Below are 121,896 nucleotides of genomic sequence, written 5' to 3'. Positions count from 1 at the left end.
ACAAGGTGTAATACTTTCAAAATGTTTTCCTCTATTCTTGAGATGCATAAATAAGTTGTATACTAATAGGCAGTTGCCACCAATTTCACAGTCAACTCAATATGGTTCCTCTGCCTAAACCATCTACCAAAGAATTACGTCATAGCAGTTAGGGACACTTTTTCAGTTATTTTTACCCAACAATTGTGTGATTATTTACATACTCTAGAAATCAAACAAGAGATGAAAGAAGCTGTGGTACAGGTTTTTATGAAACACAATTAATGAGAAATGCAAACAATTTCAATATTAAAACAGTTTATTAAAAAACACTAAAATCAATTTAAAATATATGACTGGCTTGTATCCTCCAAAGTTATGGTCACCAAAAGTGATCTCCTTTCTTTTCTACTTCTCCTGCAAAATATTCTTCCATTCACTGTATCACCTATAAAAAATTAAGTTGGCACTGTATTATATGTTATTGATTTATAATTCATAATGTTATACTACCCTTGGGAGAAAATACATGCAAAGAAACACATTTTTAAAAATAAACATATCAAAAAGTGATTTAATTTATTAAATTAGTAAATAAAAAAGATAAAAAAATTTTAAAGTTTTGAAACACTATAGTTTCTGCAAGATGAAATAAAGTTTGATACAAATTGAGAAATGTTGACACCAAGATTTTCTTAAAGTACATTTCAAAGAACTGCCAAGGGTAAAAAACAATCAAACTGTTTTTCAACGCGTAAGAGTTTTTTACTAGTTAAAAACCTGTTTATGTCAGAATATCTTACTAAAATATTAATGCATCCATCACCTTAAGTTGACTGGCTTGATTAACTGTAATGTTTGGTACAGTGACTGGGAACTAACTGATGGTGTATCTAGAGTATTTTGTTTTGGAATTTCTGCCCAAGAAGAGGGAAACAAGCTCCTGAAACAGGGCATATTTCTACTCTTTTATAGATTTGCAATTAAAGACACAAGTACATAATCTGTTAAATAAGCCAATTATTCCTTTTCACAAAGCATGACATACAATTAAAATTTAATAGCAAAAGAAAGAAAGAAGAGAAACAATGTCTTTCATTCAACTTTTGTTTCCTTAATGGGTGCCCTCAGATACTATTAAATAAAAACTAAGTTACATGATATAATGATCAAGAATCTCTGGAATGCTGTAAAACATTTAGCCAGGTACAAAATATTTAGTGGTAATTACTAAAGGAACCATACGTCCATCATTGAAATAGCTAAAAAAAACGATTTAATTAAAAATCATTTTCCAAAGATAAAATGATAAAATAACATCTAACAAAATAAACAAGCAATTCATATAATACTTATGCCTAAAAGAAATATTAAATAAGACAGTTACCCTTGTTATTGTGCAAACGTCTGATGAGACTGAATCAATTAAAAGGAAGAATAGGTCAATAAAATATCTTGTAGATATTCAAATATATAAAAATCTGCTTTACACACTTTTATCAAACCACTCATGCGGCAATTAGTTTACCATTTAAAAGTCCACAACTTCTGAATAGGCACAGAAAGCACTGATTTAACATACATACTTGAATATTCTTGGACATCAAGTGTAAATAATAAAACATCACAAAGTTATGAAGTTTGTGAAAAACTAGTTTTATACCTCAACAGTTTCTTTTAGTTCATTATTGTGTTGAACAATGAGTAACTGCTTTGTAATTTATTTTTAAAAAAATTGAACAAAATGCTAATAATAAATGTATCTTTATATATATGCAATTTTAACTGTATTTGGTTCTAACAGTATACATGTTTATGTTTTGTAAATTATACCTGCCTATCATTTTAGTCCAAGGTTGATTTATTGTTACTTTATGTATTTACTACCTCAACCTCAAATCAGCATCTTTGCTCTTAGCTGTTAAATGTTATATTAAAAAATTGTGAAAATAATTAAAGTGCCATTAACAAACTTGTGTCAGATAATCATTCAGTACTTTTACCAATATCTGAGGAATTTATATTATGTTTTTATCTTGTATTTTGAATTATTAACCAAAATGTATTAGCAAGATTAAAGTTTTTGTTGGAAGTTTCATTCAGCCCAGAGGAATAATGTAAACTGAAACAAATAAAAAACACTGAATAAATAAGAGCTATCAAACTTTCCTCTACATACCTTTTTCGTTATTTTCTTTCCCCATTTAAGCAATTACTAAGGCCCTAATGTAAATATGGACTAACAAACAGTGGCCTTGTTGACAGAACAAAACATGATACACTTGAGTACAAAATCATTTAATAAAGCCTCACAATTTTTTACCTGACCTTGTTCCTCAGAAACATTCTTTTCCTACCATACTTCAAATGAAGTATGAATTAATAAAACTTATAAAACTTAATAATTTTTAAAAACAAACTGAGGCCATAACTGAGACAATACTGTGTACATTTAAATAGAAGGTGAAACTTTATGAACAAAATCTCCCCATAGACTTACCAGGTGGTATATCAAGGGAACTAATAGAATTTGTTCACATATCCTCTAGTAATGCATCACTAAGCTAAACACTTAATATTTTGTTTCTTTTGCTACTCAAATTTTCGATGAAGTGAAAGCTATGTTAGGTTATGCAATTGGAATGATCTTTTGTCAAGTTTAGGTCACTAGCCTACAACTTCTCAAAGCTTAGATATAGGGAGTTTAAATAACACCATGAAAGCCTAGGTTGAAAAAAACAATTAACTCAAATTGATAGAATTACACCTGTATTAAAGAGTACAAGGTTCAAATTAGAACTGTTATCTTAAAAAAAAAGTTTCAGTTTTGCTCTTAGTTGAATGCCAAACCAAATTTCAAGAATTTCACAAACACTAATGTTTTGTCTCATAGCTCACTAACATTTCTCCAAAAGCAGAATTTTCTGATTTAAAAAAATACTGTGTATAAAATTAAATAAACAAAAACTCTTCATTTAATAAATTTCACTCTTGAAATATTTAGAAAAGCATATGGAAAAACTACAGTTTATTTTCTGTATTCAGAGGTGTAATTTTGCCATCAAACATCAGGTGCACTTTCTGGGTGCCAGAGGGTTAAATAAAATGTAGCTCAAGTTAATACAGCTTAAATTAATTGTAATAAAGGTTAATATAATTTAAAGCAATACTGTTAAAGTTTGTTTCCTTGTTGAAATGTATGTACGTATATTTATTGGTAGGATAAAGCTTGATAACATTCACTTGCTCTCTGTTTCTCTTATCACAACCCCACCTTTTAAGTTCTATTTCCATATTCTTGCCTTATGGCTTTTGTACTTGGATTATCACAGTGACTGTAAAAATCAAGTACTATCAAAGGAACATATCAAGACATTGTTTATTCAATAAATAATTGGTATCTATAAAATAAGTCAAAATTCACATATCATTAGGAAATGTATCTTACAGCATATAAGCAGGTTCAAACCAATATAAGTACTGTACATTTCACACTTTTACCCATAAGAGTTTGCCATGATGTAAAGATTGTAGACTGTCTGATTGTATGATTATTTTCATAGGCTACTTGCTCCTTTTTACTCATTTTGTACATTTTTCACAACCAAGTCTTAAAACTATTAGAAACTGATCTGATGTTCACTCACCTTGTGTGACAGGTATTGGCTCAGAAAGAAGGAACACTGTCTGTTTCCAGTGTGTGAGTGGTTTCCATGGAGATGTGGAGAGTTCCACCTATACAATATTAACATTATAATCTGAATATATAAACAGGAACCATGCTAAAAATGTTATTACAAGCAAAAGCAATGCACAAAATGGTGACTGTGAGAAATGGAATGTTCCATCCATCAAAATAAAGAAACACGGCAATATTACGAAAGTTACCATTAATGTCCATGTACATTTATCTATAACTAAAAAAAAAAATGTACTAAGACTCTCTTAACAAACCTGTTATGTATGCAGTTCATAGATACATTTCTAATTTCTTTTGTTACATGGAATTCATAAAAGAGTATTAAGTTACGTAAAACAGTAAATACAAAATGAACCATAAAGCATTACAACTAAACACTCCTGTACTCTAAAGCAGTAGTTATAACTGTAACCAAATTTAATTAAACACCACATGTAAGTGTAGTTTTGAGATTCCTTTTCTATTATTATTGAGCTAATAAGATGCAACTTACAGGATGTTCCAGATCAAAAAAACAGTCAAAGTACCCAGCAACAGCTGTAATACCACCATCTTGATTTATTTTCAGTTGAAATTCTGAAGTAAATTCACAATCTTCAGGAGAACAGGACATCAAATTGAGTTCCTAAACCAATAAATCAAATGATTCAAAATAGCTTCAACTATAGAGTCTAATAGAAAAACAAAACAAAAACACATAGCCACTCCAGAAAGAATGATGTTTTATTAAATAAAACAAATAAACATGAAATAAAGGATACAAAAGTACCATTAGTATGTAGTAAATCTGCATTTTGCTACATTAAGACCAAAATATTATTATAAAATGCATTTATCTAGACCCGTCGCATTGCACATCAAAGAAACTGGAAAAGGGTGTCTCTAGAAATCAGTTGGTTGGAAGAAACACTTTTGCAGGAAACTATCAAGAATGGATCACTCATGCTTGATAGGGTCCATTTACAGTGACTGTAATCCCCTAACCACTGTTTAGTGTTTTAGATTGAATGGATGAGCAATCAAATTTTGTATGAAAATTTTTTCTTGTCTGGTAAGCTGGTCATTAGTGTAGCAGTTAGAAAGCTTTATTTGAGGATTATGATACACGAAGCAACAGTGAAGGCACCTTTGCATACTACCACAGCTGTGATTGTTCAGTCGCCTACATGCAGCACCTCACACCATAACAAATACCAATGTGTTTTGTTGTGCCTTGCACGGAGTTCAACAAAATGTTTCTAAGAGAATAGTTGCCAAAGCCAAATGCATCCAAGTCTGGATTCATCAGAAACAGTTACAGTCTCCTAAAAGGGTTTCATGGCTTAGTGTGACTAGTGGGTAATGTCTAACTACTCTACCACTGATGTTCATGCTATAAAGATAATTTTTGGATAGTATTGGAGATATCTTCATTTGTTCTGCAACAGTCACAACTCTTTGACTGTTCTGTTGGCTTTAGGTACCTCGGCTGTGTTGAAACCCCAGTTTTCTGAGGCAAATGGCACTGCATTATTACCCTATTTACTAGAGGCAGCAGTATTGCAAATAACATGGTAATTTCTACTGATTTTGACCACTTTCCCATTGTCTAACTATTCAATCTCATGAAAATATGATCATTTCTTGGGATCCTCTCCCTTGTAACATAGCTGTTTGTAATGTGGTCCTTATTAGGTTCTACCTGAATTTATACATTTAGACTATTTGCATATAACATAATGTAGATAGCTTATTTGTATTTTTGGGAGTGTGTGGTTACTTATAGGAAGGTAAGTATATTTACATACTAGAATTTATAAAATACATTTTATAATAATGACTTAAGTAAGTTATAACGAGTTTGATATCAAAACTAACCACTAAAAAGTCAAAAAATATTAATAATATGGACAGAATCTAAATCTAGAAAAACATTCACAAAAAAAGACAGAGAAACGATAAAATTCAAGTAACGGAAAGAATGATGGAAGAAAGATCAGAAGAAGAAAAACCATTCTCTTAACAAAGATGAGGTTCATTTTTCTTAACCAACATCTAGACATTGCACTTACATTTATAGTGATTATAGTTCACTAATACCTCAGTTTCAGGTGGCCAATAACCTTTAAATGTCAAACATACCACAATTTATTTTTCTGTATATTTTCAATCCTTACCCCTTTATTTTCAATGTCCAGTTCAGGAAAAGTCTTAGCTAAGCTAAAAACTCTTAAAAATTATGAAAAATAAAAGTTTTTTTTTCATTTACATGCCTTTAAACTTGTTTTTCTCATAACCTGAAAACTGAGATTCTCATAATGGTTTTTAACTCTAAACCTCAGATCTTCACAATTAGCATAAATATGCATTATTAGTATACCTATAGCGTGTACTAAGGTAACGTTGATAAGATGTTTGGTTTTTAGTAAATGAACATTAACAAGTCACTGTAGCATATGTCCTACTTAAGGCAAACTCATTACTGCTGTAATTTGACCTTGAATTAAGTTTTAGTGTTTTCCTTATTTCAGACTAATTCTTCACATGCAATCAATGAGCCATGTTTGTAAAAGTTAACAGGAACATAAGACATCTCTTTTGTATTTCTTTACGTTTATAATATGCAAATTATCCACAGTGGTAGTGTTGCATATATATCAGAATGAGCCTTTGTATCTATTTCAACATATTTTCATATAAAAAAACAAAGCATGATGATATGTTTTTTCTGATGAAAAAGACAAAAACCTACATAACAACACCATGTCAAGGGTATATGCTACCTTCATTAAATCACTGTCAGTACTGTACTGGCTATGAACCAAAAGCTAATATTCTACATTTAGTGAGTTTTTAAGAAATCTTTTGGTTATATGATTTTTTTCATAATGCACTTTCTACAGTATGAAACCATTTAGTTTTTCTGTGTTTACATTTAATATGTGTACTGTTCATAAATCAAAACTAAAAGTTAATAAATACTGTAGCCAATTTAATATACTGGATTCACTTACAAGTATAAGATGTTGAGACAAAAACCTATATGAAGTGGACTGTCTTCACCCATCAGCTAAGTAAGTAGCATCATGCTAACAGGGCATACACTTCTAAATGCTTTCCACACTATCAAAATATTTGTGTGCTTTAAATCAATAAACTAATTAAAATAGTAGTAGAATTTTAAAAAGAAGAAAAGTAAAACACCCCACTTATTATTATTTGTAGGACTTTTACTTTAATTATTTGCCATTTAAAGTTCATGTTTCAATTCTTTCTGCTAATTCTGTGTAGTTAATTTAGTACCAATTACTTGTTCAGTGTATTTGTGCATGTTACCAGGTTTGTTTGTTTTTGAATTTCGCACAAAGCTACTCGAGGGCTATCTGTGCTAGCCTTCCCTAATTTAGCAGTGTAAGACTAGAGGGAAGCCAGCTAGTCATCACCACCCACCACCAACTCTTGGGCTACTCTTTTACCAACGAATAGTGGGATTGACCGTCACATTATAATGCCCCCACAGCTGAAAGGGCGAGCATGTTTGGCGCGACTGGGATGTGAACCTGCGACCCTCAGATTACGAGTTGCATGCCTTAACACGCTTAGCCATGCTGGGCCAGGTACTGGAAGAGGTCAGTAGCTTTTGTGGATATTGTTTATTTATCTGCTAAATGTATCTTTTATTAATACAACCTTATTTGTACACAACTGTATTGATTATAAACTTTTTATTTATGTAAATATGTATAACAAAGGTTTAAAAGACAGTTGATAATATATACAGTAAACTCTCGTTGTAACGAAGTCATAGGGACCAAAGAGAATTGTTCGTTACAAAAGAAGTTCGTTAAAAAGGATTTTTTTTTCATTCACTAGCCAAATCTGGTAATGGTAGGCCCTATAACTGACGGCTGTTGCAGTACCGGTAATTGGATTAAAGACTCAGAAGTCACACGTGTGTAAACACTTAAAACACATTTAATGAAATTCAAAAGGACAATTAACAGCACTTGTAAAAAAAAAACATTCATAATATAGACATATGTAATTATAATGCACAGGATACAAACACCAGCAAGAACGTCTAACTGGAGTCACTTGAAATATTGCACAATGCTTTTTTGCGAACTGCTGTCCCTCTGGCACTTGGTCACAAAACGCTCCATCATGTTTAATTGAGAGATAAACTGTCCTGCGTTAGGCTGGTGTTCAAGATATCTCTGAAGTTGCAGGCACATCTCACATGCTGCAGAATGTGTTGGGATGGGGGGTTCCTCATTGTTGTCATCTTCACTTTCACTGTCATTTTCTGGTGTCTGTTTATTTTGCACCATGGCCACAATATCACTGTCTGTCAGGGGAGTGCTAGTGATCAGATCATTATCAGCAGTCTCGTAGTCCTCTGCTGTGCCATCCACCGTAAACCCAGTGTCATTCAGCCGTGTCAAGAGCTGGGCCAATGGTATGTCATCCTCGGGGTCCTCACTGTTTTCTACTGGCTCTGGAGAGAAGAAGCCACAAGTTCTGAAGCAATTGGCTATGGTTGATTGCTTTACCAATGACCAGGCAGAGAGTAGCAGTCGCATGGCTTCAAGCACAGTCACAGTGAAAACACTTTTATTGTCTATTGAACCAATAAGACGCTGTAGCAGTACTGTGCGGTAATGATGTTTTAGATTGGCGATGATGCCTTGGTCCATGGGCTGTGTCTTGCTTGTGGTATTGGGAGGCAGGAACACCAGCTTGATGGCCTTAAGTCCAGTGGGGTTGGAGTGGGCAGGGCAGTTGTCAATTATCATAAGGACCTTTCTTTTCTGCAGCACAAACTTTTGGTCAAGTTCTCTCAGCCACTCGGTGAGTAGATCTGATGTCATCCAAGCTCGCTTGTTGGCTTTGTATGGTGTTGGCAGGGTTTTGATGTCTTTGAAGCAACGCAGTTTTGCTGCCTTTCCTAAAAAAAAAGGAAAGAAAATGTACATGGTTAATGTCTTGAAATTAAAAATGAAACATTTACATGTCAATAATCTGAAGAAAATCATAAAATAACAACTTCTATAGAAAACACAGGAAAATATTTTTACTTGCTTTTGACACTCACCTATGACAAGTAAAGGAAGCTTCTCAGTGCCGTCCATATTGGCGCATACCAAAACAGACAGCCGCTCCTTCGCCTCGCTTCCCGCCGTGACAGGAGTCTCCCTTGATAACAAGAGACTTGTCTGGCAGAAGTTTAAAGAATAAGCCAGACTCATCTGCGTTGAAGACATCCCGTGGGCTGTAGTTTTCTAGCAGGCGTGGCAGTGTTGTTGATGTCCACTGGTTTGTTTGCTCTGGTTCTACACTACCAGACTCACCACAGATCGTACGAAGTTGAATGTCGTGTCTTTTTTTGAATCGGGTTAACCACCCATCACTCATGCAAAAGTCAGTGATTCCCATTTGATCAGCAAGTTTTTTTGCCTTTGCTTGCATAACAGGCCCAGAGATAGGAACATTCTCTGATCTAGCATTTTTGAACCACAGAAGCAATGCCGCTTCTAGGTCAGAATGTTTTGCAGTTCGCATGCGTTTTCTATTGGGACAAAATTTGTCTCGAGAAGACAATATGGCCTCTTTATTTTTCAACCATGTTGACAAAGTGTTCAGAGGCACATCAAATGCTTTTGCTATTTCTGTTTTTGTTTTAACTTTTTTTTCAACTTCTTCTATTGCTGCAATTTTAGTTTCTATCGATACAAGCTTGAGCTTCACCATGATCAATGATTAATGATCTGTTTAATTTGACTGTGATTAGCCTTTTATAGGCCACAGCATGCAGGCTGCCCAGGCATAATCTACTCAAAGCCATAATCTGAAAATTTTATATCTAAGCTAATTTTTGCTGGGAGGGCGAGTGAGTTGGGGCGGGCAGGGGTTTAAAGTGTTATTGACCATAATTGTTGTAAAAACATTGCTAGGCTAATCTACTACCCCATCTGCAGTCCGCTATTTCTCAAGTGTAAGATTTTGATGGTGGCACCACACATTGTTGCGCGGAGACTGACTAATTGCACTTGCTAGCGGCGTAGCAGGTGGTCGGCAGCCGGCAGCGGTGACAATTAATTTAGGGAAGAAGAGAAAAATAAATATCTTCGTACCTGGTTCGATACAAAGGATGTAATATTGATGCTTTTCACACCCTAGGGACTATAATTATACATCGTTACAAGCCGACACCGATACATGCAGTTCGGTTCAAGGGGCTTTTGTTACTATGTATTTATATGGACAGTTGGCCGGACCAGTCAACAACTTCGATACAAGTGATATATTCAGTTCTAGCGACTTCGAAACAATGAGAGTTTACTGTATTGTAAGGGAAGGAATTTGGCTATATATGTCAGTCTTTACAGAATTGTACTTCTCATCCAACATATTCCCTTATTTTATGAACACAAGATAACTGTAATGCTGTCATAGGTTACATCTGACTTCCTGGTGTACAGTAAATAAAAAGGTATATTTGGTGTATTAATCCAAGACTAATGTTCAAAGTAATCATTATTGATGTTGTGGACTCTACTGCTGTGCACCACTGATACATCCGAATATAGTAATAATAAATAACATAACACACACTATTACATTTGTCATCCATTATAACTAGAACTTGTCTCCTACACTATTACATTTGTCATCCGTTATAACTAGAACTTGTCTCCTACACTATTACATTTGTCATCCGTTATAACTAGAACTTTTCTCTTATACTATTTGCTTCAGATTGGTTCAGGAAGTGGAAAGAAACATTGAAGCCAGGAAGAGAAACAAACATAGCCTAACAGCGTGTTGAAAATTTTCAAAATGGCAACCATTTTTGATATCAGCAATGCCTATTATAAATCAACAGCTACAAGCATGCTGGTGTAAACAACTAGAATTAAAAACAAATAAAAGGGAGAACAAGAAGGAGTCAGCACTCAAAGTGGCACATACAGTAGCAAGTCTTGAACATTTAAAGTCTGCCATTCTGAGTTCAACCAATAAATGCGTTTTTAGAGAGAAAGCCATAGTAGTAGCACACTATGACTTACAATGTTGCTAGTGAGGTGAGAAATAAAACTACTGAAAAAGTGAAGCAAGGTTTATACTTTTTAAGTTAACTTAGCTCCAGATTTTAGCAGGCTAGGTCAGCTATCAGTTGTAATACCGTATATTAACATACACGAAGAAATACAGGAGTTTCTGATTCACAAAGTTAATGCAAAGCATGCAAATGAAGGCAACTGGTTAATCATCTTTGTGAGATTCTGGAGCATCATGGACTTGTCATCTGCAATAGGAGAGGGTCAAGGATATGGTAACTGTGTAATTATGTTAAGTACATATAAAAATGTTCAGACAGTAATATGCAAGACTTGTGAAATAGCTTTGTTAACTGCTACACACAAATTTAATCTTCTTGCTGTTTGTTGACATGTTGTGCAAAAATACTTGAAGTCACTGTCTAGCTGTCTATGTTTATGAAAAATTACATCACTCTTAATATTAGTAATAAACAACCTTATAACATTTTTTTCTTTAAACTGATTTATATTTTGTATCATCAGTTACGGCTTCCATATTAGTGGAATGCTCCTAAAGAAGCTGAGGAGCAAAATGAACGTTAAATAAGAAAAATAACATTTGGTGTTATAAGGTCCTATATTACTACTATTCAAATATCTTTTATGCTCCAATATGCACAACAAAAATTAACTAATGAACATTCCCACTCTACCAAAACTCCAAAATCAATGTAGCAAGATAGTCATGGAGAATTGACAGTTGAAAAACTTTGCCTTCCATAGTTACATTAGTCATAGAGAAACTATTTCAAATTAAAGTTTTTAGTACATTTGACAAAGGAGTATCTGGTACAGCCATAACACTCAGTAAAGCTACTGAATTTTGATATTCAGTTTTGTCTGGTAGCATTCAGCAGAGTTCTTTCAATTGTAGATGTGGTTTCTCAATATCTTTAGATAAGTGACAAGGAAAATGAATGAGGATTTCATATCTGAATTAAAGATTAAAATCATGTGATACATTTGAGGAGTTATAGATTAAATTATACAGCCTGCTTCAAAAGTAAAAATAAAGCTTGAAAAAGTTTCAAGTATTGTGAATCAGATATGGCAAATGAAACTGTGCTTAGTTCAAAGGATGTAATCTCCATCAAATTCTAAATAGCTACACTGGACCTATGCACTGAAAGCATCAATGAGAGGTCTAGCAGTGAAGCATTGCCACTGCTAAAATGTATTTGTAGTTTAACATCTCCTTCACTTTAAAAGAATTGGAAAACTGTGACAGTTTATAACTTAGTATATAGGTGATGTTAACCTACATGTAGCAGAAGAATACAAACTTCTAATCAACAGACTTGATACATAAGCAGACAAGCTAAACCAAATTACTTTTATATGTTTGGAAGCAAGATTAGCTTACCAGATTCAGACAGCTAAAGTACAAAATTATAACAGCTGATTCTGAATTTCCAATGACATCTTGAAGTAATGAGAAAAGCTTCTCAGCTCTATAAATATTGTGAAAAATTGCCTACAAGCCACCATAACACAAGACTTTGGGAATGAATGAAAGGCAACTGCAGTAGAAGTAGAATGAACTCAGTCAGTACACTGAGAGAGTGTGAGCTTTAAGATGCCAGGAAATAAGTGAAAATATTATTAAATATTTATTTAGGGCACTGAATTAATGTATGTATACATTTAGAATATCAGTACACACACTACTAATGCATATTCAAATGCACTAGTTCCTACCATGATAACAAAAGTACATTGTCTTCTCACTGTACCCCCAAAATATTTAGTTGTACGATGAAGACCCCGGGATGTGTACCCTGACTATCTATTAGTGATATTTTTGGCTGTAATCACTATAATACTTCACGAGGTCTAGTCAGCTTAGGAGAATTAGATTATTCTTATATCTATTTTCTAAACCAATGATGTAAAATAATTCTAATAATAGCAAAATATATTAAAATAGTTAAAATAAACAAATATAGAAATACATAAAAATCAACAGCAAAGTTCAAAGAAGAGAATAATTTATGTGAATAATAAAATAAAAACTACATTTGAAGTCCCAGACTAAACTTAAAAACACTCTACTCTACAGAATACACCATAAAGCTGATATTTTGCATGAAGGAAACCAGAAGTTATCACATTTATACCTAAGATGTTGCTATACATGAAAACAATTCACATATTTAGTGAAAATATTCAAGTACATAAGTTATGCACATAACTAATTCTACACAATATTAATAATCAATATCTAAGTTTTGACCCAATTTCCTATGAGTTGTATTAGTATGAATTTATTTGTTGTTAAGTCCAAAGCTACATTATGAACTATCTGTGGTGTGCCCACTAATGGTGTTAAAACCTTGTTTTTTCATAGTAAGCATGCACTACAAGACTTTTCTATGAAAAAAATCTTTCTGTTCATATGCATAACTGACACAATAAACTAATAAGAAACCAACATTTTTATATACATAACAAAAAGTATATGACTAACCTTTACAACTACAGGTTCACTACAAATTTTCTCTTTCCTAACTGATTCAACTGTGGCTTCCTTAATTACTTCCTTCTTCATACAGCTCATCTTAAAGTTATAAACATCTGTCCAAAAGCTTACATATCTTTGATGAAGGTCTGAAGGATAGAAAATATGTGAAAAAAGTAACTTAATTCTACGTAATCTTTAAAATGCAATTTAACTTTCCATAAATAAGAATTTAACAATCTTTTACGTGACCAAGATTCAATATGGTTAAACCTGCATTTCATTATAAATTTTAAATACAAAATTTTCATGAAGCACAAAAAAATCAATTACTTTTTCTTTTACATATTTAAAGCAGAAGAATTATACATAACACTTTCAATTCACTGGTAGAGCTCTAAACAAAAGAAGGCTTTAAAAACCATGTAAATATTTACAGAAGTAAATTTTCTGAGACTGTTTTATCATCAAAATAAAAATGAACAATCAGAAAATAATGCAAGTAGAAATACAAAAACCACTACCATAAATTAGGGAAAATTTGTACCTTCATCAGACAAAGCAACCAAAGAAATAGTACATCTGTTTGGAAGTAGTGTGCCTCCTTTGATTAGGTATTTGTCTCTAGCATACAGTACTGTGTCTATCATTCCCTCAAAGAAAAGAAAGTAGCCCATCCACTCAGAGATCACAATATCCACTTTCTCTATAGAAAGTTCAACATCTTCTAGGCGCCCCTTTTTTAACACTACTTGGTTCTGAAGGTTGTTTTCCCTAAGAAACAAAATCCAATGTACATTTTTTTTTCATATTTAATTGATTCAGAAAGACATTACCTTATAAAGCTAATTTTAGCTTTTCTACAAGAAATGTTATTAAAAAACATCTTAAGTGTACTTATCTTAAATTGTAACATGTAATCATAGCATCACAAGCCACTGATTTTTCTTTTAGCTGGTGTTCGAAAACAGAGATTACTAAAAAAATACCTTATAGAATATACTTTATCTAACTCATAATAACAAATTAAACAGACAAATAATGCACAACTTTTGTAATACAAGCCATAATAAAATTGTATTCAAACACATGTGGCTATAGTTATCCATTTAAGAGCCAACTTCACTAATAATGTTTTCATTCTCTTCTTAACATCTGCAATCTTATCTCCTATCTACTTATATGTAATTAAACTGAGAACATAGAGATGACAGTACATTGTTACTTATTTTCCTTATTCGTTCTTAAAATAGGCATTTTTATTTAATTATCATATTATATTGATGTAAGCACTTAACAGTAACACACACCCACATTTTAAATATCTACTTTCCAAATTTTCCCTACAATTTCTGACACCAGATTTTACAATTTCACATTGAAATTATATATTTTTAAATGAAAAATCACAAATAGATAATATGTTTCTTATTACTGATTCACTTTACAAATAATAAAGATTTGGTATAGAGAAACAATATAATTGAATATTATTTTTATTACACCATTTAGTAACTTTATTAAGAAAACCTTTTTAGATTATTAATATTTTTCTATAGCTGAAAACAGTGATGTCATCTGCATATAAATAAACCTGTCTCACTGAACCTAGGTGAACAATAACATTTATATACAATAAAAAATAAGTTCTTTATACAAAACTTTACATAAAACCATTAAAGATCAGTTCACTAAAAAAATCACTGACTTTTGCCATTATAATTTCTGTTTTTCAAATAACTTCAAACCATTTCAAGAGTAGTCCTTTTAGAATGTAGTTATTCAATTTCTTTAACAGAATACAATAATTCAATGTATGAAAAACTTTTGTGAGATCTAAAAACAATGCACAAATCTACTTATCATAATGTAAGTACAAATCACCCTTGTTAAAAAAAATCTTCTAAAATTGTGCTCTTTCTAGGCTGAAAAACTGATTTCTTTTTAATTACATTATATTTATTTAAAAATCCTTATAACAACTTTATATAGATATTTATCCAGAATTTTCTTAATAACGAGTAAAATCTAATTTGTAATTACTCTTTTCATCCTTTTTACCACTTTTATAATTGGTCCAATAACTGACATATTTAATTTTTAATTGTATTTGAAATTTTAAAGAATTTTACTAATACATGAACAATAGCTTTAATTTCCTAATTTTTATGTTATCAACAAATGAAGACATTTAATTATCAGATAAATCAGTATTATTTTACATTTCATAGGCAATAAGCAAATATAGTAGGTAAATATCTTGTTAATTTACATATGCATATTTTAATGTTTAAATCATCTTGCATTGTTCTTGAATATTTGCTATTTAATTTTGGAACCATTTTAGAACAAAAAATTATGAAATTTTTACTATCTCTAAAATGGATAGATTTCTAGGTATCTTATTAATAATTAATTCATTTTTTATGTATATTATCTAAAATTTCACACCTAAAATTCCATACTTTGCCTGATTTTTTAACAACAGTTTTTAAGCTTGTTACAATAAAACACGTATTTTCTAATTAATTTTTTTTACTAAATTCATATCAGTTTTATATTTTGATTTATAAATTTCATTTTAAATTATTTTTTATAAATTTTCCAAAGTATAACATCTTTGGCTATCCATTAACATACAACATATTTGTAATTCTGTAGAGTTAATTGTCATGGATATTAAATATTTCCACTTTAAAATCCCTTACAAATTGTTTAAGATTTTCAGACCATATCTCATTGAACTAATTTTCTCCTGTTTTCTCCCTCATATTTGACTTAGTTTATTTTTCTAAAATCCAAAATAGCTACCATAAAATAATTATTAAAATCTTTTATTATAAACAACTAGAAAATTATTTAGTTTCACATTTATATATGTGCACATCTTCATTAAAACATTACCACTACTTTACTTTGTAAACTCTTATGTGTGTGCAATATCTGTATCTTGTACAGATGTCTAAATAACACTATGTAACAAAATTTTTACTTTTTCTTGTTCCTGGGCAGAAAGTGTTATTTCCCAATTTTCAAATCTACCTATTTTCCAGAACATTCCAGGTTGTTTCAGTTCTGAGTAGCTGATAGAGAATTTTCTCGAACTTGCAAGAATTTTCAAGAACTTTCAAGAATGTTGTAGAACTTATGAGAATTTTCAAGAACTTTCCACAGTAATATATATACAGGGGCTCACCACTTCAGTTTAGTTCTAGCTGCCTAAGTGAACACACAGACCTATCTGATTTTATCAGAGATGGCATCCAGAAGCTGCAAGCATTCTCCAGATGCATTCTGCTATGTATGTGGCCAATTTATTAAGACAATAGCAAAAAAGTACACTGTGACATCTGCCTTGAAGTGTGATGAGTATGGCTGGGAGGACATTGGAGACTTCAAAATTGTGCCATTCTTGATGGGTCTCTAAGGAGGCTTTACCAAGTTTCCCTGTTATCTTAGCCTTTTAAATAGCAGGGACACTACAGCACACTACAACAGGAAGCACTGACCACAACAAACCGAGTTCTCTGTGGGAAGGCATAATGTCAATTGTGAGCCACTAGTGGACCTCCAGAAGGTGTTGTTCCCACCACTGCACATAAAATTGGATCCTATGAAACAATTTGTAACAGCTCTTGATAAGGAGTTTGAAGCAAAGATCAAAGCTGGTGTCTTTGTTGGACCACAAATAAAGAAGATCCTGGAGTGCACAGAATTCCCCAAGAAGCTCAATAGGAAGGAAAAAAAAGCTTGGGGCAGCTTTGTCGCAATGGTTCGGGGCTTCTTGGGCAATCACAAGGAATTGGTTGAGACTCTGGTGAAGAACTACAGCAAAATGGGCTACAGGATGTCCCTGAAAGTCCATATTCTTGATGCTCATCTTGATAAATTCAAAGAGAACATGGGAGCATACTCAGAGGAGCAAGGCAAGCCCTTCCACCAAGATATATGAACTTTGAATGCCGCTACCATGGAGTGTATAACAAAAACATAATGGGAGACTATATTTGGAGGCTGATACATGAAAATGATTTATATTACAGTTGCAAATCTCGAAAAACCACTCACTTCTAATCATTTTTGTACAGCTTTAGTATAAATACATGTAAATCTTGATTCACATGTTGTTTTTTTCAGACCTTATGTAAATGTGCAAAATTGCCCATTTTTACACAGAAAATAAATTAACTTCTAAATTTCATTATCCAGGTCACAAAAGTAAAGTTTGAATGGAATAATGGTCATTTTTTCTACTTTTACAACAAAAGCAATTAAGAAATAACACACATTTTCCAGGAACAAAATTTGTGTCACATAGTGTAATTATCAATTCTGATTTCTTTAACATTTCTTACATATATATTAATGACTAATAAATTATAAATGTTTTTATATTTTGGTTTGTATTTACTAATTTTTGCAAGACATTAACCCCATGTACATTAGAGTTTAAAGATTTGTAAAATATTTAGTTCATGGAATACAAGTATGCCTTTCTAATTATTATTATTGGTACAAACTTCATTATAACCTGAAACACAAGTGTCAAACAATATTAATTCATGTATAAACTCTCAAATATAAAAACAATTATCAAATTATCCCAACTATTTTAATACTTTTAATATTGAGATTTACTATATAAAAGTTATAAAATAAACATGTAATATCAGATTTTCATCCTTAATCCAACACTAAACTAGAGAGTAAACAGCTTTCATCCATAAGAAATTAACTCAAATATTAAGCATGTGAAAAATTTCTCAATAAAAATAGGCATTGTTTAGAAGTCAGAAATGTATCCTAAAAAAAATAAATCTTAATTTCATTTTGCACTAAGTTCTACCTGATGATGTCAATAGCATGATACACAATTTCTGATTGGTCAATGCCTATCACCTCTTTAGCTCCTGCAGAAGCAGCAAACATACACAAGATTCCAGTTCCACAACCAACATCAAGAACAATTTTGTTGCAGAAAAGATCAATATTATTGTAGATGGCATTTTGATATGCTTCTGTTCTTGTATTGTCCTAAATGTACAAAAAGCACACGTGGTTCATAAACATTGTACTTTACAATTAAGTTCATTCTGCATTACAGTCCAATGCTATATGATAAATATATGAAGATACTAAATTTCATACACAAATTATTGTAATACAAAACCTCTAGCATTGTTAGAAATACTGGTAAGCATTATGTATAAAATTGTATTCTATTATAAGTTTCATTTTCAACTTGGTTTAATATGATGGATGTCATATACAACTGTAGACAAAATAAATATCAAATAATGGCTATACAATCTACATCATAAAGACTGTGTACTATGACAGCCATCTTATAAACATCAGGGTAACATGCTAAAAATCATTCACATTTTAAAACTGTGACAGAAATCATACATACATGTGTAATTCCAGAATAATACTTAAGTCAGATGTGCTGTTTACACAAAACACTTTCATTCAGTTTTCTACAAATAATTTTCTTATAAAAACAAGCAAACTCTCTCTCATGAGTAATAATTTATTTTACGTAGATTAAGATATTCACAGGTTTCTAAGAAAAGTATTATTTTCTGTTATAGCTGACTCTCAGGTTTTATAACACAAGTAAGCTCAATCAGAAACAGGTGAAAATGATTTTCTATTACAAAAAACTTTTGTATAAAAATTAAATTTAACACATCTTAATGCTAAAACAATGCAACACCTGAACTTGTTAGTTACATATGTGTTTATTATAAACGTCTTTTACATTTAACAGGGGAAGAATAACCTAAACAATAAACAAGACTGAGCTCACCTGCAACATTTCATGATGTATGCTAAAATGAGAGTAACAATCAAAGTAAGAACAGTCTTCTTCTTCTTTCAACAAACTGACACTCTTTTCCCAAACATCTGAAGTAGTAGGTGCAGCATCGGAATGTAGAAATGAATTCTTGACAGATGATCTACACAATAATAACAGATGAAATGTCCCATTTACTTCAAAAATTATAGTAAGTTCCATACAAACTTATGATGTAATTCACAGTAGAGAAACCATGAATAAGTATAAAACAGGTCTATACTTATATATTTCATAACATGTTTATTCCACCAACTTAAAAATTCCACTTTAGAACGTTATCATTTTTCCTACACTGGAAACGTACTTCTCTCCTCTCGCTAGATTAGCTATTCCCATCTGGTGCTACCCTGTATATGCAAACTTTTAAATTACACATGCCTCAAAGCCTTCTGCACCTCACCATTGGAATCAAATGATTTGATTCTCTCTACAATCCTCTACAGAACTATCACTTCAACATTTAGCAAATGGCAGAAGCACTAGAAATGAGTGGGGAGGGAGCATGGGAAATATAAGTGGAAGAAAGTACCTACTGGAAATTCATTTTCAGAAAAATTTTAACTTTCGGTACGGTACTTCCCGTTACTCCCAAGATTAGCTATAATTACACACTGATCAGAAGGATGGACCAATATGAGGAAAGAACAGACATACCACCCAAACATGTTAGAAGGATACCTTTTGTATTTGAGAATCTCTGCCCAAATGTTAAATGTTTAAGAAGACAGGGAGAAAAATGAAAGGAGCACATCTGAGTGGGATACAACAAGGCAGGAAAGTAATCATAACTGAAGAAAGATATGCTATCTCAAGATGATGTGTATTGCATGCAATCAACTTCCCCAAACATGAAATAGGCTGGAACCCTCCAAATAGAAATAACAGCCCTGTCTGTATGTCTGTAACAAAAATGGTGGCAGGTCCACTGAAATGTCACATTTCTAGGGCACTGATGTGGAAAAACTGTTCCAAGGGAAAACAAACATTAAAATGGTGAAGATATCCAGAATCACACCTCATGGTTAGAAAAGTAATGATAAATGGTGCAAGGCTGGGTGGAGTGGGATGAAGTTGGATGCTTGTCGTATACAGAATTGTATTAAACCAACTACACACACTAGCATCTATAATTTTTTACTAATAATTAATCGTATTCATGAATATTGTCATAAATACACATCTTCAGCTAAACTATTTCCTTCAAACAGGTGAAACTATGCAGAACAACAGATACCTCATTTTCTTCATATCATTTTGTAGATCCTCCAACTTGCTCTCTGTTAGTGAAAGTCTCTGCAACACTTCCAAATATTTCTTCCTTAGTAAACTCACACTGTTTACATCCATTGGTTCAGCAGTGTTGCACTCATAATTACTGATAAAGTCTTCAAAATCTGTTGGAATTGAGAGGTTCAAACACATTACTCATGTGTATATCCCTCTGAATAAAATCCTTAAATATCATGAAATAGTATCTATATAGTCTAATTATATTAAAGTTAAAAATTCTCTCTACAAAAAGAAACACTACAATCTTCAAAGTGACACTATTGGATAGAATTTAGTATATAATGGCACACATTAAATATGATAATATACAGTTACACAGTTGGTTTTTATTAAATTCTTTTGTAGCTGACAGATGTCTCAGATTTTATTAATAAATAAGTTAATTTACTACTAATATATTTAAATTTTAAATTGAAATAATTTATTTGTTATAAGCTTTACAACTTAGAAATACAATTGACAAGTTTCCCAAGAAATAAGAAAAATGTGATTTATCTAAAAATTAATACAATTTTACCTTTGTTTAATACTTATTTCTAATTTGAATAAGCAACTTCAATGTAACCTTCAAACATTATAATCATTGATAAACCTACAGTTAGGAATATCTAAACATTTAGAAAAAAAATACTTGTAGACAAATACTCTCTTGGTTAAATAAGACATTCTTGGTATCTCTAATACTCTTTTTAGTTTACTGAGATTAATGAATTTTAGATAAAGACTACTGTATGTTGAATTACCTTCTCTGACTAAACATCTGGCTGTAAGACTAAGCCTATCTTCCATTCATTATTCTGTGATATCACATTTCCATTTTCTCAGCAACAAGATCTCATTCTCTGATACTCATTTTTAGATGAACACTAAGAAGCTACTTGTTGTTTTTGTTTTTTTAAACATGGCATAGTTTTATCTAAGTTAATATTGCCTATAGTAATGTTGACTGCAGTGGCTAATAAAGTGTCAACAACTGTGTTGGAACACTTCCAATCAGCCTTAGTATAAGACTACTGTACACCTGCTTTCTCAGGTTCAACACACCTGAGACCAAAAGTGGAAACTCGAGGATGAGAACACAAAATATATTAACATACATATGTATGTTAAAAATAAATTACAGAATGGAAATAGGTATCTTAATGGTAAGGTAGGCAGTTCCCTTCTTGTAAAGGAGAGGAATGATTGGCTTTGTAGTATGTATATGATAAATATTTTACTTCCATAGAACATGTACAAACTCTGGACTAGAGATGTGAAGAGAGCTCCTATGCAGAGCTGAAGCTCCAGATGGTGAATGCCATATCTCCATGTAATGTTATAAGTCTTCTGAAGATTGAAGATGACAGAAACAAGATATTCTCTTCTGAGGAATGTTTTCCTGACTGATGTTTCAAGTCAATTCAGGTCATTCACAGAGGCTGTTTGATTCAAGAAACAAAACAAAATGGGCATTAAACATCCTCTCTTACAGACCTTACAGAAACAGCTATTTAAATCAACTGGATGATAATTAGAAGGAATTTGGGATCCTTCCAAGGTTTATAAAAAGGTAAGACAGTAGTTTTGTGCCGAGCATCAGGAAAAATGTTCTCCTGTCAGATCTGGTTAAAAATAATTGGAAGAAGACCAAGAGAGACAAAAGAGAGATGGTGCAGCATCTCATAGTGAACATCATCAGGTCCATCAGATATAATGTCAGACTGATGAAGAGCAAGATGGAGTTACACCAGTATAAATGGGCAATCATAGTTGTAAAGATAATCACCCTGAAAAGAAAGAGGCAATTGTTCTGTCCAAAAATTGATGGCCAAGAAAGAATGGGAGTAAGCAGAAATACTAGAAAGATGAGAATATAAAGCTATTGCCAAGAATACCAGCAATACTCTGTACATCAGCATCTTCTTGACCATTAAACAGCAAGATGAAAAGGGGGTGGAAAGCATACTTCCCACTAACCTTCCAAATCTTGTCCCATAGGACTTTGGAACTATTAGTAGAAGAGTTATAAACTTAATAAAAAATTCCTTTTGACTTTAATATGTCGAGCATTGCATGATATTGCTGGAAAGCAATGTAGTTGGAAAGAGTTGGATATTTGTAAAAGATATCCCAGGCCCATTTCTGACCCTTTTGTGCATGCTGGCAGGCTGACGACCAGCATGGACAAGGATACAATGGGAAGCATGTTGAGGTTTTAGATATAGAAAGAACAGCTGCATGAACGATGCAATTAGTCATTGTCTATATGTTTTACACAGATGGGATTGGAAGAAGGAGATATAAAGGCTGAGAGTAGGATGGAAAGAGAACTAGGAAGAAAGTTCATAAGTAAAAAGTAGAGTAACTCTTATGTAGACATAAAATTTGACTACAGTAGCTCAAATTGTGACAGCTAAGAATGGTGTTCAGGACAGTTTGAAAACAAAGAATGAAAGTGAAGACTGATTATGAGTAGCCCCAGTCAATGATAAAATCCAATTAGGAACACCTCCAACACTTTATGGAAAAGAAAGGAGGCCAAATAAAGGTTTCATAGAAGGAAGAAGAAAGTTCAACTTAGGATAGAAGAATATCCCTATTCCCAGCAACAAAGAGCCTAGTGAGCATGGAAATGGCAGAAGTGGGATAGGCCACAGTGGTGGAGAGAAGAGAATCTGGAATGGTGGAATGTCTCAGACTTGAGGTGTAAAGAGGACAAAATATAGTGAAAAGGATCAGGTGAAGATAAAAGTATTTGGCAATGGAAGGAGAAACTGATGCTAAATAGCTTGGTTTGGTTTAAATTTCGCACAAAGCTACACGAGGGCTACCCTTGCTAGCTGTCCCTAATTTAGCAGTGTAAGGCTAGAGGGAAGGCAGCTAGTCATCACCACCCACTGCCAACTCTAGGGCTACTCTTTTATGAATGAATAGTGGGATTGACTGTAACATTATAATGCCCCCACAGCTGAAAGGGTGAGCATGTTTGGTGTGAGGGAGATTCAAACCTGTGACCCTCTGATTATGAGTCGAGTGCCTTAACCACATGGCCATGCCGGACCAATGATGCTAAATAGTCTGCCTCTCCCATGTCAATCCCAGATATGGGAATTATGCAAGAGGATTCAAAATGACTAAAATCGAAGATATAAGAATTAGAAAGATGAAAAGGGTAGGTTTGAGTTTTGAGGAATATAACTGATCAAAGGAAGGTAAACAAAATTAATGAGTGTTAAATTCAAAATGCCTGAAGAAGGGAAAGGTATTGACGGTCCTAGAGGCATAAGGGAACCCACTGTCCTATACATAATAACCATTATGTCATCTCCACTGAATGTGCCTCCATAAGCCATAGTTGTTAAATAACCTGTGTGAGGAAATTAGTAGAAGTTACATGAACTACTATGTTCATAGGTTGTTGAAAAAAAAGGAAACTACCTTAAACATCACAAGTATCATTATACTGGAAAAAATATACATCTAATGTGGTCAGTGTTGAAGTAGAATGAAGATTCAAAGCATAAATACATAGACAGAATTAGTGTATGAGGAGGTGTGTTGACCTCCTTATTGTGGAAGGCTTTTGCCATACAATTATTTTATTCACAATAAATCTGCATGATAATAGATGGGAGTTGTTTAAAGACAGAGGCACTGGAAAGATAATTATGTATAAAGGTGTGTATCCCCTTGAAAGTAAAAGATTCTGTGTCTCAAAAAATGTTTAGTTTCAGTTTCTAAACACTTAATTATTAAATTCCTAATCCTGAAAATATAAAACCATAAATAATCTATCTGGAAAAGCAAACATATTTGAGCTGCTAAAACATATTCATCACTCATTATCATGTGTTCAGCTTAAAATCTAAAATGATTAAAATATGATATATACTTGAGTATGTTTTATTTTACCACTTACAATAAAAAAATACTTTTCACTACTTCAATTGAAAATAACTTTCTTTAAAAAAAATAAAAAAAGCAATATTAAATTTGTAATGTTACTTTTGAAACAGAAAAATAATCACAACATCTATAAAAGAGCAGATATTAAGTATGAAGTACAAAATATAATTAGTATTTATATGTTACATAATAGAATGCTTACCAAATATTAGCAGAGAATCATCAGGGCAAGTTGGAGTCATGTAGCTTTCTTCTTCCCATGGAATAACATCAAGGGAAGTTTCTTGGAGATCAGATATACTGAGTTTCTAAACAAATATCAGGCTTGTAAAATTCAAGTAGAGTTCATCATTAAATAATATTTAAACATACATATGCATAGACAAACTACAACCTCATAACTAATTTTTAAGCACAACATAGTTTTGAATCTTACAACTATTCATTTATTATGACTACATTTATTCATTTATTCTTCATTTATTATGACTACTAAGTTCATTTTAGTATAATATAGTCAAACAGAAATCAGCTGATGAGATTCACCAAAATTACTTGTTACAGTTTCACCAATGAAATTAAAATGAGCATGCCACAACCTTTCACAGAGCTGCATTCAAAATTTAATTAAACTACTTTATTATCAGTATATACAAATAAACTATCAAAAGATAGTTCATAAATCAAGTTTTAATATTATGCAAAATTTAAGTTCTTAGCTTTATAATAAAATATTTTCAAAACCTTCAACCTTCTCTTGTATGAGAACTGTGAAATTTGTTATCTCTACCTTACCTCTTCTCTTATTTATCATCCTTTCTAGAAACTTGGAATTCAATGTAAATTATCCATCATAACATAATTTTTGCTCAGATAAAAGATGTAATTTTCCTTTACAGAAAATGTATTTCCAATAGGATTTCCCTTTCCTCACAATATTAACTATTCTTGTACATTGCTGCCACCTATATGCAAACTCTTTCTTTATGCATGCCACAAGCCTTCTGCTCCTCATCTATTGAAATCAAGTGATTCAAACATGTCTTGGATGTAAATCATCACACATCACCTCTTCACCAACAAGAGCATAGCATACTCATATGACTTCCTCTATGAACTTCTATCTAATTATCACTTCAAAATCTGGTAGAAGACAAAAGCACTGGAGGGGAAGTGTGCAAAGAAGGAAATATCCATCAGAAATACCTTTTCAGTATAGGAAAACTATACCTTTTGATAAGGTACTTCCTTCCCTCTCCTCACAAGATTAGTTAGAATTGCACACTGATTAGGAGGATGGACAGTGCAAGGGAAGAGCAGATATAACCCCCTAAAAGTGTCCATAGATGAGAGAGTCAGATTGGAAAATATAAAGAGAGAAACAGCACCACTTCTAACCATGCATACTTTTCACCTATCTCTAAAGAGCAGAGAAAAATGGCAGAAAAAGGATGGGAGCAAGTAGGAGAGAACTGAGGGAGGATAAGTATCCAAACATTTAAATACACATGCACAAATCAATCCCACAAAACAAAAAAGTGGTTAAACAAAGGATGATCCACACAGTGCAGTATAAAAGTGGGTATATCACTGGATATACCCCTAGATGTAAAGTGGCTAGGGTATGACAGGCTGTATTTGGTAAGTCAACTACATCTAAAACCTATACTACTGGGAACTGACATCCATGTGAAGGTAGGATGAGGATTATACCATCTTCCCTCAAGCCCAAGAGACAGGGGAACCTAGAACCACTCCAACCTCAGGGCATGACACGTTATTTGAGAATATCTTGATCCTGCAAGGGACATCTGATATTAAAAGGATGTCTGTGTAAGCAAAATCTATTTCCCCAACAACAAAACCCATCAGAGCTACCCAATAAACAATAACATCCTCTGACAAAGACACACGAAAAATAGCAAAACGACAGAACCAGAATAATCCCCTTTACCCCTGCTGTGACACACAACACAAAGGGAGCACAACTAGGGAGGAGAAGATAGGCAACCTTGAACATGCATGAAGACTTATGTTGATTGGTTCACTCTAAATTCAAAACCCAGCCAAAGGGTACTGACATTCATGAAGGAGTAGGATAAGGGCTCTCAACTGAAGGGGTGGACTGCAATTTGACATCAGTCTCCACAGTAATTGAATAATGCATACCGAATGATAGTACACCATCTAAACCAGCAGAACTCCACCACTCTACTCTGTATTGAATTGTATTGTCTTTTTTTTGTAGAAAACATTCAGCATGTGCATCCACAGTCAACCCAATAATCTTGGAACTGGTAAGTAGTAAGGACTCCCATATTCCACTTGAAGCAAATGGGGGTGAAAGTGTGTAGTAGAGTCCAGATAACATCACCTGAGACAGTTCAATGAGCAATCATAAAAACCTATTTTGAAAAGTAAACCATCTCAATTCCTTCAATCCAGGTATGGCAAGGATGGTTTAATTTTCAAAGTAAACCATCTCAATTCCTTCAATCAAGGTATGGGAAGGATGGACAGCTATCCCCTTCTGCTTTACCCATGATGTTGTATGGTCTTAAAGGGCAACTTTATGAAGCAATATCACAAGGTTATTCATCTTCAAATGATCTTATAAAACATCCTATTTTGATGGTAAGCACTGCAAAGCCCTGGAATAGGAAACAAAAGTCAATATGGTTGTAAAGTACAGATTTTGAATTGTAGAATATCTGGCTAGGCACCACTTGCCACAGGGCAGAATGTATGTGATGAAAGTATGAAGGATGGGCCTTATTAATAATAATAATAAAAAAAACACATTAATATAGACTTACCCAGTCTTAGAGTCACACAGAAGCCTAAAAAACAGCCACAGGTGAAAGGCTTAGGAAGCCCAAACCACAGTATGATGTAACTAATGGCAGATAAATGTGTTAGGTGTGATCTACATGCCCAATTGCAGGATTCCCTCCAATGACCAACAAAGATGAGAAGTGAGAGAAAAGATGTAGTGTTGAATTTGATGAGAATTTACTCTGAAAAAATTTCTGTGGGAAGGGAATAAGCCCACCAGATCAAACAATAAACCCAACTGGTGAAGATAGGAAGGGAGAGATCTTTAGATGAAGATTGCCACAAAATAAAGAGTTGGAAACAGAAACCATGGAATAAAGTTGTGCAGGCAATATAGCAATGAAGAGCATGCACTGAACATAGAAGTCTATCTAGATTGTGATGAGGGCAGAGATAAGAGCTAGAGGGAAAGGAAAAAGGTGAAAGGAGGAGCCCTCAGATGCTACTGACTGAGGTTTTTGGAAGAAAGGAATGATCTGGATAAAAAGAGAAAATAGGTATTTTGATAAAGTGTGCACGTTATGTCAAAGGTGAACAAGTAAAAGTCAGACCATCAATGATCACAGGCACAAATAAGGAAACAGGTTTTAAGGGAAATGTTAAATGTAAAACATGAGGAGAGAGGTTTGAACAGAAGTAAAGAAAGGAAATGGAGAACAACATTAAAATCCCAATCCAGAAAACTAGACTGTCTGGGACAGGAACAACAAATCTAGATAGAATGGATTAACTTGGTACAGACAGGGGAAACATAAAGTCGATTGCATTGGGAAAAACAAAAGGTATGGCATACAACAACTAGATAATAAAAGTTAAAAGACCAAAGATCTCCAGTCAAAAAGCCATGTGAGAAAGTCAATCATATGAGGCACAGTAGGTCGTTCAGAGGGGAATCCCCTACAATGGGACCACATGTGAAAGACTTTCCTCTTCTGTTGATATACCTCCATGGAAGGATGTATGGATTGAGCCAGATGGAAAGATATGTGATGGGAGAAACAGATTTCCTTGCCCAGAACCTAACAAAAACCAGACATAGAGATGGAAAATGTGAACTGTGGGATGTAGAACCAGTGACTGGCATTGATAAATAAGATTAGGAAACAAGGGAAGGGATACAGGACAGAATAATTGGAAATCTTGGTTGAGTTGATCAATAGAGAGCTATCAGAAAAAGTCGGCACAGAGTGGTATAGATTAGGAAACCACCCAATGAAGCAATTGGAAAGGAATTTGTGGAACAAATCTTGGCTGAAGGCATTAATAGCCAAAGCCTGAGAATGAGGCACTGGGGGCCCAAAGAGCATAATATTTGTGAATCAGGGTGGTGGCAAATGCATCAATGTGAGAAAAAACCCACCAACTGCAAAGCCAAAATGTGAGGATAGAGGTAAATTTCATCAGGACAGGAAAGACAATCCATGGAAGATTGAAAGTACTGGAAACATGGCATGAGATTAAATGAATATGATCCAACATACAAGAACAGTGGGATGTCAATCAGATGTCACATTGGTGATTGAAATATTCCCTAACCATCACATTTTCAGAATAAATTATCACCAGACAATGCCTGGTTAGGGGTAGGAAGTGATCCAAAGCTCAATAAATGGCTAGAAACTAAAAGACATTAATATGTAAGGACTGCTCACTGCCAGATAATTAACCTGAAGCTTCCTGATGCTTGATCAATGCACCCTAAACCTGAAAGGATATGCTCATAAACAGATACAATTTGAATGAGGAGATGGAAGCAGATTGCCTGGTGATGCATAAATTTTATCTCACCATCAAAGAAGATCATCAACTAGGGAAGAGGAAGTGTAACAGGAGCAGCCAAAGGATTCTGAGGAAGATTCCACTGATTGTGTAGAGTCCACTGTAGGGAATACATTTATGCACAATTTAGGGGGACAAGTGGTGTCATGGAAGACCATATCCCCAAAAGCAATAGCATCTTGCATGCAGAAAGTCAGTGAGCAGATAGGACATAGCAAACTAATAACTCCACGGAATAAAGCCAGAGAGAAGGACGAACCTGAAAGAGGTGAGTATTGAAAAATACACCCAAATGGGCAAAGTACTGGGTAGAACTTCTCCAATTTCATTAACTAGCCCACTTGAAGAAGCTGACAAATAGAATTGACTGACTTCAGTTTAGAATGGGCTAGAAAAAGCCAGTCACCCATACAATAATGGAAATGCAGCCCCAGATCTTAAAGACTACAAGCAAAAGCCTTGACCACCCAAACAGAAATCATAAGCTGCAAAAGCAAGCATAAAAGGTAGGTTGCAAATCTGGTATACTATCCCATGATGGATGAACCAAAGACATAGAGACAAGACTGTGCCGAGATGGAAGTATAATAGATAAGCATTAGTGGGAGGAGATGTCCCAGAAAATCTTTCAGAATTTCTGTGAAGAGTCTCAGACAGGAGATAAACAGTGAAAACAGAAAGATACCACAAAAAAAAAAATTGTGAGGGTAAGATGTAGGCAGGAGAATTTGGTATGGATTAAACTGATAGATTTGTGGCCCACCTTCCAAATGGGTAAAACAAAACCCAACAGTTGTTGATCAAGATAAGTGCAGTTTGCATAATGATAAGTGAAGGCAGAATGATTCAAAACCCATGGAGGATGAAACATGCTAATGCTGTAATTTAACTAAGTGGCAAATTGTTTAATATAGACTTAAATATCAGAGGAGGGGAGGAAAAAAAACAATTAGGGTTGGGAAAAACGTTTATATAGTAAGGAAGGACATGAGTCATAAAAAATAGGAGTGAAAGATAAAACATTACATAGCTGGGAAATAAAATAAAAAAAAAACATAGAAGGCTAAACTGAATTCTCAGGAAAGGTATGAGAAGGCATGGCAAAACAAGGAGGTGGAAACAGACGATTAGTCCTTGTTAGCCTGAGCAAATTCAACGTGTTCAGGAGGAAGTAAAGCAGAGTTTGAAGATAGAGGTTGGCCCATATAATGTCCAATCTCCCATTGAGTCACCCACACTTGAAACTTGAGATGATGTACCCGTCAAAGCTGAGATATTAACTCTGGAATTTATGCTTCATGTGTGGATAAAACAGCAAATGTATTAAAAAAATGAGATAGAATCAAAATAATTCTAAAGAAAACTGGGCAGTTTATAAAGTATAAATACATTTCACTACTACTTACCTCTCTATTATTCAGTTGTTGTTTTTTACTGTTTACAAAATATGGAATGAGCCTTGAACAAGTTTAGCTTATTACACACACATCAATTAATAATTACCTGTTTTCTCATAAAGTTCACAAACTTTATCCACAAAACAGCATCCAGATGAAATCTGACACCAAATTTGATCATATCAAACGAGTGATCTGTTTTGATGTGTTCAAAGACTTCTTCTGTATGAGGAAAAGTAACTTCACAGAATAAACACATTGCTGGCATGACAGGAATATCTGTTTCCACTTCTTCAGCATCCTCCCAATCAGAACTGTCACTATCACTTTTCCTATCTCCTTCCATAGCAAACAATAGTCTCATATGTCAGTTTAACTAGAGACAGAGAAAAGTGACTACTATATTTCATTACTATCAACTTACTAATTTACTCTTTCAGTTTTTTAACATTACATAAACAAATGTTCTACATTTTTCAAATACACAATGTTGTATGCATGGCTTGATTAACTTTGATGGGAGACCCAGAGCTATTCAGTTTTGTGATGCCACTTTATGTATATTTAATGTTTAGCCTTACTGACTTACTACTTCATTGTCCAATTTTAAACACTGATTCAACTTCATAATTGAGCTTTCAATATTATATAAAAACATGTTCTTTTCACATGCACAAAACGATTAAACTGTTTATTTATTCATTCAAAACAAGGCAATTTCAAGTATCAAAATCAAGATACAATGCTTCACATATACAACATTACAGTGTTACAATCTCTGAAACCTCCCCCTCAGACAAAAGCTACGGACAATGTAATATCATAGCAAACAAAGTGTAAATAGAAAAGACAACAGTATCTAACAACATAATCTGAGTCATTCATGGCAAAACTTTAATATATGAACCATTTTTTTTTTGCTATATTCAATACTGGTTGCCAGATGTTAGATTTCTTTTTACAGTGTGAACTGAATAAACCTTGATTTTACTACTTTGAGGAGAGGCAAATATCTATTGGAAATACATTTTCAGACAAGGAAGATGTTAACTGCATAGAGTAGCTCAGAACTCATACTGATGAGGCAGAGGTTAGTGCAAATGGGAAACTTAGATGAGTTCTCTTTGAAAAAAGCAATGTATAAGACTCATCCATCTCATTCATGCACAGTATATTCTTTGCCTTGGCAGAAGAATAAAACAAAGAAGGCAAAATGAGTCCATGTGTCATAAAAATGAATATAAAAAGACATGTAAAAGTGAGCATCTGCTCCCAACAGGTTGGTTGGACATAATGTGTAGTGTGGCTAGGACAAAGATCAGACCATATAGTTTGATATGTGTTCTGTTGTATATTTAACTTCTTTATATACAGTCCTTTCCTGTCATGTGACAATAACACTTTTCCCCATCTGGCTGGCCAAACCACTGAGAACTTGGCACACTATATTATAATGAATGACCTACACTACAATGACATGAAAATCCATGTTCTACTTCTCACTTAGACTCTTCCAAAGGGAATGCATGGCTAGTTAGGGCTCTTTGTGTCACCCACGCCACCAGCTAGGAATTGGTAGTGGAAACCTATGCTCTACTTCACTGCCAGGAAGGGGTAGGGAATTGCAATGGAGAAACACCAGAAAGATGCCCAGACCCAATTGGAACTGACCACCCAAAAGGTCTTTTGCTGGAGAAAATGCAATGAATTAAAACCAAGTTTAATTTGAGAAGCCAGCTCATGTGAGTCAGGAAAATTGGCAGACACTCCTTCATTGCTGGCTTTTTCCATGCTCATTCATACTCTGTAATAGTCAATGGAATATATATATATATAGGTTTAGGGAAGAAAGTACATCTTATGAGGTAATAACAACCACTGGGTGGTTTCTAAGATGAATAGAAGTAGATTATAAACAGGTAAGATAAAAGCACTACTTATGTATTTACATATGGCAAGTGGAGGGAGGTATCTGAGACTGCCAAATGGTGATAATGAGAGAGAGAAAAGTGTCAGGCCTAGTCCATATTCCAGCCTGGAGTATCTTGTCCAAGGTCATCAAAAGTGAAATGCCAGAGAGTGAGTCAAGTGTTGGATTTAATGTGATGAGACATAATACAGCCTTCAAACATCTCTCGCTAGAAAGGAATATATGATCTGGATAAGTTAATGAATTCATCCAGTCACCATAGAGAAAGAGAGATTCTTGAAAGAAGAAGAATTCCATTCAGGTGATCTGGATAAGACACAATGCCCTGTTCACCTCTATCCATTTTTGGAGACATTCTTTTATATACACTTACTTCAATACATGTCTTATGAATAATCAACTGACAGCTTAGAATATCCCACTAGTAGTTTTCTCAGCCATTTTAATCTGTTAAAAAGCTACCACTTTATTTTGAACTAAGATTCCATGAAGGTAGGTTGTGTCTTTAACCTGCTTGAAGTTTCATATTTTTTTTAACCTAAATACAGCTAAGTTTCTAAGTTTAATAAAATTATAGTGAAATCCTATGGTATCAGTATAGTTATTTATGATTTACTCAACTGTATATATAAAACCTAAACAAAAAATTTTGTTTGATATCCTTCAAGTGCAAAATTTTAAAGACTTAACGACCCATGTCAAGCAGCAACTGAGTTCAAAGGTCATTGCTAGAGAAGAGAATTGTTTGCTTTCTTTATTTATTGTTCTATATTTTAAGAAAAGTAAGTTTCATAATGTATTTCTAAATAGTAATAATATATAACATTCAATACTTGAAATGTGAATGTATATTACAAAATACTAGTCCACTGAAACACAGCCAAGGCAGGGTCACTTTTACACTACTGGATACAGTAACATGAGTGCATATGCACTACACCAATGTAAATTATGTAATGTTAGCTATGCACGACTGGAAGATCAATAAAATAAAAAATAATTAATAAATAATGTTATGCGACTAAAGCTACTTAGACTAAACATTTCTATGTTTGTGTTATGACATGCAGCCATTCTCACATGAAAAAGCATAATTTATGTTTATTTCCTTTTTCTTTTTATGATGGTTACAAGGTTGGTCAATTGGTAGACCCCACTTAGTTTGGATATAGAAAATAACAAAATATAAAGTCTTACTGAAAACAAGCATACTAAATGTATTTAAGAGGTTTTAGAGATGTCACAAATAATATTTGATATTTCTGGAATGAAGAACAGTTTTTAATCATAATATGAAATCACTTTGAGCTCAGACTAGTAACAAAACAGGCTCAATATTTTAACAAACAAATTTTAAGTAAAAATATTTCATTAAAAGTTCTAAAAGTCTACAAAATTACGTGAAGATACACATACTGCATCAAAAGTTACAGCACAAAAACTTGTCATATGCAACTGTGTATATGAGCTTGCGTATACCATACTGAGCCCATTGCAAAAGGGTTAAAGAAAAAGTGACTGTAAAAGTAGAATGTGACCTAGGGATAAAATGTATAAAACAGCATTGAGGCTTCAAATGGGCAAAGAAACCAGATTAATGGGGCAACAAATTAGGAAGAACTAGAAAAAAGAGAACAGAGAAGGAAAAGATAAAACCATAGAGAAAAAGTGAAAGGTAGATGACAGCTTGGTGGTAAATTATGGTGGATGGACCAGCACCAAAAAACACACACTACTTTTGGTGATAGAGAAAGTAAAGGGATATGTAGTCAGAGAAACCTGACTGACAAACAATTGACTGAAGAAATCTCATGCTTATGACAATACTCCTGAGTGAAAGAGAGATTTAAGGAGTTAAATCAAAAATATCCAAAATGAAGACAGGGGAAGGGGAATAGACTGGATGCCAGGAATTGAAGAGTAAACCAAGATTGAGATGGTAAAAAATGTGCTGCCAACAGGACCAAATAATGAGTCTCATATCAATGACAAGTCACATGGGAAAAAAAAATACAGAAAAAAATGCTATTAGTCACAGCTGAGAGCATCCACAGCAAGATCTGCTGAATGAAGTACCAAGGACCAAAAAAGGAGGGGTTTGGTACTGACTGAAGACATCAATTACTGGCATGAGCAACTGGGTATATATCCAACAAAGTATCTCTAATTGAGAGAGCTGATCCATCAGCAACTTCAAAGTTCACCAGACATAAGAAGTAGTCAGATGAACCTGATGTAAGTGTGCCCAAAACAGAAAATCCAACAAGCAAATTCAAAGGTCACAGAACTAAGTCTCATTCTAACAACTGATATGGGAAATGAGAGTAGAATTGAAGTGGATCATAACCAATTACCCCAAGACCAGGTATGAAATAAGAACATGTTCAACAAAAGCAAGATGTCTAGAACACTAACATGGAAGGTATGCTCCACAGGAGAAACCAAATCCTGAAGGCCATGGAGTTACTCAGAGATGCATCACAACCTGTAAGATACGCATCAGTAAAGAGATAGAAATTCAGACTACAGGATGGTAGAGAGATTCTTACCAAAATATTGGCATGATCTAGCCGCCAAAACAAATCCTCAGGAAGAGAAGGTGGCAGCATCAAACAAAAGACAAAGAATCACAAGAGATATTCCCATTGATCACTCAAAAGCCTTTGAAGAACCCTTGTGTGACTCTACCCTAGAAGTACAAAATTTTCTAGAGATACAAGAATTCCCAAAAAGAGATAGAACCTTTCATTCAGAAAGTATAGGATAAGCAAGAGTTGAGGTGACTAGAATACTCCAAGTTCCACAGACAAAATGAAGAAGGATGAAACCAACTGAGTCTAGAAATGAGTGTGTGTTCAAGCTGGACCAACATAACATCAGAATTAGAAGCAGTGTGTAATACATGATTAGTTAAACCACATGAGCTGTCTTTTGGAGAAGAAATGATGAGACCAAGGTGGCCTCCTGAGAAGAGGCAATGATCAATCAGTCATCCATTTAATAACAAAAACAAAATCCAAGACATGATTTAGTGTGCAAATACTCACAGGGCTGCTGAAAACACAAGGAGCCAAAGGGGAAGAGCTCAAAATTGGTGCACCTGATTCCATTGAATGAAATGAAGTAAATGACATGAGGAAGGGGCAATTGGAAAAGGATGAAGGGATAGGAAGAAACCCCTTCATCTTCAAATAAGGAACCACCAGATGGTTGTTGGCAGGATACCAGTCCCTGGTCTGTTTGGGACAACAAGGAAATGACAGTAACACCGAGTCCATATAGATTTGAAGCTGCAGCCTCAAGATATAAAATATTCTGTGGATTGGAATGACTTTGTGTGAGAAACTGAATGACACCAGTCAGCCATAAAAGTGGTCCAAAGGTCTGTGAACAGAAACATACATGTCCTGAAATGACTGGGAAAAAGGAGAGGGAGTCACTAACAAGATATACAATAGCCAATTCAAAAGGAAAGGGGACAGTAAAAAATTGAAGAGGCATGAAAAATAGCAAGAGAGAGAAAAAGGTGGAGAGTTTATGGGATCAAGAAATGAGAGTGTACTGCCAAAAACTAAGAATCAAGGAAGAAAGAGAACCCCAGTGTCAGATAACTTCAGCTAAATCTTCCAAGGTATTAGTAATGTCCCTAAAAAGAGCCTCATGGAGGTCTAGATAGTAAGAATGGGGAAAATGAATGGAAGAGTGTCACATTCCAGAAGTTCTCAACAACAAATGAACCAAGTAAGCTTGGACAAGACAGAAGAGCCAACGTATTGAAAATGACTACTATAGATCCCCAGAAAAAGTGTTAGAATTAGAATGTATGGCTTCAGATAGGAGATAAAGAGATTGGGAGTCCAAGAACAGAAAAGGCGAATATCCATAAATCATGGCAAAGAAGTCATCAAGTCAAGAAGGAGTAGGTATTTCAGAGTGGATACAAAGCTGGTCCAGGAATGTGTCGACATGAACTTGTATGCCTAGAATAGCAGGAAATAAATAATTCTCTGCATGAGAGTCATTTAATGCAGAAGAAGAAGAATAAAAAACACAGAAAAAAGTGTAACTAAAGAACAAACATGAAACTCATAGAGAGTTTGAGAAGGAACATTGTACCAAACATGTGAGGAAAAAAAACCAAAACATCTAAGAACCCATGACTTGATGAACCATGGAGATAACATTTTTGACTGTGAGAAACATCCAGTGATCATAAATAAAGTACAAACAGTACTGACAACATCACCATAACTTCAAGAGGTGGTAATTGTCATCACTTGAAAATTCATATCATTGTAGCAAATTTCTATGTCAAAATTGTTTTAGGAATTTAGTAGTGATGTAGCTTGAAATCAAAGTTAAGACAAATTTAAAGGAAACTAAAGAAACTTAACATTCAAAAGGCAGCACAAACCACACAAAATTAAGTTGAAACTTAAAAGAAACATCACCATTAAAAGCAGTGCCAAGAATAAGAATGAATTTAATTTTGAGTGCAAGTGCTTATGGTGATCTATTGCATGTGGAGGATGTTTCACCTTTCTCTTGAGACATATGACTTCATCTTACACTAACACAGTTCATGTTCTAACACTTTATAGGTGGGATATAGCTCAATGCTAGTAGCTTGCACAAAATTTCAAAGGCAGATGAGTGAGAAATAGCTACTCTGTGCAGAATGATAAGCCTGTTATTTCAGAAGTTTTTTTTACCCTGTATTAATTTTTTACCATTTGGAATAAACTAGTAAGCAAGTATAAATTTTAGGTCTACATGTCAGAAGAGTGTAGGAAGGGGCTTTTCTTACCCTACTGGAGGGATATGAGGAGCCACCCCACACAAAAGTTTTGAAATTTAAACCTGAAATGGCCCATTCTAATTATCTTTTTTTAAGCCTATATAATGTACAAGAAAGTTCCTACTTTTCAATTCCAAAAATGTATTTTTTATAATACTTACCCCACACATTAGCTTTATCCCAATGGAAGGTTATTTCAGAAGTTTTTTTTACCCTGTATTAATTTTTTACCATTTGGAATAAACTAGTAAGCAAGTATAAATTTTAGGTCTACATGTCAGAAGAGTGTAGGAAGGGGCTTTTCTTACCCTACTGGAGGGATATGAGGAGCCACCCCACACAAAAGTTTTGAAATTTAAACTTGAAATGGCACATTCTAATTATCTTTCTTTAAGCCTATATAATGTACAAGAAAGTTCCTATTTTTCAATTCCAAAAATGTATTTTTTATAATACTTACCCCACACATTAGCTTTATCCCAATGGAAGGTTCTCTTCTTTGCCTAAGCAATGGTATGAATTCCACCTCACTTGCTTCAGTCTTTATACTCCACTATATTGTTCCTGGTAATTTTAATCTTATGACTCTCTTCACCTGTATCAATTCACCCTCTATACCTGCCACATATAAAAGTTTCCTGTTGTTCTTTTTATTCACTTCTTTGAATCTGGCAAGATACTCAGACCTGCAGTGGTTTTATTCTCTTTAAATTTTTACATGTTCTATGGTAATTCCTGTATGCTGAATCCAAACAATTCAAAGTTGGACAGAGTAATTTAATGAATTCAGTGGATTCAGAAAAAGGAAACACTGCTTTACTTTTAACTGCTTTTTTTAAAATGTTACTTGATATATTGATGATGAAAAGGTTATGGTCTTAACTGATGTATTTAGGTTTTTAAAAAAGTTTTGATGAGATACCATGCAGAAAATTAGCTATGAAAATTATATTAGCAGGTACTGTAAAGAAACTAGTTTATTAAGCTGTATGGTAGTTGGATAGGAAAAAGCAAATCAGTTGTTACTGAGTTCAATTAAACTGTCACTAGCAGAATACCTCAGAGGTCAGAGCTTGAACCTTTGACTTTCCTTATTCAATGATATTGAAAGGGGCATAATTAGTAAAGTTTTCTGTTGGCATAAAACTCCTCAATATCTGTACTTTAGATGTATTGATGACATTGAGAGACTAAATAATGAAACAGGCCAATTACTAAGTTGGACATATGTTTGACAAATGATCTTTACTGGACGTAGAAAGTACTTCTGACTTTAATGTCAGGACCTTTGCTCTTTTTGATTTACTTCCTTCACAAAGTTAAATAAGTCAATAAGTTACTTAAATTTACTAAAGATGCTAAGGGCTTGTTAGCTGTGAGAAAAATGTTGCTGCTGCTTTACAAGAGGATTTGCATTATTTGATGACAGCTTTTAATTATAATAAATGTGTGTTATTGCATGCGAGTTGGTATAATTTAAATTACAAGTTTAATGGGAATGGCATTAACAGTATTAAGGGAGTTAAGGATCTTGGTGTTCTAAGTGATCAGTTTCTTTAGTCATCTAAGCAATGTGTTATTGCTCATGGTAGAGCAATTTGGATTATAAATAGCAGCTACAGAAATACTGAACACATATCTAATTAGGTTATAATTTCCAAATGTGTGTACAATCTTAGGTTCCTCATCACAGGAAAAACACTAAATTGTTGAAAAAGGTTCACAGAAGGGCTATTAAGATGTATTCTGGGATGTACGAGTTGTCATACAAGAACAGGTTAAGACCCCTGCATTTGATTTCTCTTGACAAAAAAAAAGATCTAATTGAGGTTTTAAAATGATCAACACTGTTAACACATAATTTGTTTTAATGCTTAGTGGTAAGAATGACAGGACTAGGGTGGACATATACAAATTCTGGAAGACCAAGAGTCATCTTCAACTAATACAGTTTTATTTTTCTAACAAGATAGCTGGTCTTTTGAATCAGTTGTGAATTCAGTATATTGAAAGCTTGAATAATATATTTATAAAATATTAAAAACTCACTTTATGGTTGTTGTTTTCTTTAATATTCATTTTACTTAAGTCTAATTCAGTAGACAGGGGAAACTTAGATGGATCAACAAGCTTTCTTGTTGTCCTTAAACTTTATGTTATGTGATGCCTTTGAATTATAATGACTTGGGTCACACATTTTACATAACCCACCGAGGAGCAAGATAACATGAAACTCTACAACCAGATTTTACTTGTTGTATATTCATGTACTAATTGGTATTAATTTTACATAGCATGTTACTGTGAATAATGTCACTACGTTACTAATACTATGTATATTAGTAATATTACAATTTATAACTGTAACCGATGTAAGAGACTTTGATTTAAATTGCTGTTTGGAGTACGTTCTTACGATATCACTTTAAAAAGACAGTAATATCCCCAGTAACATATCGACTGTTAGAGACGCATGTTACTGGGGATATTATGTACAAGTACCAAAAATTACACAAAAGAAGTAAACCAGCATTTCAATTAAATAACAGTTAAAATAAAAATTAATAAAAACCTGTACCAGACTAAGCAACAAAACAATCACCATTAAACACATCTTGCACCATGTGCACAACAAAAGCGTCCTCTGTAATTAGTAAACGCAAACTAACTTAGCAGGGGTTTAGTTTTGAGACAAAGAAGTCTCAAGAATTCTCTCCACAACTGGGGTGATCAGGAACGTTGTGGTTCCCCTTCATCCCCTCAAGTGAAAGATTACTTAACTGTGCTTGAAACTTTGCCTGTATTTAATTTGTACTTACTTAAGGTGATGATGTGCGATGGGGCATTATAAAATTAACGGGTGAGAAAGAGCGAAACAAAGGCGGCACCGGAGAAGTGAGCCAGTCTAGAGCCCAACAAGCAGATATCAACGTAAATCGACCCGATTCAGGGCTGAGCAATAGTGTTGCCTTGGCTGGGATCTAAAGATCCAATGCCTGAGATTTGGATATGAAGGAAAACCGGAGTGCCCCGATAAAACCCACTTTCACAGGACAGGCGCCGAAAGTTTTACCTGTCCTTGCCCGATTCTGAAAAAGAAATACATATAAATATAAACATGAGTTTATCTTATCTGTGATTATATATTTTGTTGATTGATTTGTGATTGTTGAAATATGTTACATGGTGAAATGTATTTTGTAGGTGCACTGGCTAATTTACATTTGGATTATGGTCTCTGGTGAGCAGTTTGAATGTTTGCTAGATATGGTCATTAAATGTGAGATGCGTTTTTTGATGGATAAGTGTATGTTGTTAACATGTATTTTCCATGTTAATCTTGAGTCAAAAGTGATACCAAGGAATATGATGTGCTTGCTCATGATGATAGGAGTATTTCCAAGTGAGATATTTACTTTTTCCAGAGTTTTTCTGTATCTTTTTAATTTCCTGCAAAAAGTAATTGCTTGCGTTTTTGTTGGATTTAAAACCACTCTCGAGTTGTTGCTCCAGCTCGAGACATTATTTAGTGTTTCTTGAACACGAGACATGGCTATTAGCGGGTTTCTAAAAATACTCCAGATAGCAATGTCGTCTGCGTATTGTGAATTGTAAGTGTACGTTAAACTGGGAAAAGGTATATCATTAATAAAAATAATGTATAGGAGTGGCGAGAAGACGGATCCTTGTGGCACTCCTGGAGTTATATTGAAAGATTTTGATAAGGTTTTATTGACTTCCACTTGGGCTGTTCTATCTGTTAAGAAGTTTGATATCCATTTAATAATACTGTGATTTATTTTCAGATAAGTTAATTTATACTTAATGGCGTTATGCTAAACACTGTCAAATGCTTTTTTAACACCTAAAAACATACCTATGATTACCTGATTGTTATCAAATGTTTTGTAAACTGATTCAGTGAGTCGTATGAGGTGATCTATTGTTTGTCTGTTTTTCCTGGAAGCATTTTGAAATTCGGGTAGGATGTTAATTATTTCACAAAAATGAAGGAGGTGATTTGGAATAACTTTTTCCATCAGTTTGCCAAGACAACTTAACAGACTGATGGGTCGGGAGTTATCAGGATTTGTCCAGTTTGTTTGTTTCTTTGGTATTGTGGTGATAATGGCTTTTTTCCATATGTCGTGGTAATAACCAGTTGCTAATGAAATATTCATATTTGTGAGATGTTGTAATAGGAGACTGGAGCCTTTTTTGAGAATAATATTTGGTCATGTAGGGAGAAGTATTTTTCAAGTTTTCAATGTTAAATTTGAGTTCAGTGATGGTGATTTTTTATTAACTGAACTGGAATTGCTGCTTAATGTGTTACCGTGGAATTGTGATGTTAAAGAAGATTGATTTGTAGGTATATATTTGTTAGCATGTTGTTGGTGTTGTGTGTCAATGTAACTAGTAAAAACAGACTCTTCACTTTTAAAATAATTATATTTTTGTTTTCGTCTACAAAACTTAACACAGAAATCTTCTCCATAGATTTCATCATTAATTTTTTTATTGTAATAGTGTGGCTCATTATTCTTTATTTAGATATAGATCTATGCCATCTTCATTTAATACTATAATAAAATACTTATGCTCTGATGCAAGGTTCAGAAGCAACTTAAAAAATCACAGAGATTCCAACGTACCGATCAAGACCATCATGATCACCAACTATTTTATACAGTTACTCCAAGACGGGTCCATACCCAAAAAACAGAAATCCTTAAAAAACCTAACCGTGTACCTGAGCACGTATGCCATGTTTGGTCAAATTTCCCGATGCATCTTCCTTAGGGTACTCATTAATGCGTTGCCTCGATTGCATCGGCGTCAAATACGCCATCACTTGCGAATTCGATTATGATTATAAATTATTTGTCGAGTTTCGCACAAAGCTACTTGAAGGCTATTTGCTCAAATTAAAAATGAATATGTGTCCAAATTTGACTGTAACCTTAGTAATATTTATATTAGAAACAGTATCTATGAAAAAGAAAAGTATTATTATGAAAACAGAAAGATTTATGTAGAATTTTACAAAATTCATTGAATATTTAAGTTTGTTACGATCTTTTCCCCACAATAAAGAATCTGTAAATAAAAGACGGTGGAATAGTGGCGTATCCAAAGGGATCCGGCCCCCTAAAAAATCTAGGCATATTGATCACATATTATTTTTCATATATATATATATATATATATAACAAACTAGTTTTGCTTAATCTAATGAAAAAACTTCTATAAACACTACTGCATTTGCTTTAATGACCATTTTATTGAAAAGTTAGATCACCTTCAGTCTTTTAATTTACTGCTCCTCAATTGGAAAACTTGACTACACTACTGCGGAGGACGCAGTTAGGTTTACTGAAGGATGTCGCAGCGTTACTTTGGAAATCTCGCTTAATACTGTAAGGAGAAAAACATTTTGTATTTTAAAATAAACCAAACCTCTTTTTCAGTTAATTGATTAATTTGTTTTAAATTTTAAGCAAAACTACACAAGGGCTACGTGCGCTGGCCATCCCTAATTTAGCATTGTAAGACTAGAAGGTAAGTCAGCTAGTCATCACCACCTACTCTTGGGCTCCCTTTTAGCAACAAACAGTAGAACTGCCTAATCAGTGATGTCGAGAAAACCCACTTGTAGAGAAAAATATATATGTAGAAACGGCTCGTTTGGGTTCAGAAAAATTTTACGTAAAGGAGCGAAAATTTCACAAACACTTTATTTTTACCTACACAATACCGACTCACGCACACCACAAATATACGGCATCCCCAAACCTCATAAACCAGATTGTCCATTACGACCAATAATGTCCACATATGAATCGTTTAATTACAATCTTGGTAAATACATAGTATGGGCATTCTCCAAATATGTAACATCAGTCAGCTCATTCATCGAAGACTCCTTTAATTTCAAGTCTAATCTTAATCAACTTAATTATATAGCCTTAATGGCCAGTTTCGATGTCATATCCTTCTTTACAGAAGTTCCAACCGCTGAAGCCTGCAAGCTAGCCTTAGAACTCTATATCCGAGACCATAACCCATCTATAGACATTCCCAGCAACCAATTAGCAACCCTCATAGAATTCACCACGATGAAGACAAACTTCATGTTCAATAACCACAACTATATACAAACAAATGACCTAAGCATGGGCAACCCAGTATCACCAGTTCTAACCAATATTTTTATGACACAAGTTGAAACACAGCATTACATCCACCACTATACTGGTACAGATATGTAGATGACACGGTTGCGGGATTCACATCTACAGAACACACACTTAATTTTTTCAATACTAAGTTCTGACTATTTTTAGTATACATTACTTTTAGTTCAAAACAGCGTAAACTTGGTTATTTACATATTTGAGAAATTATATGACGATATAATACGACCTTCCTCGGAAGGGTTGTTTGATTTGAATTTCGCACAAAGCCACACGAGGGCTATCTGGGCTAGCCGTCGCTAATTTAGCAATGTAAGACTAGAGGGAAGGCAGCTAGTCATCACCACCCACCGCTAACTCTTGGGCTACTCTTTTACCAACGAATAGTGGGATTGACCGTAAATTTATAACGCCCTCACTGCTGTAAGAGCGAGTACCTTTGGTGTGACAGGAATTCGAACTCGCGACCTTCAGATAACGCGTCGAGTCTCTTAACGACCTGCCCATGCCGAGCCGTCTCGGAAGGAAAAGCACAGATGGGGCGGAAGGAGTGTGTTATCGTAGATGGCGTTTTGGTTATCTGTTTGATAATCATCAAAACGTTACATCATTCAAAATCGAGATCTTTTATGAATACATTCTGTGTGTGTGCATATTATGATGAATATTTACACTAACTTGCATGATTCGGTAACTTGCCAGATTTCTTACATTGTATACGCTTGCACTAAATTTACGAAGTGTGATCTTAACTTTTGTGACATTATATGGTAAGCAGGGACCATACTTATCAAACCTTACCATATTATTGTGAAATAAAATAATTTTTACCATAGTATTAATTTTATTACATATCTCATACAGTTTTTGTTATAAGTGAACTATGCTCACATATGTTTATGTATGTTATTAGTGTTCTACGTTTTAAGTTCTCTAACATATGCTATAATTTCAATCACAAGTTCAAATTAACTTACAGATTGAAAATATGATTCTGTCTATATTAACTTTAAACTCCAGACATGACCTAACGTAGTGCCAAAATTTTCTAAAACCTTTTAGCTGTTGAGAAAAACTCCAGCGTGCGTCTAGGTTAAAACAACTAACAAACATTTTTGAATTCTCTCTTATTATAGTGTCAACAGAAATTATTTCTACGAGTCCATTACACAACAAATACTTAGAAATATTGCATGGCAGAGAAACAAAAGATCCAACACTGCACAAGAATACAAATGTCACTGTATTTCAATTGAAGTTTATTTTCATTGTCAATATCTCATCAAAACACTTGCATACATTACATGAGCAACATTTCCAACATTCATAAGTATACAGAAAACTGATCTTACGAGTTTTTAATTTAATTTTTTTTTTACAAATTAAAACTTATATTATTGTTGTTTTATAGCAAGATTCTTTCCAGTGAAAGTAATATTTTAATAGCAGAGCTTTATTATCTTAAACATTAATGTAACTTTGTTGCCTATAATGGTTACCTAATAGATATCACATTGTATGTTGTGCTGAAAAGCACTTTGAACGTCTTCAATGGTTTCAAGGTCCCAAGTGAAATGTTTGACTGTACAAAGGGCATAATACGATTAAAATATGACTAGGCCTGAACCAAAACCACACCCTTTTGTCGATTAATACAACATTCACTACAAAGCATCAGTATGGTGATACAAAGCACAGTAATAAATATTTGGGAGTTTTCAAACAATCCTTCAAACAAATACTACTATCACCATGTAAATAGTGAAACTTTCGATTCAGTTTAATTTAAAGTGAGATGCTCAGTAGCTTGTATCCTTCTTGACATATATGGGTATTAAATATGTTTTTCTGCTCTTATCTTTCTAGTTACTGAAATAAAACCTATTTGAAATGTTTCGTTTCACACAGTTTATCAACTACTGTATTACTATACTGATTGATAAATGTACCAAATGTCTTATTTGAAATTTATTGCTAATTTAGACATTATTTTTAAAGCAGTTTTTAAAAGTGACCACCCTATGACTGATAAATTCTACAATGGTGTGTTGAGATTCTTTTTTATATTTTAAATAGTATGTACTAATAACCATGCTACATGGGGCAATACAAGTTTTATATTCTAGAACATTTTCTGATGCAATTGTACATTTGTTTGAGAGGTGCACATAAATCAGTTATGTCACAAAATATACTCAACACACTTCTACCATTATCAGTAACACATACGGTTTCATCTGTCAACAAATATGTTTCTGATAATACATAATAACTGAGAACTTTAAGTAAAAATTTTGTCTGTTAAATTAAGTTCACAGTTCAACAGTAACATGTACCGATACAAAATGTTTAATAAATGCAAAACTGGAGTATAGTTCAGTTAGACGTCAAGCATATCACTCACATAATTACTTTCACAGAAAAAAAAAAAAAAAATCCAGACTGATATACAAAAACTCCAAAAATGTTTTTCTCCAAACATTAAGCTACTTTGACGAGCATTACTAAAGGAATTGTAAGTAATTATTACTTATTAACAGAAACCATCCTTCTTTATGCAAACCATAAAATACTGTATATGGAAGAACATTATAATAAAATACTATCACAGGTATTCTGAGGTTGGTAATAAACTGTAATTGCTTTGACTGGTAATAAAAATTTAAGTGTGATACTCAAGATTTTACCACTTAGGGAAGCCCAAATTTAAGTTTAATTAACTTTGCAACAACAAAATGACTATTCTTTGGTCAAACTAAAAGAAAGCAAAATAAAATAAGGCTGCAATATTTTACTGTTAAAGGTCGAATACACTGTATAAACATGTATATATTTATTTTACCCAAAAAAGAAGCCATTGAAGACGTTTTCTTATGATGCCTAAGGGCTATATAATATACAACACTCAATATCAGCAGAGATTACTAAGAAACTGAACAATATATGCAAAATGATGTTTGTCTTATAAGACACTGCAGTAATTCAACAAAGAAAACAATTAAAGTATGATACTTGCATTGAAACAGAGGATCGTTGGGTTCAGTTTCCATAATGTTTCATAATGGGATCACTTTTTTAAAGTTATAAAATATAACATAAAATAAAGCTATAGAGGCTACAACTTTTACATATCGTGATCAATTTGCTGCTTAAAAGTCCTTACACTGTAAACCAGTAAGACAGAGGCATTAGCTATAATACTCTGGTTAAATAATGCCATAGTATGTTTATTTTATTTTTAAACTTTCTGCTGCTGCTTGAAACATGAAGGTGTAAGTACCTTAGTTTTGCAGGAATTATTTAAACTAACCAAAGTCAACTTCTGCCAATAATATAACATTTTCTTCTCAATCTGTTAAATGACAGGTCACTAAGTTGGCAGCAGGTTCACCAACATTATTTATCTCAGCAGCACCATTACAGCCAAAGCCATTGATAACATCTGGCATTAATTTAACCAAAGCATTAGTTCTATTTGATGGACTGCTGCCCACAGTTGAGATTTGAATAAGTGGTTGGTCATCTGCTGCCTTGCAGAAAAAATTAAATCCATTAGTTCCATCAGGACCTCTAGGCTGTCTGACAATAAGAACACGGGGCCCACTGTCCTCTACAGACATGGTTCTCAGTCGACTTATTAGACGTTCTGGTCTTTGACGTGGTTGACTCTCACTACATAGAGGGAACAAGTTGAGATGATAAATCACTGGGTTATCTTGTTCATGTGATAAAGACAATACCTATGAACACAGTTTTTTTCATTTTCAACACCCCTCAAAAATATAAGATCTGAAGGATTTTGCATCTGTTTTACTTCACCATATATAGTAGACTAACTTGGTACATGAATAATGTTTGGTGAAAGAAAAAATAAAGCTTTAATATACATGCAATCAGGATATCAGATGAGTAACAACATTAACCACATAATACCACAAACTGATTGTTACATAATGACAGATTGTTTTGCCATATCAAAATTACTCACAAAAATCCACTAAAAATATGACAACTATCAAAATTATTTTTAATATAATGGAGCTAAAAACATCTATGGAAATTACCTATATAATATGCATGCAGATTCTATCAAAACACCTAAGATTTGCAGAAATGAGAACTGTTTCAAGCTACATACATATAGACACACAAATATTGAAAATGTAGCATTAAACATTTAAGAAATATAGTTGCTATAATCACAACTGAACTGCATTCTTAACACATTGATATTTAATACTCACAACCAAGTGAATGTATCAAGAAATTTTAAATACCACCAAATGAAGACTCAGTCATGTTCACACCAACAGATACTAAAGATTATAAAATCAGCACTGCATTTTTTGAAAAAAAAGTTTTCATATCAATTTATTTAACTGTTTTTGTTTACTCGACAGTCTTTATGAAATGATTTATTAAATCAAAATGAAGTCAATTATTTTATATACTAAATTATTTAGATAATATTTATGAAGAAACTTCTATCTAAAAAATGTTTGAAAAACACATCAGTCGTGTCTGAGAATATAAACAGACGTTACTAAAATCCACGCTAAAATACAAAATATTCTCACTTAACTGCAGATAAAATATTAACCAAACGCTTTTTATTTTTCATTTCACTGATATAAAAATTTTATTAATTAAAATTACTGGTTTACAAGGTTTAGTGTGAGAAATTTGTTGCAATACATACTGGGAGAATTAGTAACTTTAACCTACTTTGTTTCCAGATCAGGCTGTTCAACTGTTATCAACAAGCATCATATATTTAAATCCAATATACAATTATTGTGCGAAGTTTATAATCTCAGTTTTCTTACACTGTTTGTATATTATATTTTAATTTCTTTTTAATTTAAACTAATACTGTGGATCAAGTAGTCTTACAAGAATAAATACTGGATTTTTATGCCAATATAAAATTTAAGAATTAAAAATCTAGAAACCATAGACATTTGAAAAAAAAAAACAAGAAACTTTAACCAAAAAATGTTTGAAAAATTGAGATACCCAAATTACTCTTGTAAAAGGACAAAGAAGGATACTTTTCACAATATTTCCTATTTCATACAACTGCATTAAAACGGCACAATTCTTCTGCTGTCAATTGACAAATATCTCATGACAAAATGGCATTTAAGTTTTTGTAAGTTATTAAACATTAATTTTAAAAAACAACACATCTAACCAATTTATTAAGATGGTGAATAGAAAAATTCATAAATTTTCTGGAAATACTAATTACAATTTAAATGTTTTTCAGAATAAACTTACATGACTGAATACCTTTTAATATTTTCCATTCATTTTTACAACTGATTTCTAATTTAAAACTGCTTCTCTTCACAGAATAATGAACTTCTAAACCTTTTATTAATAAAATCACTTAAGTATCTGATCTGCAAACATTACCTTTTAATATATTTTGAAAGTCGTTACCAAAAAGCTAACACACCAAAATAAGATGTATAATAATGATTACAAGTCAGGAATTCTAATTAACAAAATTAATTCAGTTGTAGTGCAGTAGTTTTGAAGACTTAACTACAACAAGAAAAACAACAACAACAATTACATATCAACTGTATTCAGCAGTTGTTTCATTTTCTTGAATTTCGCATAAAGCTACATGAGGGCTATCTGTCCCTAATTTAGCAGTGTAAGACTAGAGGTAAGGCAGCTAGTCATCACCACCCACTGCCAACTCTTGAACTATTCTTTTACCAACGAATAGTGAGATTGACCTTCACATTATAATGCTCCATGGCTGAAAGGACAAGCATGTTTCCTGTAACAGGGATATGAACCCATGATCCTTGGATTACAAGTTGAGTGCCTTAACCACCTGGTTATGCCGGGCCGTATTCAGCAGTTACTGGGGAATTTTTCCTACTCTTGATATTATTGGTTACAAACCCATTACTACCTCATTGTTTTTTGCTAGTTATATGTTAACCACATTGAACTGTCAGTGTAGTATTCTCCTACTCTTGATGTTAGGTATCATAAACCAATAATAATTAAATGATGCTTGGTCAAATGCGAGTAAAGTACATTGAACTGTCAGTGTGCTAGTCTCTTTACTATTGATGTCATGGGACAAAAATCTAATAATAATAATTAATGGTGTTTGGGCAGAACACAAAATCTCAGTAAATTCTACATCGAAATTTTGGGCAAGTAACATAAGCTGATGTTTAAAAAAAGTAACTATAGTTCACAAAGCTCTTTTAAGATATTGAAATATAAAAAGTTTAAACAAGGTGGCCACATGTAGCATGGTGATTATTATCCCAGGATGTTAATCAAGAGGCCTAAAGTCTAACATGATACTACTAAATACAATATCTGTAGCTGCATTATACGAGTCACAATCAAATTTGTCATTCAGTTCAAAACTGAGCAAAGCCCTTCTAACAGTAGGTACTGTTGACTGACTTCCCTCACTCTTTTCAACAAGTTGAAATTACAGGTGGCTGTGCCTGAACTGTAAGGTTATCTGAACTGGCCACTTAATGTGTACACAAGTTGCCATTCAGGTAGAATTTACCAAATGTGCTTTTGAGGTACTGCTTTCAAATACACAAGTTAAAGTATCCAACAATGTTTAAGTTCAACAAATATTATGCAGAGAATTGTAATGAACCAAACAATAAAAAAGTGAAAAATAAAACAGATCTTTGTCCACAGTAGTGTTTATTTATTTACATAATGGTTGGTATCTTACTCATTCAAACTCAAACAGGCTGCTGGGGGGCAAAATGTTTTCATTCTTATCCAGTAGGATATGAAATCATGAAATAATAATGTTTTATTGCATTTTCAAGTTAGACAGAGTGGTCCAAGGACAATATCCCATAATCCATACATTTCCCACAAGACTATACCAAAGTTACAATTTTCCTATACTGAAAATGTATTTCCAATAGGTACAGCAACAACTACCTTTACTCAGTACACAATAATACCAAGATAAAATCAGAGAGACATGCATATCTCTAGTCACACCTATTTTATTGTCATTTTCAAGAATGATGTTGGTGCAACTGGCCAAAGTTGTGGCTGTCCATGTATCACACGATACATGGCAAGACTGAATAAAGTTTTAACTGTCTCAATACCTATTGAAACCTGTAACAATAATCATAACACTGCATGTGTGAGTTAACTGCAGCACGTTCCCCAGGTAATAGGTAGATCCAACTTGGGCCCCTACTAGTAATAGCTGCAGTTATAGTTTCTCAATCTTCTGATGTTACTCAAGCTGATGACCAAGTAAGTCACAGATAAAGAAGAGACTCCTTGCCTCACAGTCCTGAAGATTATGAAAGTCCAACTGTGGTTATATTTGTGGTGCAATTAATGTAAACAAGACTGAAAAGCCTGGTTGTCCCACAGAAATCCACAACATTTGCACCATAATGTCTTGTGACAACACAGGGTCAAGTACAGATGGCAGTTGTCATTTTCTATCATGCCATTGAGAGTTGCCATAAATTCTGGAAGTTACCTCAAAGCTTAACCTGTAGTTGCACTTGCCACTGGATGGTTCAATATGACCACTTTGATTCATATTGCAAAAGAAATTGTTTTCATGACAGACAAAATGTCCTTCAGACCCATGTGTTACCACATGGATTCACTTGCAAGTCCCTCTATAAATATGTTAATGGATATCTCATTGCAATCAGAGAGACATGCTTAAGAATCTCTTCTCATACAGTCTCTTTAAACTGTCCATGCTATAAAATCAAACCTATTGAATGTTTTCTTCTATACAATAAAATCTATGGTACTACTTGTTGTAAACTGTCCTATACATCAAATTGTTCTCTAGATTAAGCACGAGACACTTCACTGCAATATAAATAACGATACAATATGTTTTATAATACTTTGTCACTGAATCTTACAGTTTTCATTAACAAGATAAGGTTTTGGAGCATGTTTAGTATTCCTTACCCATCTGAAAGACTCCTCACTAACTTTCAATCTTGTAGGATCATAGCAAGATATCACATTCTCCATTTCAAGACAAGTGGTTAATAATACAAGACTTCATTCAGCATGTTGCTCCTTAATTTTTGGTGACATGATCCATTCTTGTGATGTCTGGCCTTAATAACAAGTTCCTTAGTCACAGAAAAGTCACCTCAGTAAGCCTTGTAGTATTCAGGCTACTTTAAACCACCATAATTCTTCTCTGTCAAACTGTGCCCCAAACCATAGGAAGTAGCTTTTAGTGATTTCCAACAACCTCACACTCCTGAGGGTGAAGCCTGAACATGGACATAGTTCTTGTTTCTGCCAGTCAAAGCTTCATGTCCAAGAGTGTTTTTTTTTGTACTTGCTATGACATGTTTAGATAAAGTAATTACTTCACAGCTTCATCTTCTCTGCTGTACACTTTTCACAGTCTCAGAAAGTACCCTTCCATGGTCATGTTTTTACAAATGTTAGTTCCAGAAATTCTAATTAAAAAAAATAAATCAAAAGAAACAAAGAAAAACATCTTGATCTTAACACCAAAATGCAAGTTAAGAGGTAGTCAGGAAAAGGAAACACATGCACAAAATTATTTGTATTAATTATTGTACTGGTTACCAAACTAGATAACTTCTTGCTTTTCCTTATGACTTCTCAATGGCTGCTTGAATGCTTGCACAGAATAAGGACAAGAAAAATAATCACATAGGAAAAAGAAAGCTAAAATAATTTTACATATACGTTTTCAAGTCAAAGAGGTTCTAGTGCAATAACCCCATAATTTGTAGACTACCTATGTCAAATTAAATATTCAAGTGAGAGAACCCACAACTCAAACGTGTACAACTTGAGATGGGTCAAACTATACAAACCTTTATGCAATAGCAATGGTTGTATGCAATCTTTAGTTAAGGAAAATGATTAACATGTTTAAAACCTTCAAAAAGGATATCTAACTGTGTGTCAAATACCTAGAAATATTTATCTTAGTACTTTATTCTAAACCATGTGAGAGTGATGTTAACAGTTACTTCATTTGCAACACAAATACATTAAAACTAACAAGCATTATTACTGACCCATATATGTGATTAAGAAACTTGGCCCAATATCTTTGATATGTTATCTTAATTCATCTAACAATTAAATGTTTAAGATCTTTCAGTAATGCCTAAAATATAAACAAGCAAGAAGGAACCAAAAAGGTAGAAATATTAAACTTTTAAATCTCATTGGAAGCTATACTTATGTATAGCTCAGAATAACAAGTTTAATAATAAGACCAAAAACCACAAAAATAAAGACACTATACTCATGTGTAACTGAGCTTGTCAGCTAATAAATTGAGATCTATGCAAGTTAAAATACTTTAAAAAAGGATCCTAAATACTGTCATATAACTGACAACAGTACTTATAATAATTTAAGAACTTAATCAACTAGTGCCACATAAACACCAATAGTAGGGATGAGTACAAACTGTTCACCAACTCCTTTTTAAGCTTATCGGCAGTTGTGAAAGTTTTGGAAAGTCTGGTTTAGCATAAAAATTTCAGTTCTCAGAAAAATCGATATTTTAATATGGTACTTGCTACATACATAATTGTATAAAACACAAGGAAGCTCATTTGTGAAGTGACAAGCTTTTGAGATATTTCAACAAAATTGAAAAAAAAAAAAAAACTATTACTACTAAATGTAATTAAGTTGTAATTTACTAAAATATTTTAAAGGGAAATTTTACAAAAAAACAATTGTTACACTGGTTAAGCATTTGTATTAGTTCATTGATGTTTATGTTTTCACTCCTCAAATTCAACTACATAGCTAGTTTGTATACTTGGGATGCACATCTCATCATAGTAGTTGACACAATATGGATTTTGATATTGACACTATGATACAGAAGTTTTACAACAGTTTGTTACAAGGTCTGTCAATCTAGTTTGTATTTTATTATCTATATTATTAACATTGTCTTATTTAAATAGTTCACACATTAGGGTTTTTAAATTCTCAGGTTTGATCAAATAAATGGCAGCTGGCAAGAAAAGTAAAATAAAGTTAATACCCAGTGATGACGAGAAACCCACTTGTTGAGAAATTTATATGCAAAAACGATTCGTTTGGGCTGAGAAAACACTTTACATAGAAGAGCGAACAACGTTTCGACCCTCTTCGGTCATCGTCAGGTTCACAAAGAAAGAGGTAACTGACATTTCGACACACAGTTACACAACCCCTTTCAAACATGTGGTCAGCTTCCGGTCAGTTACCTCTTTCTTTGTGAACCTGACGATGACCGAAGAAGGTCGAAACGTTGTTCGCTCTTCTATGTAAAGTGTTTTCTCAACCCAAACGAGCCGTTTTTGCATATAAAAGTTAATACCCGTCTCAATTTTGTTATAGTTAATTTGTTATGTTACTTTGTATGTAATGTTTTGATAATAGAAAGGACGACAACATGTACTACTTAACACTAATCATCCTTCATCAAATCATTAATTTTGAGTAAAAATAGTTTATTAGAAATTCTTTTTTTCTGTACAAAGACTTCAAGTTTTTTGAAAGCTTATCAAATTTCATGAAGATAAATACATCATATTGAATGATGTACAGACATAATAGTGCCATGGCTTCACAATGCAATACTCATATCACTGTATTGCTACACTTGCAACGTATACCATCTGCTAGGAATGATGAACTACATGTACATTACTTCAGTTGGTTGAATTTCAGTTACACGTGTGTACTATACACAGTTATATTTTCATTTTAGAAACTAAATGACAAGTTAAAAAATAATTTCTACCTACCCAGTTTTTAATACACTGCAAGCTGAAGACTTTCCTGTGCGTTGGTTATGAACAATAACAAAATCCACTTTATCACCCGTCTGCAGTGTCACCCCATCTTTGACTTCAGACATGTGAAAAAATAGTTTCTTTCCGTCCTCAATTTCATAAGCCAAAAATCCAAAATTCCCTCGAATTGCTTCTACAACAGACTAAAATAACATGTAAATAAACATGTAAAACAGTTTTCACAACTTAAAATTAACCCAAGCTAAATTAAAAACAGTATTAATGTACTAATACCAGCTTTACATCAATTTATACTTTGGTAATAACAACATTATGCATACAAATAACTTTTCATTGTATACCTGGTAGCGTGTTCGAATTGCTTTAATATTCATTCCTCGCTCTTGTCCAGTGGCCTTATTCACACCAATCTGGAATTGTACCACATCTCCCTGTTGAAGCAAGTCATGTTTATCATAAAGGCTGGTGATTCCAAAAGGGTAAAGGGTAGGTGGTTCTAAAGTTCCATCTAACATGAAAAAGTGAATAAATACACAGTGTAGATTTTGTTTTTATTATTTCAAATTAACTATTTTCATACTACTAGAGAATAAACTGAAGAACCAGTAGCAGTCAAACCACCAATACACAGTATTCAAATCTTTATTTTCAGAACAAATAAATGATGAATAAATCACAAGAAAACATGTTTTATACAATCTAACAATTACAATTATAAAATAAATATAAACAGGATATAAGACAAAATATACAATTTTACAAAATTAATTTATTAAAGAAACAAAAGATTACAAAACCACTTTTCACAGTAATAAAGAAATGAGGAAATTACTAAAAACATTCAAATTCTGTTTTCTGGATGGGAAGAGAAGGATATAAGCAGTAATATAATTCCTCAAGAAATTTGCTTCTAATTCAAGAAGTTACATATCCACAAATAATTTTCTTAGTGTACATAAATTAATAACAAAAGAAATGTTAATTTTCCAAGTAATTTTTACTAAGAAGAACTAAGGAACTGCAGAGAGAGAGAGAGAGAGAGAGAGAGAGACACTATTTCTTTGAAACAAAGGAGTTTCCTCAAGATCTTAATTCAGAGTGATGATAGGGTAGATATTTCATATAACTTAAATTGCAGTTCATTTTCAGTATCAAATATTGATACAACTAACCTTCAACTGCATCACTCACAGAGATGAGACCACAGTATTCTTCCTGGTCAGGATTAAAACAGTGCAGTGTACGATACACAACTCCATTCAGTACTTCTGGATGAATTTCTTCACTGGGAATCGATCCTGAAGCCAGCTTACGAACACATTCTGCACTCTGTTTACCACCTTTCTGTATCACTCCATATTCTACCTCTTGACCAAGTTCCAGCAAAGATGGATTGCCATCAAAAGCACTAAAACGTTTAAACATTTTTAATGAAAGAAAGAGAAAAAAGATCACACTGCTTAGATTACAAAAAATTAATGATAATGTAAATTATACTTTACTTGACAGTGTTTAATATAATTAATTATCAACAACATTTTATTTCTATCAAAAGTTTGTTGCATAAATTATGTACTATCCATACTTTCACAAGATGTTTTTGGGTAACATAAAAGCATTAGATTTGTTCACATTTTGACAAATTCTTTTCTCAGATGACCAGTTGAGGCTGAAAAATCTCACAATCAGGTATAATTTATATTTATTTAATATTAACAAACATATAAGACATATCTTTAATTATGCAACAAACAATTAATCCTTTCTATATGAGGTCAGTTGATGTGACCATCCTTGTAACAAGGTAACAATCAGTTTTCATACTGCAGGTTTTAATGTGCTTTGTGTATATTCAAACAATTTGACAAAGCTTCAGCAAACATTACAAATCTTTCATACACGAAAAAGTCAATTTTTAAATCGAGTAGTTTTACTAAAAATTTGTCCGTGAACATTAAAGTTTTCACCACCCTCAGTGCAAAATGATTTTCATGATAAGACAAAAAGCACTTTTCTTTGTTTGAAAATTTTCAATTTTCACTTGTGTAACTTCTAAAAATTTTCTGAATAAATATCAAATTTTTTTCAGTAAAACTATGCATTTTATCCATTATTTTCTCTTTTTCCTAATTCTATATGGATTTGGTTAATTTGACTGACCACATAACCATCATAAAAAAACAACTCTTGAAGCACCTTTTTCCTTTCCACAATGATTATAAAGAGAAAACTACAGCCATTTATCCTACACAGCTTAAAGCTTGTAACAATCTACAAAACATTCTTCTCTAAAAGTTACTGTAATTGTGTCATGATTATTTTGCCCATTAAATAATAAAATATATGAATACACAGTGTATTAACCATCTTCCCTCAGGTATCTTTCATTGTGTGACAGTTTTAGTGTCTTATGTTCAAAATATAAAAACCACTTTTTTTTTGTTTAACATCATTTAGTATATCATAAAATCAGAGCTAATAATCCCTATATATTTTAACAGTACACAAGTTTTTAATTCTACAAAGCAATATTTTAAAAAAATCTTAAATTCTCCATAGTGTGACATTTTTGCTAGTCATCTGGTCTTCTCTATTTTATCCAACTCCTTAAGAAAATTATGAAATTAAATGTAAATTACTCACTATAAAATTGTCATTGGTTACACAAACCATAAATTTATAGCCTTCAAATATGTTTGGTTACGAAACTATCAAATAGAAAATCAGACCCTTCCTGCCACACACTTCTCTTTCAGGATTTATTTGTAGTTCTCTCTTACAATTAATTATATATATATATATATATATTACTTACAGGCTTAAGAAAGTGAAGGTTTTCATCTATTAAATAACATTGTATGACAAAATATTCTAAACAGATAATTCTCAAGTTCCTTCAGAGTACAAACTTTGTTCCCACAGGGAATATTAATGGCTAGCTTAGAAGAAATTGTAATGGCTCTTGTTACATAGTTAGAAAAATCTTGGAATTTTGAGAGAAATTGTCAATTTTTTGCATTTTATTATTTTATGTTCTTTGATACATTATTTAATTGAATAAAATTTATTTAGTACATTACTACAATTAGTTTTAAAAGTAGGCTTATGTACCCTTAACAACTGATAGCAAAGAAAAATAAGATTGGGTAAGTACTCTATTTCTTATTTTTCATGTTTATTCTTTCTTTATTTATTACAAGTAACTAAAAGGTACAAAGAGGAATCTGTTTATTTTATGATACATTATCCAAATTAACCTAAAGTTATAATAAATATAATAAAAATATTTCACCAGACACACATACAAATAGCTTCTAGGTAATGTAATTCAATAGCATGAATTAGAAGTTCTTGCAGTTATTTACAACTTATAATGACATGGATAGTACTTAGACAGGGCTCAAAGGGCAATAAAACAATAACATTTAATTATAAATAGATGTATACTGTTATCAGCCTAAAGCTATTTAGAATAAATACAAGTAGTTTCATGTTACAATTTGAAGTCATTCTAGAAAGAAAAAAAAGGTGATTTATATTAAGTTTATTTTGATGGTTATGGGGTCAGTCAAATTAACTGATTCTGTTTTAAGACAGAGCAGATAAAATATAAGGTTTTACTGAAAACAAGTGTTTGAACTGGATTTAAGAGGTTTAGAGGATGAAACAAAGGAAACTTCAGATTTGAGATATTTTTAATCTTAATGTAAAAATTACCCTGGACATGGGCTTTTCAAAATAGACACTCAATATATTTATGGACAAATATTTATTTTAGCTTATTAAAAATATTGCACTAAAAATAACTTTTTACATGCAACACTTAAAATATTAACTTAAAGACTGCTAAATTTTGAGAGAAATACACACTAGATTGAAAGACAGCAGTATTAAATCCTTAAATACTTTAAACAAGTACAAATGTATCATGTTGTTGGTCAACTTAACTAAGCCTGTATTAAAAGAGTTAATATGTACATATTTTCTGTGATGTCTCATTTTCAAATATCTTCTAATTACAATTAGTTTTGATATTTAGAGTTGCAGTTAAAAAATTTAAAAGATGGTTGATTTGAGTGGAAACTGATGCCTGAACTGACAAAGTCTACAGTATCTTACTGCTGACAGTCATCCTACAGTGAAAAGAAAAAAGACAAACATATTTCATTACTGAAGGTTTAAAATGCTGAAAGCTGACAAAATGTTAGAAGTTATAGGCCTAATATTTGTGTTAATCATGGACAAATTAATGGGTATGTTGACAAAACATATGCAGATTAAGTAATTTCTATTTTATTATTACCTCTAATAATAACCTCTCAGGCACAGTATTTCTAACCATATAGGCTGCAAAACTGCATTGCAGAAACCAGATTGTATGAGTTTAGTTAAATGGCTCCCTGATACTAGCATTTCTCAATTAATTCTGAGATCTGGGTGCATTGATCTGACACTACTGTCATATGGTTTATTTATTGCATTACAAATAACAAAAAAACAAACAACTACTCGATGAAAACAGTTAATCTCAGAATTACTTTCTACAGAATATATACCTTTTGCAAATAAAATCTCATTTTTATATCATACTTTTAGGAATTATATTCTTTGAAATTTTCAGAATCATTCACTGTTATACATCTTTTTAAAACCAATTCAAAATGTTTGCTTTACTTTTAGGTTTTGATTACTACCTTTTGATGTCTTCCTACACTACTTTACAACCTTCCTATATATTAGTTTTCATTTTAAAAAATCTGCAACTTTTATCTGTGCCTTCATTTGAAAATCAATGTACACAGTTGTTTCATGTTGTTTATGATAATTGATATACAATTAAAATAGCTTTTTACCATACCAGTATTATAAACCAACTGTTTCCTGAATTGTTAATCAAGCTTATTTAATAAACTGAACAAGTTTTCCAGTTAGTTTAAATTCATTTATATATACATATGTATATTTACACTTTTCAGTATATTTTCTTAACCATTCAAGTAATTAGTTAGGGTAATAAGCAATACTGTCAAGTCTTATGAGACAAACAAGCAGCACTGCCTTTCAAAACTGCTTTTTATGACATACTACAAATGGCATTTTGAATGGCCTAATTGTTATATAAAATGTACCAAGAAAGTTCGTAATTGTTGGTATGTGATAAACTGTACAGAAATTGGGATAAGATTCTAAAATTGTAATGAAATCACTGAAACCACTCCTATTACCATTTTACTACATGTTCAAGTCAGCTTTTATAGAGACAAACAACAAAAAAAGTAATCTCAAAATAACACAAGCCCAAAATATGGCAACCTGCAACTCTCAAGAAAGTCATTTTGAAAACAAAACAAGCCCAATTCTGCTTATTATAAGCAGACTTGGTAACACAGTTAATAAAACCTAATCCAAGGAAGGCTTAACAATGAAGTCCTTTCAGTTAAATGAAATTTGATACATTCATATGCAAAATGATTTAACTAAGCCTATCTTATTTTGTTCCACAAAGAAATTTCTTTTTCTATCATACTTAAAACATCATAATTCAGATGAAGTGTAAAATGCTTAAGCAAGTTAAAAAACAAATCAGGATTGTAATAACAGTAGAAGTTGTTCACAGAAAACCTTTCTTCTAGTAACATATAACCAAGGTAAGATTTTATCACTTTATTCTAATCATTACGTAAACCCTTGTTGAAGAAACAGTACAAAAAATTCCTTTTAAACCTTAAATCGACTACAAATATGCTTACACTAAAAAATACAATATGGGCACAAAGTGAAATAAAAATGAAAGAGAACATGCCATAATATTAATAAATATTCAACACAAAAAGACTGTGCTCTTTAATCATTGAATACAAGATGTAACAAATTCTAATTTGAAGAAGAGTAAGAATCCAGTCTTGGGAACCAAAGATCAATTTACTGAAAGAAAAAAGCTGATAACATTAACAGATTAGCTGTTCAAACTTTGATTTGACTGTTTAGTAGTTTTAGATAAAGTTGAAAATACTAGTGACCCTTATTCAACTCAACAGAAACATGGGAGTGAATATTAGGACAATAATATGTTTGAGTAGTATGATGCCTCAAAACTGTAACCCTTGTAAACAGGAAATTAAAGAAGCAAAATACAAATATAAAATGAAATTTTTTGGCATGTGGAAGCTGCTAAATAAATACCCCTTTCTGCAATTCCATGGAATCAATGTAAAAAAAACTAGCCCTATTATTTGATTTCACACACTTCCTAATGTGGCAATTTTTTTTAGCACCTTAAAATTGATAACACACACAAATACATAATGTCTTGGGAAGTGCAAGTACCAAGGCTAGATGCATGCTAAGTGTCTTGCCCATCAATCAAATGCAGATGAGACTAGGATCTTGCTATCTCCATTTTCTCAGTATATAGCCTGATATGAGTATTATGCAGCTAAAATCAGATAAGATAATACACAATTATGAATTCTTAAATGTAATTGACTAAAATGCATGTATGCTGTGTGTGGTAATATTCAAAAGTATAATTTGTAAATCTTCCTTCTGACATGTGTACTAGCAATTATTTTTCTAGCATCTTCTAAGTTTTACTAGCAAAATTGCAATACTGATGAAAGTTACATACAGTGTAATAACTTATTTACAAATGTGTTTTTATTAAGAAAAAAGTCAAAAGATCATAACTACTAGACTTTCATGGGGTTAAACAGAAAAATAAAAGGAACAGAAATTAGTTTCTGTTAATTTGGAGAAAAAACAACAACAAAATAAAACAGCCTAAAAGTTACTAAACCTGAAGTGAAAGAAAACTTCACTTTGATGATCTTCAGTTTCAATGAATCCAAAACTATCTTTCAAAGCTGCTATAAATCCATGGTGAGAGTATCTGATGCCATTCTTCACTTGTTGACTGATAACTTTAATATCACTGGCAATTTTCTGGTTGTTCACTTTAGATGTACTGATAATAAATTCCACCTAAAACAAAATATTAGTAGTCTGTTGTCTACTTTTTCTTTGCATATTTTAATACATATATACTACAGAGAAAAAACACTTCTACTTGAGCAACCAGTTTCCTGTAGTGTCAAGTGATTATACACCAATAACTTTGTTTTATTTTTGTTATATTGTTTAAGTTAAAGATATCATACAAAATATTTCACAAGATTATGAATCAAGAGAAGTAGAAATTCAATATGCTATTAAAACATATTCCACCATACTGTTTTAAGATTACAGCACTATCTGATACATCTTTGTCTCGCATTCAAGAAACACTAAATAATGTCTCGAGCTGGAGCAACAACTCGAGAGTGGTTTTAAATCCAACAAAAATGCAAGCAATTACTTTTTGCAGGAAATTAAAAAGATACAGAAAAACTCTGGAAAAAGTAAATATCTCACTTGGAAATACTCCTATCATCATGAGCAAGCACATCATATTCCTTGGTATCACTTTTGACTCAAGATTAACATGGAAAATACATGTTAACAACATACACTTATCCATCAAAAAACGCATCTCACATTTAATGACCATATCTAGCAAACATTCAAACTGCTCACCAGAGACCATAATCCAAATATACAAGGCTTACATCTGTCCGTTAATAGAATACGGATGTCAAGTCACATATAACAAGGCTAACAACACACTACAGAAGATCCAAGTACAACAAAATAAAATACTAAAAGCAGCAAACAGACTATTGTCATACCCACCCGTAAACTATGTACACCAAATAAGTAACTTACCAACTCTTAGAAACAGGCTCACAGGAATATTATACAAATATTATTTAAAAGCAGAACATAGGAACCAACTAACCGCATCATTATGTAAATTAGCCAGTACACCTACAAAATACATTTCACCATGTATCATTTCAACAATCACAAATCAATCAACAAAAGATATAATCACAGATAAGATAAACTCAAGTTTATATTTATATGCATTTCTTTTTCAGAATCGGGCAAGGACAGGCAAAACTTTCAGCGCTTGTCCTGCGAAAGTGGGTTTTTTTTCGGGCACTCCTGTTTTCCCTCACATCCAAATCTCAGGCATTGGATCTTTAGATCCAAGCCAAGGTCACACTATTGCCCAGCCATGAATTTCGGTCGATTTATGATAGTTACATTAATACCTGCTTGTTGAGCTCTGGCCTGGCTCACTTTTCTGGTGATGCCTTTGTTTCACTCTTTCTCAATCTTTAATTTTATAATGCTTCATCACACTTCACCACCTTAAACAAGTACAAATTAAATACAGGCAAAGTTCCAAGCACAGTTAAATAATCTTTCACGAGGGGACGAAGAGTGTTGGGAAAATAATTCTTGAGACTTCTCTCTCTCTAAACCAAACCCCAGCCAAGTTTGTTTGCATTTGAGATAGATCCTTTAAGACTAAACACCATTTTGTGTACAGATTTGCTGTTACAGGTTCAGACACTTGACTCATGACACTTTTTTGAAGTAATTATTAAATATTTTAGACTTGCATTCAACTTTTCAAATTTTTTTTTTAAATTACTAACATAGGCCTAACTTAAAAAAGAGGATAAAAATCCAGTACCAAATATTTATATTTAACATTTATCCATTAATGCAAAGGATAAGATTGTTTTCTCTAGCACAAGTGAAGAATATGTAATACCATGTTTTGTCAATTTTAAGGGAAGAAAATACTGGTGTGTTTATGCTAGTAGTGTTTGTTTTGAATTTTGCACAAAGCTACACGAAGGCTATCTGTGCTAGCCACCCCAATTTTGCAGTGTAAGAGTAGAAGGAAGGCAACTAGTCATCACCACCCACCGCCAACTCTTGGGCTACTCTTTTATCAAAGAATAGTAGGATTGAGATCACATTATAACGCCCCCACAGCTGAAAGTGCCAGCATGTTTGGTGTGACGGGGATTCAAACCCACAACTCTCAGATTACGAGTCAAATGCCTTAACCACCTGGCCATGCCGGGCCTGCAAGTAGAGAGTAAGTGAAGAGAGTAGTATGTATATGTAAACATGGAAAACACAGACAGTGCTCCTTACAAATTTCATGATTTTTATGTTGTTCGTGCACTACTAGTGGTATGTGTACCACAGAATATGCCTCATGAAAAACAAGCTTTGAGTCGGGAGATTTCAGAATGTCTCAAAGTCAGGCAGCTACTAATAACAATAGCAAAAGTAACTATATATTTTGGCCCAAATTGGGTAAATTAACCAACCTTTGTATACATGTACCGTGAACAAAAGAAAAGTGTATAAACTTGCTTTCTAGCTGTTAATCCATCAATGTAGCTACACTTGTATACATACACACTCAATTTATTTGCATAAGATAACACCATGACTTCTCAAATCCTCTCCAAAAAGTAGGTAATAAAACTATAATAAAATTGTAAGAAATATTTATACTGTAACTTAAGTAAGAGTCAACTAGAAAAGCCACTGATACAAGGCATAATAGAGCTTATCTGTAGTGGCAGTACTCTTCAGAGCAGTATTTCTAGAATCAAGAACTTTAGAGTTTCAAAAAATGTCCATGGTTAATTGTTAATTTTTCTTTATAGCAGCAAAACTTCCCTTGTTAAAAAACCTTTTTATATCTTTTATTTAGAGACTTAAATAACAATGTATCTCACTTCAATAACACATTAAATATACCAGATATCAATGAAATATGGATATCTGACATAATATTGCATAAAGCTTAATAAAGTAAGTAAACAATTAGCTATTTAAAAAGCAATATATAATAAAATACACATGTATTAATAAACATCACAAACACTGCAGACAGAATATAGATATAAATCCATTCTTCTTTCAAAACATCAATAAAAGTGTAAGCTATGTCACAAGGGAAATATTTTATTAATTTGGTGCCTAGTTAGTGTGTTCATTCAAGTTGAAGTTACAAAAGTTAAAGTTAATAAAATCAACCATATGACAACATATTTCTTAAACTGAGTAAATATAAAAAGATGAAATTATATTAGATTAATCCTTGAAAACAGAATGCATGAAGACACTTCAGTCTGTTAAATAACATTCTAAGAAAAATTCATAATACAAATCTGATGTTAGTCTGGAATTTGGCTTACCTAAGACTGATATACATGCAGCATATTTCAAAATTCAGCATAAAAATGAAAAGTATTAGAACCAGATCTTGTTTGCTTTAAAATTTCCATGCAAAACTAAATAAAAAGACAATCTGTCCATAACCATCCCTGACTATGAAATGAACTAATAAACTGAAGGAAAAAAAGAGCTAGTTAACAGTACCAGCCATTCAACTTGTATATTACTCTTGTATAACCGAATAATCTCTTTCATTTAGCACACCTATAGACTCCAGAGTAGAGTACTTTCTTCACATACTTTCAATCAAAATGAAGAGTACTGAACTACACTGTTTCTTCCTTATAATGTTATTTTGAAATATACTGCGAGACAATAAACAAACCAAATGATGTAAATGTTAGCTAAATGTATAAATGCTATGTATTATACACTATACAAAGGGATCTACTACAAGAAGACAGGGATACAGAATTAATAAGTATAATTTACCAAGATATGTGGAAGCATCAAATACTTTCAACACATGTTAACCTGCAGTGAAACTCTAGTATCTAATCAGGTTTTTAAAATTATTGGGACTGCTGAAAATAACTACTCTTTACAAATCAGAGAGACTGATTTGTAAAACCTGAGACAAAACCTGAATCCAAAATCAAATAGACAGTATAGTACTGGTGAGTTGCTCTGAAAGTACAATGAAAATATTTAACAACTACTAATTATTTGACAGACTTTCTAGGAATTTATATGAAATATTACAATAATATTTAAAATGTGAAGGACACTAATAAATAGAGCAACTCATTAGGAATCAGCTACATGATTTCTTTACTCACTTTATCTCCTGACTTAGGCTGATTCTGAAAGTCACAATCTTTTATCTGGTAATGGATGATTTCTTTTTCACCATTCTTGTGAAAAGAAATAATGCCATCAGTAGACACTGATCCAAACACACCTTTACTTGGACTCTTAGAACAGTTGGTTGCTATTTTTTCTACAATCCCAATATTCTGTCCTGTCACCGAGTCTCCTCCTGATGAGGTAGAATTGAAGCGAACAGTTCCAGGAGGAAGCTGTTTAATCCTGATGGCATGTGAACGCCCTGCAGAAATAGGATCCTACAAACGAAAAGCAGTACTTTGAAATGGATAAAAGAAAAATTAAAAATTTTATTTTCTGTACAAAATTTTCATGCAATCATCAGTATACTAGGTGGAGTTTGTGCTTACCTTGACAACAGTGAATTCTACCTCATCCTGAAGTTGAACTGGACTTTCTGGATTCAAAAGTTCACAAAAGCGGAAATAAACACGGGATTCCCTTGTAGGGCATTTGATGAATCCAAATGATTCTTTCAAAGTTGTAATTATCCCCTAATTTAGAAAGAAAATAATAAATTCTCACATGAAAAATGAGAAAGTATGTCCAAATATCATTCACTGAAAAGAAAATTTAAAATCTAATTTACACAACTGTAGAGCATTGGAAGTGATATACAAATTAAAATTTTCCTTATCTGAAAATCAGCTGGTTTCTTAAAAACCAAGGATTTTTACTAACTCATAGCACTAATGTGAAGAATTTTACTTCCACCACTAATGTTGATTAAATTACCATCTTTATATGTACTATTTTGTATTGTATCAGCCTATGATGTAATTCATAAGATTCTAGCTCTCAACCAACAGAAACAGAAAATTCTTGATGCACAGTACTTCCCATAAGCACTGGAATTGGAACAAAGGCTCATTTCTAATGAAGCAAAAGAAATACAGTGGAAATTGTGAAGAAGGGTAGAAAGATAAGAAGAAAGGTAACTACTTGAAATACCTTTATAGGTGATGAAAATGGTGGTGGAGAAAATGCAGATAAAAGAAAATTACAAAGATGAACTACTTTTTTGAAATAAAAAAAAGCATCAGGAAAGGAAAACTCATGGGGCACATCACCAACTGGAGTAGGGGGGGGGAGATTGACTTGGGTATCACTTGGTAGAAAACTAGTAATCTCGCTAAAGGACTACAAGCAACTATATTGTCAAAGGAGCCTTTTGCATGATGTTAAAGTGAGATTTAGCTAAATGAAAGGAAAGATTGCTCAACTAACCATTACCTTACAGGTGGTTGACAAAGAATGAGTTTTAATAAAGTTAGAGTAGTAAGTCAGGCTGTTCTTTATTGAAGAAATGCTTACATGAGGTGCTTAATAAACAGATTCAGGGAGAAACTATAACAGAACATCTCTTCAAAAAAACATGTGAACTACCTATCAAGCCTAACCATCAGAAATAGCTTAGTTTGTAATGTAGTAGGGTGATATATATACATTTCCAGGTAAACCAGAGCTGTAACTCTTATAAAAGTAAGTGTCTACTGGATTTCAAACCTTTTGGATTACACTGATCTAACGATGGACTCTCCATACTGACATCTGTAGGGGATTTGGATGAGGGTAGGAAGGATTACCTGATCATCATACATTTTAGTTACTTTTAGAATAAATGATTAACATAAAAAGTACATACCAGAGTATTCTTTTTTTGCTCTAAACTACCAATAACACTTAACCCTACTTTGTTTTTTTTAAATAATGTTTGTAGTGCATCAAAGAAAGCAGAATAATAAACGAGAAAAAGCAGACAATTTTATCTAACAATCATAATATTTTTGGTTTTCTAACTACACAAAAAAAGAGCTGTTACAAATGCATCCAAGCTAGCTGTTATGGTCCCTATGGGAAGCAAAGCTGTATTACAAGTGAAACAGATAATTGTCTATTCAGAATACAATACATCATTTTATAGGTGAAAACCTTGGCTTCCTATTGGTTATAGGTAATATATCATTATAGTATAATATAATGTATAACGTAGCTTGATAAAAACTTTTGAATGCAAGTCATAAAAATTGTGTTATATGCAGTAAAGCATATCTGTGTTGATAGAGTTAATATGAAAATCTCTTGTACTTGTAGCAGTCAATATTAACTCCATATATTCACAGAGAAATGTTTGGTGAAGATACTTCACTGAAATTCGAATTTTTGCCTACAAATAACTCTTAATAGTGACTAAAAGCTTGTGAAGCTGTGTATATATGCAAAACATAGAAGTTACAGTATGGAAACAGTTTGAGGTAGGAAACTCAGCTGACACTGCCAAGTCCATGGTGAGAGAGTTAATTGTTTGCTATTATTAGAATTGAAAGCTATCACAAGCAGAAACATGCTAAATGATTGTTTTATTTGTTTTTATTTTGAATCAACTAATATGTTAAATATTATTGCTTGTATATATAAAACTGTATGAGTAAAGTCGGTAAAGTTTTAAATACTTAGGAATGAATGTCTCATGCACAAGAATAGGAAATGTTAACTACTTTAAAAATAAACCAAGTTTTAATGGAACACGTTCTGAAAATCAAACCCACTTGCTCTCTGTGTTCTCCTGACACCAAGAAACTTTCATCAAGCAGTTCAATGTTAGTAGCCCTTTGTAGATTGTCCCGTCGATCTGTAGCAATCTTAAATCGAACCCAGTCTCCTTTTTGCAAGGTAAAGTCTCCTCGTGGATCTTTATCACCAAATGGAATATCTATATTTCTAGTTTATTATGATAAAAACTCTTAGGTCCTTGATAATACAATAAAAATAAAGAGACTGAATTATACACTGAAAAATGATTAAAAGCATTCACAATATATGTTGCATATAACACAGTAGTACAATAAAAACAGGATAAACATAATTGTTATTTTTATGCCTGTAACAGTATAAAAGTTATTTAATGGACCAGATTTGTATAGATATCTGAAAATATTTGTAAAAAACTTTTCATTCATTTAATAAGCCTAAAAACAGATAAAAATATTTTCTCTAATATTTCCGTGATTATCTAAACTCTCATTATCAAGTTGGTCAGACTGACCAAGCTTGTAACCATATTCTACTTGATATTTTTTCAAACTTTTTAATACACTTTGCTAAAAATCTGCCAAATTTTGTGAAAACACAAACATTACTTTACATTTGTACACAAAACAATCAAATTTTTTAATAAAATATTTTTAGTGAAGAATTTTAAGTGAATATGCCAAGTATGTCTATATACTAGTCCAAGTGCCAAGTGATTTCCACATTAAGATTAAAAATACTTTGTCTCAAAATCTCAATTTGTAGTTGTGTAATCTAAAACCTATTAAATAAATTTCAAACTATCAAAAAAAATCCTTTTTCTTTCTAAAATGACTTCAAATTGTTATATGAAACTTTATCTTAAGTAGTTTTACACTCATAACAGTATAAATTTATTTATACTTAAGATTTGTTTAACAGCCCATTGAAACCTGACTAATTACTGTATGCAACATCATAAGTTGCAAATCATTTCGCAAACGTGCAGCCCCATTGCGCTATCAAATTAAATTAAGAATAGGGTACTCACAATCATATCTTGTGAATGAGTTGTTATTTTTACTACTTTTTTCATGTAATTTAATCTGAACTATCATAAAAAGAGTCATACATTTATAGTTTTATTGCTTTTATAATAATAAAATAATAACAAGAAAAAATTATTTATCTGGGTCTTTCTTTTCTTTTTGCTGTTAATGACAACCTTATCCACTTGGGTTTTTTAATGTCTTACATTCGAAATGTTAAACCACTTTTTGTTTATGTTATACCAATCAGAATAGCATAAAATCTTAGTTAATAATCCATATTTTAATAGTATACAAGTTTTAAGTTTAGTTCTACAAGGCAATGTTAATAGAAAGTTTTGAATTTCCCTTAGTGTAACACATGTGAAACATTTTCTCTTAGCATATCATCATCCCCAATTTATTCATCACCCCTTGAAAAATATGAAATTAAATGTAAATTACTCTCTATAAAATTATCGTTGCTCAGATAAGCCCACAAGTATTATAGTCAACTTTGTTTGGTTACAGAGCTACCAAATAGAAAATCAGATCCCTCTTGCCACATCCACCTGTCACAATCGTTCTTTCATAATTTGTTAATAGTTCATGTTTATGCTTAATTATATGTTACCTATAACCATTAGAAACTCAAGGTTTTCATTTATCAAATGATATGTTTTATGACATTATGTTATGAAGAATTAAAATGTCAATTTTACTCAGAGTACAAACAGCATTCCTATGAGAAAGTTAATGGCTAGCTTCAATGAATTTATAATGAATGTTGTTGCAGAGTTAGGAAGCCAGGAAATTTGTCTATTTTTTGCATGTTATCAGTCTATTGTTTGGGACATTACTTAAATAAAAATTATTAATTGCAATAATGTGAGTAATACAAAAAAATTAGTGTTAACACTCTTTAACAACTGAAAGCAAGAAAAGAAGATTTGATAAAGTACTTTGTTTCTTGTTTTTCATGTTTATTCTTTATAAATAATTATAAAAACTAAAATATAAGAATAAGGATGTTTTAAGGTTACTTAAGATTAGACTAAGTAAATAAATAGTAAAATAAAAATGCTCCATGAAGCACACACTCGAGCTGCTTGTATTAGTTTCAATAGCTCGTGGGTAATGCAATAAGGTAGTGTGGTATGAGCTGCATGTTCACCGAGTAATTTACAGCTTATAACCTCATGGGCAATAATTAGTAATGGTTTAAAAGGCAATAAAAAAATAAAATTTAATTATACATAGATGTTTACTGTTACAAATTCAGATAATTAGGATAAACAAATATGCTTTCATATCACAATATCAAGGCATTAAAAGAAAGAAAAAGAGGTAACCTATATTTTGATTTTGTTCAAGATAATGTATAATATACAGTTACAAGGTCAGATAAATTGACCAATCCCATTTTGAGTTAGGTTACTGAAAATAACAAACTATAAAGTTTTACTGAAATGTTTATGAAAACATTTGATGTATTCAGGATGTCTTAGGAAGTTTGAGATTTTTGAGATAAGGAAAATAATTTTTAATTTTAAGATGAAAATTACTTTGCACACAGACTATTCAAAATAAATACTGAATATATTCATGTACAAATCTTTATTTTATTACAAACACTTCATTAAAAATATGATTTTCTGCATATTAAAAAGACATTATTAAGTGAAATGCTGCCAACATTTGTGAAGATATACATACTATATTGAAAAGTAAAAGTATTACATCTAAAAAAAGACATTAAACAAGTACAAAGACATTGTGTGGTTGGTCAACTTGATAGAGTCTGTGTTAAGAGTTAATATGTACATATCTTCTGTGTGAATTGACAAATGAGTACAAAGGGGTCATGTAGTCAGTCATATAGACCAAACCCTTGATGGAAGTTAGCTTTACTTTTTTTATGCTAATGGGAATACTACACTAAATTTTTTATTTAATTAAATAATGCACCAAAGAACACACAATAACAGCATGGAAAAAGCAGACAATGTTTCATAACTATCATATGGTATGCATTTTGATAGAAAAACTCACCGGTTCTCATGACAATATTGGATTTTTCCTGACAATGGGTCATTGAGTTGTCGACCTTGGCTACGATCAATAAAATTAATAACTCGGCCAATCACTTCTTCTGGACCAACATCCTCAAACACAACTGTTCCTGAAGGCAGACAATTTATATTCACTGCCACTTCCTTGTTCTGGACATGAAAATACAAAAGAAAAAAATAAATGAAAAAAGGTACATATGACAAATTTATTTCTAACTTAATATGCCTGTTTTAAATGTCAACTTTAATAACCTATGAAAAGTATTCAAATGTTATGGTAGTTCAAGGTAAACATTCAAAATATGTTTCATGTGTTTTCTAGATTATTGGATGTATTTCTTTGGACACCATGCATGTGAAATATAAGTATGATTTGCATCATTATTATTAATTACTTTTATTTACTCACATTCCTTGTTTGTATACTGAACTCAACATCAGTTCCCAAGTCCAAGTTTCTGAAGTCTTTACATTCACTTGAATGGAAAAATATCTGTAAAATACAAAACCATGTGTACATATTTATCTGACTTCTTTAACCACTCAATTATCCAAACACAAAATAAATTTCCAGGATTCAAGATATACATCAAATTTTCTTCCTAGTATTAAAATATCAATTACATAAAATGTTACAAATCCACACGAATCACATAAGGTTAATTTAGATCAGCTATATTTATAAAATATCAAAAATGTGGACAATTTTTATACAAGACTTAATTTTGCAATATATCTTAATATAAAAGAGACTACACAAACATGCAAAGGGTCACCAAAATCTTACTAAAAGTGTTATATGAGCATTTTATACACTTTTGGATGAGCAATGACCTTAAGATCAAGAAACTGATGTCATTTCACATGTTTTTTCAGAATATTTGGAAATTAAATTTTACATTACAAGAATTAAAAAGCAAACATGAGTTATTTATATAATTTACTTCTGGAAGTACTGTAGTTAATTGTTTTTTGTTTTGTTTTTTACATCTGTTTAAACAACATATATACACAAATATATTTATATATACCTAGTGTAATACCTTTAATATTATTTTTCTAATTCATGTTAATATTTCATTAACTCTCTAATGTTTTGTCACTACATTTGCAGGAATTTATGGAAGTGGTCATGTGGCGTATGAAAAATTTCACATTAACACCCCAACCATAGGCTCACTGAATTGCACTGATGTTAAGATTCCAAAATGACCAGAGTTTCCACACTAACTTTTAATATGTTTTATGCATATCCATGAAATCTGGCAGGTTTTCAGTAAACATAAAAAGTCTTTTGTATTTAAAAATAATATTCACATTTCTAATGTAGTAGTTTTTACTAAAAACTTGTTCATAAATGTATGGAGTCAAAGTGTTGACTGTTTGCAAAGTAATTTCCATGTTAAAATTAAAAATACTTTCTTCAAATTAAAATTGTCAAATTCTTTCATTTGCATAATCTTCAAAACCTGTTAAAAAGGTTAATTATTTAAGAGGTTTTAACCCCTATTTAACTAATAATCCTACCACACAAGTTGTAAATCACTCAGCAAACAAGTTGCTCAAGTAACAATTAAATCAAGTTATGAACATTTGTTAACCTCATAAAGAACTTGTTCTTCATCAGCTTATCTAATCTCATTTTAACAATTTCTAGTTTTTATAATAATAAACATAGAATATACATGAAAAACAAAAAATATGATATCTGTATCTTCAGTTTTTGTTGTTGACTGTTAATGGGAGTTAAGCCTACTTTAATATTAATGGTACCAGTACTGTAAACAATTTTTATTTAATTAAATAATGCATGTAAGAGCATATAATAATAATAAGCACAAAGCAATTAATATCCTACAACTATCATAATTTACCTGGCTTTCTAACTATGTAACAATAGCCTTTAAAAGTTTAGCTAAGCTTGTCAATGTGGATATCACAAATGAATTTTTCAAATTACAAGACAACATGTGGTATATAAACAATTTAATTTAATAGCCACTTCATAGGTTAAAACTTTGGCTTTCTATTGGTTATAAATAATATAGTAGAAAACAAGAGAGTGTTATTGGCATTTTGTGAAAAAAAGGAAGTGACATGCGAGTCTTGTAAACGGCTTTGACCATTTGTTTTGAATTTCATACAAAACTACGAGGGTTATCTGTGCTAATGGCTTTGATTTCTTGTTTATTGCTCTACAAACAAATAAAGTTGACAGTTATTAAAATTATGTTATGCCTTAGTGATATCTATATTATAATAAGTTAGATTTCGTACATCTCTGACGGTAAATAAACCAGAGAATAGGGAAAGATCTATGGAACAAATGTTACAACTCTCATACGAGAGGAGACTGAAGATTTTTAAAAATATTCCCTTATAAAACTAATAACTTAAAACTTGCATAATATTAACATCTGATTTATCAACAATGTTTTAAGACCCAGTATATTCATATACAGTAATAATAAAGTAGTTGATTATATTTTGAATGGAACTATAAAAAGTAATAACACTCATTTTGACCTACTCATAACAAGAGGGTTCATTTGGCACTTTCTTGTGTGAAGAATGATTTACAGTTTAACAATATTTATGATAAATCTGAGCCTTTTTAATGTATCTTAATAAAAATTGGTAAGATTTTGTTAAAAGATTACAAGTACTTCCAATAAAATCTATTTATTTATTTATTTATTTATTTATTGTAGTTATTTGCACTCAGACTTTGAATGCAAAACAATTTTCATGTCAAGTATAAAAATACTTTTCTAACTTATAATTTTCATATTTCATTTGCATAACCCATAGAATCTCCAATATATCAGTTTAAGGTAAATGTTTATATAATTTTTTATCTTCTCTACCATACTACTAACCTATTAACTGTAGCTATTATCATAACCATACATTAGAATGAAATGGCTGACCTTAACCTAAGAAAATACTTACAACTGTCTATTGGAGGGGAGAAAATTCTTTGAAAGGACATGACAAAGTAATAGAAAATGTGTATGATGTACTTTGGCCACCAGCAGGCAGTGCCTACACTCCAAGCATACAATTTCTTCTCTATTATATTTTTAAATTGCAACTGCAAGCAGGTCACATGAAGGCAAAAACTGCATTTTTTTTACCCTTTCATGGATTAAAGGTAATGCCATCTCATTTGTTGGCTTGCATTCAAAATTTTATTGAACTACTATTTTATGAATTTATATCAATACCTTTGGTATCAAACTGAAGATTATAATTCAAACATTAATAGTATATATGAATTAATTTTTTATTTTAAAAAGGCAAATATTAAATATTAACAAGCTAGAATATTAGATAAGAACCTCATGTCTTTATTTTGCTGAGATATGGCTTATGCACTGAATCAATCACAGTGGCCATGTTCAACTCTTTCCACTTTATGGAAATGGCCCCTTATTATTACTTCAATATACGATATATGAATAAACAATTGACAGCTTAGAATGCTCCCTTGTGGTTTTATCAGCCATTTTAATCTGTTAAAAGACAACCACATTCTTTCAAACTAAGATTTCATGGAGGTAGGTTGTGTCTTTAATCTGCTCAAAGTTTCATTTTTCTTAGAACCAATTATAGCTGAGTTACAAAGCTTGTTATATTGTAGTGAAAATCTATGGTTTCAATAGAGTAATTCATAATTATTTGGTTATTCAACTACACACACACCTATATATGAAATTAAATAACTGCATTCAAATGAAACTAAATGAAGAAACAATCATGTGGAAGGACTGCATTAAAAACAGTAAATCCCAACCGCTGATTAATTATAACCATAAATTTAAGCCATAAATAAAACACATTAACATGAAATAAAATATGCTGCATATTTTTAAAAATGATCCTAGATTACAAGCTACAACATAGAATTATAAAATGTATTCTAGGTTTTGGAGGTGAATAAGGATGTAGGACCCACATTGCAGTGGGAATACATTGTCTATAAAAGTCTTTTATTTTTTTATTAAAGCAGTCAAGTTGACAGACCTCACATGGTGGGAGCAGAGAAAATAAAACAAAATATAAGGTCTTACTAAAAACAAATGTTTGTAATGTATTTAGGGAGGTTTTAAGATTACACAAATAGTTGTTTAATCATAAAATCATTTTGCACTTGTACTAGTAATGAAACACTTGATATTTTCACAAACAAATGAGTAAAAATTACTTCATAAAAAAAATCTGATTTTTTTGTGTACTAAAATTCTACCAAATTTTGCAAAGATATACACACACACACTGCATCTAAAGTTAGTTGATTGGTTTATTTAGTGTTTTATGGCACAAAGCAGCTAGGCTATCTGCAAACATCCAGTAAAGAGTTAAAATTAAAGTAAATTTAGTAAAATTCATAAAAGGAAAGTAAGGTAAAACAAAAAGTTTAAAAACAACAAAAATAGCATAAAACCAATGTTTACATCTAGTCTACAATGTTAAGAGAAAGACTACAGTAATACAAGTTGTAAAGGACTTTTATAGCATAATTGTAATTATCAAAACTAGCCAGGAAGACTAACAGGTAAGTACAAATACCACCATCAGTCACCTGAAGTTGGCCTTTCCAGTCCTGGTTCCGAGTTATTTGACATTATGGCCAGTTTCAAAAAGTAAAAAGTTTTAAAAGACTTGTAGCAAAATTTTGATAATAACTTGCCAGGATGACTAACAGGTAGTTCAAACAGCAGCATTAGTCACTGAAATTGACTTTTCCAGTCGTGGTCGAGTTATTGAACTTTGCAGCTATTTTCTAATTTCAAATCAAACTAGATGGACTGTGATTGTGAAACGGGAACCATAGTAAAAAAAAGGTTTAATGTATAAAGTAAAAACTTAAATAGCATTAAAAAGATTAATGGCCTTTAAAAAACTAAAAACATTACCAAGGTGGACAGTATCACCATCACCAATAACACTGGTTAACATTGTAGAAAAACCTTGGGACAGAACACGTTTAACATAGAGTCATTGTTGAGAGTCGTAATGACGGCAAGAAAGTAAAATGTGGCCTATTGTGACCCGAGTGTTACACAGATAAAACATTGTTGCATCAGTCCCAGATAAAAGAAGATGATGAGTAAAAACCACTGACCAATGCATAGTCTAATTTGAACAATTTCCTCGTTCCAATGATTAAGGAAGAAAGATGGCCAAAGATCAATATAGGGATTTATTTGGAAAAGCTTGTTTTTGCATTGCTCACTCCAAGTTGACTGCCAGCTGCCATGGAGCCGAGCATTGAATACAGGACTATAGTCCATGTATGGAACAGGCACAGTGGTGACAGTGCCAGAGCAGATAGATTTAGCTGTGGTGTTGGTGAGCTTGTTCCCCCCCGAATACCAACGTGGCCCACTATCCAGAAAAACTGGATAGAAGTAGATGTGAAAGAGAAGTGGGCCAGTTGGTTTTGAATATCAGCGAGAACAGGGTGTAAACCAAAGCGAAGCAATTCCAGGGCTAGTAGAGAACTAAGCAAGTCAGTAGTGCATTCGAGTACTGCTAAGCTTCTATGTGATCCATGGTGAGAGAAATGGCATACAGTTCAGCAGTGAACACAGAAGCTGTAGATGGGATTCTACATGCAAACACCGAACCACAACAAACCATGGCTGAAGCCACACAATCACCTAATTTTGAACCATGTGTATAAATAGGAATGGAAGGATGGTTCAAAAGATGCACAGCAAATAACAGACAGTATTCCTAACTGGAAGTGGCTGCTCTTCTCAGATGATTTAAGGATAGGTCACATTTGGGGACTGTAAAAAGCCATGGTAGGATGGGCTGACCAGTGGATACAGCAATGCTATCTAAGAACAGAACCAGTTCATCCAATTGCACCTGGATACTAAGACCAAAAGTAGCAACAGCAGATAATCTATTCTGAAAAGTATGGCCCACCGAGGAAGGAAAACACAACCCCATGTGGGATGCTCTGGTAAGGACCAAAGCTTTAAAGCATATAGTAAAGACAGTTGCAAATGACAGAGGTGCAAAGAAGGTTCATGAGACTATGTATAAGCTTTGAACTGGGAAGTGCGGAAAGTTCCAGTGCAGAGCCAAAGTTCTTGATGATGAATGGGGTTAAGCATCTTCAAGGCCAAGGCTCTGGCAGAGCCATCAACCAGTGATCCATAGTAGAGTTTCAATTGAATAAGAGCATGATATATCTTTAGCACAGAACATCAATCCACTCCCCAAGTGGTGGAAGAGAGGACACAGAGAATGTTCAGTGCTCCTGTACATTTGACCCTAGCTGCTTCATGTATGGTATTAAGGTCAGCTTACACTCAAAGATAAGCCCCAAGAGCCCCATAGGCAGCACAACTTCACCAATACAGAGTTCAAAATCAGGACGAATACCCCATTAGCAGCAAAAGTGGATACAAATGGTTTTAGAGAGAGAGAAGATAAAGCCGTTTGCTGTGGTCCACTTCAGTAAACGATTAAGGGCGGTCTGTAGCTGCCGCTCAATATACCTCATGTTTGACAACTGACACGAGATGTAAAAGTCATCGACATAGAGCCTGTTTGCAACAGTCAAAGGTAGTTGTTCAGTGATTGTATTAATTTCTATGCTGAAAAATGTGATACTCAGAACACAGCCCTGATGGACTCCAAGTTCCTGTAGAAAAGAATTGGAAAGTGTTGAACCCACATGAAATTGGAATCTCTTGTCCATTAAAATATTTTTAATAAAAATGGGCAAATGGCCACATAACCCATATATATATATATATATATATATATATATATGGAGGTCTTGGAAAATGCCATACCTCCATGTTGCATCATTAGCCTTCTCAATGTCAAAGAATATTTATATAAGATGTTACCTTTTGAGAAAGGCTTCTCTGATTGACGTTTCAAGTCCACTCAGGTGGTTCATGGTGGAGTGTTGTTGTTGGAACAAACCACACTGGGTGGGTGAGAAAAGGTTGTTTGATTTAAGGAACCAAACAAGATGAGCATTAACCATCCACTTTGAAGTCTTACAAAGACAACTCATCAAAGCAATTGAATGGTAGTTTGAAGGAATCTTGGGATCCTTCCCAGGCTTAGAGAAAGGTAGGACAATAGCCTGGTGCCAGGCATCAGGAAAAACACTCTCCTGCCAGATCCAGTTAAAAACAATAAGAAAAATACCAAGAGAAGCAGGAGATAGATGGTGCAGCAAGTCAGTGTACATCATCAGGTCCAACTGATGTACTGCCAAACCGATGAAGGGCCAGTTTGGGTTTCACCAGTGTAAATGGACGATTATAGTCATAGAGACAATCAGCTCAAAAGGAAAGATGTGACCACTCTGCCCGAGTCTTTATGGCTAAGAAGGTGTAGAAAGAAGCAGAAGTGCTAGATACCCAGCAAAAGCTTTCACCCAGAGTACTGGTGATGCTCTGGGTATGAGCTACTTCCCAGCCATCAGAGAGCAAGACCAAGACGAGGACAGAATTATATTGCCCACTGACCATTCAAATCTTGTCCCATAAGATTTTGGAACATGTGGTGGAAGATATGCCAGTTGTGAATTTGTTCCAAGATTCCTTCTGGCTTTGATGTCTTACCCACCAAGCATGTACACGGGCCCACTGGAAAGTGATGAGGTTCAGGTTCAAGAGTGTGGGATATCTAAGGAAAGTACCAAAAGCTCATTTTTGAGCTTTCTGTGCCAAGTGGCAGGCAGGATTCCACCATGGACGAGGATATAGTGATAAACTTGTCAAGGTTTTAGAAATACATTGAGCAGCTGCTTGTATAATATAGTCAGTTACTGCTGCCACACAGTCATCTATTGATGGCTTACAGATGATGGCAGGATCAAGTAATGCGAAAGCAGTGAAAGAGGGCCAATTTGCCTGAACAAACTTCTACCGGGGCATGAGGGTCGGGTGGCATTGGTCACGGCCAGTATCTCTCAAATAGGAAAATGATCACTGCCTTGTGAATTATTGTCAACCCTCCATGAAAAATTGGAGAATAATGAAAGGGAGCAAATTGAGAGATCAATAGCAGTAAAGGACTGACTAGGTGCATGAAAATAAGTAGAAGAACCAATATTGAAAAGAGAAAAGTTGTGATCAGAGAGCATATGCTCTACAGAACAACCCCTCCTATCGATATCAGCACTTCCCCAGAGGGGATGATGTCCGTGGATTTTGGGTAAGTGTACCCTGGAATGCAAAACTGGCCACCTGGTGAGATATAAGAATAGAATGAAACTGGCTCCAAAATTTGACTCCATGGACTGGATGTCCAGGAAAAGGAGAGGGACATTAAGAAATTAGGTAAGAAATCTTCAGATGCAGAGAACATAGCATAGTAATGCAGATATGAAATCTTTCTGGAAAGAATGGAATGTGAATGTAAATACCATGAAAGGGTGGGAAAAAAGGCCTAGAAATTATGAGTGAACGAGTTTCATAAAATATATTGGAAAGCATTACAAGTAATGGGGTAAGGAAAAAAGTGGTACATACCTGGGTAATAAGGTCTTAGAAAACCTGAATAGAATTGAAATTCTCCTCAGAATTAAAGGAGGTACACTAGATAAAGGTGGAAGACAAAGAAATTGTTTCATTTCATGAATCTCAACTTCATATTCAAAATTCTGTGAAGGGTTGGAGGAAGAGAATTCCTGTGGCAACATGGACACCCACCATATAATGGAGGACGGCTGTCATAATCTTAATATGCAAGAACTTTGAGTTGTTGATAATTGTGAGTGATAGTTGAACTCACTTCAGCACAAAAACAATTCATGTTAAATTGTAAATTATAACTGAAAGATTGAAAACACAAAATTGTTAAAGTACAAATAAACATTTCTTTGCATGTCTGTGCTGAGGAAAGGAATGAATATTTTTGAGTGGGAATGTAGAGTGAGCAAATGTACAAATCAAAGATGGGGTGTCACACTTACTGGTGGAGGGTTTTGCTGCATGATATACCATGTAGTTGTGGAAGTTCATGCATTTTAGGTCAAACTTGGGTGAGAGGTTTCATACTGCTGATGGCTTACAAGTCTCTTAGGCATATTAGCATAACATGAAGAGGAAAACAGCTTTCTGTGTACAGAGGTGAGTGATTGTGTGCTGTTTATAACTGGTATGTTGCTCCACATTATTACCTGTGACTACCTCATCAGCTGGTATACAGATAGATACATACAAGCCATAGATGATGATAGGTTATTTCATTGAATTTTTCTTTTAATTTCATTAAACATAAAATTATAAATGCTGCTCTTATAAAATACTTATAGTTGAATAAAAAGTTACATCAATCTACAAACCATCAATTTTAACCTCAATAATACTGAAACACAGCACTATCTCTGAATTAGTGATTAACTCACGCCTCATACATGTTAAAATATTCAAATGAAATATCAACTTTCATGCAATAAAACTAATTCCCTTAACTTAAAGGCCAAGATGACTAGTAATATAACGTAGATGCATGCTTTCATAAGCCTGGACCATAAATTCAAGACTTTCATTCAAAATTTATAACACTAGATCTTCTGAGGGTCATTGAATTGTACAAGATGATGGATTGCAATGTGTTGTTGATACAGTTAATAGTTGATGTGTGCTGTAAACTTGAGGATGAGCTTTCTTCAGTGGGAAAGTACTGACTGGGACTTCAACATGTTAACTCCTTTGGTGTAATACTAGATTCAAAACAGTAGCGTAAGATAAGAATTTTAGGTATACTCTGATAAACCATGGAAGAATACCACTACTGTTATCACTGTGTACTACCATGCACTCTACTACTCTTTCTAGTGTTTTTCTAAACCAACATGAAAATGTATTAGAAAAACACTTACCTCCTTAACTACATCAGCTCTTTCTATGAACCCAAAAGTTTCTTTTAAAGCACATACTACTCCTCGGTATCTTTCTGGTTGTGCCTTTTCTAACTGAATGTTTCTTGCACGAAGACTACCAGTTTTCTTGTCAGTTGCAATTTGAAAAGTGACTTTATCATTTGCTTTCAAAAGCTGGCTGGTAATTTCCAAATCATCTCTTGTATATGGGAGAAAAAAGCATTCACCTCTATTCTCATATGCTACTCGACCCTATTGTAACAACGTAAATATTATTTAAAGACATGTTAAAACTGGTAAGATATTAACTGCTCAAATATTAATCAGGCATATTACAAAAATCAAAGTAGTCATAAACTTAAAAGAAATACATGATTCTTTATTGGGTAAAAATAGTAAATCAAAACTCATTAAAAGAACAACCTACTGAACAAAATAACATTTTTAAAATCAAAATACCTGGTAATATAACAGCTAACATTATGCCAAAAGTAATAACACCCAACATAATTCTAAGAGCTTGATCACCCACTTACAAAACTATAATGTACATTGTTCTTAGTATTGCAGCAACTGAACAAGTCTTTAAACTAAGAAATTTTATTTGTGATTATTACAGCTTCCCCAATAAAAAACAACTAATCTTAAGTTAATTTTATACAGAAAAAGCTTATCAGTAATGTTATTATAACCAACCTTAAATTAAAGCATTGATTTAGTAATTAACTTATTCTGTAAAGGAAACATAAAGATTTGAGGGCTTATTTATTACGTATTAAAACACAATACTAATTCATTTAGTACTGTTACCACACACTAACACTGGTTTTGATAAAAGGTATATATTATATACCTCAGTTCCATTACTAATTTCAGTTGTTACAAAACCAGAAACTCTGTATTCACTTAACACTTCATCGGAGATAGCTTCAGATGCAATTTTGCCAACTGAACTAGCAATAGGCTTCCCAGTTCTTCTATCGTAAGTCATTTCAAACTCTACAGGATCTGATACATAAAAAAAACATTATTTTAATGTTTTAATTATAAGCATTAGTTACCTGTACAATTGTTATTACTTCTAAACAAATATATTATTCTAGTGGCTAAATCCAATAATAGTAATAACTTTTAATACGATAAACTTAAAAATAAGAAGCATGAAAAATTACCTCCTATTTTCAAGTGTTCAATTTTGCCAGAAAACTGACTGAAGTGAAAAAATAGTCTTGCTTGTCTTTCACAACACTGAATGAATCCATATGAATGCTGAATAATAAAGATACAAGAATTAAATAAGAAAAAAGTTAATTATTTATGACACTCCATATAATTCATATTAATGATCCATCTTGGAAATCCTTTTATTGATTTAATTTTTAACTTTGTGGATATTTTGTACATTCAACAACTTGTTTATATATGCATACCAGGTTATCCACACAATAGAAGAATAAATTCAGTTTTAGTTACAAATATGAATTACAAACAAATTAAGCAATATCAAGTTATGCCATACCATAAAACAATTTCACTATGATTATTCATAATAAATCTTTATCCATTACAGAGGATCACTATTGTTATCAAGAAACTAAAAAATGTATTTGTACTGTTAAATACTTTTATTTTTTATTTAAAGTTTATCATGTTTAGCCCAAAATGTAGATAAATTAAATCAACACACAACTTTACAATAATTACAAAACGAGTGTTCTTTCTACTTAAAAACAGATTAGAAGAAATACTAATTAGTTAACATGCCAGAAGTTTCTCCACAATGCCTGCCTCTCGAAGGGTACCCGATAATGTGTTTGTAGTGGTGGTGTTGCTGTGGTTGTTGGCAGTCTTACTGAAAGAAGGTGAATGCTGGTAGGGAAGTGTTGTACTGTCTTGTGTTAGCGGCTGGAAGTGCTGAAAAGTGATATTGGAACTACAGATTTACATACCATGTTACAAAGATTCCAAAAGTTATTACTAAGTACCACAAGACTGTTTATATTAACTCTTCTTAACAACACAGAACTTCTTTCACTGTGTTTAATTGCTACTTAGGCAACAGCACAACTGAATAATTATAAAGAAACAAGGTACAGGGTGTCCAAAACATTTGACACTATAGGTTATATGCAGCTTTTCTTCATATCATATACACAACCAGTTATCAAAACATAAAATTGAGTTAATCCTGCTGTGTGGCAGAAAAGGTTGGTCCCAGCAGAATGTTGTTGTTAAATCTAATGTACAACATCCAGTGAGAGAGATATAAGCATCACTCCCAGTGTTGTTGGGAAGTTAACCAAATTTAAAGAGAATGGCAGTGTGGACCTTTAAAAAGGACAAGTGTGCTTCAGAATGTTTAAAGAGAATGAAAAGACTTTAAAAACTTGTTTCAAATTACAAGGACAGCATGTGCAATACATTTTGTAAAATTCATTAAAGTTCCTACAGTTCAAAACATTTTGGACAACTGTACAAGAAAAAATCCACACAAATAATTTTATTCACTGGCACAATACTGAAAGATGCTCAGTATCACATTTATTACTTCATGTCAGCTTAGAGGAAAACCCTTTATTGAAATAAATATACTTTCCAGAACTTATAACAGTGATATTTCATGTTTTTAAAGGTATCTTTTTCAAGACGTAACTCTTTCTAATGATTCTCTGTATGACAAATTAAGTTTTTGAGATGCCTACAGAAAATATATGATGTAAATCTACAAAATAAGAAGATGCAAGAATAAAAGAACTTGCATGTCAATTCAGCACTGAAAAGTAATGCCTACTTTAAACTCTTTCATAAATACCCACAAATGAATATTTTTAAACTTACAAGTACTGTGACAAGTAAAATATGTTGTTAAACACTTAAAAAGCAACTAGCAAAATGACAATTTGTTCATATCTTTGATAGTGACAAATGTAAGATCCAACTATCCTGAAAATCTAAATAAAGTGACCAATATTTTAAAAATAATTAACAGAGGTTTGTAGAATTTTATAACTGAAATGAATATCTATTTCTCAATAGACACTGAATTATATTATTTTTCAATGTTGCACTAATCCTTTACCTACTGCTTCCAATCCACTATCTGTTGAGAAAATTATCTTGGCATCAATTTCCTTTAACAAGAAACTCTTTCAAGCAGCAGCAGGGTTCAATTTGAACAGTTGACCAACATGACTAAAAAACATCCTTGGATGACCAACTTAAGCCCATGTTACCAGACAGTTGACTAGTGCCCTTGAAAAGGCCCTTACTTGAAACAGCAGAGTCTACTGTACACTTATCCATGCCTACACTACACATGTAATGTGATGTTGACTGATCACAGTAAATCCGTAAATTCTCTGATTATGAAATTGAAAATCTGAACCCCATAAAAATATTTCTTTGTCCATTTTTTTTTGTTTGAAAAAATTGTACTTTGTACAAGTGAAATGTTGGTACAATTCACCAAAAAGGGCTGAATATGCAAGAAAATGTTCGCTCTTGTGACTGGCTAGTGTTGTTTTAATCACTAAACTTTCTGTAATGGTTAAGCTGTGCCTCTGTGTTACTTCATGCATGTAAGTTTTGTATGGAGCTCAACTGAGTGTGAATAGCCATGTGCACCAATAACATGCACATTTAATGAGATTAATTTCTAGTATAGATGCTTATGACAATAAAACTAACATGGCTGTCTCAACTTTTTACTGGAAAGCTCTCAGTTGAAAATAAAACAAACTTATAAATCAAACTCAAAATTTTCATTGTTAATAATTACAATTTAAACACTGACTCCCTTTTGATTGTGCACATATAGGTCTAAGGCCAGCTTTAGATAGACACAACTAAGAGAGTCTAGGAGATACAGAAAGCTTAGCCATTATGAGAAAAGCAGAAAAATCCATGAATTTAACAGAGCATACTAATAACATTAAATAAAACAAGGCTGTTTTTTTCTACAAGTGTGGAGTATCATGTATAAGAAATCCGATGTTTAACTACAGGCTGTACTTTATTGTACTTGGCAGGCAGGCAAAGTTTGTTAGAATGAAAACACTGAGCAGGATTAGCTACAATTGTTTCTCTGCTTAAAAGTTAAACAGCTCGCTAACTGTTTGTTTCCTTAAGATACTATATAATGTTAGCATTGTTTGGGCTTATTTTTTTTTCTATGTAACAAAACTTTCCAGGAAATAAGGCATCAAAATTGGTTGAATAAAGATGCAAAATTGCCAACTAAACACTAACAGTACTTTTTGAAAATAACTAGGATACAAAACACTGTCATAACTGATCATTGTTTGGAGAGAGGTTTCTTTTTTTCTGGACAACCTCTGATACAAGTCAAATTGTCCAAAAAATAACCTGAAAATTTCCTTAAAATTGAGCACTGAGTACATATACAAGCACATGGGCCAAAATACCCAAGCTTAAACTGTAATTTGCTTTGCATATCAAATACAATGAAATACATACATTTTGTTGCATTTCACATTTTACAACTCAGAAGTTGCCTTGGATTCTAATATCATATTATTGTCATAATCTGTAATGTCCAGTTGGAATTTAATTGCATCTACAATATTTTATTACACATAAAACAATTTACCATGGATACTACAAAATATGCATTTAATTCAATAAACATGATAAACATCAGCTCACTAACACAATTTACAACAGTTAATATACAAACACACATTACTGTCAATACAACTGGCATAAACAGCCACAGGGACAACAGTTACATGCACTGTAACTAGCTTTTCCTTTTTTTATCATAAATATGTACTTTGACATTATTTACTAGGGTAAATAGGTAATAATAAACAGATAAAAAAATGCAGTCCATTCCACTTAACTAGATTACCAAAAATAATAAACACAAGTAAATTAAAAATTACACTGAAGATAGATTTGAATATTAAAATAAAATTTTTGCACCAATTATCTTGTCTAATCATCAATCAAAAACAAAACAAGCAGTAGGATGTGTCCATCTAACAAAAAAATAATTTTTGACAGGAAGTTAAAATTTTTGCAAATATTTATTTCAAATCTGACAACTTCATAAACCTAAAATAAAATTATACGAGCCAATTTATAAAACTGATGCATTAATGAGATCTGACTGGGTTTTCCCCATTATATCAAAATACCAAAAACATAATGATACACGAAGCAAATCCAAATAAAAACATTTCAAATGACTAACAAGGATATTTAAAAACTTTATTTACTGAAATTATTAAAAGACTATTTCTCTAGCAACACTAGTTACTCAATGTTTTAAACGTAACAAGACCTGTAAAAGTAGTTGATGTTTCCATGATCATTAATTTTATCTGGAGATAAAATGAAGGAAGAGAGAAAACAAATTCCTTAAAGTGAAAGAAATTCAAAAAAAGATAAGCATCATGAAGGGATTTGGTAATAATCAACAATCTGCATAAGACATACACATAAAAATCAGTCTGAGCCAGATAAATCAAACTGAACATTAAGAAGCAGAAGGAAAATTACAGAAAACGTTTTTGATCAGGTTTATGAGTGATCAAAGTTTTAAACAAAAAGAACAGTTGAAATACAGAGTAAAGTCAATAGCATGAATTTAAATAAGTACCAAATTCAAAAGCAGTAAAATAATTAGTTATTAAAGACAAATGCAACTTGAACAAGTTTCTAATTATTTAAAAGGCAGTTAAGTGTAATTATTGAAAAGTATATGTTGATTATGGCTCTGATCAATACAGCAAGGAATAAGCTTGGACATGTCTGAATAAAGAAGGAAAAGCAATGCAAGTAATTGTAAAGAGTAATAAGATGATAAACAGTAGAAAAAGCAACATAAGAAATCTGATGGTTATAAAGGTATTTCATTAAAAACAATTCTATAAAAGTCACATGCCTTCTACATGCAACTTATTTTTCTTAAAAGTAAAGAAAAAATGGATTAATATATTACATTCCAAAATTTCCAAGGAGTTTAGTTTTGATTGAGGATTGTCATTTTTTTTAGTTAGTTTTCCAGATCAGGAATGCATGACCCACCCATATTCCTTTAGTTATGACCAATAAAAGTGAACATATTTCATGGATTAAATAATAAAAAACAATACACGAATAAATGGTAATTTACATGAGGGGATGTAATCCTTCTCATAGCTTTCTCTTGTGCGATTGTAATCTTATTTCATTATTTCTACCTTTGAAAAAAGTATCAACAACTTCATATTTAAGCATAAACAGCATATGAATGTTAAAATGTGAGAGCTTCTGGTAAACACATTTTCCTAACAGTAGCCATGAAAATGTAGAGTGAAGATGGGGAAAACAAAATGGGAGTTTACAGTAGGTGTAGAAGAGTGTGGAAGGAAGTGGAATACAGGCCTCCCATAAAAACTAAGGAAAAAAGAAAATTAATATTGAGATCATTAGTATGAAGTCACTAGTAAACTTGGAAAGTATTATCTCAAGTCAAGAAAAGATCATGATAGGTCATGCATAGAGAAAAGTATAAAGGAACTGGAAGAGCAATTTGACTCATGGCATCAAAACATATGGCACAGAAATTGGTTGGTTGGTTGGTTGGTTGGTTGATTTGGGGTTTTATAGCACAAAAAAGCTAGGCTATCTGTGCCAACCATCTGGTAAAAGGTTAAAATTAAAGTAAATTTAGTAAAGTTCATAAAAGGATATCAAGGAAGCATAGTCCTTTACTATAGAAGTAAAATTTCCTTACAGTGAGAATAGGTTAGGGGAAAACCTGCCATGTATCATCATTCAAACAAATACATGGCCACATTTGAATATGACAAAGATATAACCAAAACACCAATATTGATTAAAAACTTGGTACAATGAAGTTTAGATTTCATCTTTACAAATTAATCAGAGTAACTCACACACTGGGTGATGATAATAAATTTCTTCTGAAAGTATGCAAGAACTTTGGAAAGTGATATACATTAAAATATACAACTATTTACAAAGAATGAGTCCATGCCACTCAGATGAAAAAACAATGGTTGAAAAAATTCTTTTATTTGTTGCAATCTATTGTAATGAAACAAGACATTAAGAAAACTGTTGTACAGGACTCACAACTCAGAAAAATGTTCTAAGCATAATTTACTAGTAAATGAAGTATCTAAATTCAAGTTCTAAGCAAAAATTCTACATTAACTATTATTTACATCTTGAGAATGTTTATTGCCTTGAGCAAGTTAAAACTGTTTCTAAGTAAACAGTTTACAATTATTCAACATGCAAAACCAGTAAGTCATGAAAACACTACTAATTTTTGCTATACTTGGTTTACTGTGGCTGCTTCTCTTGAAGTAAAGCAGAGGATGACATTTGGCCCTTTCGGGCTGTATATTTGCATACCAACCCATTGCAAAAGCATAATTCAAACCCACTTTTAAGAAAATCATGAATACCCTTTTCTAACTCTTGGAAAGTACAGACTTTTAATACTGCCAACGACATTTAACCTTTTTGCAATGGGTCAGGGTTCAAAGGCCATGTCACCTTGTTTGTTGGCTTGCATTCGAAATTTTAATGAACTACTATATAAATTTATGTTAATAAGTATAGAATCAAATTGTTGATTACAATGTAAACTTTGATATAATATAAGAGATCATTTCTTAATTAAAAATATTAAAACATTTAAATACAGATTTTAGTTAGTGATGTCAAAATACTAAGTCTAGTTTTACACAAATTAGGAATTCAAATAACCAATATTAAAAAGCTAGAATATAAAATTAAAATCTTGTATCTCTTTAATTTGCTGAGATATGGCTCATTTAATGAATTATACATGGTGGCCCTGTTCAACTCCTTCCATCTTTTGAAACGGTCTCATATATATACACATATACACACACACACACACACACTTTCTTCAAAAGATTGCATGTGAATAAACAATCAACAGCTTAAAATGTCCACAATGGTTTTCCTTGCCATTTTAATCTTTGAAAATGATGCAATATTCTTTCTATCCAAGATGTCAATGAGGTAAGTGCTGTCTTTAGTCTGCTCAAAGTTTCATATTTTGTAAAAATCTAACCCAATTTTAATTACTAAGTTTAATACATTGCAATGTAAATCTATGGTATCAGTGTAGTTATTTATGATTTATTTGGTCATTGTATATATAAAACTTTTTTTGGTATCTTCAACGTTCAAAATTTTAAACGGCTTAATAATATCTGTCTAGCAGCAACAGACTTCAAATGTCATAATAAGGTGAGAATTGTTTACTTCTTGATTTATTGTTCTATATTTTAAGAAAATTAAGTTAAATAACTTATTTCTAAATAATAATACTACTACTAATATACATACATACATAATGTATAACAATTGAAATACAACTATATTACTAAATACTAGTCCACTAAAACAGCCAAGACAAGGAAGTCTAAAGGTCAGTTCCATATTACTGGATATGCAACATGAGTGGACATGCACCTCATCAATGGAAGTAATGTACTGTTAGGTACACATTACTGGAAGGTCAATATAATATAATATATACATACACACACATCTTTCACATATGGTGTTACGAGACTTAAGCTACTTAGACTAAACAATTGTATTTTCATTTTATAAAAAGTCATTCTAGCACAAAAAGCAATTATTTTTTTTTTATGACAGGTATGAGGTTCATTAAATGAATGACAAAATATAAAGTTTTGCCAAAAAAAACATTTGAAATTATTTAGAAGGTTTTAGAATTATACAAGTAATGTGCGAGATTTTGGGATGAAGATTAGTTTTTAAATCATAACATAAAATCCCTTTGCACTCACACCAGTGATGAAACTATTTTCACAAACAAATCTTTAGTAAAAATATGTCATTAAAAAATCTGATTTTTTGTATACAAAACACATAAATCTTTCCTAGATGTCAACCAAATTTTGTGAAGATACACATGCTGTATTAAAAGTTATAGTGCAAATACATAACATGTGCAAATATGCACATGAACTTGTATATATTATACAGAGCCCATTGTGAGAAGATTAATTCCATAAGTTAAGCAACCTGCTAGAAAAACTAAAATCCTTCTTTAGTCAAAATAAAAACAGGTTACAAGATATTAACCTACGACTGTAAAATAAACCATGCTTAAAATAATCTTAATAGCAATTCTCTATACCCTTTTGAGTAATGCACAAATCTTTTCTTTAATAAGGGAACTAAAACTGTACATAATATTTCAAGTGATGTCTTACTGATAATTTGAATAATTATCTTTTTTGAACTGTAATTCATGTCTGTAAATATATCCAAAAATATAAGTTCTATAGAAGGACGTAAGAAATATGAATGGGCTAATAAATCAAATACAGAAATGTCTGCTTTCTAACGGGTCTTCAGACACTTGCAACAGGACTGTTAGCTGAAAATGTAATTTCTTGAACAGATATAAATCCCACAAATGGAACATATGAACATGCTTAAATCTTAAAGTATTATGACAACAAGTGAAAGACTGAATTCAGATACATGTAACATAGTACTTTTAATAAACATTAGCGTGAACAGAAAATTTCTTTTTTTCATTTAGAAACACTAAGCTGTGCCAGAAATAAAAATAATTTAAAATTCTTCCTAAAACAATCAAAAGTCTTACCTTCCACTGAGGACTTGACATTGTTGTTTGATTCTTAACAGTTAACTAATAATTTATCAAAACTCCAAAGTTGGTGGTAAAATGTCAAGGAGTTTCTCACTTTTTGTGCAACTCTTTTGTTACTAAGTACCTTAAGTGTATTCTTCCAAGTCTATATGCCCAGAAATATAGTTTGTTGTTGTTGTTTTTTTTATAAAAGACTTTTTAGATTTTTCTAGATTGAAGAAGTAAATGCCAATAGAAGATGCCTCAGGTTGTCAACAGTGTGTGCATGAAGTGTCAGAGCTTGGGTCCTTATGGGGGTACTTTCTAGTTGCTAAGTGTGCTGAAAAAAAACAAAAAAACAATGGTAGGTTTATATCATTTCAACTTATTGTTTTCAATTAATACTTTGTTTGACAACAGCTGGTCAAAGTGAAAATATAACAGTCATAAATTACTATTAATTGTGCTCCAAAATAAAACTAGCATGTGATGTACATGTACAAGCTAATACTATTATTAAGTGCCCCTTTTATTTCATTCACTTATCTGAAGCTTCAAACCATTGCATTATGCAACTTTTAATGCTTTACTTTTGGAAAAAAAAATATTCAATACTCTGTAGGCAAGTATACAGCTTAACAGAAAAAAACATTTAGGGTTAAGGAACTGTTGACAGCTTTCCACTTTTGTGGCCACTGTGCCACTCAATATTCTAATCGTGAAAGACAACTTTGTTGTATAAAAAGTAAACAGTCAATGGTAGAATGTCTATCATATCAGATGTGTGTAAATTAATTCTAAAGATTTCACCAATGTCAAATGTATATGACTTTCTTTCTTTGAAGTATAAAGAAATTACAGGTGATTAAATCAAGAAGTTTATAATTGTTATAAATTTTAAATACCTACTGACATTAGATATTTTACTGTGATACATTTAGAATATAAATCTAAGACACAAGAAATTAAATACTCAGAATAATAATTACACATGGTCCATCTGGATTTAGAACGATATCTTACCTCTATGATATCAGAGTTTTACTTTAAAACAAAATAACTTTTGATGTTGCATTTCTATTCCTTATTACACATTTTTGCAAAACTTTGTACTTTGTTGCAAAAATTTTACATTACTTTGATAAAGCATAAAATGCATATTTTGTGGAAACTTACAAGACCTGAATGCTAAAATCAAATGAAGTCAACTACCAACATTTCTCTAATTTTTATAAATATTTAAGAAGTTTTTTAAACAATGTTTCAAGTGCGAGTAATTGCTGTTTTTCTTTGCATAAATTGAATCATTTATTTTTTGTGTTCAGAGAAAATGTTTTTGGTTCTCTTCATTTGGTCTTGTATTTTACAGGCATTTTTGAAAATTTTTAGTCTTGTATTTGACTGAAAAAATGCGTTTGACAATTGTTTGATTGAAACAGAATCATTTCTTTCTGATGAGACCTAATTTTATGCAACAAAGTGCAGCGTTATTTGCAACATGTACTTTCTTATTTTGAAAAATACAAGCTATAATTACCAAATTACCTACCTAATTAGATTGTCACTTTGAAACAAACTTAAAATTGCAGTCAAACAAACTTTGAAGATGTCTTCAAAAATAAGTAATAAAAAAAATAGACCATATAAAAAGTATTTGGGTGAGACACTGTCTGTATCCCAGTCTATGTAGAAGTTTTGCATTCAAATCCCAGTTGAGTTGGGATTTTGTGATTTTTTTTTTCATAAATGATCATATTTACAGAAAGCTCTTTCAATATCATTATGGATTAAATTTGGGATTTAAGATATTGGTTAACATTTGAATTAAAAGATCACATATTTAAAGCATCAAATCACCTCAGCTTTTCATTTCAATTGAACACTTCTAACACCATCTGTGAAATGAAGTCTAAACTGGAATTTGGAATAAAACTGAAAATAATTAAGAAACAGTGCAAGAATGATAATGTTGCTTAGTAAGAGAAAGAAGAGGAAATGGATTGCACAACAAAATCAAGAAAGCTTAGGAAAAAATTAGGATAACTGAAGAAAAGAGGGAACATCTGACATAGCCAAATGAAGCTCCTGAAGAAAAAACCCAAAGAAAACTAATTCTGAAAGACATCAACTTTTATTTATGCTTTTGGTGTCAGTAAGTTTGTAGCACTTTTGCTGCTTTCCCACTGCTCTTCAGCCATCAGATGTTCTTATAGTTCTAGACATACAGGAGTCAATAAAAGCCTTGCATTCTCTGATATTAAGTTTTATTCCTGGTGTCTTCATAGTCATCATTGTAAAAATAAAATTCAAAGCCAACAAGGGACCCACTGGTCTACCTAAACAATCCCATCAACTGTAGTAACATTTAAAGTAAAAACACTCAATAGGCAGCCCTTATCATTCAAATACTTATTAATCCATCATTAAACTCCCTTAAGTTAAATGTATCTACCACAACTGAAGCCAAACCATTCCAAAGACTAATGGATCTGTTAAGAAATAAAGCCTTCATTGCCAAGAATGACTCTCATGCTGCCAAAATTAATGTGCCCTAGTCTTACCATTATTACCATTATACAGGAAAAAAAAATATGCATTAAGACTATAAATTCCCTTAATTTTAAACATCTAAATCAGATCCCCCATAATTGTTCTTTTTCAAGAGAAAATCTCAAAAGTTTTAACCTATCATTGTACAACATTTCTATCTCAAGTCTCATCATACCAGCTATCCTCTGAACACAGTATTCCAAGTGTGGTCTACCCAATGAATTATATAATGACAGTCTCCATAGACTTGTATTCAATACTTTTTAACATAAAACCTAAACTCCTATTTTTCCTGCCACTAGCAATAGAATATTGCTTAGATGGCTTAACTGTTCAGCATGAGGAATATTGTTTCATCTTCATTAATAAAAATTGAAGAAAAATAATTTAATAACCCAGCTATCCCATGATTATCAAATATAAGGCTTCCTGTACCATTCTTTAGAGACCTTACTCTCATCCACATTTTGCTTATTCTTAATTTATAAATCCTTACTATTAATTTTTACACTTTCAGCCAATTTTTATATATATATAGTTTTACTTTCTTAATTTTCTGTCTGACCAACTCTATAATTTTCCAAATTTCATTACTGCAGTCAGTTTAAACCAGATCTTCCAAACCTTTTTGAGTTATTGACCCTCTGATGTACTTATAAAGTTGTCATCAACCCCCAAATTAATATTATCAAAAAGCATAAAATACAACAATAAAATTAAAATTTATTTTTAAAAATATGTATTTTTTCATCACTGTGTGAATTTAGATTCTGTGAAAGATTCAAGAAAAGGAATGAACATTATATGCTCGCTGTTGCTACTTGGCATACAGAGGTTGTTTGCATTGGCAAACCTTACCCTTGGGACCATTTCTGACTTCCTAGGTCTTTATTCACTCCCTGCACAGCCTCATCAACCCCAGGAGATCAATAACACTCTGAGAAACCCTGGTATAAAGTTAAATTTATGATTATTTTTTTTATTATTATTCTTTATACCTTTGTAGCCAACCTGTACTTTCACTTGCAAATCACCTCTTTTTCTCCTGTAAGGAATATCCTTATCATGGCTATTCATGAATTTACTTTTAAAAATTTTTCATGTTTAATCAGTATTTCAATTTAATTCAGTTACCTAGTTCTAAGTGACAAATCTTGTCTTATCCCCTTCATTTTTTTGAAATCTAAAACCAAAAATCATTATTTCTTATCTACATAGTCAAGAAAAAACCAAACCTATTTGCACAATAGCTATCTGCACTTAGAAGTTCCCAAATTTTAACTCCATCAAACATTTCTATGTTAGAAAGTAACAATAATTTTAAAATAATATTAATCCTGATAGGTTTCCTAATTAATTGAAGAAAACCATCCTGAACAATTTCTAAAGCATAACTCCCTCATGTGTTTGAAATCTCCCATAATTATAACCCTATTAAAACACTATCTTGCTGTAAAGTCTCAATATCATCTGATGGTCTATACAAATTCCAACTAAAAACTTTCTGCCTCTAAATACTAACTAAAAGAGATTCAACTTCAACATTGTTGATTTTGATGTCTTCAACTTTAACAGTAAATAACTCATATTTTATAAATAAAGCTACTCCTCTTTTCAGTACTCCACCCTTATTAAATAACCTACACCACTGTATTTCAAAGAAATTTACATCATCAAAATTGTGTAACTTCAACTAACTTTCAGTTATTATCCTTACATAAACATTTTCTGTTCAAACTAGTGCTAGATCACCCATTTTATTAATTATCTTGTAGCATTACAATAATAACAGTTAAGCTAACAATTAAAACTACTTTTCTACTTTATTAGTATACATATACATTGCAGACAGTCTTGTACATCCAAGCATTTGTGTGCCTCCAGCTTGTAAAGCTGCACAGGCACACTAAGCTCATCATTCATGTTTGAAATGAGAGGAAAACAGCCATGAATAATACTGACACCAAATTTTATTTCCCCAGCTGAATATTCTACAATAACTTGTTTGGAATTAATCACATTACCATTAACACTTCCAAAATGTGATCTATCTTACAGAGTAAAGATAGATTTACCACGTTATTGTTGACCAGTTCTTTGCATGATTAAAATGTTCAACAATCACTTTCAATGATGGGCAGTGTAAGTAGCTCAGACCTTTGGCTCTAAGTAAAACCAAGAGCACAACATAACTAACTTTTTCAAAATCCATGAAATAATTTAAATTGAAAGATTAACATACCTTTCCCATCACTACACATGGGTACTTCTGCATGTTCAAAACTATACTTTTCTATGCATCTTATTATTCTAGCCCTCACTGCTGTCTAGTACCAGTTCAAAGCTGCCCAACAAGCCAGCCCTTACCCTATTTAAATGTATACTATCCACTCCAAAAATAGCATCTTTTTCTCATGTAACTAATTTCACAAATACAAATAGACAACCTGCTCATCACTGCATATTAATATAAGATCAGCATTCAGCTCTAGTGATTACCTACTTGTAATTTTATCCCCACAATAAAGTTACTATGGCCCTTTCATTTAAATACCTTATATCTAACAGTTAGCTTCTCTGACCTACCTTTCCCTACATCATTAGCCCTCATTTACACTAAAAAGACTGCAACACTGCTAGCACCCTTTACCATATCACCTTCTGTATTAGTTATATGCTTCATCTCTTTCCACTGAAAGCATACTGATTATTTTCTCCCTATTTTTACCACAAACTATCCTATCCATGTGGTTTACTAAAGAATCACCCACAATGACCTTATTATTTTAAAATAAGACCCACTCCTTGAACTAATATTAAAGAATGAGTGCTTAACATTTGCACAATTCTTATCCACTATAGCCCTGGAATAAATAATCAATGCTACATAAAATATTTCAAGTAACCTATTTACAGTCATGTTTGGCCTCACATTTGATTTAAATACATTGCTATTTTATCACTACCTTATCTCCTCTTTAAAGTTTATCTTTGAAACAAAAAGTGACAAATGAGTTTTTATATTACATTTGTGTAATAATACAGTCTAATTAGCCTGTTTTATCAACTAAAATTCTAGCTAAAGTCACATTAAACTTGCTGAGACAAACTATACATAAAAACAATTAAACTGTAATTAAAGGTAACACCAAAATCTCCTTTTCATCAATATTTACTCCACTAATTACCAAAGTCAGTACTGATCCTATAATAATCGACAAATTTCTAATTATGCATAATTAAATGCTAATTCAAACAAGTTACAAATGTATTCAATATTGAGTAGCCATTAAATAATAACAAAAATAGAAATTTCAACTTAAATTATCCTTCTTACATAGCTAATACTAGTGAAAATTTTATTTCAATCTAATATTTAATAGCTTTATTAAGCCATAGCTCAAAACTAGTAGTAGTAATCTAAAAACTAAAACAGATTGCCTAGCAATCTGGTATTAAGCCTAATGTCATAACTTTATGCTTAGCTATACCTGTAGTATTAAAACATAAGTAACCAGTACCAGCTGGACTACATAAAATATACCAAAATAACATCCCTATACTCAAGTTTAACCTCATAATTTTGATGATGGTCAGATTTCTCATTAAAGCCAAGTTTGGGTTAAATATGAAGAATGTTAGCATGCCTTGTCATGAAACTAAAACCAATTCTTAACCAGATGAGCAAACCAGCACATCTTCAACAGAGAAAATTTGTAAAGAAAAACAAAACAAAAACAGAGAATGAACTTTGACTTGTAAGTTAAATATTTTATTTTTATTTTGATTACAAAATGGCCCATTTGAAACCAAAAATTGATACTTTTATCAGTTAATAAAGAAAAAGTGAGCATGCATTACTCTTTACTCATGCAATTAACTTCTTCAGAGTCCCTGTAAATGCGTAAGGGTACTGGCTACTGAGTAGTGATGTAGCCTTCACATTCTTGTCTTACCATGAAATACAAGCCAAATGAAAGTGATTTTTCAAACAATTAATGGTGCTTGTCTTGTCTCCTATTCTCCAGAATCTGAGGCTGATTTATGTAATGATTACTTGCTTCAAAAAGCTGAAAGAATTACAATGGAACACCTCTTGACATTTCCCATTATTCCTCAAATGAAGAAAACTTTGATGAACCTTGCAACTGCCCCAACATGTTATTTACTAGGCATTAAAATCCATTTAAGATTATATTTTGCCACAATTCTATGAAACATTTCAAAAAATTATCTAAACATTTTAATTATTCCGACACACATCCACAAAACAAAAAGGGAAAATACTTTATAAATCATCTTGTTTCAAGCAAAAAAAATAGTATCTATTATATGCATTCCAGTTATTTCAAATAAAAAACACAAATGATGAAATTTATGCTAATTTTCTATTTCAAAGTTAACTAGTTCACAGGGGAAAGTATACGATCACAAAAAAAATCACAGCGATTATCTTTACTATGTGGGTTTTTGATACTGATACGGAGATGTGACACGTTTATTAGATAAATATTTCGAGGCCATTAGATACACGAATTTGACCAATTAGTACTAATAATCTTACCACATCTTTAATAATAATACTAAACAACGACTCGAAAGTTATAAACTATAAAAATTAGCATAAATAATAATGGCATAACTGCAATCACTACATGATAAGGTAGTCTTAATCACAGGCTTACTAGAAACTCCTCCTAATATCACGTACCAATTACATATACAAATATAATAGAAATTAAGAAGGTCATCGACAATTTAATTTAAAAACATAAACAGCAATTATAACTGCCGTACTAATAATAGATTTATTTACCTCGACACAGCACGCCACCGTGGACAAGCCGCCATTTTGGTTGCTGTGTTAAATTTAAAAAAATAAAAAGATCCTTCTTGAAAAAATATATTAAAAAAGTAGAGACAAAAAGGTTTTCTGCCTGTAAATTGGTCTCAGGAACATGCGACAATGACATTTATACTCAACACTCTCTTGTGTATATAACGTAGTTGATTTGAATGTCAGGGGAACTTTTCTTCATTTTTAAAGGCTTCAATTACAAAGTATATAAATTGATTTATTTGAATATATAAGTATTTAACCTTCAAACATTTATGTATTCGAATATTTCCCATATATATATATAATGAATAATAACAAAATACTATTATAAAATTTCAGTTTTATTTTAAAATCTAACAACTTTGAAGAAAACATAGTAAAACACTTATAACGCATGTAAGTTATCTATTTATTTATTCATGGATAAACAAGCAAGTCTTTCTAAACGCCGGCTCGGCATGGCCAAGCGTGTTAAAGCGTGCGACTCGTAATCTGAGGGTCACGGGTTCTCATCCCCGTCACGCCAAACATGCTCGCCCTTTCAGCCGTAGGGACGTTATAATGTGACGGTAAATCCCACTATTCGTTGGTAAAAGAGTAGCCCAAGAGTTGGCGGTGGGTGGTGATGACTAGCTGCTTTCCCTCTGGTCTTACACTACTAAATTAGGGACGGCTAGCACAGATAGCCCTCGAGTAGCTTTGTGCGAAATTCAAAAACAAACAAACAATTCTAAACGCTACGTTTCAATTAGTTCAGTCTGTATCAACAGATAATAAGCTTTAGTTTACTTCTTATTAAGCGCAAAGTTACACAGCGGGCTGTGTAAAGAAAATGTCTTTATAATATTTTTTCTTCAGGTGTAATGCTATCATAAAAGACCGAGCATGAAGGAATAACTCAACATGATGTTACTGAAACCATAAAACCTTTCCATTCGCAGAAAACCTCATCTCTTCCTAAGGCAATCAGTGACTCATGTATCCAAAGTTGAAAAGGTAACATCTTCTCCAGCGTACAAGAACAGCCAGCTCCTCCAGAAGTGGTCATTCCCAAAACGTATGTGTTTTGAAGTAAATCCTGACTCTTAGCTTTAAGAACACAGATATGAGCTCTCGTCACACCAAACACCCTCACCCCTTTTGACATGGAGGGTATTATAATATTCCGATCAATCTCACTATTTGTTCACAAAAGTATACCCATACAGTTGACGTTTAATGGTGTTGACTAGGTGCCGATTAACGCAGATAGCCCACGTGTAGCTTTCCACAGAGTAAAGAAAAAATAACTATCATTTTTCCCTATATCATTTTCCAGCCATTTTTACTCTAAGTAGCGTCACTGTGGAGTGTAGGTATTACAGTAAATTGTGAATGAAAGTGGAAAAGAATGTCATATACATTATATTTGCTATACTTAGTGTTATCGAGGTCTTTCGTGACACCAAGACTTTTCAGTTTGACTGGGATACGAAGATCTAGCAGTTCTTGAGACATACTGTGCGAATGATTGAACAATAACTGAGTGGTATGTACAAGTTTCAGTTGATATTTATCAGTTTTAACTTAATTATTTGCCTTTAAAACATTTTGTCATCGATGACTGTCGAATCATTGACGAAAATAAAATAATTTTATGAAAGAAGGATTTTAATTGGCCAGCGCAATCTAATTCTTCATGTATTTTGTTACTATATATGGACAATATTTTTAAGCTGTTTCTTATTCGTGCCTAACCTCACTAACACCGTCGAACAAATCAAGTTAGATATTAATGGATGAATTTTAGTTGGGTAGGTCAAACGTAATAACAATGCAAATTCACTACAAAGATTTCACTATTGATATATATATATAGTTTTGTTGGTTTCAGGAATATTTGTAACCCGAAGAAAAGACTATGAAACATTGATTTTGCTCTTTGGGTTTCTAGATGCAGGCGATGAAATTTTAGAGGCGGACAGAATGAGCGTAAAAGAAAAAGACATCGGAGAAGTAAACGACCTAATAATAAAAATAACAAAGAATTATTGACAATATTACCTCGATCCAAACGGAAAGACAATTAAAAATGTACAAAAAAGTTCATCGACCATCGTTTATTCGCAATCTGGGTCTTCCAACACATCACAGTTTTTATCATTAAACATATATATATATATATATACATGCTGGCCAAAATTTTAAGGTCAATGAAAATTAAGAAAGAATACGCATTTTGCGTTGTTAGACTCAACCACATATTTCAGTAGAGCTTTGAAAGGTGAAAATAAGAAAAGGGGAAATAAAAATAAAAACCTTTTTTAGCATTTAATAGGGAAAATGTAAACACTATGAAATTAGCCTAAGCACTAGCTGGTTAAAAGTTTAGGATCATACCAAAAAGAAGTCCTAAACAGGATAGGAAATGCCAAACAAGAGGTCACAGTAGTGAGTTGCACGGCCGTCATTGCGATTAACTTCAAACATTCGCTTTGGCATGGTCGATATAAGCGTTTGCAGAAGGCTGGCTGGAATGTCATTCCAAGTGGTGAAGATGGCTTCACGAAGCTCTTGCACTGTTTGGAATTGATGTCCATTTCTATAGACTTCCCTTGCCATCCACCCCCAAACATTTTCAATGGGGTTTAGTTCGGGCGAACACGCTGGATGGTCCAAAAGAATCACGTTATTCGCCATGAAAAAGTCCTTTGTCCAGCGGCCATTGTGGATTGCAGCGTTGTCCTGCTGAAAGATCCAGTCATTTCCACACAAGCGAGGGCCTTCAGTCGATAAGAATGCTCTCTTCAACATGTCAAAGTAGCCAGCTGCTGTTTGACGCCCCTGTATAGCCTGAAGCTCCATTGTTCCATGGAAGGAGAAAGCACCGCAGATCATGATGGAACCTAATCCACTGTTTCGTGTAGAAAATGTCTCCAGTGAAATGTCCTTATCGTGCCAGTAACGTTGGAAGTCATCTGGACCATCCAGATTAAAGTTTTTCTCATCAGAGAAACAACCTTCGTTCATTTTTCTACGTCCTATGTTTGGTGCTTCTCAACAAAGTTTAAGCAAGTTGTTTCGTGGTGTGGAAGGAGGAGTGGCCTTTGAATAAGTTTACGGTTTTTAAAGCCTTACTCTCGTAGATGCCGTCTTATTGTTCTTGAGCTGCATTCTGCGTTCGTAAGGGACTTAAGTTGGTTCGACGATCGGCTGGTGTCTTGCCGGATAACCCGTCGAATCCTTCTGTTCAACGCCAGCGAAATTTTCATGGGCCAACCACTTAAAATTCTCGTTCCGTATCCCTCAAGGTCTTTTAAGAAATTTTCAACAGCAGTTTTACTTCGTCCAATCTCATCAGCGATGGCACGTTGAGAGAGACCTTGCTTTTGCAGCTCGACAGTTCTACCACGTTCAAACTCTGTGAACGTTTTAGCCTGTGCCATGTTTTTACCCAATGTAACACAGGAGATGTCAGTGGGAGATGTTGACAATGCTAATGCTTGAACACAAATGACTAAATTTCGTTACGTGTTTACCGATTAACACTTCGTTTCAGTGTGGTCTTAAACTATTGACCAGCTAGTATTTAAACTAATTTCATCATGTTCACATTTTCCCTATTAAATGCTAAAAAAGTGTTTTTTTCTTATTTTCATCTTTCAAAGCTCTACTCAAATTAGTAGTTGAGTCTAACAACGCAAAATGTATATTTTTTCTTTATGGTCACTGACCTTACGATTTTGGCCAGCAGTATATATATATGTTACGACTTAAAGATGAATACTGAGAAACAACGAATGTAAAATAAACTTAAATTGTATTCTTTACTGCATTATATGTACGTTACAAAATTTTATTGGTTAATAAACGGAATCATACCCGCAGAATTAGACACAGAATAGCTATAGATGAACCAATCGAAAAGAGATTTAGTTTCTGTATAAAGTTTTACTGAGACTAAAGGGATTTAGTCCCTACAACCAGATTAATTAAACACTGTAATTGTCTTTAGTTAACTGGTTCAGTCGTCCCTAAAATGCGTTATTGTCGTTGTGCCCTTTCATCCTTTCCTACAGTATGTTCCAAATTCTATGTTCCACTCGTTTTTAATTTTACTTTTGTTGTTCTTGAAATTACACACAATAGGACGAAAACGAAATACTTTATCAACTTGGCCAATCTACCTGATGAAAGCAAAGGAAAGATTTCTCGCTTCATTAGAATTTTTGTAGGCTTATATTATTATTTTAGAAACATGAATATTTAAGTTTCATTTACGGCAAACACATGCGCGTTATGGCCAGAGAGATAGGATTTGGAATGATTAATATTTTTCAATACACCTTACATTTAAGTACCATCACCAACCACTGCCAACTCTTGGGCTACTCTTTTACCAACGAATAGTTGGATTTACCGTCACATTATAACGCCCCCACCGCTGAAAGGGCAAGCATGTTTGGTGTGACGGGGATTCGAATCCGTGACCCTCAGATTACGAGTCGAACGCCTTATCCCGCCTGGCTATGCTGGAACATGACATAATTTTAGTGCCTTCAGACTGAGAAACAAAGAGAGAAGAAAACAACTGTACGACGGTGCGAATGGTAACAACAAGTAATACCTCTAGGCGGTCTTGGACCTCCTTTGCGGAAATAGTAATAATAAAAAAAACGATATTCTGGTACAAACAAGAGGACGCTTACCTTTATTGTTTCCGACCCTTTTCTGAGCGGTAAAAAATCCGTATGGCTTATTTGGAGGATTTGTTACTTCCACTACACGTGTTCCATCCGATAGAAACTGAACTAACCGACCACACGTGTATTCGAAAAGAGGTAGGGAATTTTTTTTTAGAATCCTGAGATGTAGGGTGACTGAAATGTGGTTTAATACGTCATGTGAATAAATAAGTTAATGTACAGATTGACATTTTCCTTTTATATTAACATGGATGGAAAAGTTAAAACATTCAATTACTGTTATGTCAAGTGGACGATAGTAACAAACATAAAAAACACGACATAGTTGTTAAAAGATGTTCCACTGGCATATATAATATACAAACTCCATACAATTTAAGCTTTGCTATGAAATGAATATTCAATTAATAATCATAGATCATCCAAAGTGATGTTAAAACTACTCTATTTTTCATATCTGAAAAAAAAGACGTTTCTTTGAAACAGATCTTTACTGAAGTTAAACTTAAACATTAATTTATTCTAATCTCCTTTACTAGGACAGTCCAGCATATGCATATATGTATAGTCAAAAATATATGTTTCCAAGAGGATCTTAAGAAATGATAAGGCCAGTCAGGCCATGGCCTGAACAAAATTTTTACAGTTACAATTTATTTATTACAACTTGTTTCTTGTAATTCAACAGTTTGCGTTCAGTATATGCAATATGCAAATTTGGTATTCTATTTAAATCCTCGTACTTACGAGTCGTGACACACAGAGTCATTCTGATTGTTAGTACTTCCTTTTTCTCTTCTGAAGCACGTGGAAATTCTCAGCCTTCTCAACAAACAACATAATTTTCTCGACCTGCGCGGATTTTGCCGTCTTTCCTTCTTGTTTGGTCTGTTGGCATCTGCCCTGCAGCAGATGTCTTTGATGGTACTTCTGGCAGATCTTGCAAAGACCTGAAGTCGCTTTTTGAGTGACTTTTTCAACGACTTCGATTCTTTGCACATGTCGCTGAAATAAAAGCAATTATTACAAATAATGAATACGTCATAATACATTTACACCCTTCACGGCAAAAAGGATGAGGGTGTTTGGTGTGACGAGAGTTCAAATCTGATTCTCTCAGACTGTGACTAGAGGACCCTGACAATCAGTAAAACTAAGAGTTAGGATTTATTTCAAAATACATATGTTTTGGGTATGATCACTTCTGGAGGAGCTGAGTGTTCTTATTCGTCAGAGATGACGTTAGCTTTTTGATATTGTTCAGTTGTTTCCATGTGCTCGATCTTGTGTGATAGTATTACACCTGAAGAAGAAATATTATAAAGATGTTTTCTTTATAAACTTGCCTTCTAAAAAGTTTCTAACTAATATCTTTGCGAATTATTTCATTTTATATACACACAAGCATATTTATATATATTTATGTATACAGGATGTGAAATGAACAATTACATTTTGGTTTGGGGGAACCCTATATTCACTAACTCACTACTGCATTTTATTACAATTATGTACTTGCAAAAGCGACTTAAAAACTGAATTGAACAGCTTAAACCATGTACTGCTGAGTTAAAGACCATACTTGAAGAAGACAGACCAATATTCTGTCTTCATGTACATCACTTCGTTGTATGTATAAATCGTTGTTTGCTAACTTGTCGTTATATCAGCCTAATGTGCTTCTTTACATAAGTATAAAAAAGAATTTGTACTTCTGCCTTATGTTCCGTGTTTAATTATTATTTTATTTTATGTGTTTAATATCAGCAAAATATTTTATCCTATATTTCAATCGACGAATAAGATAAAGTAAATTTTCGTTAATGTTAAAGGATATATACAATTAAAACAAAAGGTTTTCACTTTTTTTCATCCAACTTTTCGCGATAGTGATGCTGTAAATTGGTGATGAATTAAGTTTGCAGCATTGATTGACTGTAATGTGAGATTCGATTTTTATCTTATTTTATTTGTGTGTAGTCTATTCCAGTTGACAGATTATTTGGTATTCCATTAGAATGTAATAATAATTCATGCTCACTTAAAATATAGTCAAAACTATTTTGGTTTTATTCCAATTATTCTAAAGAAACATGTCTGCTAGATCGCAACAAGTCCCTGAGCAAGATTTTCTTTTGTCTTCAATATATTTTTGGGCTATAAAAAATGTGTTTTGCTCTCTACGTTTTGATCATTTTTAATTATATTTGATGTGGTAAGAAGCTGGTAAGATTTACCGAATATAAGGCGTGTTAATTTTTAAGGCCTAAGACACTTTGATGGTCCTGCACAACTCTGGCTTGAAATATTGGGCTCATATGGTCTGTCTTTGCTTTGATAAGAAAAGAGTTCAGGATGTGTATTGACTAATTCTATTTGATTAACTGATTAGTCGCTTTTATCATATTAATATTCTGAATGCATATTGTTGAGCACGAAGTTCAGTTGTAGAAAATGGAAGTTTATGCGTTGAAAGTAGTGTATTGACATAAAATGTTTTCTTTCCCAATTCCTTTTCTCCGTTTTTCGATAGAAATTGTTTGTGAAACATTTCTGTTTTATTTTGGTGAAGTTTTACTTCTATACTTTGGTTGCTTGTATTCCAATACTTCAACTGGTGTGAATTAGTGAAGAGGACGAGGAAGAGGAAATTTTGAACTCGGGTGTACATATAAAATAAATATTTCAGAATAGTTATGACTAAAACCTAATAATTGTAACAATAGAAAGTCGAAAAATAGAGATATTTTACCTTTTTCTTTGGAGCTTTTCTTGGCATGTTCAAGGCTTTTGGTATGGTTGGAGGTCGTTGGTTTTGTGGTATCCTAGTGAAACAAATGCATATATATATATATATATATATATTTAACCAAAAAATTGTTTGTTTGAATTTAAGCCAAAGCTACACAATGAGCTCTTTGCGCCTTGCCCATTACGGGTATTGAAACTAGGTTTCTAACGTTGTAAATCCGCAGATATGCCACTTCTTTTATTAATTTATTCTACCGATTTCGTAACCTCAAAAATTTCTGTTCAGAAAATAGTTTTACTGAGAACCTTTCACAGGAAACATACAAATATTACTTTTCAACTATATATGAATGATCTAAAATAAATACGTATGCTTTTCAAAGATACAGACACATAATAAACTCCATGGATAAATTTAGTACATTACAAATGTTCAAAACTAATTAGGCCCAGCATGGCCAAGTGTGTTAGCGCGTTCGACTCGTAATTCGAGGGGCGCGGGTTCGAATCCCGGTCGCACCAAACATGCTCGTTCTTTCAGCCGTGGGGGCGTTGTAATGTGACGGTCAACCCCCCTATTCGTTGGTAAAAAGTAGCCCAAGAGTTTGCGGTAGGTGGTGATGACTAGCTGCCTTCCCTTTAATCTTACACTGCTAAATTAGGGACGGATAGTACAGATAGCCCTGGAGGAACTTTGCGCGAAATTCAAAAAACGAAATAAACAAACAATCAAAACTAACTAAAATTAGTCATTATACTTTCCTTTTTAAATATTATTTTAATCATTCTATTCCTCATAATTATAATAGAAATGGAACTTATTTATTTTATAATTTCGAAGTTATACTTACTTTTTGTTTTCTCTAATTGTCAGTAAATTTTTTCGTGGTTTCACAGTTACTACCGGTTTTACACAACCACATTTTTTGTACTTTTATCACAAGATAATTAAAATGGTGCCAAAAATTTGCAAATATTTTCTCGAAAAATAATCTTTTCTGACTTATATTACGTTTTCAAAAACATGAAAATATAGTTTTTTTTAGAACTCTAAATATTTCCAAGATACGCTCAGAAACTGTTTACTGGCATGTAGTGAACTTTTTTCGGAAATCAAACATGCTAGGAGGGTGTTACACCCATAATAATGGAGGATTTTCATAATGTCATTGTATTTCAGCATATTGGAAAATGATTATGTTAAGATGAAATTCAAGTTACTAAAATTCAAAGCCATTTAACGCTTTGTAGTATAGTGTTGTGGAAAAGTTTTTGGTTTCCTGATACTATAGAAAAATGGCTTAGCAAAATTTCACAAACATAAGAATGTGTGCAAGCCGATCGTCGAATCAGATTAAGACACTTACGGACGCAGAATGCAGCCTAAAAAACAAGACAGCATCTACAAGAGAAAGGCTTTAAAACCTGTAAATGTCTTCAAAGGCCACACCTCCTTCCACACCACGAAACAGCTCGGCCACACTTTGCTGAGAAGCACCAAACATGGGATGTAGAAGAGTGGTTGAAAATTTTGTTCTCTGATTAGAAAATATTTAACCTGGATGATCCAGATGGCTTCCAACGCTACTGGCACGATAAGGATATTCCACCAGAGACATTTTCTTCATGACACAGTGGATTAGGTTCCATCATGATCTGTGGTGCTTTCTGCTTCCATGGAACAATGGAACTTCAAGTTATACAGTGGCATCAAATAGCATCTGGCTACATTGGCATGTTGAAGAGAGCATCCTTATTGTCTGAAGGCCCTCGCTTGTGTGAAAATGACTGGATCTTTCAGCAGAACAACGCTGCAATCCACAATGGCCGCTGGACAAAGGACTTTTTCATGGCGAATAACGTGATTCTTTTGGACCATCCAGCGTGTTTGCCTGAACTGAAACCCATTGAAAATGTTTGGGGTGGATGGCAAGGAAAGTCTATAGACGAAGACGTCAATTCCAAACAGTGCATGATTTTCGTGAAGCCATCTTCAACTCTTGGAATAACATTCCAGTCAGCCTTCTGCAAACGCTTATATCGACCATGCCAAAGCGAATATTTGAAGTTATTCCCAGTGACAGCCGTGCAACTCACTATTGAGACCTCTTGTTGGGCATTTCCTACCTTGTTTAGGACTTCTTTTCTGGTAGGGTCTTAAACTTTTGACTAGCTAGTATTTAGGCTAATTTCATGGTGTTCACATTTTCCCTATCAAATGCTAAAAAAAAATAAATTATTTTCCCATTTCTCATTACCATCATTCGAAGCTTTACTCAAATAAGTGGTTGAGTCTAACAACGCAAAATGCATATTTTTTTCTTTATGTTCATTGGTCTTAAGATTTTGGCCAGCAGTGTATAAATATATGTTTGCTGTGGTGAGTAAGAGACAACTAAAAACATCGTACATGTGATATATAGTTAATGATAAAAAAAGGTGTGTTGTTTCTTAAGTATTTGTCCTTGTCTAGCATTAGTACTGAAGGGTAAAATTCCCTGAAACTGGTATAATTCAATGAGAGGTGGTAAATTGAATGATAAATTGACTCATATTTTATTTTACGTCTTAGAAGTTTGTTACTCACAAAGGTTAAGATTTCTTACTTTTGTTACATGTTTATACATGGTTGTTATGAAGTAAATTGATTATGATATATTCTCTGCTATTACACTAGTTTATAAAATCTGCAAAAAGGAATTGTTAACTTGGTTTTCTTGAAGTAAATTTAACATTGTTAATGTTATTTTGTTGGAAGGAGGTTAAATGAAGTAAATGCAGTGTTCTGGTATTAGTGTTGTAAGCCATACAATGCAAAATTAGATTCCTCAGACACAAAACTAGTGGCCTCTTGCTTTTCTAACATTTTTCTCAGCATGTTGTGTATGTGGAAAACTGACTGGTATTTCCAACAGCTTACTTTTGTTTCTTGTTCTTCAAATGAGTATCAGGTAACTTTACCTTCATACTTCACTGGCGTAAAGTGGCGTAAAAACCAATGTTGACATCCAGTCAACAAAGTTGTAAAGAACTACCTGTAGCAGAATGGTAATGATCGTAACCCACCAGGAAGACTAACAGGTAAGTATAAAAACCACCGTCAGTCACCTGAAGTTGGTTTTCCAGTCCTGGTTCCGGGTTATGAGTCAATATGGCCAGTACTAAAAAGTTAAGTAGTAAAAATGTGAAATGATATGCAGCAAAAGTATGATAACAACTCGCCAGGATGACTAACGAGTAGTTCAAACGGATAGTTCAAACAGGAGCGTTAGACACCTGAAGTTGGCCTTTCCAGTCCTGGTGTCGAGTTATTTAATGTTCTGGCCATTGTCCAATGTCAAATTGAAGGAGAGAGATTAAAACTGTAAAAAAAGAACCACAATTAAAAAGGTGTAATGAATAAATATGCAACACTTAAATGAGATTAAAAAGGTTAATGGCCGTTACAAAATTAAAAACATTATCAAGGTGGACAGAGTCACCATCACCAATAACTCTGTCCAATGTTACAGATTGACCCTGGGAAAAAATATGTTTAAAATATTGCCATCGTTGAGAATTGTAACGATGGCAAGAAAGTAAAACGTGGCTGATAGTGATTTGAGTGTTACACAAACTACACATTGGTGCATCAGTTCCAGATAAAAGAAAATGATGAGTTAAAAACTGTGACCAATGCGTAGCCTAGTGAGAACAACTTCCTTCTTCCGAACTTTACGGAAGCTAGATGGCCAAAGTCCAATTTTGGGTTTGATTTGAAAAAGTTTGTTGTCACGTTGCTCATTCCAAGTGGACTGCCAGCTGGCACGGAGCCGAGCCTTGAAGACAACACCATAGTCCATGTACGGAATAGGCATAGCCTGCAAGCTCGTTCCCGCGAATACCAACATGACCTGGTATCCAGAAAAACTGGATTGAAGTAGCTGCTAATGAGAAATGGGCCAGTCGGTTTTGAATATCTGCGAGAATAGGATGTGAGCTAACGTGTAGCGATTCCAAGGCAAGTATAGAACTAAGCGAATCAGTATAAATAGTGCAGTTGGAGTACTGCTCAGCTGCAATATGATCCAGGGCAAGAGATATGGCATACAGTTCAGCAGTGAACACAGAAGCTGTAGAAGGGATTCTGCATGCAACTACTGACCCATAGCAAACCATAGCAGAGCCCACTGAATTACCTGATTTGGAACCATCTGTATAAATGGGAACTGAATGATTGTTTGAAAGATATTCATTGAATAAAAGACGGTACTTCCAATCTGGAGTATCTGCCTTTTTTAGGTGACTGAAAGAAAGGTCACATTTGGGGGCTGTAATAAGCCATGGTGGGATGGGCCGACCTGTGGAATTTGCAATGTTATCCAAGGACAGACCCAATTCATCCAATTGCTCCCGGATGCGAAGGCCAAACGGAGCAATGACAGATCATCTGTTCTGAAAAAGTACTGCCCACCGAGGAAGGAAAACACATTTCCAGGTGGGATGCTTTGGTAAGGAATGAAGTTTCGAAGTATATTGTAAAGATAGTTGCAAACGGCGAAGGTGTAGAGAAGGTTCATGAGATTCAATGTATATACTTTGAACTGGAGAGGTACGGAAAGCCCCAGTGCAGAGTCGAAGTCCTTGGTGATGAACGGGGTCCAGCATCTTTAAGGCCGAGGGTCTGGCAGAGCCATAGACCATTGATCCATAATCGAGTTTCGATCTAATAAGAACACGATATACCTTTAACATTGAACAGCGATCTGCCCCCAACTGGTAGAAGAGAGAACACGGAGGATGTTCAGTGCTCTTGTGCATTTGACCCGAAGCTGCTTTAAGTGTGGTATAAAGGTCAGTTTACGATCAAAGATAAGCCCCAAGAACTTGGTCTCCGGGACCACTGGCAGCAAAACTTCACCGATATGAAGTTCAGGATCAGGGTGAATACCCCGTCGACGGCAAAAGTGCAGGCATACAGTTTTGGAGAGAGAGAAATTAAAGCCGTTCGCCAGAGACCACTTTCGTACACAATTGAGGGTGGTTTGTAGTTGCCGCTCAATATATCTCATGTTTGATGACTGACATGAGATGTGAAAATCGTCGACATACAGCCCACTCGCAACAGTGAGAGGGAGTTGTTCAGTGATGGCATTTATCTTTATACTGAAGAGTGTAACACTCAATACACAGCCTTGAGGGACTCCAAGTTCCTGTACAAAAGAACGGGAAAGTGTCGAACCCACACGAACTTGGAATCTCCTGTCCATTAAAAAATTTTAATAAACATGGGTAGATGGCCACGTAACCCATATGTATGGAGGTCTCGCAAAATGCCATACCTCCATATTGTGTCGTAAGCCTTCTCTATGTCAAAGAATATTGATACAAGATGTTGGCGGTTAAGAAAGGCTTCTCTGACAGATGTTTCAAGACGAATTAGGTGGGTGGGCGAGAGGAGGTTGTTTGATTCAAGGAACCAAACAAGACGAGCATTAACCATCCTTTCTAATGTCTTACAGAGACAGCTCGTCAAAGCAATTGGACGGTAGTTTGAAGGAATCTTGGGATCTTTCCCTGGCTTAGAGAAAGGTAAAATAATAGCCAAGCGCCAGGCATCAGGAAAAACATTCTCCTGCCAGATCCGGTTGAAAACAATCAGAAGGACATCACGAGAAGCAGGAGATAAATGGTGCAGCATGTCATAATGAATATCATCAGGTCCAACAGACGTACTGGCAGACCGATGAAGGGCCATTTTTAGTTCCACCAGAGTAAAGGGACAATTATAGTCAAAGAAACAGTCAGTTTGAAAGGAAAGAGGTGATCGCTCTGCCCGAGTCTTGATGGCCAGGAAGGTGGAGGAACAAGCAGAAGTGCTAGATACCCGGCAAAAGCTTTTACCTAGAGTGTTAGCGATGTTCCGAACATCAGTCACCTCCTGACCATCAGAGAGTAAGATCGAGAGGGAGATAGAATTATAGTGTCCATTAACCTTTCGAATCCTGTCCCATATGATCTTGGAACTGGTGGTAGAAGATATACTGGTTGTGAACTTAATCCAAGATTCCTTCTGGCTGTGACGTCTTACCCACCTAGCATGTGCACGGGCCCGTTGGAAAGCAACCCGGTTTGAAAGTGTGGGATATCTACGAAAAGTATCCCAGGCCCGCTTTTGAGCCTTCCGTGCTAAGTGGCAAGCAGGATTCCACCACGGACGAGGATATCGTGGAAAACGTGTCGAGGTTTTAGGAATACACTGAGCAGCTGCATGTGTAATACAGTCAGTTACCGCTGCTACACAGTCATCTATTGATGGCTGATTTACGATGGCAGGATCAAGTTCTGCGAGAGCAGTGAAAGTGGACCAATCTGCCTGATCTAGCTTCCACCGGGGCATGCAGGTAGGGTGGCATCGACCACGGCCAGTCTCTCTCAAAATGATCGGAAAATGATCACTGCCTAGTGGATTACTGTCAACCCTCCATGAAAAATGGGAGAATAATGGAGGGGAGCAAACTGAGAGATCAATAGCGGTAAAGGACTGACTAGGTGCATGAAAGTAAGTGGAAGAACCAGTATTGAAAAGAGAAAGATTGTGATCAGAGAGCATCCGCTCTACAGATCGGCCCGTCCCATCAATAATAGCACTTCCCCAGAGGAAATGATGTCCATTAAAATACCCTAGGATTAGAAATGGAGATGGCAATTGTTCAACGAGAGCATCAAGATCTGATTGATCATATGTCTTTCCAGGGGACAGGTACAGAGAACAAACAGTGATGGTATGACCCAAGGAAACACGGATGGCAACAGCCTCCAAGGGTGTGTCGAGTGACAAAGACAGGGTGGGCACGTGTTGATCAACCAACAGTGCCACCCCTCCATGTACTCGACCATCACACAACCTGTCATTTCTGTACAGAGAAAACTGCCGAATGGAGACAGTATCAGCAGTTTTGAAAAATGTTTCTTGTAAAGAAAGACAAACAGGATGGTAGGAAGCAATCAGCGTTTTGATATCATCCAGATTAGAACGTAAACCTCGACAGTTCCATTGTATCAAGGTGGCCATTTTTAAGAACGGGTAGGTGAAGTGGCTGGAGAACCCTTCGGTTTACGACCACGTCTTTTTTCTTTACTGTCTTTAGTCGGAGGAGGTCTATCAACCTCCATGGATCCTGCTCTGTGTCGGGTGGGCAGGTTTTTGTTATTGGAAGGGGAATCCAGTGACTGAGGATGCGAACGAATAATTGTTTGGTCTCTTGTGGTGGGAGAAAAAGATGTATCAGAAGAAATGCCTGTATTTGAAACTGAAGGACGTGGATCTTGAGGTTTGTTGGAATGTATGGGAGGAACAGAGATAGGTGTGGAAGTCGATTCATCAACCTTTTTAACCACGGAGGTCAAAAGGCTTTTCATTTGTTTTGAAAACAATTCTCTTGGAGGCACAGAGAGATCTGTCTGCACTCCCACTGTAGTTGTGGAATGAAGTGCAGCAGCATATGTCCGAGATGGAGTTGTGGACAGCAATTTCCGAGCCTCAGGATAACTAATGTCACGTGTCGTTTTCAAACGCTGCACCTCTTTTTCCTCCAACCATTTTGGGCAAGAATGAAAGTAAGAGAGGTGAGAACCATTGCAGTTTACGCAATGTGGGTTCATGTCACAGTCATAGGCATCGTGGTCCTTGCCTCCACAACGAGCACATGTCAGGGAACCACGACAGGATGTCTTTGAGTGGCCGAATCTCTGACATTGGAAACATCGAAGAGGGTTTGGTATGTATGGCCGAACCCTGCAAATGAGATAACCTGCCTTGATGGTGGCAGGTGCACGTAATGAAGTAAATGTTAAAACGAGGGTATTTGTTGGCAGTGTAACTCCATCTTTGAGAGTGGAGATGCGCCTCACTGCAGAAACTCCTTGAGTGGAGAAACCAGCGAGAATCTCTGACTCGGGAACGTTCTTGAAATCCCTTTCAACAATAACTCCTTGTGAAGAATTCAAGGTAGCATGGGGTGTAACCTCAATAGGTATATCCCCAATTGCCTTTGAATTCAAGAGGAGTTCACTGTGTTGGGATGTGGATGTTTCAACCAATATATCACCAGATCGAAGTTTCTTTACTGATTTTGGAGAGCCAGCAAGTCTAGTCCCTTTTGAATAAAAAAAGGGGACATTTTCCCTAAAGGTTTTTCCGAAAGAGAATGTAATATAAGAAAATAAGGTACGTGTGTTACTGATGTTGAAGATTGCTGTTCTGAGTATTCAAGATGTGGTCGCTTACCCATTGACTGTTTTTTAACAATTTTATTTAAATTTTTTAGAGGATCCATAGGAAAAAGAAAAAATTTCGGTACCCACTGACCCCACCCACCATGGAGCCCTACAAGGGGACGCACTACAAAGTCACGCAAGGACAATGCAGCAACGCCAGGGTTTTGTGAGCACTATACCCAAACACCAGCATCAGGCACAATGTCCACAACACCCGTTGAGAACTTCCAACACTGGTACTTGGTTGACTCTAGCCCAAGTGGACCAGCCGATTGACCCAAGGGGGGCCACCAAAAGGCCGCCCGTCTACAGGAATTCGAGGCCAAAGTGGTGTGTTAGGGTTGGACCCCTCAACCACCAGGATCCTCTCCTCCCCTTCACGGGTCGCCATGCACGGCAAACACGTGGGTGGATGTTTAGATCCCAGAGAAGGTAACCAGATAGAACAGAACCTTCCCTGGGAGGTCCCCTCACCACGTACAGGAATCCACACCGAGGGGACATGAAAAACAGAAGAATGATTTGCAAACTTTCACATAATCTCCTAGAAGAGATTTTTGAAGGTTAGCAAATACCACACCTGAAAGCATTCACTGTTTTGTGTGGCTATTTATTGCTTTTAACAATCAACCTATGTTTGTGAGAAGTTCTGTAAATTTTGATTCTTTTACATGATGTTAATTACATCTCATTTGTAAAACAAACTAAGCTGAGTTTTCACTCTCAACTGTTAAATCCTCTAATGATATATGGACAATATGTAGATGTTTCCCAGTGCAAATGTTTTAAGATCATTTCAGAACACAAAATGAGTAATTACTGCATCATTAATTTGCACACAAGTGGAACATAGTCAGACTGACAAAATTTATTCATTAGTGGTTACAATCATCATTGATTTGTTGAGGGGCCACTGTGTGTATACAGTTTAACTTTGCTTCTCAAAAGCACATTTGTCACTTTATAGTAAAAACATACAAGCCATCTGAAAATAAAATGCCAATATAATAATAATATAATAAATAAATAAATTTATTAAGCAATAAATTAGACACAAAAAATCAAATAACAATATAAAACCATCAACAAAGAGATAACTCGTCCTGTGATGGTTAAACACATAATAAAGTAAAATCAAAACTTACAAAATCAAAATAAAATTCCCAAAATATTATCATCAGTATTTAAGATCCATTGTTTTAAGTATTTCTTTTGATTAACACGATTAATAGAAGATCTTATACTATAAGGAATAAAATTATGAATACGAGGTGCCAAATAAAGATATTGATGAAGTGTAACTGTTTTACGTGGTGTAGGTACATTAATTGGAAAAAAAGATTGAGTCGTGTAAAATATGAAGTGACTTTAAAAGGCCTATTAAAAGAAACATGCATTGTAGATAAAGCTAAAAAATATTAATAAAGTTTATCATATGAAAGAGGGGAGTTAAATTTACTGAAATCGGTATCAAGCCTATGAGTAAAAATAAGAGAGAAAACACTTTTTGCAACTTGTGAATAGGAATTAAAAAAAGTCTTATATGTGCCACCCCAAATTGAAATACAATATTGTAAGAAAGATTGAAAGAGAGCATAATATACACTTAACAAAATATGATAAGGAGCACAATGACTAAGTTCAAAAACTAGCATAGAACTATATTTTAATTTATTAACTAAAGAATTAATATGAAATTGCCAATTTAATTTTCGATCTAAAATAATTCCTAAATATTTAACAGAGGAAACTTGAGTCAATTTGGGACACTTACAATTAGGGTAAGTATAACAATCACTAGAATGATAAAAAATAAAAGGAAAAGCTGGAATGACACCATAAAGGTTAAACTGAAGAAGAAAAGATTTAGATATATTTAAGGATAAGCCATTACAGAAAAGCCAATTTTTAATTTTATTAAGATCACTAGAAATAATGGCTTCATTAATTAGATTTGGCTTACTATAAACAACAGCAATATCATCAGCATAGGCTTGGATATCTCCAAAAAACTGTTGGTAAAGAATATCATTTATATAAATGAGAAATAATAAAGGGCCCAGAACAGAACCTTGTGGTACTCCAACATTAATTGTAAGCCAATCACTATAATTATTATGGATACAAACCGATTGCTTTCTATTGTGAAAGTAAGAAAAAAAACAATCAAAAATAATCATTCTTTTCTACCAAAATGTCCTGTGTAGAAGGAAAGGTGAGATTAGACATTAGTTCTTTAACAGCTAATGTACCCAGATCTAAAATGCAGAAGAACAAAATCAATAATCAAAGACAAATAAGCTAAGTGTATGGCTCTCTGTAAAGCAGAGGGATTTTCAAAGTCCAGAAATGCAGACAGATTTATGTTGGATTAGCAGTTTTGTGAGATTTAAAACACTCTCCCATAAGTGTTTCATGGATGTTTCTCAAAGGAGAAATCCTGGAGGCCAAATCACCAAACTCAGAATGGATCATTCCAGTCATATAAAACTATTTGCTATCAATTACCTTGTGACAACTATCAAAGTCATTCTACCTGGGGTTTTTGCAAAAAACAAAAAGACCTCTGAAATATAAATAACATCCATTTTTTACAGCTTACACTGGTTTTTCTTATTTGCATCTACCATATGGCAATATTTAGGTACAAACTGCTTTTTTTAGGGGTAACTTTAGCAGCACCAAACTCCACCATGAACAATAACAACAACCACAATAAATACTCACCCATGTGCTTCAAATACTACAACAGGCATTTGAGAATATTCTGGACACAATAAATCTTCTATGGCTTGTCATTTGACCTTATGTTCAATCTTAAAAGCTTAGGACTTGCACAGTCTGGTTTGCTCAAGGATGCACTTGGAGTGGGAGCTGGAGAAGAGTAGCATAGCTTGGATAACTTCTATCAGTGTCATTGTGTGTTGGAAAGGTAATCATTCACACAGCTTTGAAATAATAGTTCTACTAGTAGCATTCTCTTCATATAATGAAATACCTACTAACTTCACTTCAGCATGTGCTTTATACATTGCATAATAAACAATGTGGCATGATATTACTCGTCTCATAATTATGAAAGTTATAACTTTCCTACACTAAAAATGTATTTTCAATAGGTACTTCTCACAAGATTAGCTATTCTTGTTCATTGCTAACCTCTATAAGAAAACATTTATGTAGACCATATGCCTTCAGCTCCCCCTTCCATTGGATTTAAGTGGTTCCAACATGTCCTTCATGGAAATTTTAATGCATTGTCTCTCTACCAATAGGAACATAGTAATCTCACATGATGCATGTGACCCCCTCTATGCACCTCTATCAAACTGAAGGTAGAGAAGTAGTAGAAACCAGGATTGAGCTGGTCATTAAGGAGCAATCAGAAGGACCTAACTCTGAATTGGTAAAGATGAGAGAAATCATCCATGAAAGTAAGAGGATGGGAGGAAGAACATACAGGATCCTATGGAACCAATCCTGGCCAAAAGCATCAACAGCCCTAGACAGAGGAATTGGTACCAGGTACAAAATACAAAATGGAAGGTTAAGAGATATAATGAAGGAATCTATGTGGGAAGAATCTCAAAAGACAAAGCCACTAGAAAACAAGAGGATCAAGAGACCACTCCAATGAAAATGTGTTGGGACAAGGAAAACTGCAATCCGGAACACAAGGTAAAGATATGAATATTCTGAAAGTGGGCCTAAAAACATCAGATCTCATATGTCAAAAACTGAAGTGTGAACAGGTGTTACCCACAGGAGCAACACCCACAAACAAATGGAGAAGAGAAGAAAAGGAACAGACCATAAAACCCTATTAATAATGAACAGGAAAACACTCAGCACTGTCACACTAACTAATAACCCAAAAGTAAAGAAGTCATGTGAGGAGAAAATGTTAAACTAAGGTAAAATTGAAAGCCCATAGAAGGTAAAGCTCATAAGTTCCCAAATGCAAAAGGTACAGATCAGAAGACATGAATATAATGTTCTGAAACATTTGCCTGAAAACGTGTTGTAATAAAGGTGTAGCACATACTGCATTATAAGTATAGAAGGCATTCCATGATAAGGTCAGGGAGAACTGACAGTTTTGTGACACTTGAAAATGGGTTCAACCATTTGATACAGAAAGTAAGAAATAGCAAATACAGGTAGAATAGACACTGTCTCCTCAGGAGCAATACACAAAATTAAATTATTGGTATGAAGAGTAAGTTATAAAAGAAACAATATTAATGGTAAAAAATATAAAATGGATATCAACCAAACTAACTGTAAAAAGCATAAACTATTTGGAAAAACAAAATGAGATAGTCAGTGTAGTGAAAAATGGTATTTGGAAGGTATGTTATATGACAGGGGTGGCCGAACTGCAGCTTACATAAACATGTTGGCTGAACTCCTATTTTGCATCAAAATTAATATAAAAAATTTTTCAAGCTTTATAATTATTTACAGGGTATAAACTGAGAGTCCGTAAGTTTAATGTTCATGGTGAGTAAATATATTTAAGAATTTAAATCCTAATTTTAATGCTAGATTTGAGTCGGGGATTAAAGAAATTTTGGATCAGCAAGGATAACAGAGGAATTGTGCTGGAGAATCAGTAATCATACAAGCAGGTGCTGACAATGTTAGTTTTAGTGGGTACTGCTTGCAATCATGTGATTGTGGCTGTGTTGCAGGCAGTGAAATTAGCAGTGTTTGTGTGATACTGTGATATTTGTTCATGTCTTGTGTCTCTCAAACATCTGAAGTTTATCAGACATGGCTCTTACATTAAGCTAGTTTGGTCACCCCTGCTATGTAACATTGAGTTAATGAAAAACCTATAATTGTAGTACATATGAACCTGTCCATGAAACTACAGGAAACTAATTAATGGTAAGAAGGGTAAATTATGAATTAATTTAATAGAAAAAAAGGGTAAAGTAGAAACTAAATGAAATGAATGGTAATAATTATAAAGTAGAGCTAAAAGAAACTAAGTAACAATAAAAGCATAAACTGTAAAAACAAAATGAAAAAGCATTATAGAAAATGAACACTATATGATGTAGTGGTGAAGAAAAATTGGAACCTAAGTACATATTAATTCATCAATAACACCATTGGTAAGCCAATAAATAATGCAGTAATGAAGTGGAATCAAACAAAGCAGTGAACAGAAATAACAAGGAAATCTAAAGTAGAACTACAGTAAAATGAAAAGAATGAAAACTTGTTAAACCTAACTGAACAATGATAATCTAAGAAAGAAACTGAACAGTAAATAGGCAGAATGCTGCGAGAAGTTTGTGTAGGCCCCAGTTCGAGGATTCCTACCCAAATCAAGAAAAGAAAACAATTATCAATTAAATGATGATACAAAGGTAATGAAATAACATACTTAAAACTAATGAAGGACATACCGTGTAAAGCTTATCTGAATGATATAGAAGAAACAACAGATAATTATGAATCATAACATAACTATGCTTTAACTCATCTTAATAAGCATATTTTAAGGAATTCAAATAATTATAGATAATAATATAAACAATCAATTTGTAAAATGTCTTATATTTCCAAATTTAATGGACTGTACAGCAAATGGTGGACCATGAAGCAAGAGGCAAGGTCTCATGAAAGTCTAGACAGTAGAGAAACTCCTCAAGAAATAAGGCAAAAACTGTGTGTGGAAATGCATGAATGAAAGGCATTATAAATAGGTGAAAAAAAGATAAATTTCCATATTGGAAATGGAGATTACATAATTGATATGAAGAACCAAACATTTGAAATCTAGTGGAAAAAGACTATCAAGATCTCTGACTGCCCAAATGGAAATGGAGATTACATAATTGATATGAAGAACCAAACATTTGAAATCTAGTGGAAAAAGACTATCAAGATCTCTGACTGCCCAAACAGGGTTGGCGTCCACAGGAGGAATTGTAGGTGAGAACCAAAGAAAGAGGCAGACCTTTTACATGCTCAATCTCCAAAGAGATCAAAATCCATGCTGTGTCATTGGCTGCAAGTTTACATATTGGAGGCAGCAGAGAATGAGAATGAAGAGAATTACTGTATCTTAGTATAAATGGCAATATAATTTCTAATGTGTAATGACTAGCTCTAATGAACAAAACAAGTTCATTGGTTAATTGACAGCATGTAGATATATCAATGCAAATTTGTTGTATCTCTTGCATGTTTTAAATTTGTGTTATGAAATATAACATTTAAAAATTATAAAACAAGACTGAAGAATCTTAACATTGTGGCTTGAAACATAATTTTACAATATAATACTCAATGGCATCTTACAATTTTTTTTTTCAATATCTATTACATTTCATAATGACAAGCAGCATCAGGAGCACTGTCATAATTTCTTTAAAGTTCACTCATTTTTTTGAGGTTGATATGGGGTGTGGGTCAAGGGGTTCTCCCCCAGATAATTTTACAAATTGGATTCTCTGACGTGTATTTTCAGGATATTGGGGAAAAAGAAGTGTCTTTTTGTTAAATGTAACAACACTGAATATCTTAATATTTATTGCATTTTTAAAGTGAAATAAATTTTTGATAAGATAAATTGAATTGTGTTTGGTCACTGAAGATTTGAAAATTTGTGCTAACGTAGGTCTGTTACCTGTAACAACACACTGATGTTACAGATGCATTTTCCCCTTAAATTGGCAAGACTAAACAACAAAGCCTTGTTACAGTGGTAGCTGTAACAATGCAACAATTTAATGATTGTATGCAGGACCAGAGCCAATTACACAAGTTCACACCATAAATGTCCTATTTGTATCAAAGTTTCACAACTTCTTATTTGACAATAAACTTTGACAGAAATACAAGGTTTGAAAGAACACACTGTGAAAAAAATTATTTTATGCTATTTTTCATGAAATTAACATCTTTACAATAGAAGCCTAAAAGTAAAAGATCTAAAATTTAATATGTTTTAAAAAAAAAATTTTAAAGTTTTTTCCCCTCAGAACATCATGAAGACTGGAGATTAGTTACTTAAAGACAGCACTAACATAAAAACATGGATGGAAAGTAACAAAAATAGCCATGAACTGATAAAAACTGCACAAATGGACTTAGGTTGGACTTGATACACACTGAAAAAAAATATCATAGCAACAACAGATAAGTTCATTTTTGCAAATATATTCTGATAGTTCCATTACAGTGTAACAACTTTCACATTAAATTTTTATCTGGTTTTCAACCACTACACAGCAAATTTACCATCTTCCATGCCCATTTTCTTTTATAGCTCATGTACATGAAGGAGATTAAGAAAAACAAATATCATGTATTTCCTCTGTTTTCTTTACATTATTGAATAATTACTTGTATATATTTTGCCTTAGTTACACATTAGTGTTTAACATCTACCAGAGTTGCTAAAGTAAATACTGTACATTTTCCTTTTTCACAAACTTTGTCCACAATTGAAAATTGTGACAAAATTTAACTTTTTTCTTCAAAAATTATAAATAAGATCATGTCACAGATAAGACTATTCTTCCAAACACACATTTATTTCTGTCATGCTAAAATAGAATATTAAAACTTGTATACATAAAATAAGAAAAATTATCTTTGGTTTATATATGACAATGTTGTAGTATTCTTAGAAAAGAGGAAGAAAAGAAATTGTTTCCTTCCAAAATTCACATACAACACACGTGTCTGATACATATATCACTGTTTCAGGTTTACAGATAGAAGAATACTGTCATAAGTCACAAGATTAACATCAACAAAGGAAAAGTTATGGTACATATTTTTTTTCATATTACTGTAAATACAGAAGTAATGAAAATAGAATAATCTAGGTACCTCCATTAACTCAAAAGATTAAAGTCAAAAAGAGATAGTTATGATAAACACTTTTACAAATGGAGGTCAATGAAAAATAAAAGTTAACTTTTCTTTGTACTTCTTAAACCAGACTTATCTATGCTAAGCACAATAATTTAGTGGTGTATACTGTTATTTTGAAATTTGAGCTTTTAGAATAAATTAAAAATTGCATATTAGTCAAATCAAGTGTATGCAGTAAAAATTTGTATCACACCTCAGTTATCTTCTGTATTTAAGCATTTTTTGCATTTCTACTGAAAATTATATTAGATTTCAGATGATACAATGTTACAGCATCACAACTGTTCTTGTTTGTGGTACTACCACTTACAACAATCATAAATATCATTAACAAATGGTCCTTTTTAATTCACTAAAAATTACAACTTTTATATTGAACATAAAATCACTGTCTCCTTTAAATAAATGACTGCCCAATTCATCACATACATGGTAAAAGGTCTGAAAAAAGATAGTTTATGTATCCTTCATTTAACTAGGTTTAGTACATCTGGAATCTTTTATCAATGGAAGTAATCCTCAGTCAGTGATTATCAGAGAAATAGATTTCACCACAAAACAGTGTGCAGTGACTTGCATTTTTTTTCACTGACAGGTGCTAGCTAATACAGATGTGCTTGTCTGAAATTAAAAAATATTAAGTAATTAAATACAAAAACATAAAAATTTAATTAATTTAAGTATAGGTTAAATTTTAACGTTGATTTTCTAAATCATAATAATTTAAACATGGTCCTCTACTATGCATCAGTAATTTTTCATCTTTTAAGAATAATAATAATATTATCATT

General features: G+C 33.0%; 2 protein-coding genes across 6 annotated transcripts; both read right to left on the bottom strand.

Moving 5' to 3' along the window:
- Nucleotides 1-280: 280 nt before the first annotated feature.
- LOC143232520 (protein arginine N-methyltransferase 3-like) lies at nucleotides 281-39,697 on the bottom strand. Of its 5 annotated transcripts, none has more exons than XM_076468087.1 (12): nucleotides 39,602-39,697; nucleotides 37,460-37,617; nucleotides 30,378-30,647; nucleotides 24,463-24,568; nucleotides 20,317-20,476; nucleotides 19,032-19,182; nucleotides 18,066-18,253; nucleotides 13,767-13,993; nucleotides 13,229-13,368; nucleotides 4,173-4,304; nucleotides 3,627-3,714; nucleotides 281-427 (listed from the first exon to the last, which is right to left on the bottom strand). In XM_076468087.1, exons 3-12 carry the CDS (start codon nucleotides 30,633-30,635, stop codon nucleotides 318-320), a joined length of 1,560 nt encoding a protein of 519 aa, XP_076324202.1. In that variant the 5' UTR covers nucleotides 30,636-30,647; nucleotides 37,460-37,617; nucleotides 39,602-39,697; the 3' UTR covers nucleotides 281-317. The 5 variants fall into 5 exon arrangements, with proteins under 5 accessions (XP_076324202.1, XP_076324200.1, XP_076324203.1 ...); XM_076468085.1 differs by having other exon boundaries at nucleotides 39,578-39,665; XM_076468088.1 differs by lacking the exon at nucleotides 30,378-30,647 and having other exon boundaries at nucleotides 39,578-39,665.
- A 4,740-nt stretch (nucleotides 39,698-44,437) lies between these two features.
- On the bottom strand, nucleotides 44,438-97,625 carry LOC143232519 (cold shock domain-containing protein E1-like). The gene is made up of 16 exons (XM_076468084.1): nucleotides 97,485-97,625; nucleotides 90,134-90,458; nucleotides 82,240-82,389; nucleotides 81,648-81,744; nucleotides 81,329-81,483; nucleotides 80,476-80,727; nucleotides 71,014-71,097; nucleotides 70,585-70,754; nucleotides 67,543-67,714; nucleotides 65,344-65,487; nucleotides 64,948-65,232; nucleotides 60,813-60,997; nucleotides 55,189-55,424; nucleotides 54,358-54,524; nucleotides 54,008-54,198; nucleotides 44,438-46,868 (listed from the first exon to the last, which is right to left on the bottom strand). Exons 2-16 carry the CDS (start codon nucleotides 90,152-90,154, stop codon nucleotides 46,544-46,546), a joined length of 2,634 nt encoding a protein of 877 aa, XP_076324199.1. The 5' UTR covers nucleotides 90,155-90,458; nucleotides 97,485-97,625; the 3' UTR covers nucleotides 44,438-46,543.
- Between the last annotated feature and the right edge of the window lie 24,271 nt (nucleotides 97,626-121,896).

Source organism: Tachypleus tridentatus, chromosome 11 (genome assembly GCF_004210375.1).
Source record: "Tachypleus tridentatus isolate NWPU-2018 chromosome 11, ASM421037v1, whole genome shotgun sequence".
Taxonomy (NCBI): Eukaryota; Metazoa; Arthropoda; class Merostomata; order Xiphosura; family Limulidae; genus Tachypleus; species Tachypleus tridentatus.
The sequence above is the reverse complement of the archived record's forward strand: the minus strand, read 5'-3'. Positions and strand labels throughout refer to the sequence as shown.

Coding starts and splice junctions, on each gene's coding strand:
- LOC143232519 (XM_076468084.1), bottom strand. CDS start 90,154: ATGTCAAGTCCTCAGTGGAAG. Junction 82,390..90,133: donor TGTCAAGTCCTCAGTGGAAG/GTAAGACTTTTG, acceptor ATCACTTTTCAG/CACTTCCAGCCGCTAACACA. Junction 55,425..60,812: donor GAAGTTTTCTTTCACTTCAG/GTTTAGTAACTT, acceptor TAAACGTTTTAG/TGCTTTTGATGGCAATCCAT.
- LOC143232520 (XM_076468087.1), bottom strand. CDS start 30,635: ATGAGACTATTGTTTGCTATGGAAGGAGATAGGAAAAGTGATAGTGAC. Junction 20,477..24,462: donor TGATTCTCTGCTAATATTTG/GTAAGCATTCTA, acceptor CAATTCCAACAG/ATTTTGAAGACTTTATCAGT. Junction 428..3,626: donor GCCAATACCTGTCACACAAG/GTGAGTGAACAT, acceptor AATTTTTTATAG/GTGATACAGTGAATGGAAGA.